General features: G+C 38.2%; 4 protein-coding genes across 4 annotated transcripts; 3 read left to right on the forward strand and 1 right to left on the reverse strand.

Moving 5' to 3' along the window:
• Positions 1-36,622: 36,622 nt before the first annotated feature.
• LOC149281399 (grainyhead-like protein 3 homolog) lies at positions 36,623-50,412 on the forward strand. Its single transcript, XM_089499323.1, has 16 exons — positions 36,623-36,639; positions 42,357-42,543; positions 42,809-42,870; positions 43,027-43,360; positions 43,448-43,527; positions 43,748-43,901; positions 44,893-45,004; positions 45,247-45,341; positions 46,878-47,036; positions 47,219-47,297; positions 47,603-47,736; positions 48,229-48,260; positions 48,881-48,969; positions 49,168-49,253; positions 49,366-49,430; positions 50,298-50,412. The coding sequence occupies exons 1-16, from the start codon at positions 36,623-36,625 to the stop codon at positions 50,410-50,412; spliced, it is 1,800 nt and encodes a 599-aa protein (XP_089355449.1).
• Positions 50,413-68,552: 18,140 nt separating this feature from the next.
• LOC149281400 (O(6)-methylguanine-induced apoptosis 2-like) lies at positions 68,553-91,099 on the reverse strand. Its single transcript, XM_089499352.1, has 8 exons — positions 91,090-91,099; positions 84,306-84,427; positions 76,835-76,936; positions 76,406-76,585; positions 76,151-76,262; positions 75,336-75,504; positions 72,390-72,580; positions 68,553-68,626 (listed from the first exon to the last, which is right to left on the reverse strand). Exons 1-8 carry the CDS (start codon positions 91,097-91,099, stop codon positions 68,553-68,555), a joined length of 960 nt encoding a protein of 319 aa, XP_089355478.1.
• Positions 91,100-100,891: 9,792 nt separating this feature from the next.
• On the forward strand, positions 100,892-112,425 carry LOC149281401 (NIPA-like protein 3). The gene is made up of 11 exons (XM_089499327.1): positions 100,892-100,957; positions 102,960-103,028; positions 103,243-103,414; positions 106,233-106,292; positions 106,546-106,691; positions 108,216-108,312; positions 109,592-109,727; positions 110,223-110,311; positions 110,844-110,907; positions 111,640-111,734; positions 112,238-112,425. The coding sequence occupies exons 3-11, from the start codon at positions 103,327-103,329 to the stop codon at positions 112,423-112,425; spliced, it is 963 nt and encodes a 320-aa protein (XP_089355453.1). The 5' UTR covers positions 100,892-100,957; positions 102,960-103,028; positions 103,243-103,326.
• A 7,663-nt stretch (positions 112,426-120,088) lies between these two features.
• On the forward strand, positions 120,089-132,199 carry LOC149281402 (calcipressin-3-like). The gene is made up of 4 exons (XM_089499328.1): positions 120,089-120,286; positions 121,360-121,533; positions 131,782-131,953; positions 132,045-132,199. The coding sequence occupies exons 1-4, from the start codon at positions 120,089-120,091 to the stop codon at positions 132,197-132,199; spliced, it is 699 nt and encodes a 232-aa protein (XP_089355454.1).
• Positions 132,200-144,179: the final 11,980 nt, after the last annotated feature.

Consider the following 144,179-nt stretch of genomic DNA (forward strand, 5'->3'; position numbering starts at 1 on the left):
TAAAATACAATAGACTAGCGCCTCCTCTGTGTTTTGTTTTACCTAGCTGCTTAAATTCCCCTCTCCTAGAGCAAAATGCAGTGTCTTCATGGTACACTCAATGTGCTTGCTGTTAGACAATTTATTTGCTTGGTGGACTGATTGTATGGCTACAAACATTGGCTATACCGCTGGCTTTGTACACTGCAGAAGCCCTCTTGGTGGTCTGAAAAAAACATCTTGTGTAATTAAGAAGTTAATCGACAAATGGACCACACATAAAATGATTGAAAAACAAATCCAGTGAACTGTTGGGTGGCTTACAGTTTTCTGTCATATTGCAAAAATGTTTGTAATACAGTCACAAAGCTTATTATTAACCGAACATTGCATTTTGTATCAACCCTACTAAATTATTCAAAACAATTTGTGCCCCCTCACTTTAATTAGTTCACAGAAGTATTTAGCTATCTTATTATCATAGCAACTCCCTTGTTTTTGAAATCCACATTAGTATAGTGAATTTCTTATGAGATGTTCACACCTCACCCTCTGGCTTGAAAGAGTTTTGATGAAATGCAAAAAGGGTTGATGATTATTCTAAGTAAAATAATCCATGCTGTATGTTAGTGCCATGAGGTTAGGTTCTAGGTTTCTGTTCACTACTCCAGAGTTTAGCCAAAAATGACAGCCAGAACACAAATGATGTTACAAGTTGAATGCTCTCTCTAAATTTAGTACAGACCCAACATCTATGATTTTTGTGGAATTTCAAGTTGAATACCTATGACTTAATTTATGGCGTTCAAAATATGATTTGTTTCCTCTTCAAAGAAGAGGTTTCAATTCAGGGAAGCTATCACTTCTTAAATTATATAGAAATATGGAATGTAACCACATTTAAGAACCAGCCCATCTAGTCTGCTGTATGGGCTATATGCATATGTGAAAATGTCCATTTCCTTCATGTTACTAGTCAATAACCAAGATTGTATTGTAATATATTATGGATCTTTTCTGGGTAAAAACTAAACAGTTAATGAACCAATCCTTTGTGATGATTTCACTTTAATAATGTTTCTGGATCTTTCTGCATGTTCTTCTTACAATTACCACAACTGTCATTGTAATTTTCTTTTCTCATGTCATGTAACCTGTTGCCAAGTGGTAACTTCAAATGGTGCTCATATTCACTGTGCAATTAAACTAAACTATCCTTTTAAATTTAGTAACCAATACATTGATCATAAATTCCAATAAGATTAATTTTGTTATTTGCTGTCTTTTTGTTGTTGTTGTTCTTTTACCCTGGTATTCGTTCCTCTCCTATTTCCTTTTCCCTGTTCTTCTTGTATATAGTTGCTTTGTGGTCAGAGAAAAATAATCTATACCAAGAAATAATCTTCATTATGTCAATGTCCTAAATGAGTTATATGTAGTACTCTGGTCAGGCAACCAACTCTGTAGCTCGGAAGACATGATTGATGCCAGAGATGTAACGGTTGGGTCAGTTGTTTTGGCTTCTTGTAATAGGGATTTAACAAGTTCAACACCTGTGTCCAAATTGCCTTAGTGAAGATATCTTTACTGACAGATCAACCATGAGAGACAAAAGGCTTTATCCAAGCAGAATCAAATTAAAAGCCTTTGTATAGTTTGTTTTTCAGTTTCACCAGAAATAAAAAAAATAAGTCTGTTTTACTGAGAAAAGAGTTTGAAGCATATTCTTTTGAATGACTGAAACAGAGCCCAATTGGATGATATATGAAGGGCTGGTCTCTTCATCTTCCAACCCACGCTGTTACTTGGAATCATGTCTATGAATAATAGAATAGTCAACACTGTTTATTATTCACATTTAGTGAAGATTTAAAGTCTTTTGATTTCAATAATGTCATTATATGACACTAAAATATAAAGCATCTAAGAGTATGTTTAAGTGATGTGTGATTTGGACTAGACCTAGCCTTATAGGGTTAAAGAACATGGGTCTTCTTATAATTAAGCATAGCTACTAGTTATGATTAACAATATATTTCTATAACTAAAAAAAACACCTTCACATAGAAACTCAAGTTAATACAAACTTATACATAGACATTCATGCTCATACACACTTATACATAAACATTCAAGCTCACATACACATTACTGCAAACATACATACATACTCTCGTGACCCCACTGCACGTGCCGGTTCCAAATTGTTTAGAAAGTGCCCTTCTGATCTGGATCGGTCAGGTCCAGGTTGGAAGAGCCCTTCCTGAATAATTTTAAAATAGCACAAAGAAACAGGAACAAGTGGTTGCAGGGGTGCCCGGGCCCCCTAGAGGGACAGGCCACATCACAGTTGTGACCCTTGTAGTTATGCCACTGTAATGAAGGTCCAACCCCAGTAAGCTTCTGCTTCAGAAATTCCTTGGATGGCCCTTTATAACGTATGGTTACATTAATGGAATTTCTTCAAATCTTTCTTCATATATCCCCACCTATTGCATTTTCATTTTACTTGGGCAGTTCAGACCTTCTTTTACTGCAGGGGAACCCAACCCACTGTGGTAATGTCAGGGCCGGCCCAAGGCAAAATGCCGCCCCCCCCTTATCTACCCTTCCTCTCCCCCCCCCAGTACTTACCTTTCAGCAGTCCTGCGGCGAGTCTCCCTGTTCGGTCTCGGTGCCGGCTTGTAATGCTGAGCGCCGGAAATCTTCCGGCACTCAGCATTACAAGCCGGCACCGAGACCGAACAGGGAGACTCGCCGCAGAGGAGAGAGGGGCGCCGAGCAGGTACTGACAGCTTGGTAAGCGAAAACCACTCGGCGCCCCTTTCTCTCTCTTTCGCTTAAAAAAAAAGTGCCGCCCCTTCAAAAGTGCCGCCTGGAGCGGTTGCCCCACTCGGCTCCATTGTCGGGCCGGCCCTGGGTAATGTTCATAATGTTTAGTGTTTAATGTTCATAATGTTCCATGGAGAGAGAGTTTCATTCCATTGCAGCTCCCATGTGGCATTTGTGACATTGAGGACTGCAAGGTGGCTTTTTGAGTAAGGATCGTGGGTGGCCCTGCCCACTTTCACGTCTGATCCTGCTGTTCCCCACACATAACAAAGCAGATATCCTGATTTGGACTACTGAAATGTTGGGGGTATGTGTAAATATAGCAAAACCGATAAAAGTGTCCTGACCCCTGGTTAATAAGCACCTATGTTTATAGTAATAAGCAAATTGATTTTAAGCCTCTCCCTTTTTATTGAGACGTTTATTACATTGAAATTATGAATTAAGTTTAGTTTAAATCACAAACCTTTCCTCCTGTTTTTAGACCGTTAATAAGGAGATTACACCAGCATGTAAGGACAAATGTGAGTATGGTAAGTCCCGACACAAGCAGGCAGGTACCAAGTCACATTATATGGGATAGAACTCAAAGAAAGAAGCTAATCTTAGCAATCTGTAAAGTCAAGTTTAAATAAACCAGAAAGATTCACATAACTTGGAGACAAGTTGCATTGTATTTTGCGTGGGTTTGGCGACAGTCTGTGTAAATAAAGAGGACAAAAACAACATTTAAGAAATATGTGCAGAAAAATGTATGTTGTATGTTTACACAGAACTGCAGTGAAAGGTAGTTTTTAAGTGGCCTGAAAAATCTTTTTTGCTTTATTTATTTATAATCAGGTGGGGCTTTGGGGTAACATTGTTCTGTGTATATACATATATATATATATATATATATATATATATATATATATATATATATATATGTGTAATACATTATATATATTGAGGGTGGTTTGGATAAAAAAATAGGCTACTTAAAAAGTACATATATATACAAAGTCAAGTGTATCTCTGTGTCTGCAGGCTGTGTATTGATATATATGGGCAAGAGTGCATGAGGCTGTATCTCTTAAGTGGCTGCATATTTTTGTATGTGTGTGTGTATGCATGCATATGCATTATCCTTCTGTGTGTCTGTACATGAGTATCTGCTACGGTGTCTAGGCTGTTGCTAACTGCAACATGTGACTAAACACAAAAAAGCTTCTTACGGACTGATACTGTGACATGACAGAAGTGAGATCCCTCAGCCATCGCAGATCATACAACCAAATGAAGTCTGTCTGGGTCTGAGCAGTTACCCTTATCGTGGGAGAGGAACCCAAGGTGGGCCAAGTGGGCTGTGAATGCATCTAGCACACCGAGCAATGTGTATAGTACAGGCAGCTATATGAATGGTCCTATTGTTAATCTGTCCTGGCAATCAAAGTGTTTATTGAAGTGTGAGGAATAACCAATTAAATCATAAAAGGAAAAGAAAAATCACAATGTTGAGGGAGCTAATGGAGTAAAATGAGTATAAAGAAAAAAAAAATGAGCGAATGGGAGAGGTACTAAGGAAAATAAAAGCGTCATAAATGCGTTATAACAATGTTTTCTATATACAACAAGAAGGCAATTTTTGGATGACTATTTTTTAAAACATGTTTAAATTCATTTAATAATCCTACTTTATGAATTTTATTCAGAATAATTGGATGTTAGTAGATAATTTAGTTTAGCATAATTACATTAGAAAATTGGGGTTAGGGTTATGGTTACTTAAGGTTATGGTAGCAAATTTTAGAGTTTAGGGTTACTTAGTAGGAAACTTTGTGCTAGAGTTACTTTAGCTAGTAAGTAAGTTGCAGGAGGATTAAATTTAGTTGGGAAATTTGAATGTTGATTCATTTAATTTTAATTTGTAAATAGGGATGTTTGTTGGAAATTAGTTCATGACTACGTTTGTTTGGTTTATGTACTCATATTTACTAAGTGTAAAACCTAGGCATATGAGGTGTTTACACAAGCAAATGCATATATCATGAGTATCTTTTGTTATAATCAGTGAAATAATCAGTGACACTTTGATGAAGCCCAAGAAGGGTGAAACGCGTGGTGTGAACATTCGAGGATTGTATATCCTGCTCAAAATTTGAACGCTTGCTACACTGGATGGAACGTTTAGCTATCAGCTCTCTAACAGAGCGAACAAAATACTGAAACCTTGTCCGTCCTCGAGTTTAAACTACTGTAACATACCTGTGGCCTGAAGAAGTTAAATGTCTTTACACTATTAAGACATTGAGAATAATTGCCTCATTGGCCTCTAACTCTATTTGTCTGCATATTTCCCATATAGAATGCATTATTATAGCTCGACAATATAGTCTGGCAACCTAATTCCAAACCAAAGTATATGCCTGACTGTGGCGTGGGTTTGGGTAACCTCATTCAGGCAGCTGATTCAAATGATAATTACATGCACCTTGTCTGCCGATATACTATTGAGATGATCCTAAGAGATTAGCATAAACCCGCCAAAGGTGCTGTGTTTACTCAGACTAGACATCGCATGGGGAGAGGACAAACAAAGAAGCATGAAGTCATCCTTCAGTACAAATGGATAGACGACTTCTAAAGATCTTAATGAACCTCAGCACACCCAGACTTTAGAGAAACTATCATGCTTTTGTGTTTCTAAATATATGGCAGTATCAGGTACATTGGGTTTGTTGACATGTTAAGATCCAAGTTCATTTTAATACCTAATTTATCTGTAAACCTATCTGTATTTATTCTCTAAGTCTCCTCTCTTTACGTAGGTAAAATGTTGCGTGATTTCAGAATTCAATTGGTTATAAAGCTCAGAAGTGAAAGAAATAAAAATGCTTTTTCAACACTGTTGCACTATTACCAGTTTACTGTGATTTCCAGCTTTGCTAAAATGAATTGGGTAACTGTACGCTTTAGGGTTGTCCTATGTGAAAGACTAAAAGGTGGTGATCCACTAAGATAAAATAATAATTCCATTCTCTCGTATGTTAAGCAAATAAACCTTAACAAAATTGTCATTATTAATTTATTAGGAACTTTTAAGAAAGCTGTTTTTTTATATGGTAGCAACTTATCAGTGCCTGCTTTTGTATCATATGATGTGAAGGGTTCCCAGCAGAAATTATGAATGAAAGGACATTTTTACATGTTACATTCAAAATTAGGTGAAGGAACACTATAAAAATCCCCTTCTTCTTATCCAAGCAACTTTTTCACAATGCTGTAACTAATGAATACAATACCTCCTACCAAAGCTGCTTAATATGCTTATACAGTATGTTTCCACATATATTCATGAATGCTGAGGAGAACAGAAGTATAAATCCAGCCTCAGTGTGAATAGTGTTTAGGAACACAGGTATTTTAAACCCATGAAAACATTTTACATGCTGTGCATAACCTCACATCTCAAAAGCATGGGAAAACTGGGACTATAAAATATATGGTGGGCTATGTATATGCATAATAATTCAGACCGCAGTGTAGAAATCTATGCTGTGACTAGAATGCCGTACTTACAGTACCCCTGAACTGTGACCTAGCCCATTGTGTATCCATAATAGTAAGACCCTTATTTTCAGTTGGGTGTACACAAAGGAATTCAGTGGGGTTAAAGCCAGGGCTTTGTGCATGCCACTCGAGTTCCCCGACACCAGTCAAACCATGTCTTTATGAACCTTGTTTTGTGCACACACATGGACACAACCATGCTGGAAAGAGCCTTCCCAAAATTGGTGCCACATACTTTGAACCATATAATTGACTAAACTGTCTTTGTATGCAGTAGCATTAACACTACCCTTCACTAGAACATAGGGGCCTGGCCTAACCCCTGAAAAATAGCACCATATCATTTAGTTGAACCTTTACAGTAGGCACTATGCATTCTGGTAGGTACTGTTCTCCTGGCATTTGCCAAACCCAGATTCGTCCATCAGACTTCTAGAACATGTTTCCACTGCTCCAGAGTCCAGTGGCGGGGTGTTTTACACCACTCCAGCTGACCCTTGCCAAAGTTTGTCTTCCGGCTTGTGTGCAGCTATTCATTGGAGTTCAGGAATGCATTTGTTTTAAAGGGAGAACCCCATTAAATTCTTTACATGCTGTGCATCACCTCGTATCTCAAAAGCATGGGAAAAGTGGACCAGAAAAAACCCAAGATATGTATAATCATTTAAATTGCAGTATCGAACACTATACTGTATATATAGGCTGTCAGATATATGATATTATTATATAACATATTCATATTATTTATTTCTTCTGACACATATACCAATAGGTAACAGTCACTAATCAATGATTCATGATTGCAATTAAAGTTCAGTTCCCTGCATTTTAGCTGTGTTTTTATTTACTTGAGGGGCCAGCAATTACAATGATCTTAGTACAACACATATGCATGTGTGGAATGTTGTGCTAGATTTTGTTGAACCTTAGGACATTTTGAATTCTTTCTTGATTAACATCTAATTTTTCACTGTCACGTCTTAATCATGCATTCATGTGGGTTGCTGCGTAAAGTGTAGATGCATCTCATTTGTCTTCGCGTTTCATTAGCCCCTGGCAGGCGAAATAGTTTCTCTACGGACACGAGAAGAATCTACAGGTATATTTATTAGTATTGTCCAGGTAAACTGTTTCTCAAAGACTTTGAAGCCTCGGTTTTAAGAAAAAACTTTTGTCTGATCGTGAACAGAGATGGAAATTAGTGTAAAAATGAATTATATCAGTTGTGTATTTTAACATCTAAAAAATGCAAACATTTTGCAGTTATACTGTATGACAAAACGTATGTGGACATCTGACCATCAAACCTATAGGAGCTTACTGGACATCTAGTTCCAAAACCATGGGTATTAGTATGGAGTTGACCACCTCTTTGCAGCTACAACAGCCTCCATTCCTCCGGGAAAGCATTCCATAAGATTTTGGAGTGTGTCTGTCGGAATTTGTGCTCAATCGGCCACAAAACCATATGTGTGTTCAGGTACGAGAAGGCCTGATTAATAGGTGGATTGATAGTAGGATTCCAAAGCAATCTTTACTGAGAAGAAAATGTGCATGGATCACCCTGGCTATGCCTTTGGGAGGGAAATGGGCTGGAATTATAAATATTTTAGATATTATATATATTAAAAATATTTGCATGAAGTTTGCGTTCAACTTATGCAAACTTTTTAAAGAGAAGTAGAGCAGTCTCTTTCACTTAGTGTTTGAAAGTAACCCGAAATAGTAAAATATAAATTAACTGTAATCTAGAACTGCTACCTTGGGATAGAGGATGTCACCACTGTAAAAATATAAGCCAAGATGAATAAAGCTGAAAAAACACTGTGTCCCATTACCCTTTTTTTTATTTTTCAACCTTTAAAGAAAACATTACAAGTCAGACATTTGCAGCATCTTGGATTACAGAAATCTAAAGTGGATGTAAAATGAATTACGGGTAGATTTGCGAAAAGTCAATGGATGTGAGCAATAAACAGACGAAGGCTCAGCACTTCAAGTTGTGAGGTGTTTTAATGCCCACACACAAGCAGTGACCAGTTGTGGATGTGAGAAGTGTCATTTGATGTAAGCATTGTAACTTACAACATTATGGAAAGAGTTGGGTGATTTGAAATCAATTATTTCAAAACTGTGGCTCTAACCTTCATGCAGCAAATCTGGAAATATCTAAGCACCAGAGGGACACCCACACAACTATCTCATTTCATCATAAAACATTTTAAGGTGATGTAGACAATATTGCAAAGACGATTTGAGAAGGTCTCAGAATGGCCAACAAGATTAAACTTATAACCATTATGAAGCTGACGTGGCAGTCCTGGCAGTGATATTCTGCATATCCTACGAACGGCAACAGGGCAGACATGACAACTGTGTATCCTTGCATCTCTTAATGATCCAACTTGATTTCTGCTCACCTTAATGTATTGCCTCCACAAAAGACCTCTGAATAAAACAAACAAAGAAACAGACTTTGCACTCCAAGGTCAATGTAAAGTGTTTCATGTGCAGTTAAGTGCCAGTATAAAAGCACATAGTAGTAATCTGGAGAAAAAAACACAAAGCTTAATATTTTTCACAACTTGAATGGCGCTTTATTTTTCATTTACCTCTCCCTACACATTTTACTTCTATTATTTCTCCTCCATCATTTCAAAAAGCAAATATGATGAAAGAAGCACAAATAACTCACTCTTATGCTCACCTCTTACCTCTTCTTGTTCTTCTGCCTTCTTTCTTTGCCCAGGCTTCCTTTCTGGAGAAGTAGAAGCGTTTCTGCACCTTTCTTTCTCCACAAAGATGGTTAGTGGGTTTAAGGTCAGAGCTCTGTGCAGGTCCCTCAAGTTCCATCACACTAAACTTGTCAAACTATGTCTTTATGGACCTTGCTTTGTGCACAGGGGCACAGACAGAAACAGGAAAGGGCCATCCTCAAACCAGTGCCACAAACATGGAAGCATATAATTGACTAAAGTGTATTTGTATGCTGTAGCATTAACATTGCCTTTTACTGCAGTACCCAGAAACATTTTATTTTGAAATATTTTTGTCAATTCCACTAGATTAATGGCAATTATAAAAAAAATCATTCTATCAAAATATTTTCAATAGATTTTTCATAGTAAAAAATTTTTTTTATAAACTTTGTAGTGTACATTCAAAAGTAGAATAAATAGAAAACCCTATATGTCATTTAAAAAAACAATCTATAACAATCTATCACTGAAAATGAAAAAAGGAGGCACGATTGAATGAACATATGCAAAAAAAAGAAACAAAAATAATGTTTCTAGTTATGATGAGTGAAATAAACTGCATTAAAAAGTTTCGTTGAAGCGTCAGGGGGGCAATGTCCAAATTTAGTCTAGAGTCTTCAGTGCTGGTTTGCTTAATTATCTTTCTCTCCAGAAGATTCTGTATGTCATAGTAGTTATATAATGTCACTGGATATGAGCAGTGTCAACAAGGCCGGATTAAGGCATTTGAGGCACTGGAGACAAAAAAGCCCCTTCTTGCTTCCCCTCCCGTGAGGCACTTACCATATCCACTGCTTGCCAGATGTCCTTCATAGCCAGTCTCTCCTGCTCCTTCACTGACACTGTGTGCCAGAAAGTGATGTCATTTCCGTGCGTGCCACAGCACACGCAGGATGTGTACAGGATGTGCCACACTGACACTGTGCACCAGCTAGTTTGCAAGTTCTCAAAGTGTGTTATTTACATTATTGTTAGTGTATTATTTGCAAGTCAGAAGTTTAATCATGATTCTTGCCGGTCAGTCCGCAAGTCAGTCTTTAAGACAGTTCTGTTAAGTTTTGAGTTCTGGGCCAGCACCTGAAGCCTTGCGTTGGTTAGATTTTTCTATTTGACTGCTATCTCAGATTTCTGTAAATAGACTAGATGTTCTGCTTTCAGCAGTAACTGCAGGTTAACTTTAGTCAAGTTGCCTTGGACCATGGTTGAGTTGACACTAAAGCTCAGTTTCTGAAATCAAGCCATCTGAATCAACTGCCTACAAATATATGTGTTTATTTCAGATAAAAATCAGGTTATGTTTTACAGTCTTACTTTTGGTTTCATGAAAACTAAATGTTTATAGGTTTGTTGATTGAGAGATCTTTTAAGTTTGTGTTTTTGAGTTTCACACCCTAAAACAACTTACTGCAAGACATTTATAGTTAGCATGATATTAATCTTCCCTTGGAATTACCTATAGGAAATGCTTCTGTCAGATATCATACCATTGAGAGGGAATATTTTGTTCTCTTTTTTTTTGAAGCTTTTGTTCTCTTTTTTTTTTATATACATTTTTTTAGCAGACTCAATAGGTTTAACCACTAAGAACATGCCATGTACTATGAATTAACTTCAACAACATCGTGCCTAGATCATTTTGGAGCACATGATCAATAGTAACAATATATAAATAATATATCTAGATATATTTAGGTGTCTGTCCTAATTTCAAAAACACCTCTATGCGTTGTTTAATCAGGTTTTCATAGTTAAATCTTATACATTTCAAACTAAATCTGTAATAAGAAGTTTCCCTTTAACCCTAGCCCCCCAACCCTATGAGTAGAACATAATAATAATAACATTAGGGTAAGCAAACAAATAAAGACTGTTGATCACTGTAACGGGTTCACCAAGAGAGCTGTAGTAACTCCCAGAGATCACCCAGTATCCTCCTGTTGTCCCCGGAATAACTTCCAGCACCAGCCAGCATGCATACCTTGGAACCCTGCTATCTGTACCCAATAAGTAGACACAACTACCTTGAATGAACAGTTTATTGATGTAAAACGTGGACTCATATATCCATAGAACTTCATTAACATAAATTAACGATGATAAACAGGTACATGTAGACAACCCAACCTTTAATCCCCTTTAGCTACGGAATCTCCCCCTAGTAGCAATCCTGTTAATGGGACTAGTTTACACAATGGAGTTCCTGCCTGTTTGGCAGCCAGGCTGGAGCCATCTTTGAGTACCTTGGGGCCCAGTATGACAGGTCATTCTGTCACAATCACTATTATAGTGACATTTATTTAAAAAAATAATGTATTTATAGATTTTTTGGCTCGCATGCACAGGAGTGCCTCCTATTGGTGGCTGCTGGCCTGCCTGGGTCTCCAGGCATTCAGCAGAAGGCGAACCTGCCGCCAATCTGGGCAGCAATTAATTGCGATCTGTGACAGTGGGGGGAGGACATAATATTACATCATTTATTACCATGTATAATATGTAGAACCTTTGCAACCAATGAATATTTTTTTTTATCTTTGCAATAACTAAATGGATCATAATGATGGATCAACTCTGATAAGTTTTCCCTACAAGAAGGGCCACATTGGAGGTCTTTTCATCTTATTGATTTAACTTTGCATTATTCAGAACCAATTCAATCCATTTTGCAGAAAACGTTCACTAAGATTTGACTTTATAATCCACAGCATGTAATTTTATTAATTTTCTGCAGATATAGCTCCCCACATTCTATTACATATAAGACTAGATGTTAACATGAGTGATAAAAAAAGTCTTTAAAGGCACAACCTAATGTCCTATGCAGCCTCACCAACAAAGAATGCATATTAAATTACTTTTATATGCATTCTTAAAACTTGTTAAAAGTTTTAAATTTAAAGCACTTATCTTTTGGAGAAGATATAGCTCCAGATTGGGAGTGCAAACCTTCCAGTGCAGAAAGGATGTCTCTTTAGAAAACCCCTGAAACGCTCACTAAGCCAGTGCTGGATCTTAATGGCATGGGCACATGGGTGTCCACAGCAGGAGATGTTTTTGGCAGAACCTCTCATGAATTTGGAAGGTGAGGGGCATAGGTCAATTCAAAGGGACTACTCAGATATCATATGCATGTAGATTGTCCTTATCATAATCTAGAACAATGTGATTTTCCAGGTTTAGTAGTAATATCTATCGTATATATTATTTTCATATCCAGGCCTGATAGTGCAGGAATTTGAAAGGGAGGGTCTGCTCTTGTGAAGGCAATGTTGTCAGACTCCTATAAAACTGCATTATAAAAAAAGAAAGTACACACAAAGTCCAAAGATCTGGAATTCACGATTCTTCTGTCTGTTTGTTAATAGCAAAAGTATTTACTCATGACTATACAAGACTGCTTTACTTAGAAAGGCTCTGAAGACTTTAAAGAAGTGTTTAATGTTTGGGAGTGACTGCTGAAAGTTTATGGATTAAAGTTTTCTTCAACTATCTAAAGCTGTGATGGTTATACAAAAAAAGTAACCTTGTGAGCTGACATTTTGAGTGTGTTACAGAACGAATATTTGTTTGGAATTTAAAAAAACAATCAAGAAATGCAGCGGTCATTGTATATTGCTCTTTTATGCTCCAAAGGAAAACAGGGCGAAAGGAGATTTATTTTTCCAGTTTAACTGAAACTGTAAAACATGATAAAATTCAAAGAGAGAGACACTGGGTTAAAAAGTCTAAAGAAAGTCTACATTTACCAAATTCAAATTTAAAAATATGGTTACTTTGTATACACCGAGGCAGTTTACATATGGTATCTATTCATTACTTTGTATAGATTTTCACTCTCAACAGTGCCTCATTTCATAAAGACAACAAATAATCATAATACTAATATAAAACAAAAACAATATAAGAATAAAAAGGCAGGTTACATGGTTCTTACACTACCAGCCAATCAGAATTCTTGGTTCCATTAAACATAAATAAGATATACATATTAACAAAGTTCATAACACGGCTTTGCCTCTACAAAGTGCTTAGTTATATTTGACTAATACATCGTTAAATTATGTGCTATGTGGGCCCAGCACCCAAACAAAGCAGCCTCGGAAGTCAAATATTTGCTGAAGAGGGTACTCCCAAAATACATCTAAGCCTGTAACTTGCAGAGAGATGTTTAAAAATGATTTCCCCCTCCCTCTTCAGTTTCGTCTATGTCTTGTGGAAGAATAGGATTTTCTTTTTTTTGGTGGAAAATATAGCAATAAGGAAGGACCTTGTTGTCACCTCCATGATGCTACCCAACCAATAATACAAATGTTGATTTTTCTTTCCATATTCTTAATCTTTGCTTTACTATAAAAATGCAATACGAGTTAGTAAGTTATGCATTAATGGCTGCTATTTTCATAGCAATATTTGATACATTTCCATTTACCGTATTTGCTCTGAAAAATACCCCTCGTCTTATAATCGGGGTCGTCCTATAATCAGACCTCAAATAGGTCTGACTGTGAGACTAAGATCCAGATCCCCCGCAGCGATGCAGGGGACCTGGATCCTCCTGTGTTATGCCCCTCCCCCAACTTACCGGTGCTTCTGACTCCCAGTGTGTTGTCCGGGCAGCGTGTAGACGTCTACGCGATTCGCGTAGACAACTTCCACTGCAGCTGGAAGGAGGTGTGGTTAGCAGCGGGGGTTGTCTGCGTCCATCGCGCAGATCTTCCCCGGCTGTCAGAGATCAGAGTTCCCTGCACCGGTTAAAAGAGGGTTAAAAGGCATTTCTGGGACAGAGTGGCAAGCCAGGGGGCAGATGTGCATAACTGGGGGGGGGCAGGTTGAAAAAAAAAAGAAATAAAAACAAAATATAAAAAAAAAAATTGTTCACATAGTTTACATTAATTAACATTTACTGGTAAAACTTTTTTCCTATAGGGTCGTCTTATATTCAGGCTTTTTTTTCATAAATTAATATTCAGATTTTGGGGGGTCGTCTTATAATCGGGGTCGTCTTATAATCGAGCAAATACGGTATGTTTAATCACGCACACAAATTGAAACGGAAACAAATATTTTTTTTACATATGGCAATGTGTTATGTTAACAGCCTATGATAAATCATTTTTTTATGACATTTTTTTTTTCTGCAGGCTGAAATACTTTCCATAGTCATTTCACAAGTATTCGGTAATATAGCATGATAACTTGATCTCTTGTTATCTGTTCCGGGAAAATTTGTATAGAAATGAAATTATAATGTACATATTTTGAGGAGACTGCAACATCTACAGTTTTGTTTCAATGGGAGGTGGTGACTACACTGTCGCTTAGGAATGTAAGTAGGTCTGTGGTTAGAATACATGTTTTCTTCCTTGTCATCAAAATACTATAAAATATAATTTGTAAAAACATCAACAAGTGTTATACAATATTTTTTTACATTTGGTATTTTGTGCTACATGAAAGCATTCAAAACCTTAGTGGCAGAAATGCTACCATTATCATAAAATATTTGTGTAATTACATTTCTGTGAAAGCTACGAACAGGTGTGGTAAATCTTAATTATTAAATATGACCCATCTTATCATCTACCGAGCTCTTTTCTTGGAATGTACCTTTAGTCTTCCTTGTAGTTCCCCACGCCTGTACCGACTATAATTTATAAAGGTCCAACTAATTCCAAGAGCTAGCTGAGCATTTGTTCCAATAACGAATAAACAGGAAAACAATAGTGCAGAAGAATTAGACGGCCATGTGCATTTGTATAATTTGTTGGTATGACTTCCCAAACATACCAACAAATTCCCAGAAATGCCAGTATAAAAGTGTGCTCTTATATTTCAACATTCTGAACATAGTAAGGGAAATGAGAGGTGCCTATCTGATAGTTGTATATACCTTTTATGATCTTTGAAACCAGATAAACAATTGTTTAGGTACCTTAATGCCATTAAAATGATGGGAAAAAAACGTATGTCTTCATTCTAATGGGAGAACTTTCTTGCCAGTGATTAGCTACTTTAATTACCCAAGTGCAGAAAGCAGAGGGAGCGTTTTCTTCAGATAAATCTTTTTTTTTTTTCTTTGGGACAGGACAATAATGAATATTTAAGAATTTGCAAAGTGCATTCCTTGTTCATAGGGAATTATTGGACAACAGACTTGATTTTAAGTGTAATACCAATCATCTTCCCATATTACATGTTCTGCAATAACATATACATTGAATAATAAATAAAATAATAATCTACTCAGCTTTTTAAAGATGCAGTAAACCCATCCTTTAATTCTTAATAAAAAAAATCCATCTTCAGGCTGTACTCTTGGTGGGTGTAGTGAAGTCACTGGTTTTCTGGAAGCCTGTGAGGTCCAGACTTACAGTTTGCCTTTATCAAAATGTTAATTAACGGTGAAATTTCAAGGGTAAGCCATTTCATCTGTTCAGAAAACTGATAAACTTATGGAGCAGTTTTGTCCAATACTAGAAAATTGTGCAACCAGCTTTATTGTATCTTTAACTTAAATGACCCATTGCAATAATGGTTCTGGTTTCTTCTTCTGAATGGTTTGTTACTGTCACTGAAGTTGCAAGGAGTATACCTGTTTTAAAGGTATTTAAAGCCAGGACAGAGAACATATTAGAGAAACAATGGTGATTGTCTATGGCCAAGATTATGAATAGAGCTCCTAACCACCAGAATCAAATTTAGTTTGTATTTGTGTGTATGTTGTTCTATTAGTATGACGCACAGCTTGGAAGTAAAACGAGGCCCGGCATACATGGTTTATGAACTGAAGCAATGGAGGACAATAACTAATTTGGTACAAAAGTATGAATTGTATGTCATGTTCAATTTGTTATGTAAAAATGAACTATGGATGTTTTGCGCAATACAATGCATTTTACAGCTTATTTGGTGATGCATAAAAATATTATTGTATATCTAGTAGAATGTTACCAGATGAATGGAATAATGAGCAAATATGTATTTATATGTTATTCACAACCACACAGTGGTGTAAAACTTGAGATGGTCAGTAGGATGCCTATAGAGTTCACCATTCTTCTGATTAATTATAAAATAGGTAACCCTAAATATATAGAGATGAGACAAAGATCACTGTTTAAGAGACATTGTTATTTATTTGGGGATAAGAATGCTACTTGTTTAGTATTTTCAGGTCAAACATAAAGCAATCTGTGTCTACCATATCCAGCTCTGATGATAACATCTAGCCGGTTATTGTACATATGTGCTTAATTACTTCATTGAATGTATTTGAAAAGAATTGGGTTTAACTTTAGTCCAGAATCTTACTAATCATAGTTGAAAAACCTTCTACTTTAGCCTTTGAACTAGTGGGCACACCCTATACATATGTAAAATGGACCCGGCTCCAACACACCCAGTGTATAATAGGGTAGGGCTATTATTCTAGTATAAATATCTACTTCTAGAGCATTTCACACAGACCTTTAACCCCTGGAAACAAAACAGTAACAAAAAGGCTAATGAGAGACTGTGTCTTCCTCTAAAAATGTCTCAGTGTCTTAACCTTTATGTGTTAAAATGAATCGCTAATGCAGTCAAGTGTGTAATAATTCACACACTAGTAATAAACCAATATGTGATTGATTTATATAAGAAGCAATATTAAAAAAAGATATCCCTTTTAATTCTTTGGCCCCATTTGTTTACCACATTGAAGTATTCTAGCAACTTTAAAAATGCATTATCAGACTTTATTATATCTATATTTAGATATATATTCTGGTTTAATACCATATTTTAAATGTGTGCGGTAAATTAAATATCTGCGGTGCCACGTGTACTTTAGCCACAATATGTTCAAATTCTGATTGTAAATAATAAATGTACATGATCATTTAAACCCAATCAAACCAGTTGTTAAGTAATTGTTCATTCGTTTTCATGTTTCAGTAAAATATGATATCCACTATTCCGTATCTGCCAAGAATCCACCTTAAAGAAGGACAGTCCCTCTTTAGGGACTAAATCCATGTGTCCTCTTTTCTATCTCTGGTATCCCTGGTATCTGGCATGGGTGATCCACAGTGATCCACAGGCCTAAATTATTTATTATTTGCTCAAATCTTTACTGGTTTATCTAAACAGCCATCGTTAGGTCACAATGTCACTTATTAGGTCGCAATAAAGCTCTGCCTCCTAGCCATGCTAACTACACTCACTAAAATAGTGTCCCTCTTTGGCCAGTTAAAATGTCAGAAGGGATGCTCTTAATATTTATAAGTATTATATATAGATTTTAATTATATCTATAAAGCAGCTGGGATTGCTTTCCCTGTGGCAATAAGCCAGGCATATTATTTCCTTTCATTCCAGCCATATCTCAACAATATATTAATGGGAAATGTTGAAATGCCTGTGACAAAACTATATTTGACAAATGCATGAAGGTAAGTGAAAACAAAGCATATAACTAGACCTCAAGTATTCTTAGTTGAATGAAAAAGAACTAGGAATACCCAAGTCACCACCCTTAGGAAGTCCTCTGCGGCAGCCGCCCTCACTGGAAAAGCCTGTGACTTAATGTCGCAAAGTGCCTTCAAAAGCAATCAATGGAGGATATGCCGGTTCGGTACATGGTGTACATAGGCTGTTCCGGAGATCAGAGATCTCACTTGTTACCGTCCTATTAAGAAGCGACACAAGAGGGCAATGGGCACCTTATCTTTTGTAGGAGGCAAACTGTCACCCACCGGTTCTGCCATCCTAGGGCTTGTCACCTTAGACCACATTACATTTCTGGTATAAAAACTGGATGCTCACCAAATTAGTTGTGGCTGAACAAACCGCAGATTTTTAATCTACTTTCTATAACCCTTTCTTCATGCCTCTCATTATAATCTGTTTTTAAATAAGATGATCTTAACCTAGTTAATCAAACTCTTTAATGTGTAAATTACTATCATGAGTTATTTGCATATAACTGAGTCATCTGCATACCGGCAGCACATCATTTCCGTTTACAATTGTGGGTTACCTACCTATACATGGATATTGTTCATCAGTAACTATAACACGTTCACCTGGAATGATAGAGAAGTAAGTTTATTGCAAATATTACTTAAAGCAGCAACAGTTAAAACCGTATCACCAAATCAGTGGATTTTCTCTTTTACAATAAAGCCCCATTCAGAGATTGCGACATACATATTGTCTAAAAGCCTGTTTAGTATAGTAATCATAGGGAAATAAAAATACTAAATAAAACAGTTCCGATCCCAATCTTTATATAAGTTTTTGTTTTTTTTAATCAAATTCAGTTATCAGCAATAGAACATAACGCACCTGAAAATATTTAGACATCACTATATTAACATATCTGGAGACTCTTGGTATTCAAATATGAGTGCCGGATTGTGTCTGCAACAGTCTCAGCATATATATATATATATACTGTAGACCATTGTCTGGACTATACTATATCAAAGCCACGCTCGTTGACATGTGTACTTTTGGATATAATCACTTAGACGAATATCCTATAGGGCAGAGGGAAGGGAAGTTTTTTTAGAAGAGTCTAATTAGTACACGTGTTCATAGACCAAATGATGAATCTCTATGAAGCAAGGACTTTCAAAAGAAAGAAGATTGTGCACTGCTTATGAAAGTACTGTTGTAGCGTTCACATAATGCCAATCTCCATACTTCCAAAATGTCTTGGTATGCTGACCATACCAACATTTTGGACAATGCTATGCTTCCAACATTGCGGGAACACTTTGGGGAAGGCCCTTTTCTATTGCAACATGACTGTGCCCCAGTGCACAAAGCAAGGTCCATTAAGGCATGGTTGGATGGTTGGATGAGCCCTAACCTCAACCCCATTGAATGCCTTTGGCATGAACTTGAACTGATGCTTGTATGTTCAATATATACTCTTTATGGATGATTACCTGTATTTGCACATGATCACACTAGAATAGGATGTGTGTATTCACCCATTTCTAATGCATTCCCCAAAGTGCTTGGGTTCAAGAAGTGAATATCTGGAGCACCCAGTAAACCAAAATAGAAAAATTAGACTATATGTATTAATAGAAAAAATGAAACAAAACCGTGTAGTCATTTCTCTATAACATATAATAGGTATGATGGCTAACCAGAATAGGTATTGAGATTGAGATATGAAGTCCGAAAGCTAAGATCGGGATAGGATGAGCCCTATTCCTAAAATATAGAGCCACACTAATAACAGTTTCTGCAAAGCTGAACTTTTGTGCATGTTCTGGCATTGTATCACTAATGCATACCTATAGTATATTATAATTACCTGAACAATTTAACTGCCTGATTCATGTTTCCAAAACATGTCCTGAGATATGGCCATTTGCCTTTTATCTTGTTTGCCCTTTTCCTTTTTGTCATCCTATTTCTTTGTTTCTCTTCAGACCCTTATTTATGGTTTTTTGTCTGTCTTGTCTGTTTCTTTTCTCTCCATCTTCCCTACTTCCCAGTCTAGCTCCAGCAACCTCAACTACCTGCCTACCTAATTGTGATACCCTAAACCTAACTGATCCCCACCAGTACCAGCATTGTTAGAGCTTTGTGTAGGCGAATCTGACTTTGAAATACAATTTGCCCACATTCCTAGCAACTAGCTTTAGAATAAAGAAAAACAACCGCTGCTGGTTAATTTGCATGTATGTGCTTTCTGTATCTATGCAGTTACTGTATATCAGGTCCAGAATGTTTACACGTGGGATCTATCAACCCACTTTCAACTGATTTGCAGCTTCTCAATTAAATAAATGAAAACCAGCCCTGAAAATAATTGAATACCAACCCCATATTCCATGGCCATTATTGTGCACATGGCACGCACGCGGGGTCCCAGCCCCAATATTTTTGTTGTTAAGAATAGAGACAATCCATGCATTTTTAAAGTTTATTTGAAGAACAAATGAGTCACAAATAAGATCCATATGAAAACACACAGTTCCTAATATCACTGTGGCCCATAATTGGGAGAGGACCGGTATAGTCTAAATAATGTGAAGTACGAAATTAACCGTTTTCAAGTTTATGGAAATAAATTACTGAAAACTATTTTTTACAACACAGAAATCAGTTTCACAGTAGAAAGCAGAGCTGCCCCTGACCATCATTATACCCACCCACATTATAATTAATCCCCATTCCATACTACAATATTTCTTCTTCAGCCACCATATTCATACTCCCCATCATCATCCATCCAAACCATTTTCATTCCCTACCATTATCACCCTCTATGGCACACACACTCTCCTACTAAAACATACTTACACACACATACATACTCATGCTACACAGGCCCTCTAACACACTCACACACTCATGCTAACACACATGTACATATACAATCATGCTAACACACACACTGATGCTAACACACTCACACAAATGCATTCATGCTAACACACTGTCCGCATTGGAGCCTTGCTGCCAGTAGACAAGCTATAGCTAGCCAGAGTGTGGTCTCTGTTTAGAATGCACGTACCTGACACATTCACATCTGGATGAGAGTAGTACTGCAGATACTTCTATGAACCTCAATAGGGGGTGCATCTATGATATGCGGCAATGGCTAGCACTAACTTGGCGCCATAGTTAAAATACCAGGAACTGCAGTATACAGGCACCCTAGTGTGGTCCTCAATTAGTCTTGAAGATTTGCGTCATTCTGACTCGTGTTTCCTGGCAAATCTGACTCCTGTGCTGTGTATGACTCCTGGCCTGTTTGACTCCACTGTGCCTAGAATTTTTGTATACACTTACCTGCTCTGTGTACCATATCTGGCTATCCCTAACTATCTACTCTGTGTACCGATTTTAGCTATATCTGACTACCCGCTTAGTGTACCAAAAGTAGAATCAGCTGACTACCTGTTCTGTGTTCCTGACCTGGCTTTGTCTGGCTACGTGTTCAGTGTACCTGGCCTGGCATCCTGGGACCACCTGTTCAATTTATCCACCTATGGCTCAACCCTTAGGTAGTTTATCAGGGTGAATAACTCCTGTGTGCACACTCATGCTAACAGACACACTTATACATACACACTCATACTAGCACACATTTACACATACACACAAACATTCACTGTAACATACATACATAGTCACTCACCTCACCCTTGTGGGGCATTTATCTGCTGACAGACAGCCGTTGTACTGCTGAAAAGTGATCTGATCAGGCACTTTTTACGCAGATGATCAGTACAGGGTTCAGAGTGCTGCTATGTAGGATATAAATAGCTTGCCCTCTGAGCCCACTTTACCAGCAATGTATCTCCCACATAGCTGCCAGACTAGCGTTAAAGTTTTTTTTACACAAGCAAATATCACTAGAATATTCAAAGTATAATATGCAGAGTGACCTAAACATGTAGAGTCCTTAGAGGTTCTGTCTTCTGACTTAACCAAGAAACATCTGATGCCTAAAGTTTCTGTGACTCTACATCTTGGTCTATCAATACAATAGGTAGAGTTTATCACAAAGTCCTACTGACTCTATCTCTGAGACCAACAAGATGCACATTGTCTTAATCTAATTTTGTCTCACATGAAAAAATTGCATTGATATTGTACATAATTATCGCCCTGTACTGTAAAATAGGTCATGCATATATCTACTTTGGGTGGAGGTCATATAACTAATGTTTAAATGCAACTGAAAGAGAAAGGATCTTTTAAGTTGGTTTTTTTGTGACCTCTTGTGAACCAAGCTGTTCATCTTACCTAGTGTGTTTCACCTGTATTAGTCAGATAAGGTGTCTTTGCATTTCTGGGTTCTTTTCTGCATCAAGTAGTATGCAAAATCATTCTTAACTATAAGAACTATGAAACATTTGAAGGTTACAATGCAGAATGTGTAACATTTTAACATATTAAGACCTCTGAGAACATATTTGTTTTACATATTTAAAACACACATAATCATAATAAAAATATTAATAAGAAGAACAGCCGTGAGGAAGCTCATGTGGCATCACATGAATCTAGAATATTAAGAAATAAGTTGCAGACCCTGCAGACCAGCAAGAAATCCATACACTGAGGGTCAAACTTTAGATTTTTCAGAGGAGTCAGTCAGTGCATGTATATAGTCAAGTTTGCATTAGCCTATGCTTGTGAGTAATTGCCTGTTCCCATGGACTAAGTATTCCGTTTTACCTGATGTCTTCTAGCTACTGGGTAAGGTTAATTATTTGTGTAAACTTGCCAGAAACAATATATAGCTTATTCAATGTATAGACATGATGGTCCGCAAAGACTCCTCTGACTTCGCTGGAACCTCCTGTTTTCAAGTCAATTATATATGAAATCAGGCCGCCTTACGCTTACTGCGTACTGAGCAGCGTTATAAGCTACTAAGTGATTCAATCATATTTCAGAGCACAATCCAGTGGTTATGAGGGTAAAGTTAATTGCGAGTTTCACATTAAATGATGGTTGAATTTGATCAACTTAAAAGTAAACTTGGCACAGAACCAAGGTTTACAAAACACACACCATTAAAGCACAGCAACAAACTCCAAAAACTCAATGCCTTCATAGTTATTTTTTTAGACTTCAGCCTTTTTCAGTTATTTTTATTGGTTCCACAAAAGGCAGAAAAGAATAAGACAAATCAACTTTATACGGAAGTAGTTACTTTAAACACTATCTCATTAGCTTAACACTTTTAATTCACTAATTATATAAAATGAATAATACCGTATTGGCTCGAATATAGGCCACACTTTTTTCCCCCACTTTAAGTCTTTAAAGTGGGGGTGCGGCCTATATTCGGGGTCTAGCGCCCGACGCCCAGGACATGCAGTCCCGGGCGCCGGGCAGGGTTAGGATACAGATCCCCCGCAGCGGTGCAGGGGACCTGCATCCTACTCCCCGATACGCTCAGACAGCCTCCCCTGCCAGCACTTTCCACAGGGGGGGGGGTGCCGGCACGGGAGGTTGTTTAAGCGCATCGTGCGGATGGTCCGCACGATGCGTTTTACCTCTGCCCCCAAGACTTACCAGAGGAGACTCCCGGGTGTCTTGCGGGGCCAGCGGGGGACATCTACGCAATACGCGTACACAACTTCCGGTACCGGCACATCAGCTGAGTGCCGGCACCGGAAGTTGTGTACGCGTATTGCGTAGATGTCCCCCGCCAGCCCCGCAAGACACCCGGGAGTCTCCTCTGGTAAGTCGGGGGGGGCAGAGTGGCAGCATATCTCGGGGGGGGGGACAGTGGCAGCATATCTCGGGGGGGGAGAGACAGAGTGGCAGCATATCTCGGGGGGGGGGAGACAGAGTGGCAGCATGTTTTTTTGGTGCTTTTTTAAAGAAAAAAACTTTTTCTTTAAAAAAGCACCAAACTTTTAGGGTGCGGCCTATATACGGGGGCGGCCTATATCCGAGCCAATATGGTAATATACCGGCACATATCAAACTCCTGTCAGTGTCAGATGAGGTCATCTTCAAAATAAAAGTCCTCTTTATAGCTATTATATATGAAGGCTTCTCCTTTTCCCTGTTGTTTCTCTATCATACCCCACATGAATCACTAACACAGAGGAGTCGACCTCCTTATGACAAGAGCACACCTCAAATTGTAGTTTTTCTGTCCTTTCCTTTTGTCTGGCCCTGGAGCCATGTACCAAAACAATATCAAAAGATGAATTACCCTCCTCCATATTTTCCTGATGAATCACTGTGACGCAGGAAAGCCACAAATTGTATTTATCCTCTATCAACACTTACCTGCTAATTAACTACACGTCACCAGAGTTATGATAAACCAAATGTTTCTATTTTTAGTTATGCCACTTGGAGACATGCTGAAACATAAATGATTTGCATAAGGTTCTGCTCCAAAACGGCAGCTTTTTAAAGTGGTCAAGGTCAAAAATCGTCCAAGGAAGGGAAAGCAGTAAACCGGCGACAGGGTCACGGGCAGCAAAAGCTCATTGATGCACGTGGCGGGGGGGAGTCGTGCAAAGACTGGCCTGTGTAGCCGAATCCCACCTGACAAGCTATTGTAACTCAAATTTCTGAAAAATGTAGTGCTGGTTCTGATAGAAAGGTGTCAGAACACACAGTGCATTGCTGTTTGTTACGTATAGAGCTGCATAGCCACAGACCGTTCGGGGGGCCCATACTGACAACTGTACATAGCCAAAAGCTCCTACAATGGGCACGTCAGCATAAGAACTGGACCACAAGGTATTGCTAGAAGCTGGCCTGGTCTGATGAATCAAGTTTTTTTTACAATGCCGGGTATGTTGCCTTCCTGGAGAACACATGGCACCAGGATGCACTATGGGAAGAAGGCAAGCCTGTAGAGGCAGTGTGATTGGACAATGTTCTGCTGGGAAACTTTGGGTCCTGCCATTCATGTGAATGTTACTTTCACACGTACCAGCATTGTTGCCGACCATGTGCACCCTTCATGGACATGATATACCCTGATGGCATTGAAAAATCCCCCAGATCACAATCCAATCAAGCATCTGTGGGATGTTCTGGACCAGCAAATCCTATCCATAGAGGCCCCACCTCGCAACTTATAGAACGTAAAGGATCTGCTGTTAACGTCTTGGTACCAGATCCCACAGCACACCTTCAGAGGTCTAGTGGAGTCCAGGCCTTTGGTGACCTACACAGGTGGTCATAGTGTTATGGCTGATCAGTATGTGTGTATATATATATATATATATATATATATATATATATATATATATATATATATATATATGTTTATTGTGCACACAACTTTTGAATGTCATAAGAAAGCACCAGAACTTTTTTTTTATCAGAGCCAGATTTAATTATATATACTGGGTTACATGGAGAAAATAGTTCACTGTGCTTGCAACAAATTAAAAGTATTATTGCATCATATAGCAAAGTTGCAAAATATTGTTGTATCCTATACGGGAACCTATGCAATGGGACTGATCTTATAAAATTATATCCATTTTATTAGTACATCTGAGGTAAGCATTTATCTAACTATCTATTACAAGTGTGAAGAGTCAAGCCTGACGAAGCACAGGTGCACTACTGACAGTTTGTTTTGTCTATTGTACTTACTACAACACTAATCCATCTTATTGTGTTTATAATTCCTAAAATCCCCAAAGGCTAAAGACCGGTGAAAGGAGTGTAGGCTGCGGTGGACATACAAGTAAAAGACAGGTAGTGGTGTTTCTTCACACATCAATGGCAGGATCTCATCAGTACTAATATTTGTAGATCTGACCTTTAAAAAAACATGGATGTGTCATAACCTGCACAAGGAGGGTACTAATAAGTATAATGCATTTGGATAAATGCCTTGCTAATGGAAATCACACCAAGTGAATTTATACTTTTTAAATAGTGGTACATGTGCCCATTGTGATGTTTCCACTGTGTACTTCAAAAGTATAAGGGTTTTTTTATGGTTTTTTTCAGTGCTTGTCAAACGGTGAGAGTAATAGAAAACATATACAGCGGGCTTACTGTAAAAATTATTGTTACCCTGGGTGATGCATTTCTTATTATCGTCCCCATGTAATGAGACTCTGGATTTGCCGTGGAAGATCTGGTTGTCACAGCTGATAACATACCTAACTTGGGGGGTAGTTTGCGACATTGCTAAGGCACAAGGCTTAACTAAGACTACTTATATGAATGATAACTGTTTGTGTACCATTTTGAATGAAAATAATGTATTTTATATATATACAATCTTATTTATAGGCACATTTTCTGCTCTTTCCTTACTCATTATTAAGATGTTTAGGGCTGTACAGCTCTGTGATAGCCAACAAACTCATACCTTGCAAAATTTAAATCTTACAAAATGAGACACCCCTCCTTCTAGCCATGCTGCAGGGAAATTCCCTCTATAAACCCTGATGCCTCTTCCCCACCCCTCACTTCTGCCTCACGTAAATGAGGTATGCAATCTTAATCCAGAAAAAAGGGGCATTGGGACAGAAAGAGAGACAAATGGATTTGGGTCCCTAAGAGATACTGCTGTCAGGGCCAGACTGGGGTTTTAAAGTGAGAACCTAATTTTCCTGACACCCTACTATCAGCGATGTATTTGCCCTTTCCCCCAGCCGCTACCTCCTCGATCCATGTCTGCTCCACATTAAAAGGCACACTGTGCCTTTAAGACACAGAGCACCAGGATGTGACATCAGTGACCTTTAACGTAGTCTATGGGCTGTTTGGGAAAGTCAAAGATCGCCCATCACTACTGCCCTCTGGACCTGCTGCTGTAGGCCTAATTGGATACATCAATGCCTACTATAGCACGCGGTTTTCAACGCAGCTAAGGAAAAGTGAAAACGTATTTGGGGAGGTTCTGAAGAATCTGCATGCATTCACAAAACGGACCACATGAAAATTTAAAGGGACCTCTTATCTAAGTAATGCATTAAATTGCATATGATGGCTGAAATGTCATTTTAAATTGGCCCTGGCACTTTAAGGTATAAATGATGTATATGCACTTGGCAAGTGTGCAGCAACATGGATCTGCCAGCAGCAAATATGACCTGCACCATCTAGCACCATGCGATTAATAAGCATGTGATCTGTGGGGGATGGGTAAGGGGCTTTGGGATGTTCTACATTTTGAGTCACTCCCTGATCTAATGCATGCTCTGTGTTTGCATATAATGGATACTACTAGTCACCTAGTACTCCATATGCAACGCATGTCTAAAATGTATGCTAGAAGAGACTTTCTTAAAGTTTTATTCTTTTGACCTTTGAGTCTATGTAATAAAAACGGTATTCTTTCAGAGATTACGACATATTTTTGTATACCTAGCATGTAAAATTATTGGCCTGTAATTGAGTTTTTACACTTTAGTCTGCCAAACTAAATTATTGTAGGTGTACCAAAACACTGCAAGGACAGAAACTCAATAACAAGCAGATCTTCACATTTTAAGAACAAAAGCTGCCTAACGATTCAGCTTTAAATGACTTGAAATCTGGAAAAGAAGTAAAATCAGTAATTATTTTTAGCACATTTAGTATAACTGATTTCTAAGGGTAGTATTTAATACAATTAATTGGCTGAGTAAGAGTTTTTATAATGTCTTTAACTATAGGAAGGCTCAGACTGGTTATCTGGCAAACTAACAGTCTAACGTGCAGCCAATGCACCCTCCAAGAGCCTAAGAGTAGAATGCATGGCCACATGTACACCATATAATAGTCACTAGCTTAAAAGAGCCAGAACTGAACCACCCCCCCCCATCTGACTCTTACTTAATACCTTTACTGGTATTAAAAGCTTCTTTTAAAATGAAATTTACATTTCACAGGGTTTCCAGCAACAACAAAAAATCATTCAACTGGTTCTATAATATAACATAGATTGCATGCAGGAGGAGATGCAAGGGACTTACTGTAGTCCGACTATTGTGTGACGTATTGTAGTCTGGCCCTAGAAAACCTTAGAACTGGTCCTGTTAGGGAGTGCAGTTCCATCAAGGACTAGTGCTTCAGCATGTCTCCCATCAACATACTAAAAGCTGTCCTTAGGCACCATGTGTGATATCTAAAGACCCAAACAGAACTTGCAATGTGGTCCCTCACATCCAAGAGGATTAGGCCTGGTAGCAGCAGATGAAAGAAAATCTTTAAAATGTGATAGCTATGTAATAGCGAAAAGTTAAGCAAGACTATCAGCTGTGGTGTTAGCATGCACAATCTATGGCAAAATCAAGAATAACTTTTTGCTGAAAATCAAGAATAATAAAGATTTGTAAGGAATCTTTTGTGTTTTCAAGTTTTACCCTTGATTTAATGTACAGTATTAACATTTCTAAATAACAAAAAATGTTAATTCTTAATTGTTTTATGACTACTGTTAGAAAATGTCAATTTAAATCACAATTGCAAAATAGTACCTATTTCATTGCACATGTAACATGAAAGCGTATGATTCAACATGACTGTTAAGAAAATCAAAACTTGTGATATGTGGTTGAAACACATCCATGCATACATACACACACAGCCACACTAACACCATACATTTACATACGCACACACACCGCTCCAACACTTACACATACATGCACTCACCTAGCCTAACGCCGTACATATATATATATATATATACACAAGTTGACGGACATTGGGGGAAACTTCTTTGATGTTTTATTTAATGGCACAACAAACTGAACAAAGTAGTTCTTAACTAAATACATAACTTGGTAGATTGCAATTGTATTATATTAAATGTGGCAATACAGTTTTATTAGCCATGAGAGAGATAATAAACAAAATTATCTGGAAACTATTTTAGGTTTACATTTGCTCAAGCATTCAGTGTGGACATACGGGGGGGGGGAGTGCATAAGATTTGTGTGCACACAAACTATTAAAAAATAGAAGGAACATTGCTATCAACCTGTTTTTTCCATCAGCTTCAGGCAGTATACATAACTTAAGTTTAATAAGAGATATGTTATAAAGGGTGTCTCTGTTTTTTTCTTAAGTGCCTTACTGCCTTTTTTCACCCTTTGTAGATGACAACAGAAAACCTAGCATTAAACACGGGGTATGATTAGGGTGTTGCCTTTGAAAAATGTTTCTACGTCTGAAAGATGACACTTTTTCACCTGTTTTTACTGCCTAAAATGCTCATGGAACCGGGTTGTAAAAAAGGGCATTTTTTTTTCCTAGCTAGCAATTACAGAACATGAAGCAATATTGCCTTAAACAGTCTCCTGTGCAGACTTGCCAGGACTTATTACATTACATTTATTTATATAGCGCCGGCAGATTCCGTAGCGATGTTACAATCAGAGGCAGCAAAGTAATTTTAAACTACACACATTAGCACATACTGGTACAAAAGGAAAAGCGGGCCCTGCTCTGGTGGTTGGGTGGGATGTGAAAGAGTAGAAGAGGACTATTTGCATAAGGATGAGTTGGTTGAATCAAGGGTGATCAGCGCTGATAGTATACTTAAATTAAATTAAAATACTGTGTTGGATTGTGACGAAAGCAGTTCTATACAGTTTGCCAGTTAGGAATCCTATAATGCCTTGGGAAGTAAACTGTATTTATTCAGTGTTGCTCTTTTCTGTCGCATACAGTGTTTACTGAACTGGATGGCTGAGGGCCAGAAAGGATGAGATGACAACCCACAGGCTATAAATCCAGTTCACAAAGATTTACTGGAAATGCTCACGGGGCTAGAGGGGGATTAAAAATATTCTCAAACGAGTTTACCGCTTTTAAGGAAGACTGGCTTTAAAAAGAAAATAGGACAAAACCAAGATTTGAAGGATTTTTTTTATGATTCGACAGACACTGCTGCTTCATGTATGTTTATTTTTTACACTTTTTTTTGGTACAATATATATTAAGAAAAGATACATCTCTTGATTCTTTCTTACATTAGGCTTCTGTATCAAATTACATTAAAGTTTCTCAAAAGCCAGAAAATCAAATTCATCGAGGAGCTTTTCTAAAAACAAAAAAATAATTTTATAGTACTAATAAGTACTATATTATGTATGGAGGGGTAGACACCTTTAGATTGCAAGCACCAGCTGGGAGGATTCCGTAACAGCTATCTCCATTCATTTAATATGTTATTATGTATAACGTCTATCGTTGATAGCTGCGGAATCTGTAAACCAGTAAAAAAAAAGTTTGAAAAACATTCAGGTTATGGTTAGACAAAGAAAACACTATTTATGTATCTACAAATTTAGAAGCCAACTTGATTTGTTTTTAGAAGCCTACAAGGGGCCTGGCCATAAATAGTCATGGCTTCCAACACACCAGAATTTGTCCAGCTCTGCTATAGCTATACTAAATAGTAAATAGGTATGAGCTATGTTAGGGTGTGAAAGTTACTCCTTTAAATGGGGACACATATAAAATATACATCTTGCAAGATAGCTATGTTTTTAATACATCACTTATGCCAGTTATCCACAATGATTTGTCTTATTTTCAGAAATATTATAATATCCAGTAACTACTGCAGTAATCTATAACTTATTTAAATGTTGACTCTTGTCATCAAGGATTAAATGTGTCAAACAGTATATTATTTGATAACGAGATGGTATTCAATATAAGGAAGTTACAGCACACATTTCCTTAGGTTTTTGAGCTTAATAACTTTACTCCTCCATAATCTTTGTAAGATAACACTGAATTTTCTTCTGTAAGGAAGACTGAATTCCAACTATTTCATATTTTTGTTTTATTCCTAGGGTGGTAGCGATGTGAACACTACTTTTGATTTTTCACACTATCCAAGTGGCATTACCCATTAAGACCGTGCTGCGCACTATTGCAATGCACAATGAAGCCGAAACTCTTGTTGCAGGTGCTGCATATTGATGGTGCATTGTCTTAGAAATGGCCATTGGAATTGCACAGCAGTATTTAAATTTAAATGTGTTTCGTGTTCGTTCATGTAATCTGCATCCTACAGATAGTAATCATAATTACTCTTTATTGATACATGATGCCATGTATTTATCAATAATGTAGCACAACCTTTGGATGTTAATATCAGGAACATAAATTACCGTATTTGCTCGCTTATAAGACAAGGTTTTTTTCAGAGCAAATGCATATTGATTTGTATAATCAAGGTCGTCTTCTAATCAGACCTCAAATAGAGGTCTGACTATGAGACTAAGATCCAGATCCCCCGCAGCGCTGCAGGGGACCTGGATCCTCCTGTGAGTGGCATATAGGGGTATAAGGCATTTCTGGAGGCAGAGTGGCATATAGGGGTTAAAAGGCATATCATTGGGCAAAGTGGCATATAGGAGGGTATAAAGCATATCAGGGTAGTAGAGTGGCATATAGGAGGGTATAAGGGATATCAGGGAGGCAGAGTGGCATATAGTGGGGGTATAAGTCATTTCTGGGGGCAGACTGGCAAGCCTGGGGGCAGATGTGCATAACTGGGGGGGCAGGTGGGCAAATAAAAGGAAATTGAAAAATATTTGTCTCAATCGTAGCTTTTATTAAGTATGACAAAATTGTTTACATGAATTAATATTTACTAGTATTAACCTTTTTCCTATAGGATCGTCTTATATTCAGGCTTTTTCTTTTTTCCTAAATTAATATTCAGATTTTGGGCGGTCGTCTTATAATCAGGGTCGATTTATAATCGAGCAAATACGGTATATGTCCAGGCTATCATTTTAAGGAAATCCCATTCTCAATGATACACTCTCAAGAAGACCCCTTCTTCACCTAAGTGTAGTAGTTCCTGTTTGATCAACTTTTATCATTTAACAAGTTCAAACTGGACCCTCTTTACCTTATATGAACGTACCATTTATTTTGGGGCAGTAATGAGGGACATATTGGGGCAGATATTTGGACCAATAATTCTACAACATTCAGCAATTTTGCTCAGTAATCATGTTAATCTCTTTATGTCAGGGAACCTTCTATGTTGACCTATAAACAATGTGCATCTGATCTGCAGGCGATTGGGCCGTCTCCCCTCTGTCAGCAGGAGCTGGCTCTAAGCTGACAGAGACAGTGTATGGCGGGAAACATCAGATAGTCTTAGAAAAGCCCCGCAGGGTCTGTACAACCCCTGCCACAGTCTCTGATGACACCCCCACCACCACCACTCATTACATAAGGTTACTCCCTCTTAAAAAAGTGGGAAAAATATAAAATCTAACAATCTAGAGTTCCCCGTGGCCTAGAGTGACCCAAGATATCAACACAAAAAAGAAACAAATTATGGTTGAACAAAAACATAGCAAAAGGGTAAAAATAAGAAAAGTATAGAAAAGGAGCAAAACAACATTGGCTCCTAACAGGTTAAAACAAAGGGTAAAAACTGCTAACAGAGCATCTTGAAAGCTGTAATTCCTCATCAGCTATATGGTTTCATGTTAGCTACTCCAAATCTATAAAATATTACATTTGTTGACTGATTTGTAAATCCACCACTACTCCACAATATACAAAACTGTGAAGTTTCCATTCGCTTGTTATTGCTTGAAATGGTCCAAATATTCTTACAATCCTAGGTGTCTATGACGGTAATAGGGTACCTCATTGGGCATGGTTATCAGCAGATCAGATGCCCTAAAGTGCTAATACTCATCAAAGCTCTAAAAGCCAGACTACTGAGTGCAGATAGAATAGTTGTTTTAATCTATTTGAATAACAATAGTGATGAGTATGTTTGTGTTAGTGTGCTGTGAGGAGCTTGTAGTTTCCATACTATGGCCAGTTTGCTCCGTTCCCAAGAACATCAAGTAAGAGGTGGGACTGGTGTGGATTAGAGGACATTAGTAGGGTAAACAAGATGATCTTAAAGTAGATAAGTGCACACACACACACACACACATACACTGCAGTATATAATAATACAAAATAAAATGTAAAACTGAATATTAATCCAATAAATAAGGCAATGGTATGTTACTGTGACTCTGTATCACTTATTAAATTGGCTGACTATTCTTATTAGTATTTTATTTAAATGGTGAGCATTAATAATACACGGTAATATTTATTTATTCTTTTAGAAATAGTTTTTACAAAGCTTATCCTTTATAACATCGGCTTCTTGTGATACCGTTTATCTAAACCCAAGTCTATGTTACGTCTGTTTGTTATAAATCTGTTTGTGGTTTATGCATACATTTGTAATTAATATTAACTTCAACAGCCCCAAATTTAGTCAACATGTAAAACGACTTCATTAAATTAAACACTATTATTTAATATTGGTTGCCAGTAATGTATTTATTTTCTATTTATTCCTGGGTGCTTATACAGTTTCTTTTTAAACTCTGCCGACAGTGAAATTAGTTATTTATGTTAACTAATAATGGGCAGTTGAATTCTGAGCAAATATGCTTGTAGCTACTTTTGACTGTCAGACTATGTCTATTCATGAATGTTTATGTATAAAGGACACAATGTACAGGGAAAGTAGAAGGATTTCAACAGAAAAAGAGAGGGTTTAAAGAAAACAAGAGACCAGGAGGTCTCCAAACGGCTGGAGGGATCCCTTCAGAAAGTGAGGGAAAATAGGGGAATACAGAGTGGAGTTGGAGGGAAGTTAACAGATACGGAGGGAAGGGTGGGAAAAGGGCGGGGAGACAGAAAATGTACAGTAAAAGTTTGATAAAAGAATTTGAAATGCTTAACTGTTGACTTCTCTTCAAAGATGTTAAGAGATCAGTATCTGCTACCATAAACTTCCCTTACATTCCCACACTGAAAGTACATGATAACAGATAAATGTTTCTTTAAGAGACACTTGGCTGTGCTGATCGTAAGAGATCATTTGGCTGTGGCACAGTCTCTGTGCCCCATGACCAGTAGCTGACCTGTAGATACAATATGTTGATACCATAAAGAGCTCAAAACTAATCATTAGACTTTAAAATATCAGGACACAACTGATATAAATCTGAAATTTAGGGTTCTGAATCACAGTCATTTTTTTCTGATGTTGGAGTGATCTAAATGTGACTTTTCCAAAAGCTAGAGGGATTATTTCTACTAGGTGCTCTCTATCTCTCTCTCTCTCTTTTATATATATATATATATATATATATATATATATGTATATATATATATATATATTGATCCGGTAGATGCTATTGATTATAATAGTGATTTCCATTTTCTCATCATAATGTGTGGTAATGACAGCAGTAGTACCGGAACATACCCTGCAATGGACACAGGGTATTCCAAGAGCACAAAAAGTTGAATACTAATCTATGCCAGGGCTTGACAAATCGCCAGAAATTAGTGAGCCATTTAATTACGACTAAATAGTGGATTATTATAAACTGGAAAATCTAATAGCGTCTTCTAAAGTATGTGTTCTAAAAACCATCAATGATTATTGATTATGTAACACTTCTTTCAGTTACTGGGCTCCATGCTTTATATGGACCCCCATATATAACAAAACTCTAACACCCAAGATGCCACTATAGATTTTTGCCAACATTGCATGTAATTAGGATGATACAGAGGAGAGACAGATTCACAAAAAAAACTGTGTTTTCTTTTATTTTACCGAGTGATTTTAATTTTAGGGTAATTAGTGAGGAGTCGTTACCTGGGATTGGTGCTTAATCGCAATTGTCATTGTAGATGAACAGACAGCCATCAAACAGTCTGTGGCCTCCCTCAGCTAGGCCTGAGGCTGTTGGCTTCTAAAATCTAACCATTATCTGTTGACAATACCTGGACCGGAGGATGGAATTATATTAATGATGCCTCTCAGTGGTAGTAACATAGATTGTAAAATGCTGTATTCTGGGTGGTTAACAGTACACTAGCAACATGATGAGTATCTACTGTAATTTGATGGCATTTATGAAGATTGACGCCTGTATGCTGTGCCAAACTGGCTTTTTGTAATGATCTACTATAAATAAATAATAACAAATCAGACCCCTTCAAATCCCAGACACCCATACATATTGGCATACATAATAATCAGTATGTAAGACATATTTGGTTTAAAATAAAATAAAAGAGGGATTAAATTACCATGATAGTATGGTCAACAGGCATGTTTTACTGTTTTCTGACAGTCCCATCAATAAAATTTTAGGTATACAAATTCAACTAAAAACTAAAATTCTATTTCTGAGTTAATAGCTAACTTGTTGAGTCTACAGGGATAGATCTAAATGATGTCAACAAGCTATTAATTTACAATCCAAGATGGCTGCTGCCAAATACATCTAAAAAAACAGAATTAATTAATGTGTCAAAAAGAATCATAATGAGTAAGACTACATGTTTTAAGTTTCAATTAAATTAACCAGATATTAGTCTTCCTTATATGTGTGCTAAGGTGTGTGTGCTTGTGCGAACATGTTTGATAACATTTGCAGTCTCTGTATTAGTATTTGAAGGAGAGGTTATCGTTTCACTATGTTTTTCAGGGTAGTTTTATATATATATATATACATATATATATATATATATATATATATATATATGCGTCATTCATTTCATTGAAGCAAGAAGTTTTGTACACATCCGTATCTCTGTTTTGGTGTACACAGCAATGGGTTTGTGTGTTCACAACATCTTGTGTGTGTTTGTTTTCCAGTGGATCTTGTGTACCAGATTGTGTGTTTGTAAGTGTGCGTAACTTTATATATTTTATATTATTTATATATGTGTATAGAGGTAAATATATCTATATATATATCACTGTGGATTGTTAAGTGTGGCACAAAGATAGTTGTGCTAGTGTTCTGAAAACCTGGGTCTTCTCCTTGTGCGATTTGGTGAATGAACATATTAAAGTGAGTTACGGATCTGCCCATCGACTAAACAGGACACAAAACCTCAGTCAGGTAAACGAACAGATGAGAAAAGTAGTAGAATTGTAGTAAGTCCTTATGATTTCTTAGCAAGCCTGTGCTTGCTTGTCCTACAGAAACTCATCCTGCCCAAGATAACCCAATCTGTAATGACTCACCGACTATGCCCTTCTCTGTTGCATCAATTAAAATTACAAGCTACGGAACTGCAAAGTGTATTTTGGTTTCTTTTCCTATTGTAGGCAGGTAAAGTCAACCAGCTCACGGATCTATTATTGAATGCATTGTGCGCCATAGTATTCCGCTTTTGGGAATCAAGTAAACTAGATTCATATCTCTTATATTCATATAAGTAACCATTCTGGCTAGATATATGTATCTCTATATAGTTAATATGATTAACATACTAAATATTACATTCTTTACATCCAATATGTAAACTGAGTGCTGTTCTTGTCGATTTATGTTTTTGTAAGTATAAACACATTAACAGGTCACTAGAGAACATTTTGAAAACATTAAATACATTAAAATGAAAGACCATAAAAAGAGCTAATATGATCATCAAGAGACTGTTTATAGTCTACAGTTTGTACAGTGAAATAAACATGTTTTATGGCGTCCTTGTATTTACCTTCTGACAGTAAATATATAAAAAAAAAAAAAGGAATTGAGAAAGGTGTCACTTCTTAAACAAATATCAGATTTTATATTTTGGGAAAAGGAGTTAAGCAGCAGCTAGATCGTTTTATTGTTCAACCACAAGTCATCGACAAGCAAAGACACGTTTTGTAGTTTTGGTTAAGTTTCGCCTGAAGTCTGAGTTTCTTTTATTTTTTTTTCTTCCCTTTGTATACCTGTCATTGGGGGAGGTGTTTGCTTAGCTCCGGTTCATTCATATGCTTGCTGTGGTTAACCAAGAGTTAAGTGCTGCACCTGTTGAGGTGTGCCTGTCTTAAGGCACCTGTTTCATCGGCCAATCAGCTGCTGAGTTACCCAAGAGCCCACCTGTCAGCGAAAAATGCCTGCACACAAATCCTCGGGCATATATCTTAACACATCAGTCTAATACTTCATTCTACAGGGAATGTTTGTCTGTGTTTAACAAGAATCAAGCAAGCACAGGACAGCAGAGATTACTTAGACAGCTGAAGATTGGGGAAAATGTCCAATGAACTTGAGTAAGTACATCTTCTCTTATAACACCACTGGGTAACAATTTCAAGAACCTATTGTATATCATTCAGTTTTTTTCATGATACCTTTTTTTTTTTTATAATAATATAATTGAAAAGTCACAAGTATGTAGAATTTTAACAGAGAATTGTTGAGAAACTTCGAGTATTTATTCCTCAATGTCGTAATGTAACTCCAATCTGGTGTAGACAGCATATAACTGTAATTATATCCCACAGTAAATAACATCTACTCAGGGGTAAAAGATATTTCATTGACTTATAAGCATGAAGTAATGTTATCTTGATTTTTAGTTTCCATCCATATAAGGATATAAGGGTACACATTTATATATATATATATATATATATATATATATATATATATAGTTTAAAGTCCCATCAAGAGTTTATGCCTGATTTATAAAGTATATTGAAATGCCATACATGTTCTGTTACATATCTGCGCTGTCAGTGTTCCATTTGAATGTAGAGTTTTATCATTATAATAATATTATTTATTAAAAGTATTTAAATTGAAGACATGTACTTTAATGAAATCTGTAGGACTGAGTCTGGATTTTCAAACCAGAGTTAAGCATTAAGTTAAATTATGTTAACACCTACCGTCATATAATTTCTCATTAACTGTATCTGCAGTTATAGTGTTTCTTCATAATGCTTTGTTGCCCGTAATGTCAATAGTCAAAGCATAAATCTAAAATCTTCAATTCTGAGGGTTAATAAGTAATAACTGATGTAAAAACTATTTGCAAAATCAGCCTTCTTATTTTGTTTTGGATTTCCACATTAGATTCTTTGGATATCAGACAGGTTATTGAAACTGGCATACCTTTGAGGAAGATATCAGTAAATAGTAGAAACACTGTGCTTGGCTATTTTGCTGAATCACATCATTTTAAGTGCTGGGAAATTGTTAAAAATGATTTGCGAAAGATAAAACTGATTGCTTAAAGGATGACGTGTTTTAAAGTGTTTTTATATGGATCAGCATGCACTAAGCTGGAGATTTATATGAATTCCAGCAATAAAACAAAATCCTTATAAAATAAGAAGCATATAATCCACCTAATTAGAGTCTCTTAAACAATATGCTTCTCTTAAAAATTGGTGTGGCTTCCTGAGAGGACACTTAACTCCTTAACTTCTGAGATTGGAGGGCCTTACAGTAAATTCCCAAATGGGACCTTTTGAAACAAGCACCAGGGACACAAAAAGTCTGGGTCCCTCAGACTGTAGTTTCATCCTAGTTTCACTCCAAAACCCTTGCAAAAAAAGGCTAACGTGTGGCCTATTCTCATTACTATAGCGGTTCCATTCATAAGGTCAGACGTAAACACACATCCCTCGAAAACCCCTTGACACAAAAGCTTATTCATAATGAACTGCTTTGAGTCCAATATTCATATAGGTAGAGATAACATCAAGAAAACGTTTTGTAAATGCACTTGTTTTTGTTCTCTCTCGTGTAGTGATATGTTAATTAATTTGATACTGATGCAGCACAATAGAAGGATTTCTTGATGTAATATATCATGACACATAAATAATTAGTATATCCCCTATAATTTATTACAGATAAGGATTTTTTTTTAGATTTTCAATATTCCATATATAGCTACTACCCATACATCTATTTGTCAAAGCTATATAAAGGAGGTTAAAATCACATTTTAAAACATTTTCAGAGATAGCAGTTAAAAAGGAATTCTTTATTGATCCCAACAACTTGTACTATTTCTACTTTAGTTAATTTCCCATTTTCAAAATCTTTTGTCGCATGTACTTTTCTTTGGTGTATTTTTCTATTTCCTTTCTTTAATCTTCAAACTTATCACTCTATAAAGTCTTACTGTCAAAGATAGAGTTGCTATATCAGCCAGTTTTTTAGTGGACACATATCACACAGGTTGCTGACCAGCACCTAAAATGCCCCCCCCCCAAAAAAACCAAACCCAACATAGCTAAGAATCTGTCTAGTTCATCCACCTAATTTTGTTAGTTTGGCACTGATTGAACCGCCTCATTTAAGTCCTGTTGGCTCTGTCCAATAATATTATTTCTCCACTTCTGCATATCTCAATTTTTGAGGCATTGAACCCAAGACTGATTTGTTTGCTCAAGTCCAACAAGGCATTCAACAAGATCCAGTATAAAGGATTACATTAACAATATCTGCACTTCTTCAAGACACAGATCATTGATTCTTTTCACCGTTACGACCATTTAAACATTCAGCAAACAAAGGGAAGCAAATCTTAGCAACCTCCACAACATCTTCACAAAAGTACAAAAAGAATATCAGGAGCACAGTCTACTGGGATACATTTTCATAATAAGCTCCGGTTATCTTATATCCAATGTCATATCCAACGTTATCATATAGGCAGCAAATAGGGACTTAGAACAAAGTGGATTGTAACCAAGCAGTGCAGGTCACAACAGAGGGCTTTAAAAATGCTGTGTGTTCTATTAGCATACAAATACTAATTGTGATAAGCCATGGCTGCTGTTGTGTAAGCCACAGAGTGATGTAAACAAACAAAGAAGCTGGTTTCAAAGTGCTGCGGAAACACACGTTCTTGTCCTTTAATTTGTGGTTTATTTCATGATGCAGATTATAGCAGAAGCCCATCCCAGCAATACAAACATGACATGATTCACCGTGAACTAATGTGATTTGTAGGTGTCTGACCGTTAATTCCTCTATATTAATGAAAGGTTATTAAAAACAAAAAAAAACAAAGGTTGATGAGCCATTGGGTGTTTCAGGTATTATGACAGCACTAAGAGATTTTTGTTAACCTCTGGAGTCCTGGATCATTTTAGACCATTGATTATAATACCCATGTTAGCCAGAAGATAAAAATATTATATAAAGTATACTATGTTTTTTTAAGGAGTTACATCTGAAGCCACTGAAAATACATCACTTTTAAAATAAAAAAACTAATTTTTGTTAAGCACAGTGTGTTATAAAACAACCAAGACACAAAGTAAGGTATTAGAAGGTAGGGACAGGTCCTAACCTTAAATATCACTCAGTTCTTGGAATTAGGACTCAAGAACAGAATGACAGGCTGGGGTTGGCAGCATATGCATACCTTATTAATCTTCAAGAGACATTTGATCTACAATGTGGATATAGGTAGATTTACCAAGCTAATATCCATTGATGAGGGAGATCAGTGGATAGGTACAACTTTAAATTGATATTAAGCACCAGAAAATGAAAGTGTGTATATATATATATATATATATATATATATATATATATAACAATGTGTGTGGGTTGAGCATTTATACTTTTGTGGAAAACATTTTTGCTGAATGTCAACAGGAAAAGCTTTTATTTTTAGATCATTAAGGCAAAAGCACCTAGACCCATCTGAGCAGGCCATGATTTGCATACCTTCAGTTCACTCTCTGTGTACAGCCCCCATGGAAGGGTCTTGTTTTTCTAGGTGTCTCTAGAAATTGTTATACATAAAGTCCATAAAGTTTTTTAAATATAAGATAGACCAGTTAGATAGAAAACCGTTCAACATGCCTTAAGTCTCTCACCTCCACCCTCTACAAGGATTCTAGATCACTAGTGGACCTGAGCAGCTTCTTGTTCTGCTTCTATTGAACAGCTTTTATCACACTCTTTGTAGTCCAGACTTATTGTTATTTAACATTCATCACTTATAGTTTATAGATGGCAATCACAAGTGATGGTCAACACCATTTATTGCTTACATGATTGCCACATCTTGGAAACATGTTTCAGTTACATGACCAATGCATATATATTAAGTACAGGGCAAAAGACCAGTCGACTTTGGTCAATAAGGTTAGCTAGAACATAGTGGGGTTGCCGTTTTTTTGCATTTTGGATATCCTCATCCATCTCTTTTCTCTTTCTGAGGGTTAACTGTAAATATCTTACAATTAAGCATATGCTTGGGGAGTTTCTATAGCTTTTCAGATTTGGAGCAAAGTATAATTAAGTAAATATATGCCAGCGGGGCTTCAATGGCAGGGATTTGACAGATATATTAATAGCCACACAGTATCATTGAAGTGACATCATCACGGAAAATAGAGCTGATTTTGTATTGTCATATTTAATCTTGTGCAATGGCATTGAGTAATTGTGTAAAACAAAATGTTATTCCATAATACTGTACTAGATTGCAAATCATTCCGTGCAAAGTTCCTTCTGCTAAACCTTGTGTTTCAGGATACAGCTTCCTTGTAGAAGCGAACAGGAACTTGCTAACTATATCTTTATAGGGATGTTTCTCAATGGGCCCAGGAATTGCATTGTTTATGACGAGCAAGTAAAATAAGATTCCAATAGGCTTGTTTTGCAAATTAAAAAGTTTTTTTGTGTCTGGAAATTTGAAATCTCTCAATCTAAAATCTCCCCTACACGGTTCAAGGTTTTGTGTAACCCTTTGTGTGCCCCGTAAGCAAATGACCCAAGCTGCTTCTGTGGTATTTAAAGTGTTAAAGTTAAATCAATTAAAAAAAAAAAATATCCTGATTACTTTCCTTTCGCTGATTGAAAAATGTGTCTTTTTTTTCTGTATGACAAAAGCATAATGATAGGAGCGGTCAAAAGTAAAGAAAACCCAGCTTATAGCAATCTAGAGAGAGCAAACGAGGAAAAAGAAAGGCTGTGAATAATGAAAGGAGGAGATGTATTAAAATAACACAGGCAGGTGCCTTTCCACTTGGGTGAAACTGTAACCTCTCTGAGCCGGGCTGGCTGCTGAAATTAGCCTGTGTTTGCATTGCCATCAATGCAGGGCTCATGGGAGGAATATTTACAATATAACCTGTCATCCACATCAGCAAGTGTCTGACTTCTAGGTGTGTGGCAGCCACTGGAGACGAGACAGAGATCCTGCTATTAAATGAGAAAAGGGAACACCGTACTCGCTATATTAAAACATAATCATGGTTAAAATTATATATATATATATATATATATATATATATATATATATATATATATATATATATACTGAATAACAGACAGATTAATTAATTAAATTTGGTTCCATTTAAATACCCACCCAGTCTAAAAGCAGATTTGTCAGCCTCCATCATTATCAATAAGAACGACACAATAGATAATAACAAAAAGTGGCAGGTAATTAACATGAAATAAATGGTTTCAAAAGGACAAAGCGGATTTCAGAACAGCGTTTGCTTTTTGTAGCTCCATGTGTTCCCAACTAATTCTTTTTTCATTTTTCTAAACACTTGTAAGATGAACAGGAAGGCACACACACACAGATTTTACCTAGATTTACTTCTATACACGTGAACAATTTTGAAATGTATTTGTTCTAGGTAGTTGTCTGGCACTTGTCATCATCATCATCACCCTAAGGTGTGATTTATTGATTCTGAGGACAAGACTTATACATTGATAAAAAAGGGCTGCAATGTAAATAATTTCAATAACCACCAAACTTTTCTTGTATGTGCCTCTAATTTTTTACAGAAAACACTCTCTGTGATGCTTTTACATCTCTGCGTTAATCCATGAAGCAACACAAATATTTGTGCCCGTGTCTACCTTTTTTTTCTTAATCAGTGCTTCATGGCTTTACCAATTTAAATATTTTATGAATAATTGCATGCTGTTTTCAACTATTTGATACAGAACCAGCACCTTAATCCATATGATCTTGTTTTGTTAACAGTTACCGGCCAGTCATGCTTATACAGAATGAAAGCATCAATTTCCAGAAGTATTCCTACTCCAACGAGGACGATGTATGGTCAAAATATTTAGAGAATCCCATGACGGCAGCAAGCAAAGCAATGATGAGAGCAAATGGAGATGACGAGGGCGTAGCTGCACTGAGTTTCCTCTATGACTATTATAGGGTAACTATTCCCATATTACCCAAATAGCAGACGTGACCTTATAGGTAGAACTAGAACTTCCATAATTCTCAGCCAACCACTGGCCAACCACTCAATTTTCTTTTAGTATATAGCTAAAGAGCTACTTGTTTTAAGTGGGAGACCATACGTCCATATTCTAACATGGATTGACGTGGAAAATTACCCCTACAACTCTTGTTTCTGCTATCTGGTTATGGTATATCTATATACCTAAATTTTAATATTCTATCTCCTTCCATATTAGGTTCCTAAAGAAAAGAGAATTATACATCCAGGATCAACAGGACGCTGTGAACCAGTTAAAAGGTGAGTTGACTGTGGAGGTCGTGAATTTGTCTGCATGTAATGGTGGTAATAATTAACAGGAAAATTTGGATACGTGAAGTTTGACCTATGCTATAGGACTGTGACTTTTTCTTTATATTTTTTGCAAACTAATATTTTTGTTTTTGTTTATTTTAGGAACTGCATTGAATATGACTCAGACATTTCATCTTTTGATAACACAAACCAGCTGATAAAATTCCTTTCAGACAGTGCCTCCTCTACTCAGGACTATACAGACACACACAAAAAGAACAGTTATATGACTCTAGACTGTCTGATCAATCCCAGCAAAATGACCCTACCGCCAACCACCAAGCTAGATAACGATACCCACGAAGACTTCCTTGGAAACACATGTGATGCTTATGAAAAGAACCCACTCAATTCCCTCTTCGATCCCTTACATGTTCCAGCCCAACAACAAAGATGGCAACCAGACAGTACTTTTAAAGAAGACCCCCCCACAGAGGTAGAGTCCTTATATCATGCTTGTTCCCAGGCTAAATGCCCAAACATTTTCTTTTGTATGCTAAAATTGTGTTTTGTTTCATTCCAGCCCCTCATATTTAGTGATATTCTCAGAAACCAGGCAGAATCTACCTGCTCAGAGGAGTATCTACCAGCTGAAGCAAATCGGTGAGTATTTCAACATAAATCGAAAGTAGCTCTTGTTATTGAACCTCTGAATCCACATACCATTAAAAAAGTTATGCTCGTTGCTCGTATCCCTTCAAAAAAATAAATAACCACCTTAGAGACTGCCTTCCTGCCGATAAACATATGACAGGCTTCTCTGAAAGTTGCCTTTTTTTAAAATGATTGGCTGATTAAATATGGCCTCCTGCTGTCCCTGCAGAGACTTTGAATACACATTGGAGTCCCCCAAAGCAATTCACGTGAAGTCTGGAGATTCACCAATGGCCTATCTCAACAAAGGACAGTTTTACCCTGTCAACCTTAGGACAACAGAGAACAGAAAATGTTTGCCTCTTTCTTCCAACAAAGTCAAGGTATGTTAAAAGCTGATGAGGCAAAGCACTGGTGCAGTTAATATTGTTGGACGACCAACCCAACATGTTTTCAGGGTGATAGACACACACAAACATTTCTCAGTAATGCATTAGTTAACAATTACTAGCCACCTCTGCTTAAACAGGCATAACCCTACATTTCTAGTCTGTTTATTTTGATAGATGATTATATCAAAGTAATTTCAGGCTTAAGATTGATTATATTTTATTTTTTCTAAGTCAGAAATTGGCATTTATATATACCCTTTTTTTTTATCCAAGAGCATAGGCTTATAACAAAACCAATGCCAGTTAAAAAAAAAAACAGCCACAGTGAAAAGCAGGATCAAGAAGAATTTTAGTGGACGTTGATAAATAGGACCACGCAATGAACAAACTCCTATAGAATAAGTGACCTTAAGAAAGAGCGAATGCAGCTATTTCTGCAAATCTAGTGAAATTACATGAGTCATTGAGAATACAAGACTCATTCTGCCTGCAAACAAACTAAGTGTACGAGTGGCGTTTGCATACATCGACATGTCTGCTCTGATTAACTACCTCCTTTTCAGCCTTCGCAAAAGACCTTAACCCATTAAGATAGAAAACTGAATAGCAGTTGTTTCTCTTGTGTACACAGCAAACTGTTCACATTTCCCTTTTGTATTAGGGCTGGATATATCAACATACGTAGATCTAAAACGTAATAGGTGTAGTATCCTAGAAATGTGTTCTCCCTTACTTTTTTAATAAGGATGAAGGTTTTCATGTAATGTAATATTTGTGCCAATCCCCAGCAAAAGGGGTAGGTGCCAATCAAAAGGCAGACTGGATGGGCCTACTGGTTCTTATCTGCCGTCACTTTCTATGTTTCTATGTATACATAAAATATATATATATAAAATGATTCCAAGGAAGCCTCTCATTGGACTTTTTTGTTAGTCATACAGTTCAATAACTATCATTAAGTCAATGCCTCTCATTTTTGTAGAGTGTTGTCATGGTTGTCTTCGACAATGAGAAAAACCCAGAAGAGCAACTAAAACGCTGGAAACACTGGCATTCAAGACAGCCAACTGCTAAACAAAGAGTCATCGATGTTGGTATGTTCAACCATATTCATACTGTATATCTCTGAAAAAAGATGGTCTAAAATACCAGAAACAAATTGTTGAATAAATGTCTTGACCTTTTAGATCTTTGAAATGATTAGGTTGTGTTCTGTGAGACAGGCCAAATTAAATATGTATTCTTTTGTTGTTAGAATGGATTCTTGTCTAATGTAACTATACTCCCATATAACATATTAACATGTTGGACCTTATGCAATGTGTGTTCCTTCCAGCTGACTACAAGGAAAACTGTAACACTGTGGAGAGCATCGAGGAAGTGGCCTACAATGCTTTATCTTTTGTGTGGAACATCAATGAAGAAGCTAAGGTATAGCCACTTGTCAATGTATACTACTCATACGTCTAGCTTTCTAGCAAAGTAACTTAAGTTGAAAAACAGCAATATTACATTGATTTCAATATCTTTGTTGATCAATAATGGCCTTGGTCTTGTATGAAACAGAACTGGATTGGTTTACAAGATATAATATCATTACATAAGTTGCGGTGGGTAAAAGGTAACAGAAACCCTTCCACTTAAATTTAAGGGGCAGTAGAAGTATTGTTAAACACTCATCTACACACACCAGACAAGCCAGAAGGCTTGCTTTTCCCTCAGATATCTCATGGTGCTTTCACAACCACAAGGGATTCTGGGTAGGCACATGCAAACAAGGTTAACAATTATCACCTTTGCCTCTATATCCACTTTATACATGGATTCCTTGAAAGTAATTGTCCGCTGTACAAGACAGCCTTTAGACAAAACTCAGGAAGAGGTACAATAGCCAGATCACCACTCATGGACAGCTGTTTCGTCCTTCATGGGACTCGTCAGCATGAGGTTGTGATACTGGTGTGTGTAGATGAGTGTTTAACAATACTTCTACTGCCCCTTAAATTTAAGTGGAAGGGTTTCTGTTACCTTTTACCCACCACAACTTATGTAATGATATTTCTTAGTTACCCCAAGCCTCATACTATTAAGCCAGTATCACAACCTCATGCTGACGAGTCCCATGAAGGACGAAACAGCTGTCCATGAGTGGTGATCTGGCTATTGTACCTCTTCCTGAGTTTTGTCTAAAGGCTGTCTTGTACAGCGGGCAATTACTTTCAAGGAATCCATGTATAAAGTGGATATAGAGGCAAAGGTGATAATTGTTAACCTTGTTTGCATGTGCCTACCCAGAATCCCTTGTGGTTGTGAAAGCACCATGAGATATCTGAGGGAAAAGCAAGCCTTCTGGCTTGTCTGGTGTGTGTAGATGAGTGTTTAACAATACTTCTACTGCCCAAGATATAATATAAAACCCCTGCAAAAAAAATGATGTAGCCAAGAAAAAATAAGGGTTGGTTTCATAAAACCATTCTGTAGATGAAAGGCAGAGATTATTGCCTGGCAGAGAGGACAGCAGTTGGAACTGTTTCCATAAAACCATTGTTCTCAAAGGGGGGAAAAAAAAAGTGTTTCACTCTGGGTGGGTTTGATGCCTAGGGCAAATTCAACTGAATGTAAAGTTCTCTATGGATTATTTGTAAATGAGTGAAACTCGTTGGCAAGGAGACAGGTGAAATCACTATCATTTTAGTACTTAAAATTCAGTTGTACTTAGTATCAGTACACAATTTTAATGACACTATTCTGTGGGTTATTGTGTGTATGTGTGTGTTTTTGTGTATATATCACCATTAACATTTAATTAGTGTGTACAAAGGCACAGCTTTTACGCTATTTAAAACTTCAAATAAATTGTAAATTTGTAAATTACAACATCAGCAACTGAGTTATTAAAATAGCTCCTTGCTATATGTATCGTATATGGAATATGTTGTCCATATTAAAATATGTCTCTTTCTTTAGATATTCATTGGCATCAACTGCCTGAGTACAGACTTCTCCTCTCAAAAGGGTGTAAAGGGCGTCCCTCTAAATCTCCAGATTGACACCTATGACTACGACACAGGCGTAAAGAGGCTCATTCACCGGGCCGTCTGCCAGATCAAAATATTCTGTGATAAGGTACGATTCCAAAATTAGACCTTTATAGCTCCGGTCACAATGTCTTGCTCCAGAATCTTCTGAATCCTGAAACGTCAGACCAGTCCCAGTTTAACGTTATTTGATTACACATGTTAAAAGCTACATTCTGGAAATGGTGTTATGTAATTAAAATGCAACTTTTTAAAATATTTTTGTTACAGGGAGCTGAACGAAAGATGCGAGATGAAGAACGCAAACAATTCAGAAGAAAAGGAAAATGTGCAGAACCTAATAACAAAGGTATATATTAGATTATTGGAAACTAGAGGGTTTTTTTAAATATGGAAGGACGTCACGGAGGGTTTCTGAGCCAAATCTTGGCAGGCACTGTGGGGTTAAGGGACTCTTGATTAGTGGGTCAACAGCAGTGTTATCCCTTCCGACATCTGCTCATGAAGTAAGTAGACTGAACTAGTACTTCTACCACCAATGCCTGGGATTGGTAACCATTTGGACACTCACCACAGCATTATAGAAAGCCTCGGCAGGACAAACTATTTGTTTGTTTATTCATAATGCTAATGTCCTTCTTTTCTATGAAATAGATATGAAGGCTCCCGTGCTCTCAGGATACAGAGGGACAGACATCACATATCTCAGGCCAGTAACGGATATGGAAACTCAGCCAGTATTGTTCATTCCCAACATTCATTTCTCCAACCTTCAACGATGTGGAATAGTAAGTATTTGCTGTTAAAATTAGGCATATTGTAATGTTTATGTATGATTGTAGCAGTAGTTTATTAACAAGCAAGCTATGGCCTTTTATTGAGGTCTCTTCTTCAAGCTGTAACGGAAACATGTCAGGTATTGTACTTGAAAAATAGTTAGTATATCATTATGTTTCATATACTTTATTGTCATGTTTACTCACTGATTGAAAAAAAAAATAATGAATTCTTGCTATGAGTATGATTTCAGTGTGTTGTGTTTATATTTCTTAAGCACAACCAAGTCATCTACTGGTTCAACAGCAACCACAGGAATTCAACAAGACAAACACTTCTTTCATTGTAGGATTTAACGCTGGGCAGTTCAGGATTAGGAACAGTGCATTGTCCTTTTAAGCATAGACACCATGGAAGCAAAAGAGAATGTGTTCTACACCTTTGATTGTTTTAGCTTTTCAGTAATTGTGACCTGACCAATTTTTCTTTCTTTTCATCTCTAGGTACTTCCTGCTATCACAGAAAATAATGACAGGTAAGATAGATATAGAAATGCTGAGCCCTTCCTTTAATGAAGAATTGAGAAACAGTATGTTAGCGTTATACAAACTGTGTATGAATTCCATATATTATAGGGAAAAAGAGGTCTTTTTTTTTTGAATCAGGAATATTTTAACAATGATCTTCCATGAAGAAATATTTTTAGAGAGACCATAGGAGGCTTGCATTTTAGCAAATGCATTTCAATTATTATGACCTTCACAGGTGACAAACCTTTCATCCTGTAGATGTTTGTTATGAAAACATCCATTAGGCAAACGATCCCATAGACAGCAAAATGAAACAACTACCTTATCAGTTGTTCTTCCTCATTTTACACATATTTTACTATCTCAAAACAAACTATTTTGGAGAGTAATAAGTCAATTACTGGCTGATGAACATGGTAGGTTATGTTTTTGTAGTGTCTTGGAAGAAAACAGTACACATGTAAGAAACAAGCCTAATAGAGATCTTTTATTTTGGGACTTTTTTTGGAGTAAAAAGTTAAATACAAGCCATGAACCAAAATTAGTATCTCTAGTTACAGAATGCAAATCTGTGAAAATAATTGTAAATTTTGTTCATTCTTATAACGTCATGCTTCTATTTCAGGTTAGGGTTGAAAAGAGGCTGTCAGTCCTTTACAGAAGGATTTGCTGTACCACCTTCCAAGCAACCAACAACAGAAAATTCACAGAGAGGTAGATTTTTTTTTATAGAACTTTTATAATAAATGTTAAATTGATTCTTTGTAACAATACATGTACTGTATCAAAGCATTTTTTTAAGTACTGTGTTTTAATTTAACATTGGTCCTCACTTAGACACAAACTCAGCAATATACTTTTCCTTATACTTCAATGAAATTGCTAAAAAGCAATGTTTTTTCTTCCCTTCAGTATTGTTATATGTGAGAAGGGAATTAGAGGAAGTCTTTGATGCCTTAATGTTGAAGACACCTGATCTCAAGGGTTTAAGGAATGCGGTGAGTGTTAATAAGCTAGTTAAATGGCAAAATCTTATCATTTTACTAAACTTAAAGTTAAAGGCAGAATGCGATCACAATCTTATACTAACTTGTATCATCTATTTCACAGATCTCAGAAAAATATTGTTTACCTGAAGAAAGAATCAACAGAGTTTATAAAAAATGCAAACGGGGGTAAGTTCTTAATGTTGTTCTATGGAATAGAATAATATTTCCTGGTAGAGATTTTCTCCTTGCTAAGAAACAAAAACTAGGCACTTCAATTTAATATGTAACCCTTTAACATCTGACTTTCCCGGGCAGCAGCATGATTGATGAAATTATTTGACATGATCAAATAAAATGTAGGTCAAGATGAAGAGGGTAACCTTTCTGATGTTCAGTAATTGAGGACTTTGATATACTACATTTTATGTGTTACCGTTAGTCGGTTAGTCTGGCTATGATTAGCATTGTCTCCAGCAAGCTTACATCCACCAACAGAGCACAGTAATATGAGTGTGCTCACAGCAGTTGCCATTTTGTCCTTTAAAGTCTTGGTTATGTACTACAGAACCCTATGCTCTTTTGATATTGTTACAGCATATTGTTCTCTGAGAGGTTTGGAAAGCTGACATTTGTATTGTTTCCAGATAAATGAATATCCACCTGGTTTTTAAAGGGTTAACTACCTAGCGTACATCATTAAAAAAAATTGTTAAGATAACAATCAATTCTGCAAGCTCTGTTGACATTGGGAAAGAACAGCTAATGCTGAGTTGTTACTGGCATCTGTCCAAAGATCTGTCCCCTTACAAAATGAAACTGAAGAATGAAATTGGTGGCTGGCTGCTTGTATTGCACAAGACAAGTCACGCATCTCACATTACATCTAGAAAACTTCTATGACATGGTTTAAGATGCAATTTACAACTAATATGTGCTTAGTTTGTATGATCTCAGTTCTTTATTGGAGGTGTTACTAAACCAAGTAACTCAGGGAAACTTGTTCAATTTGTATGCATTTACCACAACATTGATATTATATTTATTTTCTTCTAGAATACTGGTTAACATGGACAACAATATCATTCGACACTATAGCAACCATGTGGCTTTTCTGCTTGACTTTACAGAAGTGGAAGGAAATTTCCATGTTACGCTTAAGGAATTATAACAAATATACAGGACATCCTTAAAATCAAACAGACTCATGAGCCAGGGGATGAGACCCACATCTAACTAACCTCAAGACGATGCTCATTTCTTGCACTTGACCAAAGTCAAAAGAGCACAACTCTGCCAAGTATTTTAAAAGCACCACATAAAAGGAACATTGACACGGGTCTTCATTGCCAAAGAAGATTTCCCTGTCCAGAAGGCCGTTTATTAAAGCTCTGAGTGAATGGTGTTTTTACTTTTGTTTTTGGTGTCCTCAATTCTGATAAATGCAGACCATGGCCTCTGCATTTCAAATAGAGATGTTACAGTTGCGATTTCTGCAACAAAACTGCTTTGTAAATTTGTGCTATTGCTTATAAATACATGCATTGTGTTTATTTTAATACTCATTATTCATCATTTTATATTGATTTATGCAACAGTGTAAGATGAAACATCTGTTTATTTTTTTAATAATGTTAAACAAAGCTAAATTATCAAGTGAATCAATGTCTCACTTAAGGTACAGAAACTGTTCATGGTTCAAATATGTTGTTGTTTTACCACGGCTAGTACTTATTTAGTGTGCTTATGTAGGAAAGCTCCAAGCCTGGCCTGTCAGCTTGGTTTTGTCCTTTGGACCTGACAATTGTTATAGGGTAATGTTACACATCTAGCTGCTTATCTATTGACTCCTCTAATAGTCGAAGCAAAATCTGAAATAGTCAACCTTTGTCATTGATTTCAGAGTTTGTTCAATTAATTTTTGGGGGTAAACTTGAGACATATGTACCATCAATATTATCATCTATTTTCTTATTCTGTTTCTTGCCGTATATATTTACAATGGAAAACAGCACAATTGGTTCTGAAAAAGGGCCTATTTTTTAATTTTAGCTGCTGCCAACTTTGCTTAATATTGACAAGAAGTTACAATTTTATACATTTCCTGTTTTTAATGTCTCACATTTGTTGTATGTATTAATATCTTTTTGTATGTATTTTAATATACAGAGATGGATTTTTTATTTCAAAAAAAGTATTTTCACTTTTCTCAGTGTGTTCATTTATTGTGCTTAGCTGTATGAGAACATCAAAGTGATTGTGTTTACAACAAATGGAAAAGAAATCCCTCTTGACTTGGATTATGAATTATGGCAACGCAAGTCCTTAAAAAAGTATATGATGCCATATCCAGTGCTCAGAAGAAAGTTTATGGCACAAAGTGGGTGGCAGGTGGCATTGTCCTGTGTTAGGCCTAGGGTAGTGCTGAAGATTAATAAAACACTGATATAGGGCCATCATATACCAAAAGGGATGGAACAGGAGGTGGACAAGGGTGGCTAGGTTGTTAGTGGTTTTAAGCAAATTAAATGGGAGCTATTTTAAATACAATTGATGAAAATGGATAATCTTATATATAAAGTAGTATTGTGAGAATTGTCAAGCTGGACTAGGCTTAAAATAAAATGCAATCAAAGTGCACTTTGATTCCTTTCCAGGTCAGCTGAAGTATCATTAAGACATGCATTCTGTCATTACATGTTCTCACTCGCTTATTCAGGATTTCACCCGTGCTGTACCCGTTCTGTGGAATTCCCTTCTCTGTTCCGTTAGACTTTCAAAAACTCTCTCAAAACCCACCTTTTTCGAGAAGCTTACGACCTTTCTGCCTAAAACTCTCAGCCATCATCCTAATCAAGCCATCTGAATGATCAATAAGCTCTACAGATCATCCCCATCCCAGCAGTCTTCTTCTATTGTTTCACTTCTGCATCAACCACCAACAAGATTGTAAATTCCCAAGAGCTCCCTCTTCTCTTTTTGTACCAGTTTGTGTATTGTGTGAGATTTTAAATTATTCCACTGATTGTAACAACACTACAGAATCTGCTGGCACTACATAAATAAATGTAATGTAATTAATGTAACAGGATCAGGATACCAGAGATCACTGAAAAATGTATACACAGGATATCAGAAGTCATGGAGAGTTGTGTAACGTAGCAGAGGTCAGGCTACCAGGATAACCATATACTAAATAAAAAGCTGGAAAGACTCAGAAGTATGCTGAGAAGAAGGACTATCCATAAGGGAGCCACAGTACAACTAAGCGCTGGCATTAAGGTTTTGCAGCTTTAAATAGCCCGAGGGGAGGTCCTGAAGCGTCAGTGGCGTGATCAAGGACAATTACGCCCCTTATAAATATTGACCAGGCGTCCGTGTGTGTGCAGCTGCCACAAGCTGCCGAGAGTAGTCCCAGTGATAGCGGGCAGAAGAGGATGCTGACCGGGAGCCCAGACTTCCAAAGGAAATATCTTGCATAGTCTTTTACATCAGGAAAATGGGCAGAACACATGGGTTGTAAGGTTTTTATGTACCATCATATTTAATGTTTCTCTTTTTGTAATTGGCTATACTGTGACACTCTTTCTATCAACCTGTAAATCAATTATATGATCGGTGTTATAGTCCACTGTGATCTTAAGTTACGTTTTTTGCAGCATTTACTACAGAATCTAAAGGTTAAAATTGTTTGGAAGGGTAAAACAAAAGCAGTTTATATTGATACAAATATATTTTGGGATAGTTTAGATTGTGAATCATATGTGTGTCTTTTCAGAATATTAACACAAGCAGGGTGGTAAAGGCGATAGGGACGCTATGTTTTGGAAACAATGATCATTCAACCTCATATTAATAAAAAAGTTAAAGGTAAGTATAGTTAAAGACTCTGTATTTGTGTCTTAAATTCCAGAGGAAGGGCAGGCCTTTAACCATGGCTCCCCAGAGTTTTCCTTCAAATCGTTTTTCTCCTCTCCTGAGTGCTTCAGGATGACTGTGAGTCCAGAGGTATCCATTATCTCAAAAAACAATGGCTTGACCCATAGATTTCCTATCTCTCTATGCTAAATAACATCTTATATACTTGTGGGGGAGCAACCCTGGCTTATATATGACCAGCAATTCAGGCAGCGTATAGCAATCCGTCCAGATTTGAAATGGGAGCATGAAAATATTGCTTTGTGGCTAATTGCAGTAATGGAACCTGTGTGACAGGGGGGCAGTCCTTTCAGGGTCAGTCAGTACTTCTTGTTCCAGTGGAGGGTCATGAAACTTGCAAATAAAATCCTTTGATGTGTCCCAGTTGGCTGTTACTGGTGGTCTGTCAATACTTTAATTATTGTTATATATATTTTTGCAGTATATTTGCCACTTTCTTGAATTAACTGCCTTGTAACAAATTCAATTATGAGTTACTGTGCAATCTACTAGATATCAGTACTCTTCTCCAAGAAGTTATTGGTCTTTGTGTGAAAGAATAATGCACAATGCATAACAAATGTATAATATACACATTGCAGAATATAGAATTTCAAAGACATTTAGAGCGTAACATTAAATATGGATCTGATTTCATAAAAACGTATGTCTGTTATTCTATTTTTTGCAGTCATGACAACAGAACAAAATGCAACGTAATGCTTATGATTAGTAGTCTGTTTTAAAGATACATTATAATCATGTATATTTTGTGGTAACTTCAACTCTACATGTAGGACATTTTGCAAATCATGCATAGTGTTTTTGTTGATAATTAATAGAAGGACACTCACATTGCTACAATCAAAAGTAAAATGATTGTTCATAGTTTTAGTTATGTTTAGCAATGTATAACTTATTTCTGCATTAAATAAGCTCTTTTCGTTATGACCTTCCCAAAAGTGTACTGTAAACATTATCATTATTGACCATACCAACTCTGCAAATGCAAATAGCACATGAATAATAATGAAAAGTATTCTAAAAAACAAGATAAATTTAAAAAGTTCACGTGACCCCACGTCTAAAGTGAGGCTGCTAGAACACTACAGGAGGGAGAGGGTATAAGTGTTTGTGAGCAAGCATTCAGGTATGTATGTATTTATGCTTTTGTCTGAGCATGTATTTGTATGTGTGTTTGTGAACCTGTATGTGTAAGTGTGTGTAAGCGTGTGAACATATATGTGTAAGTGTGTGTGAGCATGGATGCGTATATGTATATGAGCATGGATGTGTATGTGTGCACATTGATGTTTATGTGTAAGGGTGTTTGAGCATGGATGTGTGTGAGTAAGTATGGATATGTATGTGTGTGCGTGAGCATTGATATGCATGTGTAGGTGTATGTGTGAGCATATATATGTATTTATGTGTCAGCAAGGATGTGTGTGTGTGAGCGTGCTTGTGTATGTGTGTTTGTGAGCATGTATGTGTAAGTGTGTGTGAGCATGGATGTGTGTGTGAGCACTCATGTCTATGTGTATGAGCATGGACATATGTGAAACGATGCGTGAGCATGGATGTGTATGTGTAAGTGTGTGTGATGACGGCTGTGTGTGTGAGCATGGATGTGTCAGGAGCCAGTGCTGGATCAGGATTGGCTTCTGCAGAGGCAAGATTGACCTTGGGGCTATGCTAAAGACAGACAGGTGTTGCTGTGTCCAGTGGCAGACAGCTGTCTGCCTTAGCATTTGGCTTTCTCTTTGGTGCCGTCTGTAGACTCTAGCTTTGGGGCACCAAGGGGTCTGAAGAGCACGCAGGTGTGGGTTGACTGCAGGTTGGGTCTGGAGCACGGTACCAGGGGATGATCCAGAAGAGAAGTCAAAACCCATGCCTAATAGGTCAAAATTCAGGTGATCAAAATCAAACGCAGTACAAAGGGGGAAAGTCCATGCAAAGGGTCAACTCCAAATAACAAGCAGAAATATCAAAAGCCTCCAGATGCAAGTAGGACCAGAAACAAATGTACTAGCAAGAAGCTAGGAGCATGCCAAGGAAGATATGGTCATGATCACCTAGCAAATCTCAGTTGTAGCAGAGGCAGCCAACAAGCCACAGGCGTGGCATAGGGAGACATGAAGCAAATGAGCCACAGGTGTGGCATAGGCAGGCAGAGAATGAAAAGGCAGAGAGCAGCAACCCTAAAGGAATGTGTATGTGTGTGCGAGCACTGACTCGTATGTGCATGTGAGCATGGATATGTATGTGCAAGTGTGTGTATGTATAAGTGCATGTTTTGAGTATGTATGTGTGCATGTGTGTGTGAGTGTCTGTGCAAATGTTAGTGTATGTTTAAAAATGTGTGCCAGTACATATGTAATTTACTGGGGAAGAGGGAAGGGAAAGATGGGGAGGTACCAAATATAATCATGAGTGAAAGGAGAGAGATAAGGAGATGGAGGAGATGTTGGGACCAACAGGACAAAGAGAAGGAAGAGAGATTAAGATAAAGAGGAGAAGAAAGATAAGGAGAGATGAGATGAAATGAAAAGAGATGTGGAGAAATGGGAGAGAGAATGACAAATGGGGGAGACAGTGAGAAAAGGGAGATAGATAAAGTGAAATTGGAGGTGACACAAAGAGAAAGTTGGGAAGATAAAGAGATAGACTTGGTTGTACAGAGTCTATCTGTACAAGTTCACAGAGGATGCAGGGAATAAAGAAATTGATTTTGTTAATTTGTTGCAAATATTTGTGTATGTGTATGTAAACGTGCAGTGCGCAGACTGACCACTCCCAAAGTGGACTTCACTGTGATCAAATAAGCTGTGGGATCAAGTCTCAGATCTTTTGACCTAGTAACATCCCTGGTCATGGTCACCTGCCTTTTTACCATGTGGTAAAGATAGCTCTGATAAACGCCTTAGAGTTCCTAGATAAGGCAAAGGCATTTATAAGCAGGCCCAAACTGGTCATTCGGCAGCCCAGGCAAATGGGCCGGTGCCTGATGCTACCTACCTACCATGTACATTCACTACCCCTTGTGTAACAGATCCTGTTGTTAAACATACAAAAGTGTGTAATGAAGCACGACATGAAGCTAAGTTATCCAGCCAGCAGCTGCATATATGTAATTTATCGGTCCATAAAGTGCCCAGCCCAGTTTGTTTGTTCTGCAGACTTTAGATGTATACCCCCAGAAACAATTAACATGCAATAGCCACCATCAGCAAAGAACAAAATTATTGACTTGAATATTTTTATTTGGCAATATTTTAATGTTGTAGAGTTATTAGTAATAGTTTTACATACAGTACAAACAAAATAAAGCAGGAAAAGAGGCCAGTTAGTTTTTAATATTGGGGGATAATTTGAAAAAACATATATTTTTAAAAGAATACTCTATTTGAGCTCATCTTTGTTGTACATACCTGTATCTTGACTTCTGTGTCTCTAAATAAATAAATAAACGGATATTGTGCCTTTGTTGCTCAATACTGATGTTTTACTGTTATTCTTAAGCTATCCATTAATAAACATATAACCAAAATAATATCCAATGGCCCAGGAAAAAAATAGAGAATTTCTAGAACAAGAAAAACTGGTTGTGAACCTGCGTGAGGCTGTTGCATGATGTAGTTCACTCATCACCTAAGGTAACAGAACACTGCAGAGGTTCTATGTCCCTCATTAGTTCTACCTTTAGGAAATCTTTTGTTGACTGTCTGTCTCCAATGTCCCCTCAAGGGGTAGGTTTGACATTAGTCACCGCTACTTACTTTTGACATATTTAAAGTTACTTTGAGAGCAAAGAATGTGGTTTTATTGTGACTTCGTTTGAATGCACAGCCCTAGTAATTTCCTAATGCACCTGTATTATATAGGGATTCTCTAGAGATCACATAGTGTGTTTGTTAAAGCCATAATTCTTTTCAACAGAAGATACTAACAGAGGTAGAGTGATATCCAGAGAATTTGACTATAGAATAAATATGGATGTTAAAGAAGTCAAGTGGGGCATTTTATCATCTAATCTCTAAATCAACTGAAGCATATAGCAAAGACTCTCATTTGATATAAAAAAATCTATAGTAACATATGATGAAATGTTCAAATTCGGATGCAAACTAGTAATAGTAGTGTAGTAAAAAAGTATTTTGTCTAATGTGATGATTTAAATACTTGACTGCTCATTGAGACTTGACGCCTGATGTGTTTGTGCCCAGAAAGTCCACCGCACGTTGTGTCATCATGACATTTATGTTACTACACACAGAGTGTTTCAGGAGGTAAAAAGAATGGTTGTGTTGTGATGTAAGCAAGCATACACTCACTGTTTCCAAACTACAGATGTTGTGATCCTGTGGGTGATATTTGTGGTAACTCCTTTTGGAAAAAAATCTAACTTTTCACCCAGTTGTGCAATCATGGTATTAGACTAATAACATGTGGTTGTGTGAGCATTCTATGTGATAGTCAGAATATTACACGGTATTACCATCAGTGGTGTATTTATCTTATGCACTGTTCTAGGCTTAACCAGGGGAGGGCTGGTACCTTCTAGCCTGGGAAACAGATAAAGTTAAGTGACCTCAGCTCCCTGCTCCCCTCCTGGTAGCACACAAATCCACAGTCACACATACACTCACTGGCCACTTTATTTGGTACACCTTTCTAGTACCGGGTTGGATGCCCCTTTGCCTTCAGAACTGCCTTCATTCTTTGTGGCATTCTTTCTACAAGGTGCTCAGAGATTTTGGTCCATATGGACATGATAGCATCACGCAGTTGCTGCAGATTTGTGGGCTGCACATCCATGATGCAAATCTCCCATTCCACCACATCCCAATTGGATTTTGATCTGGTGACTGTGGAGGCCTATGGAGTACAGTGATCATTGTCATGTTCAAGAAACTAGTTTGAGATGATGTGAGCTTTGTGACATGGTGCATTATCCTGCTGGAAGTAGTCATCAGAAGATGAGTACACTGTGGTCATAAAGGGATGGACATGATCAGCAACAATACTCAGGTAGGCTGATGGTTGTGTGTGAAAATCCCAGTAGATAAGCACTTTCTGAAATACTCAGACCATCCTGTCTGGCACCAACAACCATGCCACGTTCAAAGTCACTTAAATCCCATTTCTTCCCCATTCTGATGCATGGTTGGAACTTCAGCAAGTTGTCTTGACCACATCTACATGCCTTAATGCATTGAGTTGCTGCCATGTGATTGTCTGATTAGCTATGTGTGTTAACAAGCAGGTGTACCTAATAAATATATACACACACCCTCACTCACAAACTTACACACACGCTAAGATCCATACACTAACACACATTTACACATACTCAATAACATACACTTGTTTTTTGTATACATTGTACAGCGAATTCACTGTTTTTGCAGCATGCTTACGCCTGTTTAGTAGGCCTCGTATTATACATTTGTATTATTTGAGCCTGTGACTAGCTTAGCGCACCGACATTTTTTCTTTTCCCTGTTTGCACATATTTGAGGTTGTTGGCTCCTCATCAGTCTGGTTGCAGCTTGCTGTCCAGGGGTTAATAGGGAGGAGGTTTAATTGCACCTCCCCAAACACATTAATAAGGTTTTGGTAGCAGTATAAACTGCTTTGTGTGCCCACTATGTAGGAGGTGAGAGTAGGTTCTCGCCCTATTGAGAGTGTGCCTTGACGTGGCGGGTGAGCTTAATTATGCTTTGGCCAATTCATATAACCAAAACCTCTCATTTATATTATGTTTATATATTTGTTGCCAACTTTATTAGGGTAAGAAGCGCAGACAGTTTTTGTTTTTGTATACATTGTACAGCCAATTCACTGTTTTTGCAGCATGCTTACGCCTGTTTAGTAAGCCTCGTATTATACATTTGTATTATTTGAGCCTGTGACTAGCTTAGCGCACCGACATTTTTTCTTTTCCCTGTATACACGTATACATACATTCTCATTCTAACATACATACATACATACACGCTCCTTCCCCTAACCTCTCATTCAATCCCTCCCTACCCTGTATTATCCTTACTTTTCTATGTACTTCTCCACCAGGGTGGTGCTTCCATGCTCTGCCCTGTTGTGGAAGTACTCCAAGATGGTAGAATAATGCAGACAGATCCACAGAGAAAGAGAAGTGTTTCTGCACTGAATAAGGCGGAGTAGCAGAGACATAGAAGTGGTTGTCACATAAGGTAGAGAGACATTGAGACAGTGAGAAAGCGAATGAGAGTGAGTGACAACAAATTTAGTTTCCTAGTCTAAAAAGTAATCCGAATTTAGTCCAAATCGAAAGGCAGGAAACAAAATGTGTTGTCTAAAAAAGGAACAGACCAAAAATGAAACTAAAGATTTGTCCAAATCGTTTTTGGTCCATGTGCACGAGTCTAATACTTACCTAAGGTACAAGCTGCAGCTCCCTGTCTACTACATGATCCAAGGTTTTCACCAATCAGTGGCAGGAAGCAATCCCATTGAAGTTAACGGGAGCACTTTCCACGCATATGCATCATGGCCTGATTACACCCCCGTCAGGAGTATTTGGCATGCACATGAAAATTGAAAGGGACCTCTCAGCTGTGATATGCATAAAAATGCATATTATGGGTGGAATGAATAAAGTTCAATGAACTGTTAGTGTGAATAACAAAATACCTAGGAACTTTATGAATGACCTGACCCCAAGAATATTTGAGTACCAAGTGTCAGTCCACACTTTTACAGGTGGAAGGCCAGGACAATTTTCATAGTTTTGCTATAGCTATATTTATTCAAGGAATCCTACATATTTTAAGCTAATACCTAATTTAAGGAAAATGGTTGTACATAATCACTAGACTTGTGCTTTCGTATTAGGGGAATATGAAAACGAACACAAAGGGTGCATTTTTGTTGTTCAGCCCGAATACCGTACATACGAACATGGTGGTGGCAAAACATATACGAAGACAAAGACACACAACACGAAGAATCTTCGTGTTCGTCTTCATTTACTAATCTCCCTGGTCCCTTCCCCATCTAGCCTACCTTATCTATGCAGCATGGCAGGGGTTAACGGGTGTGGAAATCCGTTGGTTCGCCGTCAGGAGTTAAAGGGCCGTGCGAGTGAGTCTATTGGTCGCCTGCAGGGACCTCATCTGGCATCAACCAATTTAACTCCTGATGGCGAACCAGTTGGTTGATGCCAGAGGAGGCCCCTGCAGGTGACCAATAGACTCGCACGGCCCTTTAACTCCTGACGGCGCAACATGGCCTGGGGAGACCATGGTCTCCCCACTCCAAGAGGTAAAGGTCTGTACGAGCAACTCTATTGAAAAGAAGCAGCGGCTACATAACAAAGGCTTTAGGGAAGGAGGTATTAAATGCAATTTAACAGTCTACTTAATTTCTATAAACAAGCTTTACTGATCTTTTTTGTTTTGTTTTTGTGTGTTTCATTTTCTTGGAAATTAGTTGTAGTGTGTTAAGCCCAAAGAAAATGTATATACAGTGTAGATCATGGGAACAACATTTAGTGAACTAAGAAAATGAAAAAAAGCATTGTGAAGAATGCTGAGTATTTCCCTGCCATCAGATATGGCCTTAAATCCTGTGCTGCATACATACTTTGAAGTGTAGAGCTTGATGTCAGTAATAGATAAGAACTACTAGGGATCTTAAGCATTTTGTAGTTGATAGCATGTATTGATGTACTATGGTTGCAGTTTTCAGCAGTTGTAGACCGCTAATGTTTCTCTTCATTTCCATGAATCTAAAATATTTTCCGTTAGTATGTCCTTGTTTATAGTTTTTTCAGTCAATTATAAATGAGCACTGTATAGTACACGTATAATATAAAAACAAATTAACACAACATGCAATATTAAAAATACAGTATATATTGGGGATCACAAATAGTGTCTCTCCTAGATGTAAATCCACTTTTTTCTAATCGACCCTTCACAATGCCCCAGGACCTTACTAGATTATTAGTCCTACCAGAAGCTTAGTGATTTGAAGACACTTTTTAGTGCTTAAAAAAGTGGACTAATAATACACCCAAGTAAAAAGCCCAGCAAGGTTTTGTGAGCTGTTTACACCAAGTAATTTTACTAAGTACCCCCTCTTATAATGATGCTCACAGGGTCAGCATTGACCTAAGGAGGCCTTGCAGAGGGCTAAACCAGGGGGTCAATTAATGGGGAGGGGGAGGAAGGTGAGGGTGTGGTTTGCCTTCCTTCCCTTTTTTTCATTCCTTTGCGAGTGTTGGTCATGGATTCTGAAGTGGAGCAGCTCCTGGAAGGCCACTATTGCGCCACCGCATCAGACCACCATCCATGCCCATCTTTTCCTGATTTTCTAACACATATTGATGTAATGTGATGGGATTGGAAGTACATCAGTATACTAAAAAAAGTCATCATACACGGCCTAAAACCACAATTTACCCAACTAATCCTTTTTAATGAGATATGCAGCTTGAAATAGAGTAAATAACACAAAACCTTTACTTTTCCTCTCACTGATTTCTGGGCCTAAAAACGTTTGTCCTTTGGAGTGACTACAAATTCAGGAGGGCTTTTATTTCTGGATAAGAAAAAAAATAAATAGTTCAAGTTATTCCTACAGAAAGTAAAGTGCCAGAAAACAGATGTCCAAATACACACACCAGGACAGGCTTTGCCATACCGACACCCAAACACACACCAGGACAGGCTCTGCCACATCAACACCCAAACACACACACCAGGACAGGCTCTGCCACACCGACACACAAACACGCACCAGGACAGGTATGCGACACCGCATACTCATTCAAACACCCTCCCCCTGCAGATCTCGGTGCCACTCGCAGACTTCCGCTGCTACCCTCTGCGTTGCTCGTACTCTGTGCAAACAACTTCTCTTGTACTGGCTGTGGAAGCAGGAATGGAGCGGAGTTATGTGACGTGATGCAAAGCACAGGTAAGCTGCAGGGCCTCTGTGAAAGATCATGGTTGCTGCAAGCTTTTGTTCCACATTAAAGACAGCCCACATCGGCCACTTTAGCGTGCGGCCGCACGGCCAGCCATTTAATTTACATTTAGGGCAGTCTGGGGGGCAATTCCCTCCCGCCCCAGCCCGCCCCTGCTTATGACCAGCGCTTTCACGGAGATTGCGGTGGTGGAACTTAGGGTTTCCGTTTGGAGGTGGTCCTAAGCAGGAGGCTTATCCATTTGTCTTATCTGAAAGGGGGTTCAGTCAATGATGACATTGACAAGGATCTGTGTTCTGTGCCCTATACCTCCATCAATGCCAGGAACATTGATGGCAAAGGCGGAAGTTGAGTCTGCCTTCAGACTGTTGCAAATTCATCCAGATTGCCAGCATATATTGGGATGCTGGTTCGATGGGGCATTTTACGTGGATTTGTCTCCCCATAGTTTGTTCAACCTCATGCACCCATTTTGAGAAATTCAGTCCTTCTTGGAGTGAGTGGTTCTGGAAGAGGTGGGTTGTCGGCCCATGGTTCATTTCTTCCTATGTGTTGGTCAGGGGGCTCTGATATGTGCATGCACCTGTTACACATCTTGCAGGTAGTGACCCACTACTTGTTTCAGTTTCCTGGGCTTGGAATAAGTGATGGAAGGGCCCTGTCAGCTCCTAAAATATAAACTGCATGCCCTTAGAAAGGGGGTAGTGGGGTATGATCCAGTTTGCCAACAGCAATCACACTCCTATCAAGCTAAGTCAGCCAGCACATGCTGGAATCTGGGTATGCCTGGGCATGATAGGATTGTGATTGCTGTTAACAATCATATATATATATATATATATGTATATATATATATATATATAAATATTGTTATTGATTATTTTTTTGTCTGATTTTGGTGGATCTCTTTCACATATATAATTACAAACAACACATGCATGCAATGCAGTTGTAACACAAATGTGATTCTAATGTAAGGCTTTGAATGTACTCAAAGGTTGTATTTGTCTCGTATCAATATCAGTTTTTGTCAAGTTGATCTGGACACCATTTATGGCTAGTATTCCTCAACTAAACCTAATTGTTCAATTACGTTTGCTTTGAGGGGTGATTACACAAGCAATGCTTACTATGAGGAGATGCATGTTTAAAACTGCATGAGAGTTTGAGAGGTTATAGCTTGTTAATTGCCTATATGCCTAGGTAGTTGAATTGCTTGCTGGTGGTGTAAAGTTTATATTCTGTTTCTATGAAAATGCTGCTGATTGTACACAGATAGTGGTCCTAAATAGTCAAGACACCAAAATATATTGCTCAAGACAACAGCAGTTATAATGGATATATTTGTTTAATATTTATATGTTTGAATTTTAAAGTTGTCTCTTAAGGCTTTTGTTGTTTTGTAAGGTTTTTGACATCCATGTTTATTCATCAAGAAAAAGATTCTATTATTGGTGGTATTGGTTGTATCTATCACATTCTGACATTCACATAAGAGAGTCCCTCCAACATCAGTTCCACCGAACCCCCCCCCAGCATACTGCTAGACTGATGCTGCAGATCACCCAACACAGAAATATGACATCATTTCCTGGTGCTCAGACATAGACAACGTGTGAGGCCCCTGAGGGTCCAGAAGTGCTGGCACCTGTCTACTCCCTGTTACTTGTGTAAGTGTAAATAAGTATGTTATTGTGTGTAAGTCTGTTACTGTATGTGTGTATGTTAGTATATATGTAAGTCTGTTTGTGTATAGTATGTATGTTAGTATATGTAAGTATCATACTGTGTAAGTATCAAACTGTGTGTGTAAGTTATCATGTGTGTATGTTAAAATGTCTGCGTATGTGTGTATGTTAGCATGTATAAGAATGTATGTTACTGTGTGTGTAAGTATTGTACTGTGTTTAAGTGTGTTAGTGTGTATAACTATATTACCGTGTAGGGGAGTAGCTTGGGGGTCACAACCATACATCATGCAGAGGACGCTGGCATTTTTAGTTACACCACTGAGTAGAGTGACAGCTCATATGGATAGTGCAAGCTTCATGGGAGACAGGACTCAGCGAGGTAAGAGGAGTAGTAGAATGTGTGTGTATATGTCTATGTATGTGTACTGTACTGTTGTGTTAGAGTACAGTGTGTATGCAACATGTTAGTCAGTGTGTATTATATATTGTATAATACACAGAATGAGTGTGGATGTGTTAGTGTATGTTGTTGGATGATGTGTGCATGCATATAAGTGTGTGGTGATACCGTGTGTGAGTGTATGGTGTTATTTGTTTATATTACTGTATGGCATTAGTCTGAGTGTGCATATCATGTTGTATGTGTATATTGTGTTAGTGTATGTGTACTTCGAGTTGTTAAGGGTTTGTGACCATATGATGCTAGCATGTATGTATCCGTTACTGTCTTAGAGTCTCTTAGTGTATGGTGATAGCATGAGTCTGTGTGTGTTAGTATTTGGTATTAGCATATGTGGGTGGGTGTCAGAGTTTTGTGTTATCAAGAGTGGGTGAGCATATGGTGTTGGGGTGTATGTAAGCGTACAGTGTTAGAGTACCTGAAAAAATACTGCACCCAGCTCGTCCTTGCTCTCATAAGGTGTGCTTATGAGATCGCAAGGGAGAGTGCTGGGTGGCGCATGGGTTAGACAATGTGATGGACTGGCATTAAATCTGTAAGGGGCGCTAAGATATCTGATGACAGCCCTGCTACTATAATAATGTCAGATATTTGAATGGGTTCTCCTAGCAGGTTGTTAGAAATAAAAAGGTGACAGGCAGAGTTTGATGTTGTTACTAGATTTGTCTCAGATGTCATGCAATGAATGGTACTTGGGGAACTTAATTTAGAAATACACAGGACAATATTTTTAATCTTCAGCAATTTATCTTCTCTGACATACTGCCAAAAAATGGGAGAAACAGATGAGCCATTGTTTAAAAGGGGAGTGTGATCTAAACTTGGCAATTATAGATTTCTGAAGGTGACATCAATATTGGGAACGTTTTTTGAGTGTGACAGAATAGATAAATACCGTGTGAACAATCACAAGTATTTCAGCATTGTTTTAATGTTTTCTGGGATAACTGGAAGCTTGCTTACACTAACCCAACCTTATTCTATATGTAAGAAAATAAATACAACTATATATACCAGGTAATGGGGCATGATAATAGTTTGCTACCCCTATTCTGTTTGATAACATGTTTTAGGCATGGACACTCTGTAGTTGCAAGCTACAGTTTCATTAGGAAAGGGAAAGGGTGAGTTGTAGTGAGGGCCTGTTTCACCCAGTATCAGTAAAGGCTGCAGAAGGGAATAAATTGTCTTGTCACCCACTTGACCTGCACACAGATCAATGTTCATCTTGGGTAAAATACTGAGGAGAAAAGCTGTGAAACTTACCCCAGAACCCTCAGACTCATGTGTACATGCGTGCAGCAAGAAAGCAGAACATAAGGATTCTGTGATATTGTGCCACTTCTATACCACCTTGGTAAGGTAAATGCAGGGGAGATGGATTCGTTGTAAAGGCTGACTAAATTGGAAATATAGTTGCATCAAGTAAATGCACAGGCAAGTTCCAGTGCCTACAAGAAACATTCTAGAAATAATCCAGCACTCCAAAAGTGTGACAACAGTTTATTTGAAGAGACTTGGTGAAAACATATCTGATGGGGTAATAAATCCAAGCTAGATCGCTATTGGAGTCCTGGAGCATTACTTCACTACATCTGTAAAAAGTAGACCTAGAAGATCTGCAAAATTTTTTGCTTTTGGTGGAAGTCAGTGTCCACAAATAAACAATAAGCTGGTCACTATAGGAAAGAAGTTTGTTTAAGCCTACATGCTTATAGGTTAGGCATCGTTTATTTGAGCTGACTATGTAATTAAGTATAATAAACCAGTGACAATGGAAATAAATGGTTATTTCCATTTTTATAATTGGTTATTTCCATTTTTACAATTCTCTTTGCAGCAAGTCTATAATGCATGGAGATTTCTTTTGTCATCAACATAGGGGCAAATATACATGGATGCTTGGTTTGGTCCATAGATAGGATGTTTGAAATATAACTAAATATGAAACTTGTTCTCTTTTTTTTCAAACGTATACTTAATAATCACAAGTGTGCTGAAATGACAGCAGCAAAACAAACATATCCATATCCATGGTCACACAATTGACATCAGTAAAGTGGTTGCTGTACAGTTCATTTATTCAATTATGTACTGAATTTAGTGGTTAGATGAAGAAAAAATGCAGGTTCTTCTTAGAGATTTCATGCATTACATTGGGTGTGTAAAAAATCTGACAACCACAACAGTAATAAACAATATAATCAGAAATCTTCAAACAAGCAGAGCTTGGTATGATGAGGAATACATAGGCCCACCATCTGGCTCACCCCAGCACCAAGGGTAGAGGACTCCAAGCTGGAGCTGACCTGACTCAAGCTCCTCTTTCACTTTAGTGTCTTGGTTTTTGCTCAAGTCCATATTAATACATATTGCTCTGAATAGAACCCTTTTATCACTGAATAGGTTTGTAGCCAAAATTATGTCCAAATATGGCTATTTCATTGAGATATCCGTGAAATTATATTTTCTTAGGGATAAATGTTAGCATTTTGCAAATAGACCAGGAGGGGGCAGTGTTCAAAAAAAACTTCCTTAATGTTTCTCGGAATTTAATCACTAAGAGGTGATTGGTCAGTATGAACTTTACTGACCAGACTGAAGTGACTAATACGTTCATTGATATCTAAGGTGCTCGTGAATACGTGTGAATTCATATTATTTTGTTTGCTGCAACCAAGCTGCATGTAAGTTTACTGACAACTCACATGTCCTACAAACATCACACAAAACGTTTAAATATAACAATTTTAAAACATAAGGAAATAACATTCCCCTTAATCAAGGATGTATTATCAATAGGGCAAAAACACATTTGCCCCAGGGACCCTGGTGCCAACCCACTGCTTACTTTCTGTAGATTTAGATTGTAGTTCCCTTGGTCCATCTCCTGCAGCAGGATATTTAGGGAGACAGAGACTGACTCTGCAGCATGATCAGGGATGGCAGAGGAAGAAACCTCACTTCATGTAGTAGGATAGGATAAACCAATATGAATTTCCATTTGTAGCTATTTGTTGTAGCTACTAAGAGGCTCTTTGGGGGAAAGGAAAAGGCAAAGCTTAAAGTTATTAGTCAGGATCTCTAGGCATGTATTTATGTGGGAATTTTTCTCTATTAAGTATGTTGTATTTGCGTATGTAAGAAAAGAAGTAGTATCTCTGCTCCCATGATCATGGTATACACAGATTTCTTTCTATACTGTTTTGTCTGACATCAATTAGATGTTATAACTATCATATAGCTTAGCAAGCTTTTTCTATGGTCCCCTTCATGTCCCATTAAATATGATCCCTGGTTACATAACTGACTACCGTTTTCCAATCCCAGACAGTACATATTTCACCTGGTCTCTCCCATGTACTGTTTTTCCAACCATAAGTAAAATCTTCAATCTCTCCATCTCTAATAGATCCTCCCCATCCTCTTAAGGATTTCACATAACTTCCTTCTTGAAAAAACCCTACCTAGACTCTAGCAGTCTAACAATCTATGAGCCCATCTGCTTTCTTCCTCTTGCGTCCATGCTTCTTGAAAAGCTTGTATATACCCAGCTACCTTCTGGATTCTGTCTAGACACTGTACTGAGACTGTTCACTACAGTGAATAGTGATATACTCAATAAACTAAATTCAAAAGTCATTGCTCTTTGCTGGCCTTTCTGCTTTGTTTGACACTGTTGACCTTTCTCTCTTTGAAACCCTTTACAATCTTGGTCTCTGTGACACTATTCTTTCCTGGTTCTCAGTGTACCTTTCTGATCACACTTTTAGTGTCTCCATTTAAAAATGGGAGCACCTTCTCCTCTTGTTAGACCTGTTTCTGGCTGCCTTTAAAAGAACATAGATGTAATTAGTTATTCAGGCAAATACTATACTCTAACACTTTTCTTACAGGTGGCTTCACACCATCAGTCACGCTCTCGCAGTCACACCATTGCACATTGAAAAAAACATACCACTCTTTCAAATACTGGTCAAAATAATGCATGGGTATTATCAAACATATTAATGCATTCAAGGCATAGCCATGACACATCTCAAACACGCACAGACCACTCAGCTACAGCACACAAAATTACATAAAAATGCAATTAAGTAGCAAGAAATTCGCAAAAGCCAGGAAATTACAGTAAATGTTTTACAAAACAATCTTGGCTCTAAATGTGACCATTGACAAAAAATAACAGAACTTTAGGCACTGTGTGCTTTCAAACAACAGCCGCAGTAATGTCCAAATTTTGGCTGGTTTAGCTGCACATGTTGTCATTACACTGGAATCCATTTCTTGTTGCTGTTGTAGAGAAATGACTGTTTCCCTGGAATCCCTGGACGATAAGAACCTATAACAAAAGAGATTTAGCAACAAGATTACAAAAAAAGATATGTGAATCGTTTATTGTTAATTAAGGTTGCTGACAGTCAATTCTTACAGAAATAAAACTGACCATGTTTATCTTATCTATTATGTAGTCATAAGCACTAAAGCGTTTCCATAGTACCCCATTTTCAACGGTGCCCTATTGAATGCCATTTATTTTTGTAAATAACTTGGTTCTGAAGTGCCCATTGTGTATAACATTCTACAGGCGCGAAAACATTGGACAGTGCCGTTGCTTCATACATATAGGTCAAAGAATCAAAGCTCTGCACAGGGTTGATAGGTGACTTTATATTGTATTCTGCTGGTCCCATAGTATGTATGGGATTGCTGGTAGGCCGAACGATTACAACTTATAAAAATAATAATAATGCATAGACGGTTATAGAAGCAAAGAAGACTCAGATCTTGAGTAATTGGGATGTCGCTCAAATGAAGGTTCAAAGATATTGCTACATATGCACCTACACTATATAGTTATTACATTAACTTAATAAACAGGCCCAAAATATATTCCAACATTAATTTCTGGAAGTTTGGAGTGCTTTATGTGGCAGTAGTAGGAATCATTTATTTGTTTGTGAAATGTTTGTTCCACTAAATGATGTAACAGGAAGTTGGGACACTTAATATAAGAACAGGGTGTGCTTGTTATTTCAGCAAAGGAGTTGCCTGACATCCCACAAAATGACTTTATTAAAAGGTATCTAAAGTAATTTATGCAAAACTTGCAATGTCTCATAACATCTTCAAAATAGGTCACAGAGTCCGACCTATGTATATTTTGGATTCTGTGGTCCATGTTATTTATTGTAATACAAATATAAGGAGTGTATAGAAATTGAGTCTCATGTCAGCTTAGAAAATACTAATAGTTTGATATATGTCTGTTTTATATTCAGAACATCATTGTTTACTACCTCAAATGCTTTATTCAAATACTTCTCAATTTTGTATGCAGGGGCCCTATAGTCCATTATGTGACATGGCTATGGGACCTCTACTGACTAAATTTCGAGTTGGGTCAGGATATGACCTTATATGTTCAGTAGTATGGTAGTTTATCTAGATGTAAGCTTTACCAGACTGTATTTATTAGCTCTCAATCACAAACTCATCATCTATTTTATCAGGAAAGATCTGGGTACATTGTAGGCAAATTACCACCGAAAATGAAATATTCACAGCCCACTCTAATTTCCTTAAATATTTTACTTTTTGTATTTTGCATGTGAAAGTTTTGTATTATCATAAATTTCTCTCCTCTTTGAAGTTCCATGGTCAGAATCAACTAGTTATTAAACCAGGCAGATCTTGTATATCCAGGTAGGAGTTCAGAACTTTTTTGCCAACAAATAGGAGCCAATCACGAAAGTGAAACAGTGGTGGACGTCACATATTTAAGGGATGCTCACCAAAAGTGTACACTTTGGACCATTACAGAGGAAAAATGAAGTTATATTAGTCAAATTGTAATCCAAATGGTAAACACTAGGAACATTTCTCTTCTGGACATTTTTGATTGGATCCAGATGATATGTGCCTAGGAACCTCAAGAAAAAAAGCCCTCACGTTTATAAAAAGGGCTCAACAATGAAGTAAGAAATAATAATATTTGAGTACATAACACAGCCCTGATGGATTGACTTCCACTCAGGAATACCTCATATACCGACAATGTCAATCAAGTATTATGCCACTTGGGCATGTACACTTATTATACTCAAACACAAAAACCTGCCTTCCTCGCCTATTGTGATGCCATATTACTATAGAGAATTACTATATAGGGAATCAAAGTGCACATATGGTAATTTCACCAAAACACTGTTTGTTGTCTTGTAGGTTGTACAAGTGATTGATTTTAATCGTTCTGTAAAAATTTGGTTTCAAATTGTATGACTCTTTTGAGGTAGATACTGTTTCCCCCTCTAGTGAGTCTCACAACCGCCAGGGGTGTTTTAATGGCATATTACACATACAATGTATTATTCTCACATCCAGGTGCACATAGAAAAAACAGTTGGCAGAAGGATGTGGAATAATGTCCATCAAGGGTGGGTCCCGCTAAATTCCTGCCTGCCGGCTAGTTGAAAAAAGTGCCAGGAGGCTTTTTTCTCAAACCGTTTACATCCTGGACACATAATATTGCAGTTCTCCAGCATTTAGTAGTGAAGAAGTTAATCTCTTCTCAGAGATAAAGGCATGGTGGAGTACATTATGTGCCTAAACTGCATTCCTTTACAGATGAGCAATGTTTCTTGAAGGCATTATCACAAAATATCATCGTAACGCCATAAGGCCCCTAGGACTTTTTGCAAATATGCAGCTGTGGAATGTAACACTCTAATAACTTCCCTCTTTGAAGGCATACTTTTATATGTTATATTTAGATTATGTGGATTCATAAAATAAAGTGGGAGGGATTGACTGTCATCCATAATCTTAAAGTATACAGAACATCTTATTGTCTTATTCTAGCAATTTATTGACTCAGAAAATATCTTATCAAAAGTCACCCGAGGTTGTCAAATAGCATGCCTGAAACTTGTTCTGCTCTAGCTCAGTGAACTAGAAAGTAAGATGTATGGCGGGCATATGTCTGGGCCTTTGGGTGATTAATCACATTGGTGAACTTTGGAAATTAGTTTTATATGGCTTCCATGCTACGCTACAATAAAGAACTGGCAGAAAATGGTGTGCTAGTATTTTACCCCCAGACAGCAAATAATATATGATAGATGATGTACCGTATTGGCTCGGATATAGGCCGCCCCCGTATATAGGCCGCACCCTAAAAGTTTGGTGCTTTTTTAAAGAAAAAGTTTTTTTCTTTAAAAAAAGCACCAAAAAAACATGCTGCCACTCTGCCCCCCCCCGAGATATGCTGCCACTGTCCTCCCCCCCCGAGATATGCTACCACTGTCCGTCCCCCCCCCCCGAGATATGCTGCCACTGTCCCCCCCTCCCCGAGATATGCTGCCACTGTCCTCCTCTGCCCCCCGAGATATGCTGCCACTGTCCTCCTCTGCCCCCCGACTTACCGGAGCTGACTCCCGGGTGTCTCGCGAGGCCGGCGGGGGACATCTACGCAATACGCGTATACAACTTCCGGTGCCGGAAAAAACGGAGGTAAAACGCATCGTGCGGTTAGACAACCGCACGATGCGCTTAGACAACCTCCCGTGCCGGCACCCCCCCCGTGGGAAGTGCTGGCAGGGGAGGCTGTCTGAGCGTATCGGGGAGTAGGATGCAGGTCCCCTGCACCGCTGCGGGGGATCTGTATCCTAACCCCGCTGCCTGCCCGGCGCCCGGGACTGCATGTCCCGGGCGTCGGGCGCTAGACCCCGAATATAGGCCGCACCCCCACTTTAAAGACTTAAAGTGGGGGGAAAAAGTGCGGCCTATATCCGAGCCAATATTTAAAAAAAATGTACTGAACATTTTTTATGGAAGTATAATTATCAATCCAATCCAAAATATACATATTTGAATATAAGGTACTGCGTCAGTTACTCTCAATTTTTTAAGCGTCCATGCGATGAAATAAGGGCACCCTGAAAGACAAGATCAACATCCAAGTTCATTTCTGCAAAAGTATGTAATATAGTAATGCATCCTGTAGATGGTGTAAAACTATCTAAAACAAATTGATTCATAAAGAAAAGGTGATTATTTGTCTAATGGTTTTAAGAATACATGTTCTTGTTGGATCATTCACATACCTGGACCAGGAACACCCTCTCCTGACACATCTCCAGCCCATCGACTTGTGTTGGACACAAACACAGCACTGGAGATATGATGTTTGGGAGGTCCTTTGAAGTCCACAATGTCATACTGCCCAGGTCCAGGAATAGGAGGGGATTTGCTAACTGGCACAGCTGGTGCTGAGAAGCATAAATAATGTTTCCTCCTACAATAAAACAGAAATATTTATGATTATGCAGTGTAGTCATGTTAGTTTAAGTCATAAAATAAGTTCTGACACATTGACATGTCAAATACTAATATGCATTGATGTATTGTTTTAGCAAAGTCAGCTACCATTATCACACTACATAACAACAAACTGTTCAATAATAAATGAAAGCAACATACCACCTTTTATGCAACAGCCCTGAAACATGAGGGCTAAGTGGGTGATGTGGTAACCGAAGGATACATTTATACTGACATCTTGTTGCATGTTTACATATTTGAAACTCAAAAAAGCATTTGTTTTGCCACACAAGTGCCATTTATGAAACTACACCAAAAAATGCTAATAAACACAGAATCTAGCCTTTATTTTCTAAGAACAGCAAGCATTAGAAACCAATACCCAATGAATTTCAGCCTATTGATTTATTTAACTCTTCTACAGATAAAAATGTTTGAATTTATTATAAATTATCCATAATCCCTAGTTTAGTTGACTGACACATATAATTATATTTAAAAAAGGGACATTTTAGCCATGTATACCTAATTTGTTGACAATCCTCAACTTATATTTTCTTTTGTTTCCTAACCGTTATTTAAATTTTAGAATAGAACTGACATATGGCAATCTAATTCTATCTAATTCCTAAAACATTTCTTCTTAGGGGATATTTTTCTAGGGAAGCCAAAAACCCCCTCGCCCACCCATAAGGGTATATGTTTCAGTGCCCACCTGCGTAGCTAAAGCCATATTATGTGGCTGCCTACAGGGGCGTAACTAGACGCCTCAGGGCCCGGGTGCTGTTAGCAATCACACTCCTATCATACCAAGTCAGCCAATACACGCTGGTACAGGGTGGCTGTAAGTGATGTGCAGACCCAATACTGCTGGCAGCATCAATACACAAGGGGGGCAGCTAGCCAGGTTTCAGCATGTACTGGCTGACTTGGCATGATAGGAGTGTGATTTCTAACAGCAATCACAGTCCCATCATGCCTAGGTTCCAGCACTTACACATCCATCCAGTAAATGCTGGAACCTAGGCATTATGGGACTGTGATTGCTGTTAGCAATCACACTCCTATCATGCCAAGTCAGCCAGTACATGCTGGTACAGGGTGGCTGTAAGTGCAGACCCCATACTGCTGGCAGCATCACTACACAAGGGGGGCAGCTGGCCAGGTTTCAGCATGTACTGGCTGACTTGGCATGATAGGAGTGTGATTGCTAACAGCAATCACAGTCCCATCATGCCTAGGTTCCAGCACTTACACATCCATGCTATCACACACACACACACACACTCACACTCATTTATTCATATACTCATTCATTCACAGATTAATTCCCTCAATCACGCATACTCATTCAAACACCCTCCCCACCCACCCCCTTACCTGCACTGCAGCTCCTTGATGCCGCTCACAGACTTCAGCAGGGGGCGCGGCCTCCCTCTGCCTTCTCTGCTAAAGCACAGAGGAAGTAGGATGTCACGTGAACTCCGCTTCCTCTGTGCAATCCAGAAGACCCTCCCACAAGTAAGTAGCAGGGCTTGAGGTGCGGCTCACGTAAGATCGGTTGCCCTGGCTGCCGATCTTACGCGGGCCGCCCCTCGAGGTCTCGCGGGCCGCATTTGGCCCGCGGGCCGCATGTTGGACGCCCCTGCCTTATTTAAAAAAAAAACGGAAAAAAGATTTCGGGCGGCCCCTTGGCTTGGGCCCCCCTGCCGCCGGGGCCCGGTCGCAGTCGCGACCCCTGCGACCCCGGTAGTTCCGCCACTGGCTGCCTAAACAGGTACACCACACCAAAACGCTTGCCCAAAAAAGGGGGTGGGAAGTGGTACTTTATTCCCTGGGTGAAATCTTGAAATAAAGATGCTTTTAAGTAATAAAAAATGAACATTCATTGAAAATATTTTCTTTCTTTCAGCAAGAGCTAGCCATGCCAAGACATCTTCAATTATAGCACCACACACAAATACAAGCAATAAAGAAAATAAGCAAAATTATAGGTCATCGCAGACACTGTCAAGTAGATCTACAGAAAAGAGGCTTGCTGGTGGTGAGGGTCTTCACAAAAAAATTATCTGTGAGCCATGCTCTCATGCCATGCAAATAACTGTCCAAATTTAGCCAACATAGTAGTCGTTTATAGGCAGGGCAGCTGTTTACTAAACAGAAATAAGAAGCCTCTTAAGTACTGACAGGTTCAACAGTGTGCATAGACAGCACTAATGCATATTACTTTGGAAATCTTAAGTTGTCTGCCAGCTAGCATATTTTAGGAGAGAGGGTCTTCAGTGTAGCAGACTATACTGACAGTGACCATAGCAGGTGTCTCTTCATCTATAGTGTATTAGTGATTAGAGGTGTTAGCTTTCATGAAGATGAATGAACACTGGAAGATTATGTTGTTCTGGCTGTTGGCTGGCCTTGGGAGGGACAAAGAAGAGTGGTGGCCCTACAGGGGAGATGGATGGGTTAATGAGTAAACATCATTAACACCTAACCATGACATACACCCTTGCTAGACACAACAGGCTGACCCAGCTTGTGGTGGTATTCACAGTAGCGTAAATTTGCCATAAGTAGTACACAAAGTTCTGTAGCATGTTAATCTAAAATAACCAACAGATAAAGTATATCAAGACAATAAGAAAAAAGAACAAAAATAACAAAGCACTGATTGTTTGAGTACTTGGACTACATGGAACCACTGTTGACAGCCCTGGGATGTAATGACTCACTGGAAAGTTTGTCTTTTTTGTGTCTCTGGAACTTTGAATGGATCATAATTTGCAGGCCCTGGATTGCTTGATGTTGCATTTAAAACATTTCTTGATGTCTTAGACTTAAAGCTTGAAACAAGGACCACAGGAGATTCTTTTACTAGTGAATCATTTACTGTATAATGGCCTAAAAAAGAATAAATACACAAAGTTTACATTGATATAGGTTACATTCAAAACACTTTGTGTGTTGATGCAGATATAAAGCTCTATACTGTTGACTGAAACAGTAAATAGGAGGACATAAAATACTTTGACTTGTTTTCTTGAATATAAACTATGATAGTATAAAGACTAGTTTCACAGTATTGATTCTTAAAGCTGGAGACAGTATAGATCTTCATAATGTCAACATCCAGGCACAGTTGCTTTCATTCATTGGGACCACTGGAGCTTTAAAAAAGCAGATATTTCACTTCTTTATGTGTATAAGGGAGATGTGTATAGCTGTACTGGTCCATTAGAATATGGTGTTTCTGGTTGTAGGTGATAACATTTATTGGGCCAGCTTATAAAAAGAGTCAGATAAGCTTTCATCTGGAAAAAGTCCACCAATATCCCTAAAGCTTGAATAACGCTACATCTTTTTCTAAGTTTGCGCAATACAAGGTATCATTTATGACATGTGATGAGTACCTGCAGTTTTGATATTGAGAAGTTATGATAAGTTATATATAATTGTTAAATCATTAATATTAAAAACATGTGTAGGTTAGAATAATGTGCAACTTTATGAATCAATGGGACTTTTGATGGAATGCAATGTAACTTACATGGAGAAGGTCCCTTTAGATGGTTTGACTGTATCAGTTCTCTTTTCGTTTTTGAGACAAAGGCAGCATGTGCTGATACTTTATTATGAGGGTGAGAATAAATTATAGATACCTAAAAAAAGTACACAGGTAAATGTATACTGACAAATAAAAAAAATAGTAGCATACCGTTGTCTTTTTGTGAGATACTATACAATTAAGGGTATTATCATATGAAGCAGTAAGAGAAAGAAACCCATTTGTTTAGGCACTCACATCATATTGATTTGGGGCAGGAGTCTTATTTTTAATGTATTCTACTTGGGTGGTGATAGGCTGGTGGAACATGCTAGAGTTACTTTTGCTAAAATCTTTTTTGGAAAACAAATCATCTCGTAAGTTGTACGTATTGGGAGCCGGGGTGCGGTCAGTCTTAAGGAAGCAACTTCGAGCTGCCTGCAAGAGATAAGAATTGGTCATATAGTATTGCATTGCTTTAAGATCCCTGCTTGTTCATTGATGAGCCCTGCATTGTAAACTCTAAAACAAACTTGAATGTCTACACAGATTGTTGAGAAAGATATTAAATATGTTAGGTTGTCTGTAAACAGTTGTCTCTAAAAGGACTGTGCTGAAAATCATCCCTGGTTTTAGTGCCCAGTTTATCATTTATGGAAAAGACAAATGCATATTATTTCCTCTTACCTTGGATGGGAAACCTCCTGTGCCTTTTTTAGAGAAGGAGACATTGTTGACATCTGATGCTGTCTGACCAATATCGTAGGATCCTGGGCCTGGGTTTTCATTCTAACATTGAGATAAATGGTTGGCTCTGGCATACAGATTTATTATTGACAAGTAAGACGTTATATTGTACTAATGTTAATTTTCCAGTATCCACAGGAAAACCTTAATAACAACGAGCGCCATAAAATTAGGCTACTGTATTTCACTGATCACCCCTTCATATGCAGCTCAATGACACTGCCTACTAATGTGGTAAATTAAAGAAATTCATGAGAGACAGCAAGTACCCTGGATATCTTGTTTGTCTTGTGGAGAGTAGACTCAGAATTGAATATGTTTGCACAACTATAAATTTATTATGAGATATCAGTGTTAGGTTGTGGTGCTGAAGCGCCACAGATTGGTACATAATGGCAACAAGATGTCCCCTCTGCGATCATCTTTACTGCTGAGCTTAGCCTTTTAAAGATATGTGGCCCCCTGGTTTCAATCAAAAATGTGTGAATTTGTAGCAAAGAAAAGAAATTTGGAAATCCTAAAGAATGAAGTACTTCTTGATAGAGCTAGGATACATATTTGACTTTGTTCCCACCTGCCAACACTTGCCAGACTTTTATTTAATGAGGAATGTTGTATCTCATCCCAAAATCACAAACATATGGAACCAACTGGCTACCAGATGGATGGTGCTTTACTGTATAGACCTTTCTTCCCGATCTTTCCAACTTTTTTGCTGCTAAAAAATGTTTTGAGCAAACTGCCGTGATGCCTTTTATAACATCACTTTTTTTTTATTTTTTTATTTTAACATACTTTCATTGTAATGAAAACAAAATACATATTCTATCTTATTTTGCTCGTCAGGTGTCTACTTGAACATCTTTCTTTTTGTATAGTCGTATGTCTCCCCCAGGAGGCCATTTTAGAAAAAACTCCAAAAAATGTGTTTTCTTCTTTCGTATTCTTTTATTCTAGTTTTGCCTTTTAAACTGTCAGCATCTATCTTACGCATATGTTCTGGTAAGAGATGTGCAAGCTAGCCTCTTCAAGCATTGAATGAGCTAAGACAGACTCACCGGAAACACAAGGAACCTTCTGTATGGACAATAATAAAGACTAAAATACTCCATGGAAGGAGAAGTCAGCTCTGGTTTGTCTATCTATAGTTCTGGTGAATTATTTTTTCTTTTCAAAAAATAAAATGTCAGAAGGCAGCAAACACAAAAGATCGTGAATACCTTACTTTTACACAAACCAGCTGAATGTAACATTATTATGTGTGGGCAGAGTTAATGATTCCCTTTTTCCCTCACCCCAGCTGACTCAGATTTCCTCCAGGGCAATTCTGCAAAGAAAACAGGGAGGGATAGGAAACAAAACAGAAGTCAATCTCGCCTCAGATTCTACGTACTGACAGCTTAAGCTTTTAATGAAACTTGGATTCACGTCATTAAGGAGGAAGCTACAATGGTATGTATGAGCAAGGATAGAGAACACCTGTGGTGTTAGTGCTTAAATTTAAACAATAACGCAAAATGCCCAGAACAACTATAAATCTAACAAGAGCCATTGGGAGTACTTAAAGTTTGCAATGATCATAAGGACATATCTCTGTTTGTATAGTGAAAAAAAATAAAGTATCTTTTACTACGGACAGGACCAAATGTTTAAACTAAACATCTCACAAATAACTTGGTATTACAAATAAGCATCACATTTAGTAGACTAAATCCTTGCATTTTCATCCTTTTTCTCCTTTAGAACTGTTATATTCACATTTTAATAAATTGGTCATAGCATGCTGTATATGACTTTTGACCACAATTAGCATAAATGTTTGCTGGTGGTACAAATGCCTAATGTGCTTTATTCTTGAAAAATATTCAGGAATTCACTTGATCTACCACAAAAACTCATGGGTATTACTATTTTTACTAGGTCTGAGATAGCCCAATAATCTGGCCAGTACAAATAAGCTATGATGTACCTCTTACATTCAGGACCCTTGCACTGGCATGCCACTATCCCCATGCAGCTGGCTATTCCCATACCTTTCCAGATGAGTTACCTCTCACGTTCCATATGAAGAGCATTTGTGGACCTCAAGTTTATGAAGCTACCAGGCAAGATCATGAGAGTTGGTCTAAAGTAGGCAGGTGTCCTATAAATGGAATCAGGACTGCAGCTCCTACGGCATTATCATAAGCATTTTAGGCATATGGACTAACAAATTGGGACACCTGACCATTACACAGGGACTTTGATGACATTGCATTCTAAATACACAGGCATTAATATGAAGTTGGTCCCCTCGTTGCAGCTATAACAGCTTCCACTCTTCTCCAAGATTTTGGAGAGTCTCTGTAGGAATTTTTCCCAGTTGCTTTGTACAAAAGACCTTGTTTTGTACCCTGCAACAGTCGTGCTGGGATAGAAAAGGGCCTTCCTTCTACAAAGCTGGAAGCATAGAATTGTCCAAAATGCCTTTTCCTTCACTGAGCCTACCCCAACCCCTGTTTTTTTAATAATTAAGAAGTGTGTCCACATTATTTTTCTCCATATAGTGGTGCACAAAGCAACCTCCATAAAGACATGGTGGTTGGATGAGTTTGGTGTGAAAGAACTTGACTGGTCCACACAGAGGCCTGACCTCAACCTCAACCTCATCAAACCTTTGGGATAAACTGCAACGGATAACTCGAGCTAGGCCTTCTCATCCAATATCAGTGCCTGATCTCACAAATGCTCTACTGGATGAATGGGCAAAAATTCCCACATAAATACATCAAGATCTTGTGGAAAGCCATCCCAGAAGAGTGGAAGCTGTTATAGCTGCAAAGGGGGATGAACTACATAGTAATGCCTGTGTGTTTGGAATGCAGTATCATAAAAGGCGTCCCAATACTTTTGTCCATATAGTGTATGTTTTTATATGTATTAAATTGAAGTATGAAATAAAACATTCTAATTTACAATAAACTTTCTAACATGCTACAAAATAAGTGTATTAAGGTGGACAGAAGTACGTTGGTTTAAATATGGGGATATATGGATAATTAAGGGTATTTTATATTTTTTCTTTAGAACACATAAATCAAGATCATGGACTTTCTAAATCACAAGGTATTTCTATAATAATGTTAAAAAATGTGATTCGACTCTTTTATCACAAGCAGGAAAATGGGAGGGAGCTAAACTTTAGCAAGTTTCAGTATCCCAACGAAAAGGGTTTTTTCACTCATTTTAATTATATCTTAACGCTTTGTGTTAGGATTAAGAGGTTAAAAATAATCAAAAAGACACAGGTACCACCCAAGAAATAAAACCACCACCTACTCAAAATCAGTTCTATTAAAAGCTGAGTAGGTAAATGGTATATAATTACATAAAGCATACATATTGTACCTTTGCCGTGTGTTGATAACATAGCAGCAACCCCTCAGGGCTCAAAACCATTTCATAAGACCAAATAAATACTAAGAAAGGCAACGTCAGATATAGTCATGAGGTGTTGACTCTCCAGTAAAATTTCAATGGCTTGAAATGAAAGATTGATGAACAAGTGTTTTGCAACTTTGAAAAGAGCAAATGGCTTACCGATTGTATTTTGATAGTGTAAAATTTATTTTTAGGAACTAAAAGGCCAGTTCATTCATGATGCGGAAAGGGTTGACAAAGGTTACACTGCAAACTTTTAAAGTACCTGATCCTACGATTAGCATCTATATTATTTAATATGTATATATGAATATCCACTACTTTAGTTTATATACACATTTTGTTTAATTACCTCCACTTGACACTGGTCTTTCAGTAGAAGGTTTTGCAAAAAAAAAAAAAATTGGAACAGCTGTTGTGAGCCATGACTTACCCGCAAACTTCTGAATGACAGAAAGGGTACGAGTCAAGCCAGATGTAACTTATACCAATCAAATCTTCCAACTATGCTTCAACCAGCAATACCGACCAATGCATTTGTGGGAAGTGGGGATCATGGGACAGTTGGTGAGAACCTCGGATGTGTCCTGACTGGCCTCGGGAGATGTAACATCAATGGAGGTCCCCCATCTCATCAACTCTAGTCACCCCCCCCCCCAAACAGGTGTCCTGATCTGGATATCTGAAATGTTAGGGTGTGTGCAATGTGTCACACTGAAAGCTACATAGCAGGTCAACATAATAAGAATGTCGGAGTAGTATGATCCCATTGTTAAAGGACATATCTGCTTTTGTGCTGGGTGATGGGAAGGCCCAGAAGGAGGCCCACTTGGTGCATGGGGTCCCTCTCCTGCAGCAGGGTTATTTGCAGAGAGACACACAGAATCTCTTTATCGAGTATGATCAGTGATCAAAGAGTTCCTCCTACTTTAAAGAATAAGAAGCTCTTGGTGTAGTCACATATTGTAGTCAGTAAGAGTGGAAGCTGCATGGCTGCCTGCTGCTAGGGTTAATCCAATGGTGAAAATTACAACATCAGGACCCCAGCCTGGAAGATGCAGGTACAGGAAAAGAGACTCTGCAGGTAGAAGCTGGGGGGTTTGTTTTTGATGTAAGAGAGGTTTATTCACTAAAAGAAGAGTTGGCAGTGCACTTTAATCTGCATTATAAAGGTCCAACCTTAGTGAGCTTCTTCTACAAGAAGATCTTGGTCCTGTATACTGTATATTTGAATCAATGCAATTTCTTCCAAGTCTCCTCACCCAAGTTATACATTATACAGGACCAGCTCTGCCCTTCTTACTGGAGAAACCTGCACATGTTGTGGGCTTTCATAATTAATAATACAGTGGGGAGTTAGAACCAAACTCTCTTGCCAACTCTTCCTTTAGTGAATAGCATTATGTGTTTGCCTGTGCATGTGTGAATGTATGTGCATTATGCCTACATGTTTCCATCATATACTGTATATTTTTATACTTATGTCTTGCTCAAAAGTAAGCTGTCTGAGGGGCACTGCAGCAAATGCTCCACAGCCCTAGCGTTCTTACTGGTCCATACCTTTCACCTGTCCTGCGACACGTGGCGATCATTCTCCCTCTCTGACACTGCACATCGGGAAAGTACATCACTTCTCCTTGGGCAATGTCAGGATGATTGCTACACTTAGCGGACCTGATTAGATCACCACTCAGTGAGGGAGGTATAGGCCACAAGGAATATACAAGAGGAAGTGGAGGATATATATCCATTAGTGTATGTATATATATATATATATATATATATATATATATATATATATACTAATGGTTCCAGGCTGCTATCATCTCATTGATCCTAAAGAAACCCTTGCTTGATCCAACATCCCCATCAAATTACCATCCGGTTTCCCTTCTACCAGTGGCGGCTGGTGGGTAATTCCAATGGGGGTTCACAATATAAACATTTTGAAAATGAAATGTAAATTTACTACTTAATGTACAGGTTAAAATACATTTCCCTAAATTAACCCTAAAGACCCCATCAACCGTAACTGCCCCTAAATTAACCCTAAACACCCCATCAACCATAACTGCCCCTAAATTAACCCTAAACACCCCATCAACCATAACTGCCCCTAAATTAACCCTAAACATCCCATCAACCATTACTGCCCCTAAATAAACCCTAAATACCCCATTAACCATAACTGCCTCTAAATTAACCCTAAAGACCCCATTAACCATAACTGCCCTAAATTAACCCTAAACACCCCATCAACCATAACGGCCCCTAAATTAACCATAAACACCCCATCAACCATAACTGCCCCTAAATTAACCCCAAAGACCCCATCATTGGCGGGGCCAATCGTTAGAGTGACTGCAGGGATTGCAGTCAGACACGGGGGGGGCGGGGAGACTCCGGGCTGGGCAGGAAGTGTGTTGGCTGGGAGCAGACAGCTGGGAGCTCCTCCTCCTGTTCGCACAGTAAAAGTTTTACTGTGCGAACAGAGATCAAATGGGCAGCTCAGCAGGCACTTTAGCGAGCGTGGCAGCAAATGAGCCAAATAGGGTTTCTTCCTATGGATAGGCATTGGCAGGCTACATCAAGGAACAGGAGGCTTCATGGCACGTGAACCCCAAAGCGCAAAGGGGGAAAAATTGCACAATCCATCAAATTTGAATCTAATTTAGATGAATTTAGATCCATTTTAATTTAGATGAATTTTTGATAAATTTTGCATTTTTTTTTTCCTTTTGCGCTTGGGGGTTCATGTGCGCATGTGCTCCTATGGAGGAGCCTCCACTGCCTTCCAAACTGATGGAACGATTAACAAAATTTCTCTCCACAAACTCAGCATTATTTCACAGCATTCCACCAAGACCGCACTCACTACCTCTCTGTAGCCTTTGACACCCTATACTCTTCTCCATCTAAACCTCTTCAGTTAGACAACTCATATCTTCCTTTGATTTCCAATACCACCTATACGCAGATGACACCCTATCTCCTCTCCCAACCTTTCACCCTCTCTTCTAACTCCCCTCGCTGACTGTCTTTCTGGAATTTTATCATGGATGGCGTTGCATTACCTGAAGTTCAGCATCTCTTAGGCTGAGTTTATGGTAATCTCTCCATCCCCTCTGTGCACAATTCCTGACATCTGTATCACTGTTGACAACTCCACTATCCAACCGACAGACAAAGTTCAAAGTTTGTGATATGCCTTGGTGTCACACTTGCCTCTGCTACATCCAGTCCCCCACAAAATCCTGCCACCTTCATCTAAAAATCATCTTCCAAACTCGTTCATTCCTCACACAAGAAACAACCAAAATACTAATCCACACCCTTGTGATATCCCACCTGGGTTACTGCAACTCCCTACTAACTGGTTTCCCCCTCTCACACCTTTCACATCTCCAATTCCTCCTCAAAACTTCAGCTAGATTGGTCTTTCTTTGTCACTGATCTGCCACTCCTCTGTGCCCCTCATACCTTTCAGACTCAAATTAAAACTCCTGACCTACAGAACCCTTAACAACTTTGCACCCCCATATAGCTCTACCCTCCTATCCAAATATACTCCTTACCGCAATCTTCGTTCCTCTCATGACCGTCTTCTCTCTTTTACCAATCTTATTGCCTCTGGAATTCCTTTCCCCGTTCTGTCAGTTTTACTCCCTCGTATGAAAATTTCAAAAGCTCTCTGAAAACCCACCTCTTCCAAGAAGCATACAACCTTTCCTCATAACACTCTCAGCTAGCCTCATGTCTAAGTCATCCGAGCAACCAACAACCTCGGCAGCTCATCACAAGAGCATGGCCCTCTTCTTCTTTTGTACTAGTTTGTTAATGTTTTTTGATTTGTCCTACCGACAAATAAAGCGTTACAGAATCTGCTAGCGCTATATAAATGAATGTAATTAATATAATGCTAGGTCTGCTAGAAGAAGACTGTTTCTGTACTAACAACTCTGCTAGCAGCAAAGTGGTATGCTGTAATTACCTGATTGAGACTGTAGGCAAATCTCAAGGCCTTCGAGTTGAAACCTCTTTTTTCAACTTCTGGAACAAAAATAGTCTGGTATTTTGTAGGTATTGAGGCAGGGCTGGCGGGTGTCCTGAATCCTTTAAAATAAAAAAGAAATAAACAATAATAAATGCCAGATCTGTTTAACTTTTTTCTCTTAGCATGTTCTGTCTTGTAGGAGCTTTTGTGATGTGTGAAAAAAATACAATTAGCAAATTACAAAGGAGAGCTGGTTTTGCTAACGGTGGGTAAATCTGAAAATTAAATGACCTTTTTTTTTGCATTGTTGGATTGTCAATTAATAATTTAGAGTTGGTACAATAACCTTAACACTTTTCAATCAGACTGCTATTATTTTAAAAATAAAATGTATCTTAACAAAAAAAAAGATGCATATTAAAGTGCTTCATGCATATTAAAGTAATATGTACCATTTAAACATTAAAAAAGCACTAACCTTGGGAAGCAACTTTAGCTACAGACCTGCAGCTTCCCTCCCCCCCATGGTCCTTCACTGGCTTGAAGCAGCCAATCAGTGACAGGAAAATGCTTAATTCAAATCAATGGGCATGCTTTTCATGCAACGGCATGACCCCCCTCCTCACGTGACTTTCACCAAGCCGGTAGTGGACCGGACTAATAAAAAGTATTTAAAAAGCACTGGATCGGACTGGCAATAAGTATATCATATGGCAGGATCTGTGTTTGACCGAACACATCTTCTGCTCGGAGGATAATGGGGGAATTTGCAAGGACAACTACATGAAAAGTTAAAGGCACCTCTCAGCTATCATATGCATTAAAGTGATGGGGAAATGTCCCTACAATGGTTAACCTGGCTACAGATGAAAGCTATGCGATATATTTTCACATGCAACCTGTAACAAGTACTTGATAGGATGTGTCATATTGATCCCAAGGTGGATCACCCAGATTGTGCTGTGGATCTTTAGCAGTTATTGCAATAATTGCCCCACATAATCTAATATTTATGCCTAAATCCCCTTTTTTTGCTGATACAGAAATCCGTTTTCTTTAAAATATATATAAATTATATATACGTACATATAAAAATTACTAATCACTGATGTATGATGTCAATATGATAATGTTTATAGTTTAAATATATACATGTAAAGTTTATATTTAAGTTTCAGTTCATATCAAAGCGAGCTAAACAGCCAGCAACTCCACGTCCTAGTTTTTAATGATTTTCTCTAGAGAACCCTGGAATGGGACAAGTGGGGCAACGCCATACTTTACAGCTGGAATATATCCTGGATAATATCCAGTGTGCAGGGAAACAATAACTTGAAGGGGTGAAACTGAATCCCCCCAGGGGTCTTACATAAATTTATCAGAGTCCAAGGGATTATGAAGCAGATTCTAGGGCATGGATGGCCATTCACAGAACCCAAGTCCTAAGGACATTTGCATTATGGCAGAGGAGACTCAGCCATGAGGTCAGCCCTCATAGTGTATATGGACATCAATGAGTTGAAACCACAACTCTCCTATCAACAGTGACTTTCACGAATAGACTACAAAGACTCTGTTGAGAAGAAGTTCCTCTCTTACTGCTCCGGTTTGTAGGAACATGGTGGATGCTAAGAATGCAGGTTAGCACTGACTTAAACACGGTTTAATCTCCTTTTGTTCCAAAAAAACATTTCATTAATTCACTGACTTTCCCTTCACAGTTACAACACTGAGCTGATTCTTTATGGCTATTCCTACAGAGACCTCCATTAGTCAGAGTGTCCAGCTGGGTGATTAAAAATGAGTCATTCTATTTCTTGCCATACATTGCAAGAAAAGGAGTGAGGGTGTTTGTCAAGTAGATTGGGCTATGGCCACAAAGCTAGAACACATACAAATGACTAATATGGTGCTGCCTGAAAACATTTTATGCAAAAACTAGAACTGTTTCACCTCTTGACGACAATTGATGTGTCACGGAAACGCATCACAGTTTGTGGCAATTGCATAGGTTTAAACTTGCTTAGAAAGCAAACAATTGCTTTCTTTACTCAGGCGCAGTTTCTGCATTGCCTCGATATCAAGGTATTCAGCAACACCCAAAAAAATGTTAGCAGCAGAAACGAGTTTAGGAAGTGATCAACAATCGCCTCCTATGCTCAGCCGATGTTGCTCACATGCCTTGATAACTATATATTCAGCAACATAATAAAAAAAAACAATCAGGGGCCCCGCATGATGGCTCATGAGAGCAATCACAAGCGCCTTAGTGTGGGGCATGCTGCCTCTCACAAGATGACGGTGCCAGGAAAAAGTAAGAGTTCCCTGCAGGTTGATTATAGGTACTGCACTCCACCGTGTAGGTCAAAATCTTAAAAAAAAAAAAAAATTTAAAATAGTTAATAAATAAAAATGTAGTAACATTTAAAAAATACTGTCCCAGTGATATCACCATTACAACATATGGGAAAGCATTCAGTTCTGAAAAAATGTAAAAGAAGTCCGAAAAAGTTTAATTTTAAAAACATGTCCTAGAATTGTTGCTGTAGCTTCACAAAAATCCTGGTACAGAAAGTGTTAAAACTATATAGTTTGATGGAGTACACTGAATTGACCAGCTTCAAAGATGTCCCAAATAACACATGGGGGCAAGATGACCAGATATTAACATTTTAAAATGTGCATGTTCCAAATGTGGCCTTTTATCCCTCATGAAATCCAGCAAACATATGCATGGGGGCATCACTGTACTCAGGAGATGTTGCTAAACAAATAATGGAGTGTTGTTTGGCATATACCAGGAGCTAAATAAGCCAGCTTTAAACATGTCCCAAATAGGATATGGGCACATGACGACCACATGTTAAACTTAAAAAAAAAAAAAGTAAAGCTATTATTAATTATTAATCTATTATACAGTGGTGTGTGTGGGCAGGTTAAAGGGTAATTTCTGTTAATGGCTAGGACGTTCTCTTCATCTGGTTCAGAAGCCATAGACACTATATCAGATGAAAAAGGGTGTTCTTTGTGAACAATCTGAGTCCCAGGCTGTGATCCTGGGCATGGGCAATAGCAAGGAATGTGTGGACCCTTCTGTGTATATCCCTGAAATCACCCAGTTTTCTGCCCAGGAATCAGGAAAATGCAGCTGAATAAACTAAATAGTTTGTACGATGCACAGTTCCTAGCCACTAATCTAGGAAAGCATCGGTCCTGGGATTCAACTGATGCAGTTGAAACAAAGAATTTCTAGTGACCAAGTGTGACCACAATAATATTTTATTTTTAATCTAATACCTTTTTGTTAATTATTTGTGTGCAAGCTGGTTTTCAGACCACAAACCCAGGGAAGGAGAGGTAGCAAGAATGTTGCTAAAAATTGCCCACATCCCAGGAAAGGAAATCTGTTAAAAACCATGTCACATATACAAGAAAAATAGAAAAAGGAGAGACTCTGGTGTAAAGCATTCAAGCTTAAATATACACAAAGTAAAATTAATAAATAAAGCTCCCACCTGAAACCCAGCAAATTCCCATGTATGTCAATGGTTTGAATGGACAAATTGAATTGGTCATGTTCAAAGTTTTCTCAAATAGGGCATAGGCACATGGAAAGAGTTAAAATACCACCATTTGAAACACCCTGGAGTGTTTTGTTTGAATTGGCTTGGTTCAAAGATCTCCCTAGTAGGACTTGGGGGGCAGAATCACCAGATGGTAAAATTCTAAATTGAAAAATCCACTGCTCCTAGCCCAAGCAACCTGACAAACCTTTGCACGGGTGGTATCACTATACTCAAGGGATGTTGCTGAACACATATTGGGGTGTTGTTTGACAGTGATATATACCAGGAGCTATAAATTCATACCTGAAGTACAATGCGTGTTAAAAAACACACCAAAAATTACCTCAAACTTTGACAAAGCCTAGTGGAAGAATTAGTGCACGTAAAGAGTTAAAATACCAGCATGTGAAATATCTTGAGGTGTATAGTTTTCAAAAAGATATGGTTTGATGATGTTAAATCAAATTGGCTGGCTTCAAATGGGCCCAATTAGGACATAGGGGCAGAAGGACCAGATGTCAAAATTCTCAGTTAAATTGAGCATGTCTCAAATGTGTTTTTGTAGCCCCTAAATAACCAGACAAATTCATGCATGGATGGTATCACTGTACTGAGGTGATGTTGCTGAACACATATTACAGTGTTGTTTTGAAGTGACATATACCATGAGCTGTAAATTTATATCTGAATTACAATTTGTGTGAAAACTAAACACAAAATAAATTACTACAAAAAAGTTTGACAAAGGCTGGTAGCAGAATTAGTGCATTGAAAGGGTTGAAATACCTCAGGGTGTGTAGTTTTCAAAAATATATGGTTTATTGGGATAAATTGTATTGGCCGGCTTCAAACTTGTCCCAAATAGTATATGGGGCAGAATGACCAGATTTGAAAAAATGGTTTTGAAATAGCAAAACACTACTTGTACTTATTATTATTTATTGTTTATATAGCACCATCAAATTCCGTAGCGCTGTACAATGGGTAGACAGGACGTAACAAGTAGTAGGTAACATAACAGTTTGACTTACAGAGAAAAAAGGTGAGGAGGGCCCTGCTCAAATGAACTTACAATGTAGTACTTATTGCCCTATAATTTGCAAAAAAAATTTTTAAAAGACAAAACATAAAAAAAGGTATTTCTAAACTCAGGACAAATAGTAGAATCTATTCAGTAAGGTTTTTCATTAGCTTTTGTAGATGAAACATTTTTCAAATGAAAATGGGAAAATGTGCTTTTTTTAAAATTTTTCACCAATATGATCAAACAAATTGTATCTGAAGAAAGTCCTTCTTGTTTTGAAAAAGCAATTTATAACATGTGTGAGTACACTAAATAAGAGAGAAGCAAATTACAGCTAAACACGAGCACCGCACAAGTGTTAAAACAGCCTCAGTCACGAAAGGTACAAAAAAAAAAATAATAGCCTGTTCCTTAAGGGGTTATTGTGTAAATGAAGGTTTCTCTAGTATACAGAATTGTAAAATGGAAGATCCATTTCAGGGATTTTGGTTAGCAACATATCACTGTCAGACATACATGTGGTGTAATGAGTGGCATGATTTTAGTTTAACCGTCTGAGAAAGGGGTATGGAGTTGGAAGGTTGCCCAGGATCAACTATGAAGGTAAATGCCAGACTAAACTGTTTACTTACAAAAATAACAATAACAGGATTTGCATGATTAATGAGAACTCTAAGTGTTACCTGTCTTATGTTTTTCAGAATACATTAGACGATTTCTTCTTAAGTTCTTTATTTGGGAATTAAAATTTCTTGTGTACGGCTCCATCAATTCTTAAAATTGCAAATTAAAAATAATATGGGACACTTGTTTTTCTGTTCAAGCACACTAATGAACTTCAAGAGCCTGAAAGAAAAAAGATTAATCACTAATCAAAAAATAAGTACCTACATAAAAATATGTTTGCCATACATACAATAATAAAAGAAAGTTACTTGTTGCTTCTAGATTCTGTCCCTCTCTATCTCAGTCATTGGAGAAAAAAGTAACTGTGGGATTCAGAAGATGATTTGGGCCTAAGCCACTGTTTATGGTAAAAGTTAAACACAGGCCCCCATGGTGCATAGGGAGCCCAAATCATAGGAAGTGGGTCCTTTTAATGCTATTAATTAAATTTAATTAAATATTTAATCAAATAAATTACTATTTAATTAAACTAAACTAAATTGTATCTAAACATATCATAGGCTCATATTTTTAGCAAGATTTAATTTATTTGCACCATAAAAACCATAAAAAGTGCACATAAGAGATCACTAATTCTACATGTTCAATAACATGTTCCAAAACAAAGTCACTTAGATCATGTGAACCTCAGAAATAAACCTCAGATAAACAACACATGACATATTATACTGTGTCATGATTTATTCAACAAAAATAAAGCCAAAATGGAGAAGCCATGTGTGAAAAGCACGCCTTCAATAGCTTGTAGAACCACCTTTAGCAGCAACAAAAGTAACACATCGTTGTGGATACATTTTGGTCCATTCTTCTTTACAACGGTGCTTCAGTTCATTGAGGTTTGCTGGCAGTTGTTTATGTACAGCTCTCTTAAGGCCTCACCACAGCATTTCAATTGGTTTAAGGTCTGGACTTTGACTGGGCCATTGCAAGAGCCATTCTGTTGTAGATTTGCTGGTGTGCTTAGGATCATAGTCCTGTTGCATGACCCAATTTCAGCCAAGCTTTAGCTGTCGGACAGATGGCCTCGCATGGCTGCCCCTTATGGCTGCCCCCTTATGCACAGAAAAAGAGTAAGAAAGGTTAGCATAACTTTGAATTAAAGGGACAGTATTATTTCCCAGACAGCCTCCCCAAAAATAATGCATATTAAAGTACTTTATGAGTGATTTAATATGCAATCTTTCAAGAAGGACATCATAATTATGTGCACCAAAGTATAATATATTTCAATCATCCTGATCCTTTTCTTAAACAGAAAAAAGCATAATTATCTTAAAAGCAACAATTAAAAGTATGGTATAATTATGTTGCTTTCTGATTTTATGTACCCATTTATTTTATTTTTTTTTAAATAGTCACTAGACTTGTGCACATGGATAATTTTTTTGTTTTGTTTTTGGTCCATTCGCTTTCGGAGAACATATTTTGTTTCCTGTCCTTTCAGTTCGGACAAAATCTGTAGGTTTTTTTTTTTTATTTGTGAACAAAATTTGCCGTCACTCACCTTCATTCATTCTCTAACGCTCTCAATGTCTCCCTACATTCCCCCACTTTTTCTTTTTTCTTTCTTCTCCAGTAATTTGTTTCTGGCTTCAAGAGCATCTGAGGAGCTTCTTGGACTACCTTTCAGGCTATGAGACTTCTTATGTACCCACCAGGGCCTCAAGGTTCAGGCCCTCTTCCCAGGCTTTCTTCCCAGCAACGTATCCGGTCAAAGGTGGGGCCATAGGGTCCAGAGATTACAGGCTGCTTCTCCCCCCTCAAGAGCCCCAGTTGACCAGGAAGACCACCCACAGACCACCAATTGCAGTCTTCCAGAAGTACCATTTGGCCTATGTGCATGGGTTTCAGGCCTTCAACGTGAAAGAAGCTGGTGGCCTAGCCTGGATACCCCCAGCATGGGGCTCCTTTCTGGATGCAGTTCTGGTGTGCAGGATGTCTGCTGGCTCCAGGTCTTCCTCAGGCCCTCTTCAGTGTTATCACTGCAGAGGCAGTCACCCAGGGTCAAAAAAAAATCTAAAGTTTCAAAAACTGCTAATGTAACACGGGAGTTATCACAGGGATGGACTGTTCGTTTTCCAGATTTCAATTTACTTCACTGTTGAAACGTGGTTTGGTGAGATTAGGGTTGGAAATTAGATTGACATAACCCCCCCCTCAAAAAAAAAAGGTTGGTTGATGTATTCTGTGTCTTCCCTCAGTTGGCTGGGCAGCTTATATGGTTTTGGGATGTACTCCTTTTTTTCTATTGTTTTACTTGGGTATTCCTATGTTTATTGGGTGGCTCGGATAGCAGCGATAGCGAGGTGCTCCGGGAGGCCGCTTGCTGTTCCTTCATAGAAATATCCCTTAATGTTTTGGTGTTGTACAAGAAGGAGAACAGACAATTCATACACAATACCTGCCCTTAAGTTGATGAAGGACTTAAAATGAGACAAGCTCCAGCTGTTGGATCTGCTCCCTGGAGGTCAAGAGCAGGCTGCTGCTTTTGGAAGATAGAGTTTGGAGGGACAAGTTTACCTGCCTGTTTAACAAAACCATGCGGCCTTTTAAATCCAAACCCAGTCTCTGTGTTTTTATATCACTGTCAATTTTTGCCAGATAACAGTGAAGCCAAGTAAAAGATATAGGTAGTTTTCCTATATGAATTTAAGTTATGATAAAAATTGTGAAAATGTGGCAGCAAAACACGAAAAATTACTAGAAATTTCAAGCACGACACACTTTATACAAAAGATATTTCACATAAAATTGCACAGAAGCATTTTTGAAAATAAAGTCCAGAAGCTACGCCTAGACCTGAAGCCGCTGACACCAGGACACCATCTAGTGGCTGAAGATATGAACATACTGTTACTTGTATCAATCAGACCAGCCTGACTCCCAGGAAAACTTCCAAATGTAATCCCATCAGCACCATTCCAATAGAGTATCCAAGTCCCGCCTCCCAAAATTGCTGTCCCTTTTTTCATTTTTAGTGAACCTCACATGATACAATGAAAACCAGGCCCACACTGGACAAATGCCCAGCCATGCACTTAGTGAGCATAGTAACTTAACATGTGGCCTGGCATATCCAGTCATTGGCCCACTTATGTCAACAGTCTGCCACTGAATACCCGTTAGTAAATGTACATACAGGAGTAATTGTACATACATCCATGTTGCACATGGCGTCTATTTAGGTGACAGTACACAACATATGGCAGAATAAGCAAACACAGGATAGGGTTAAATGCATAACTGGCTAATATGTATATATATTATATGTTTGTAGTTATTACTATCATTTTTTATTTATTTTGAAGGGGGTGACTGATCAGCAGCATTCTTTGTACTATCATCAGAGGTTCGTGTTTATTGTAGATGCACGGTTCCCATACTTACAAGACATCTTGCATTTATGTGAGGTATTTGTGCTGGGTGCCTTAAAGTAGATTCCCACAGAGTGCTCCAGACTTAAGGCAGTCCCCTGCATCAGGAACCGTCAGTTTTTCAGCAAATTTAGTTTTTTTAACATCTTTTTTCCACATACCATACCTACGTAATTAAAAACCCACTATTTTTATCACAGCATGACATGAAAGGCAGAAGGGGTTAAACACCAAGTATATGCGCTTTAAATGCATAGACATGGTCAGATGTGCTTCCTGTCAGCAGAATTGGTGGTCTCAGAGGATGAGTGTTGTCATAATATATATATATATATTGTATTTCTATTTAATAGAGGGTTTAAGGTATTACTACAAACCACAACACTTGTTTTGCATTTATAAAGGAAATATAGAAAATGTTATTCTGCATGTAAATGTCTAGTATGTAAATATATGAATAGGTAAGGCACCTAAAAGATCATGGCGAAGCCCTGACCCCTATCTCCTTGGACAACAACCCTAAAACAAACCTATGCCATTATGCCCAGGGTTCTTAACCTGTGGGGTACGCCTTACTGGAGTCAAGCTATCAGACACTTTCAAATCAGTGGTCATGCCATCAGACGCTTTTTCTTTAGATTAGCAAAAGGTGCATTAGACCTGGAAATGTGATAATAATCATATAATGTTACAATTTTTAGTGGATTTTGCAGAGTTCTCACACAAATATATCTCCCTGCAAAAATTAGATTTATTAAACAAATTAAAGGTAAATATCCGCTCATATCTAGCAAATTACCTTTTATAACATTTCTGCATATATTACAAAATTCCACCATTGGACCAACACATTTACACTGCACATATCTCACACACACACCCCTATATAATATCTTACAATATGGTGCATTTTTACTGTTGAAATTTAAAGATATAGCACCCCAAATAGCAGCGCAGTACTTGATAAATGTCATATTTCAACATTCTACATGGGGTTAAAAAAAATTCCCCCATTGGACCAATACAGTTACACTGTATATATCTCAAACACATAACCCTCTATTATTTCTGAGAATATGGTGCATTTTTACTGTGGAAATTTAAAGCTATAGCGCCCCAAATATCAGCCCAGTAGACAGCAACTGCCATTTTTCAACATTCAACAGGGGGTTAAAAAAAAATTCCCCATTGGACCAATACAGTTACACTGCAGATATCTCAAACACATGCCCCTCTATTATTTCTGAGAATATGGTGCATTTTTACTGTGGAAATTTAAAGCTATAGTGCCCCAAATATCAGCCCAGTACACAGCAACCGTCATTTTTCAACATTCTACATGGGGTTAAAAAAAATTCCCCCATTGGACCAATACAGTTACACTGTATATATCTCAAACACATAACCCTCTATTATTTCTGAGAATATGGTGCATTTTTACTGTGGAAATTTAAAGCTATAGGGCCCCAAATATTAGCCCAGTAGACAGCAACCGTCATTTTTCAACATTCTACAGGGGGTTAAAAAAAAATTCCCCATTGGACCAATACAGTTACACTGCAGATATCTCAAACACATGCCCCTCTATTATTTCTGAGAATATGGTGCATTTTAACTGTGGAAATTTAAAGCTATAGTGCCCCAAATATCAGCCCAGTACACAGCAAACGTCATTTTTCAACATTCTACATGGGGTTAAAAAAAATTCCCCCATTGGACCAATACAGTTACACTGTATATATCTCAAACACATAACCCTCTATTATTTCTGAGAATATGGTGCATTTTTACTGTGGAAATTTAAAGCTATAGCGCCCCAAATATCAGCCCAGTAGACAGCAACTGCCATTTTATATATCTCAAACACATGCCCCTCTATTATTTCTGAGATACTGGGCTGATATTTGGGGCGCTATAGCTTAAAATTTTCACGGTAAAAATGCACCATATTCTCAGAAATGATAGAGGGGCAAGTGTTTGAGATATCTGCAGTGTAACTGTATTGGTCCAATGGGGACATTTTTTTTAACCCTCTGTAGAATGCTGAAAAATGCCAGTTGCTGTCTACAGGGATGATATTTGGGGCGCTATAGCTTTAAATTTCCACAGTAAAAATGCACCATATTCTCAGAAGTAATAGAGGATGGTGTGTTTGAGATATTTGCACTGTAACTGAATTGGTCCAATGGAGGAATTTTTTTTAACCCTCTGTAGATTTTTCAAAAATCCGATTTGCTATGAATTGGGCTAATATTTGGGGCGCTATAGCTTTAAATTTCCACAGTAAAAATGCACCATATTCTGAGAAATCATAGAGGGGCATGTGTTTGAGATATCTGCTGTGTAACTGTATTGATCCAATGGGGGAATTTTTTTTAACCCCATGTAGAATGTTGAAAAATCCCATTAGCTGTCCACTGGGATGATATTTGGGGCGCCATAGCTTTAAATTTCCACCGTAAAAATGCACCATATTCTCAGAAATCATAGAGGGGCATGTGTTTGAGATATCTGCAGTGTAACTGTATTGGTCCAATGGGGGAATTTTTTTTAACCCCATGTAGAATGTTGAAAAATCCCTTTAGCTGTCCACTGGGATGATATTTGGGGCGCCATAGCTTTAAATTTTCACAGTAAAAATGCACCATATTCTCAGAAATCATAGAGGATGGTGTGTTTGAGATATTTGCACTGTAACTGAATTGGTCCAATGGAGTAATTTTTTTTTAACCCTCTGTAGAATGTTGAAAAATACAATTTGCTATGTATTGGGCTGACATTTGGGGCACTATAGCTTGAAATTTCCACAGTAAAAATGCACCATATTCTCGGAAATAATAGAAGGGCATGTGTTTGAGATATCTGCAGTGTAACTGTATTGGTCCAATGGGGGAATTTTTTTTAACCCCATGTAGAATGTTGAAAAATGGCAGTTGCTGTCTACTGGGCTGATATTTGGGGCGCTATAGCTTTAAATTTCCACAGTAAAAATGCACCATATTCTCAGAAATCATAGAGGGGCATGTGTTTGAGATATCTGAAGTGTAACTGTATTGGTCCAATGGGGGATTTTTTTTTAACCCCATGTAGAATGTTGAAAAATCCCATTAGCTGTCCACTGGGATGATATTTGGGGCCCAATAGCTTTACATTTTCACAGTAAAAATGCACCATATTCTCAGAAATAATAGAGGGGCATGTGTTTGAGATATCTGCAGTGTAACTGTATTGGTCCAATGGGGACATTTTTTTTAACCCCCTGTAGAATGTTGAAAAATGACGGTTGTTGTCTACTAGGCTGATATTTGGGGCCCTATAGCTTTAAATTTCCACAGTAAAAATGCACCATATTCTCAGAAATAATAGAGGGTTATGTGTTTGAGATTTATACAGTGTAACTGTATTGGTCCAATGGGGGAATTTTTTTTAACCCCATGTAGAATGTTTAAAAATGACGGTTGCTGTGTACTGGGCTGATATTTGGGGCACTATAGCTTTAAATTTCCACAGTAAAAATGCACCATATTCTCAGAAATAATAGAGGGGCATGTGTTTGAGATATCTGCAGTGTAACTGTATTGGTCCAATGGGGAAATTTTTTTTAACCCCCTGTAGAATGTTGAAAAATGACGGTTGCTGTCTACTGGGCTGATATTTGGGGCCCTATAGCTTTAAATTTCCACAGTAAAAATGCACCATATTCTCAGAAATCATAGAGGGGCATGTGTTTGAGATATCTGCAGTGTAACTGTATTGGTCCAATGGGGAAATTTTTTTTAACCCCCTGTAGAATGTTGAAAAATGACGGTTGCTGTCTACTGGGCTGATATTTGGGGCCCTATAGCTTTACATTTCCACAGTAAAAATGCACCATATTCTCAGAAATAATAGAGGGTTATGTGTTTGAGATTTATACAGTGTAACTGTATTGGTCCAATGGGGGAATTTTTTTTAACCCCCTGTAGAATGTTGAAAAATGACGGTTGCTGTGTACTGGGCTGATATTTGGGGCCCTATAACTTTAAATTTCCACAGTAAAAATGCACCATATTCTCAGAAATAATAGAGGGTTATGTGTTTGAGATATATACAGTGTAACTGTATTGGTCCAATGGGGAATTTTTTTTTAACCCCCTGTAGAATGTTGAAAAATGACGGTTGCTGTCTACTGGGCTGATATTTGGGGCCCTATAGCTTTAAATTTCCACAGTAAAAATGCACCATATTCTCAGAAATAATAGAGGGTTATGTGTTTGAGATATATACAGTGTAACTGTATTGGTCCAATGGGGAATTTTTTTTTAACCCCCTGTAGAATGTTGAAAAATGACGGTTGCTGTCTACTGGGCTGATATTTGGGGCCCTATAGCTTTAAATTTCCACAGTAAAAATGCACCATATTCTCAGAAATAATAGAGGGGAATGTGTTTGAGATATGTGCAGTGTAACTGTATTGGTCCAATGGGGAAATTTTTTTTAAACCCATGTAGAATGTTGAAATATGACATTGATCAAGTACTGCGCTGGTAATTGGGGTGCTATATCTTTAAATTTCCACAGTAAAAATGCACCATATTGTAAGATATTATATAGGGGTGTGTGTGTTAGATATGTGTAGTGTAAATGTGTTGGTCCAACGGTGGAATTTTGTAATATATGCAGATATGTTATAAAAGGTAATTTGCTAGATATGAGCGGATATTTACCTTTGATTTGTTTAATAAACGTATCTAATTTTGCAGGGAGATATTTTTGTGTGAGAAATCTGCAAAATCCACTAAAAATTTTAACATTATATGATTATTATCACATTTCCAGGTCTAATGCACCTTTTGCTAATGTAATGAAAAAGCGTCTGATGGCATGACCACTGATTCGAAAGTGTCTGATAGCTTGACTCCAGTGTACGCCTTCCCCGGGGAGGTTTGGACAGACTCCAGGGAGTGAATCATAAGATTTTTCACAGGGGAGATGTGACACCAAATGGCCATTAGAACCATTTGAGAAGCATGTACGTATCATCACAACGTTCGTGGTTGTCAGTGGGCCATGCTTCTGCAGAATGGATCGATGCTGAGTTGTACATACTACATTCTGTGTCTAAACAAAGTACCGTATTTTTCGCTCCATAAGACGCAGTTTTTTTCCTCCCAAAGTAGGATGAAAAATCAGCCGCGTCTTATGGAGCGAAGATGCATGCAGGCAGGCAGGCAGGCAGGGAGGGAGGGGGGGCAACGATATACCGTATTTATCGGCGTATAACACGCACTTTTTTAACTAAAATCCGGAGCTTAAACCCTACCTGCGTGTTATACGCCGATAAATCCGGGGTCGCAACTGAGGCAGGCGGCGGCGGCCGCCAGCAGAGGAGTCCTGGATTTCTGCCAGTCAGGGGGGCCCAAGGGGTGCCGAGCGGTTGCTGAAGACAACCGCTCGGCAACTCTCGGGCCCCTCTGCCTGACAGATATACAGGAATCCTTTGCTGGCGGCAGCCGCCGCCACCGCCACCGCCGCCTGCCTCAGCGCTTCAACTCCTGTGTTGGAAGCGTTTGTCTCGGGTGCCGGCGCTTTACGCTGGGCGCCGGCATATGACGTCAGACGCCGGCGCTCAGCAGTGAAGCGCCGGCACCCGAGACAAACGCCTCACGCTTCCAACACAGGAGTTTAAGGTAAGTGACCGGGGCGGGGGGGGGAGATCCTGAGAAGGGGGGGTTAGGGAGTTAGAGGGGAGATCCTGAGAAGGGGGGGTTAGGGAGTTAGAGGGGAGATACTGAGAAGGGGGGTTAGGGAGGGAGGTCTTACTGTGTGTGTCTTACTGTGTTTGTGTGTGTGTGTCTTACTGTGTGTGTGTGTGTCTTACTGTGTGTGTGTGTCTTACTGTGTGTGTGTGTCTTACTGTGTGTGTGTGTGTGTGTGTGTGTGTGTCTGTGTGTGTCTTACTGTGTCTGTGTGTGTCTTACTGTGTCTGTGTGTGTCTTACTGTGTCTGTGTGTGTCTTACTGTGTCTGTGTGTGTCTTACTGTGTGTGTCTTACTGTGTTCATAGCTTATTCAGTTATTGTAATAAATATTTTAGCCCATTTTTTAGCTCAAAATATTTTTTCCTTTTTTTTCTCCTCTAAAATCTAGGTGCGTCTTATCAGCAGGTGCGTCTTATAGAGCGAAAAATACGGTATATTACGGGCAGTTAAGAGCATAAAGGGGAGATTCCTAATTATACATTTGCTGGATCAATGGACAGATAAAAAAGTTCTGTAACTGAAAGAAAATCATGCTGTCCGCACACTCAGGGTTACATTTAAAAGTGGCATCATGGTTTTAGCATGGAAGATTTTAATATATTTATTTATTAAACCTAATCGCAACAAACAGATCTCAATTCATGTCAGCAAATATTTTAACTTACACGTCGTATAGCTGTAGGAATATCTATGTCTCGGAGAAGAACTAAACAAAATCACAGCATCTAGGTAGATATATTTCTTATACAAAGCAGCACACAAACAACACCAGCTGGCGACAGATAATAACAGGGCGATGGAACTGGAGTGCAATAGGCTCTAGGGTCTTCTAAAGATGGAGGAAAGAGAAAGAGGAAAGAAAGAATAAAACGCCCCCCTACCATTTATGATTTTTTTAACCTTCTATGGCAATCTCTACAAGACTAATATAATTACATATATATATATATAATAAAAAGACACACGAGCACATATTTATAAAGGTTGATCAGCAACAAAAACCTTATTCTTACCTCGATCTCTATGTACTGAAATTAACACCACACGTCTACATAATTGTGTATATTGGTTGCTCAGCAACGCTGCAGTTTCTGTACGTCCATCTTTTTACACCCAATAAGACGAGCTCCTATACGCATCCAACAAAATCAACAGCCATATTAGTACTCCCTTAATAGAAAGAACATGACGTCGGAATTCGAACCGGTTTGACATTTATGCAGCGACAGTAGTAGTTGTAAAAAAACGCCCGTACACTACGCTCTCTATTGCCGATACTTGTGATAGAATGAATAGAAAAATGAATAAATGCGGTTTAAACGTACACATTTTATTACAAACATACAACGACATAATAATGGTCACTTTGTTTATTCCTGTCCTCTCAATAGCCACCTAAACAGCTCCAGCGCACCGTACTTCCTGCTTCTCCCTTCTGACGTCAGCAGCACGCCACCAATTTGACAGTTCCTTGCACAGGCTGGACGAATTAGACATCCGCTTTTAACCAAAGCCTATGATTGACAGCTTCATCCTCGAATCAGAATAGTAGAATCGGTATGCGTCCTAATTAGCTCAGTGGCCAACGCAGGAAATAGGAAACAGGTAAGATAGGTTGTTGTAATGTTCTTTGTATTTATAGATTGTTTTAAGCGATAAAACTCATTATTCGGCATTAAATTAAAGACGAACAGGGCTCCTTGGGTTTAATGTTTACTTAGACGGTGTTTTGGGGTAAAATATAAGAAAATATTACATGGCTCATCTGGTATGCACATGAAGGCGATTTAACGTTGAAGTAATGAATAAGAACTGAATTATATGCTGTTTTTCTCACAATAAAGGCTAGTAGGAATTTTATATTTTCCTGTAATTTATTTGTTGTTGCTTCTCATTGTATTTTCTAAAATTATGATCCAATATTCAGTATCCTTTCCTGTATTTTACATCTGTTAGAATGTCTTTAACGTCACCCTTTCATTCTGTTTCCTTCTAACAGGACAGGAGGTCAAAGAGTTTAAAATGAAAGGTTTATATTTAATATGAAACCGTGTGTGGATATTGGAGGAGTCCAGTTTCAAATGACTGTGGCTTGATGAATAGTGGCAATCATTTAGAAATTTGGAATACATGTTTATGTGATGCTGTAAGGAGTACGCAATTACAAGATCATGGATAAAGAACCCATTTCCGATGTTCAGTTAGATGAGCTGATCACGACGACGGCTGCTCCAAACGATCCTTATTTTTCATATAAGGTATGATTTCCCTTTATTATAAAAAAAATATATATATATATATAATAATACAATTAAAGCTAGCCGCTTTTATTTATATCAGACTAAATTCATCAATTATGACGGAATATCACAGCTGTCACCTTCATGTGAAACAATAACCCAATATATGTATTTTTTTATTTATTTATTTACAAAAGTAGAAAATGGATTTAACAAAAAACACATTTATTCATGGTTTTACAGATATATCATTTTTAATATTTGCACCCTTGGTAAGTATGGGCAGAGAATGCTGTAAAAAATTGTTCAACCCTTTGGTCCCTTCTTCAAAAGATACACAATGATGCTCTGATATATATTATAAACCACTTAGGGTCTGATTTAAAAAAAGATATATATATTTATATATTGTTTTTAAACCTGGGCCTTGAGGCTCAGGGAAACCCTGTTTGTTATTGTTCTCTTTCTTTTAGAGAGCATAGACAGTGCTTACAAGCATGTCATCTTACTGTATCAGTGCATATGATTGGCTGTAGAACTCCCGTCATGGTGTGGTAGTTAAGAGAGCTGACTCCGCGATTGCGAAACGTTCTTAACTGATCGTGTAGGGACATATTTGCCTGATACGTCATTGGTTGCGAAGGGGTTAAAGGGCAGATGGCCTCTTTTGTCTAAATTGATACTTTAGCAAACGCTACCTCATGCCCTGCTCTATGGAAGGTTTTATAACTTCATAAAGATATATTGGGATAGCTACAAAATAGTGACATCTCGCTATATACTAAGCAACATAAGTCTGAAGCTGAGGTTTTTTTCTATTTCTGTTGAATCATGTTCTTTACAGAATCTGTTGGTGCTAGATCTAATAAAAAGAAAACCGTAACAAGAGGTTCTCCATGTTAAGAAGGCACAGAGCTGGCTGCATGGACGTCCTAACATTGTGGGGTATCTTCATTCAGTACTTGTCCTAGAAAGGAATCCCGATACTAAAAGTTCCTAACATGTAACACGACGCTGTCACAATCTTTACCTTTAGCCCTTAATAAAGATTAAATACGTTTGGCTGGCGTCTCTCAGCAGCCATGGCCTTAATAACAGCAGCTGTATAGTGAGGGCATTTTAGAGAGCAGCCCTTTGCTTTTTTTTTTTTTTTTTTTTTTTTTTTGACATAGAACTGTTACTGTATAAAATAAAAAATGCATTAATATTCATGCTTACATTCATTATTATAAATATTTGATGATTGTTCTTGTGACACTTGGAATTCATGCATGTGTTTTCTTGGGCTCTGAAATCATTTTTATTTATTTGTTTTGCTTTTGAACAAACTCCAAAGCGTCTGAAAATATGGCTGGCAGCATATTTAAAATTTTTAAAGCTAGTAAATATACTTTTTTATTTGATTGCCGTCTACTGTCTACTAAAATCACCCCAGGCTTCTAGGGTAACAATTAAAAAAAAAAATCCCTAAACATAAACGCATTTGAAATAACCAATTGTTCCAAATTCACTTTTTTTGGAGAGTTTGGTAGTGAACCAATGTCCACACCTAGGTGAAATAATGCAACACATGTGACCCTGGTTCCTTGACCTGTTCTCCAACGATCTGATGATGTCCCTGCAATTTCTGCTCTGTCAGTATCAGTTTGATAAATTCCTGTTTGGCAGCATCACTCATAAAATTACTGTTTACGTTTTTAATGGAATAACAAGACTGGTTGTATTTATGGATAATTTAATAGGTATGTTACCTCTAGGCCCAAGGTTGTACCAATGTCAGCAGGACAATGCTTGTTGTAGGACCCATTTAATCAGGAAGGTGCTATGCTTCTTGTCAGACCTAACATAAAACCTTGTGAATATTAAATTGTAAATAAATTGTAAATAATAAAGCAAACTCCATTCGTTTCAAATCTGGGTCTTTCTTTCACTTTTTTCACAAATGTATTGACTTTGTTTTTGGTGGTTGCATTTCCAAAGTCAGATTTTAACAGTATTTTTCATTTTCTTAATCCAACAGGACAATCTCATAGGAGCTCTGCTTGCCATTTTTGGACACCTTGTTATCAGTATTGCACTCAACCTACAGGTGAGCACGATACTAGATAGCGAAAATACCAAATATCAAAATAATATTTAATTACATATTCATTGGTTTTCTTCTCTGGTATACTGCAGTCCTTGTAACAGCACAGGATATTTTAAAAAAAGTAGTTTTAGCAGCAAAATGTTAAGATCAATAGTGACTATTAAATCACTACTGTTGTGTAGTAGTCATATGTTTGTTTTTTTTCTTGACTTAGAAATACAGCCATGTACGCCTGGCGGGATCCAAAGATTCTCGATCATATTTCAAGACAAAAACCTGGTGGTGCGGTTTTTTTGTGATGCTAGTTGGAGAGCTTCTTGTGTTTGCCTCCTACGCCTTTGCACCTCTGTCCCTCATTGCACCTCTCAGTGCTGTATCTCTGATAGGTGAGTATTCATGAGGTTTGCTATTCACATTAATTTAATTAACAACACAGCTTCTCCTGTGTGGATAACCAATCTACCAATTTCCATTTTGCCTTCTGCGTCTAATTCACTCAAACAAAGAAGCAGAGGCTCAGCACTCAAATGGTAAGGTGAGTTTATTTCACAGGCAATGTTTCGACACACAGGTCTTTCTCAAGCCTTAGACCTGTGTGTCAAAACGTTGCCTGTGAAATAAATTCACCTTACCATTTGAGTGCAATTTTTGTGCAACTCTGTGTTTCACAAACCTACCGAGATTACCGTATTTGCTCGATTATAAGACGACCCTGATTATAAAACGACCCCCCAAATCTGAATATTAATTTAGGAAAAAAAGAAAAAGCCTTAATATAAGACGACCCTATAGGAAAAAAGTTTTACCAGTAAATGTTAATTCATGTAAATTATTTTTTTTAATAAAAGCTATGATTGAGAAAAATATTTTGGTTTTCCTTCTATTTTCCAACCAGCCCCCCCCAGTAATGCACATCTGCCCCAGAAATGCCTTTTTACCCTATATGCCACTGTGCCCCATGATGTGCCTTTTGACCCCCTATGTGCCACTCTGCCTCCAGAAATGCCTTATACCCCTATATGCCACTCTGGCATTAACCCCTTCAGGACCGGGACGTACCTGGTACTTCCTGGTTACTGGTAGACTGGGACTTACCAGGTACGTCTCCTCCAAAAAACGCCCCCCACATCACCCCAATCGCGGTGATCGTGGGGCCGCTGCTGCTGCTGTCTGCCCAGGAGTCTGGGCAGACCAGCACAGCCTCTCTAAACCCGCCCCCAAGCTTAAGATCACTCCCACGGAGTGATTTTGTAGGCAGAAACAGCGATTGCAGAAAAATCTGCAATCGCGGTTTCAGCTGCCACAGGCAGCTTCAGGGAAGGGGGGGGTGTTGAATGGGTCCTGATCCAACACCCCCCTGCTGCCTGATCGCTCCATGAGAGCGTCAGTGCGGCGTTAACCCCTTCAATGCCGCGATCGCGATTGAAGGGGTTAATTCCCGTTTTGTAGGGGGCTCTGCTGCTGGTGGTCTGCCTGGAAACCCAGGCAGACCAGCAACAGCAAAAACGAGCCCCCAGAAGTCCTCTGATCAGTCCTGTAGGACTGATCAGAGACACTCCTCCCCTACAATCTCCAGTCTGTTGGAGATTGTGCCCCAGCTGCCAGAGGCAGCTTCAGGGACAGGGTTCTTTGGTCTCCACATGAGTGTGGAGACCAGCCCCCCCACCCCCACCCTTCCTCAGTTAACCCTTACCCCCTCCTTCCTCAATTAACCCCTTTAATGCTGCAATTGTGTATGACCCCCATCGCAGCATTGCAGGGGTTAATATTAGTCCCCACAAGCTTGTGGGGACTAAATATCAGTCAATGCTGTGCTTCAATGGAGCATCAGCATTGAAAGAGTTATAAAAAAATGTTAAAAATAATAATAATAAAAAAATAAATAAATAAAAAATTAATAAAATAATAATTAAAAAAAATAACAGCACTGACCTGAAAGTCCAGGGTGCTTCCAGGTCGGGTGCTTCCAGGTCAAATGCTGGGCTGGGCTGATCAGATCGCTCCTGGCCAATAGGAGTGATCGGATCATTATGGCAGCCCACGGATGACCCTGCTCTACAAAGAGAGAGGGGTCATCTAGGGTAATTATGAAAAAACACAAATTATTAATAAATGAAAAAATCATAATTATTACCTGATCACTTGTCGGTGACATTTTAAGTCGCTGATTATTGATCGGTCTCCCTGATTGATGTCAGCGGCCTAAACCTGTTACTTACAAGCAATCTGATGAAAAAAAATATTTTAAAAACTGTAAATGCGCATGTTCCAGTTTTGCCCTCATAGCTTCCTCAAAAAATGCATAAACCATGCATGTGAGGCCTTGTTGGAATCATGGGATGTTGGTGAACAAAATGTGGTGTTTTCTTCCACTGTTGCACTTATGGTGTGCAAGAAATTCAGTGCAACATTGAAATGTATGCGTTAAAAACGCAATAAAATAATTTCCCTGTGAAGTTTGGCAGTGGGGGGCTTCCAAAATGTCCCAAATGGGATATGGGCCCAGGAAACCAATTTCTTAAAATTCCAAATGTGAAAACAAAAATGCGCATGTTCCAGTTTTGCCCTCATAGCTTCCTCAAAAAATGCATTAACCATGCATGTGAGGCCTTGTTGGAACCGGGGGATGTTGGTGAACACAATTTGGTGTTTTTTGGTGCGGGGAACTCTGATCTCTGACAGCCGGGGAAGGTCTGCGCGATGGACGCAGACAACCCCCGCTGCTAGCCACACCTTCTTCCGGCTGCAGTGTAAGTTGTCTACGCGAATCGCGTAGACATCTACACACTGCCCTGGCTGCACACCGGGGACTCAGAAGCACCGGTAAGTGGGGCGGGGGGACAGGAGGATCCAGGTCCCCTGCAGCTGCGCGGGATCTGGATCTTAGTCGTCTCATAGTCAGACCTATTTGAGGTCTGATTATAAGACGACCCCGATTATAAGACGAGGGATATTTTTCAGAGCATTTGCTCTGAAAAAAACCTAGTCTTATAATCGAGCAAATACGGTATAAGGAAAATAAATCAAGTTTTGTATGCTTTTTTTCCTTTTAATATAATGAAGTTGATGTGTGAAGGTCTTTCTTAACTCTTGATAAGTTTAGCAGCGGTAGGATACATCACGGGTTTTTTTCAGAAATAAATGTAACTTCAAATGAGATGGAAATGCTTACAAGTTTAAAATACATTTCTTTGTCTTGTGCAGCCAGCTCAATTATAGGATTTATATTTATTAAGGAGAAGTGGAAACCAAAGGAATTTTTAAGTGAGTATGAAATGTATATGATGTTTAAACATCTTTTCTATGAATCTTGATTCATTCTTAGTCATCAAATGAGCAATTTGTTTGTATTAACGACATAACTTAGTATGCAACAGAATCTTACTTTTGTCTTCTGGTTTGTTTCTTCATGGAAGTAGGCATGATACTTAACACCATTTCACCTGCACAATAACTAACTGGATGTTCTCAATTCTATATGTATGTATTTTCTTTCTTCACCCTTTCCCCTCCAAAGGACGTTATATCTTGTCCTTTCTAGGCTGTGGTTTGGCAATAGTGGGCACCTATTTGCTAATCTCATTTGGACCCAACAGTCATGAGAAGATGACTGGAGACAATATTGTGAAGCACCTAGTCAGCTGGCAATACCTCCTCTATGTGGTAAGTTGTATTTCAGTCTTATCCACAGTATATCTTTAACTTAACACAAAGACACTTGCCAATCATAAAATGGACCCCTAGCTTCATACTGTAAAAGGAGACAGTACTAAAATGTTCATAAATAATTCAAAATAACAGTAAAGAAATTAAATTGCCAACATAAAAGTGTTATTAAATAACCATATCACGGAGCGCATAAGAAAACTACACCACAACAGTTGTACTGAATGGGTGTCTTCTTATCACCAGAAGTAAATGCGCGTTAAAATTGGGGTCTTTTTAACTGACCAGCTACAAAACGTGGAACTAACCATACGATGGCATCAAACATTGTCTCATTTAAAGTCACGTGTTGCCTCTTGGAAATTCATACTGGCATAGAACTGGACTGAACCATATACCTCCAGGAGAAAACATATAAAATTAGCCCCAGTGTGATAAGTCACTAAGTGCTTTAATGGATTTTTAAAAGAGTTTACATGTGATATCGTTGTTTAACACACTGGCATGTTTACTATGGCTGCAATAGCTATATAGTATATCATTCACATCCTGTACCGGAACTTTTCCTTTCTTTGTATTAATCGTATGACCACGTTTTATAAGGCACCTTTTCTCTATGTTTTTTTAGTTGAAATGTTTGTAACTGCAACTCTCCTGCAAACTGGTCATTTAGCAAATACGCTTATATGTCTGTCTACATCTAAAGGCACTTCTTAGCAGTTTGAGCTTCTAGGTTTGCAACACACTTTTAGATATCAAAATGTACACAAAACTCACTATATCCATTGCAACAGTGCATAAATGTACATGTTTACTTCCTCTAGGATATGTGTGGGTGTCAGTGGCTAATATATATATTGTATATGTTGTATAAGAGAAGAAAAAACAATAGTGTACATAACACAACCAACACACAATCAGGAAACGCTGGGCTTAATAAGCCTTAAATTGTACGTGGTAGATTCACTCAGGCTAGGTCACATAGCTAGAAGGGATTAATGTCTGAGATTCTTCCAAATTGGGTACTTGGCTTTTCGGTTTGTTACAGGTAGAAATCAAAAATAATTAGTATAAATCTTAATCCAGAATAAAGATGGCCTAGACCAAAACACTTATTACATTACATTTTGTGTATATTGCACCAAAAGGTTCCTTAGAAGCCCCTGCTTCTTCTACACTAAAAACAGCACACATATTCCAGTTTCTGGATTCTCCCTATGTCTTTACCAGTTTGTTTCTAAACATCCGATGTAAAAATGAAGCCAAGATCATTGATAATATTGCATTTGTGGTATACAAAAAAAATATTTATTAGTAAGATTAGAATTTTCAACCACATTTCTCAGCCTGGTGAAAATAGAGTATACTTGTACAGCTATATATTTGGTCTTAGAAGAACTCTCTTGACCATGACCTGCAACAAAGAATCAAATGTAGTCTGTGGACTAACAATAGTTAAATGCAAGAATGCTGATCTAGTGCCTATATGGTTGTTTTTAATAATGCATTCTGTCTTTGCAGCTTGTGGAGATTCTAGCTTTCTGTTCCCTGCTGTACTTCTACAAACAGAAGAACGCTAATTACCTGATAATTATATTGCTGCTGGTAGCGTTGTTGGGTAAGCAAAGTGATGCCATGTAATGGAGTATATGTATGCAGCCCATAGGGCAATGTCCCTTGGCTAATGTCCATCAGTGCTGAGATCTCTTGCTTTCTCATAATGGATACAGTTCCTCGCGGGCTTTGTTTTTTATTTGTTTGTATAATTTTACTTATTGACACTTACACTTTATATTTACAGTATAATAAGTGAGAGGTTCAGTAATTACTGTCATAGTAAGTACAGTACCAGACATTATGAATGGTGAACAATATGTATTAGTACCATGGAAAGGTGGTTCTTTCCAGGTGGAAAGTGTTGCTGTAAACAATTGAACATGTGTCTAATTTATTTTTTTCTGAAGTCTTCACTAACAAACCTCTGGTCTTTTGAAATGGTCTTTTAAAGTATCTCATTCATTCACTTAACCTTTTTTGCTTTTGAGTGATGAAAGCAGAAGGGACATGTTAGTTATTGCATAACATTGAGTTTAGAAATTATGAAGCTGGAGGGATCGCCCATCTGATCCCGTATGGGAAAGGGCACACAGACATACTGGACCTTGTAATTAGCTCGCCAGTGCTTGTTCTTGCACAAAATGTTAACTACTTATTGTATGGCCATTTATTGTTGCCAAATGTTCCCCATTCATATGAAATACTTTTAAGAACACCTGTGTAGAGGAGCTAATGCTTTTAAAGGGATATGTGTTTCAGACTAGATTGGATGCCATGCTACTCCCAATGTGACATTTTGTATAGCATGCTGTGGAATACAATGTGGCTTATAGAGCTATTCTGGTCCAGTCACCATGGAAACCAATGGAATGTCCATGCTGATTGCTTATTTGTTACCACATTTGTTAGAGAACCTCATAGTTAACAATTGTTGTTGTATTATATTTAAAACACAGTTGTAAATAAGAAAATAATGTTAGGAGTGTACACAGTGTTAGTTCATTTTTTCCCTTATGTTATTTTCAATTAACGCAAAGACATAGTTAATTGAGATTAGGGAATGTATATTATATACAGCTTTATGATAGTTCAACTTTACGATGGCGCGATAGCAGTATACATTCAATAAATTCACTTGATTACTCAAGAATGATACAGGTACCACACATGTGGTGATTTAGACTTACAATATTCTCAACGTATGATGGGTTCATCAGAACGCAACACCTTTGTAAGTCAAGGAGCAACTGTATCCATTTATTTTTCTGTAGATGTTAAAGCCCATTTATGTTACATACAGTACTTTTGTTTTTATTTAATTATATATTGTTTATTTTTAGGATCCGCTACAGTAGTCACTGTAAAAGCATTAGCTGGTATGATTATCGTGTCTATACGGGATACCTTACAACTTGGATATCCAATTTTCTACATCATGTTGGTATGCATGGTGGCAACAGCTGTTGCACAAGCTTCGTAAGTTATTTTGCATTGTGGACTTTTAGACTGTCAACCTAGGTTGAATAGGCTCATTATGAAAGTGGTCCTATGAAGAACTGACCCATTCTATATTTCACTTGGAACACATTGACTATTTGTGATTTTAATTTTAGCTAAGGCAAAGTCCAAGACTGTAAATGACAAAGCCAATATTCTACTGCTATTTGTAGTTTTGGGATTTGATCCTTTAAATCCCTAGGGACAAAGGTATTTTTCCTTAAGCATGACATGTCATTGTTGTCAGTCATCAGATATTCTGGGTGACTTTCCCTGCTCAAACACCACACTGAGCTAATTCTTTATGGCAATTCTAATTAAGTCCGTTCCTCCCTAGGCTTTCATTAGTCAGAGTGCCTGGCTAGGGGGTTCAGACTCTGCCACTAATGCGTAGGGAAGTCATGGAGTCGAAATGCTCAATTGCATAAAAAGGACTAGTGTGTTATAGCTCACTATCTCTCTTTTTTTCGACAGATTTCTTGCTCAGGCAGCCCAGCTGTATGATTCTGCTGTGATTGCAAGTGTTAATTACATCTTATCCACAACGATAGCTATTTCTGCAGGTAAGCACGGAAATCAAGAAGCTGTGATTTGCTTGGCGGTCAAAAGCAATATGTAGATAAGCAGCCGCAATTAATTACATGTTGAAGGGAAAAAAAACTACACTTATGTGCGTCCCTACATTTTGGACTTAGAAAGTTTTCATGGAAAACAATGAAATGTCTAGCTGTGCTAACATAATTGCAAAAATGCTTTCTGATGAACAATTAACCTTATGAACTTTGGAACACAGGAGTGATGGTTGCTGATAAGGGTCCTCTGTACGTCTATGAAGACATTCAGTTAAAATCATCCGTTTCCAGCTATTATAGTCATTTACAACATTACCAGACGTCTGCACTGTATTTCTGATCCATTTCATGTTATTTAATAACCAAAATTTGTTTTTCTTTCATAAACAAGGAAATATCTAAGTGACCCGAATCTTTTCAGCGATAGTGTATAAATATACATTACACAAGTTGTAGTGCTATGAAAAAACATTTAACTCTTGCCACTTGTCACTTTAATTTTTATTATTTCATCTCCTTTCAGGAGCAGTATTTTATTTAGACTTCCGTGAAGAAGATGTACTTCACATGTGTTTGTTTGCTCTGGGGTAAGAAATTACATCAGCATGTGTGATATTACTGGAAGCTTCAGTAGTAATTTTATTAATGTATCTTTGCATCCTTACCAATAAAATATTATTCTTGTCAAAACAGAGGGAGATTATGTACTGCCTCTCACGTTTCACAAAGCATTTGTGTAATCCCACAATAACAGATATTGTTAACCTAATGTTGGTCCAGTCCAGATCCCATGAATGTTCTACGTTCCTCCCTGAGAAATTAGGTTCCTTTTATTTATCACCAAAAATTGCCAAGGTCCAAATGGACAGTGCTGATCATGACAGCCCATCTGTGGAAAAATGCTTAGGTCATTGTGGTTTTATTGTAGGCTATTGGCCCCTTTGCATTAAATCAAAGGATCTGGAAACCTTTTGCTCTCAAGTTTAAAAAAAAACCAAAAACCAATATATAATATTTTGAAATCAAAGATATACACCTTTATTTGAGATCCCAGTTCCTTGCAGTTTAATCCGCTTATGGAAAGGGCTTCTGCCGTGGCGGTTAATCAACAAAAATGTACAATGTGGCTATGTCTACGCAGTACATGCATTTCAGCATCAACTATACAATAATGAAATATCTGCTAATAGTCGGCGTTATAATTATTCATCCAATTAAAAATAGACTGTATATATTAAAGAATAATTTAACTTTTATCTTCTGCACATTATGTATGGTTGGTGAGTGTATAAAAATCTGTAATGGGATTTAATCCACAGGTGTCTTATTGCCTTCCTTGGAGTCTTCCTTAGCACAAGGAATAGGAAGAAAACGAAAGCCTTTGAACCATATATAACTATGAACACCATGCCAGGTAACCATTTGTCAACTTTTGCCCCACTTCATTGCATAGGTAGCTGCCCTTGATTTTTTTTTAATTTTTTTATTTATAAATTTAAAGGACCAGATTCCATGAAAAGGTATTGATGTTTAGGTTTCTAGCATCTCCATGAACTGCAGGCTTTCAGAATTTGCGTGTTTAGTATTTTAGTAGTATTTTTAATTTCTATACTGAATGTTTATGGGAGACTGTTCATAATACTAATATTTGGTTGTAAATGTTTTTTATTCAGCAGAATTGTGGAAACACTTGTCAGACAGCTTTTAGGGTATTGTTTTGTGGGTTAACCTCCCCATCATGTGTGCTTTACACATTGTGAACGTGATTGTGTTGGTTATTATCATGCACAGCGGCAGCTTATAGCTCCACGTACTACAGGATTGTCTAGTTAAACTGTTACAGAACATAGAAGTTGCACCTTTTATCTTTTCAAAATTAACTCCAGCAAATGAGAATTCTCTTGTGTTATTTTGCAGGTCTGCAAACCACACACGACAATGGCAGTGTTATTCAGCCTGATTTTGGAAGCTCGTTTTCGTATGGCGCTCTTGCTAGCAATGACAGCATATCTGAAATCTACGCACCTGCCACACTTCCTGTTGTGACAGAGGAAGCATCTTCCACCTTGCCTTATAAAGTGCTAGACCACAATAAGACTGAGTAGGGTTACTGACTTTTTTTCTTGCACTGCGGGAACATATTCAGAGTTGCATTCCATTTTCCGTCGTATATAAGGGTTATTTTGAACATTTTATTATCAATGTCATAATTTATTTTTCAAGACCTAAGCCTAAATGAATGTGTCTTACGTGTGGAAATCTGCTTTGCTTTCTTGTTGACAATGTTGTGATCTTTGGAATAACTAATGTGGATTCTTAGACCAGAGAGGCTTAGCCAGCATGCCCCCCTTACTGTAGACGTGTGAAATAGACCAAGAACATGGAACTTTTGCTGGATTACAGATCTATGAACGAAATTATTGCCAAAGAACTCAACTGTTTGTTGAAGAGATGAATACTATGGTCAAGTCAGCACTGGAGAGTGCATTTTTGTCTTTTGCTTTATTCTAACAAAAAGGTGCAAGTCTCCCTTTAGGGAGTCCTGTACAGCCTAGTAACCATTGGATAATAATTGGGGGTAATGTACAATGGTCATAGTGGTCTTATCAACATTCCGAAAACATTCTGATGATCACTTCTGCTTTTTTTGTTGATGACCCACAGACACATGGAGGTTGACTTATGGTAAAGCTAGTGCCCTCTGGTCTAGTCTCTAAAATTGATCCTTGACGCTGCCAGTATTCATACATTGTGACAAACTAACTGCTCTTCAAAGCTACGTACCACTTGAGCATCCTGACGAATCTGGTGCGGATTAGCTGCTCTGTCGTTATCATGTATATATTGATCAGGCATTTAAGTTCTGTGTTTCAGAATGTTTTATGTTACTTGGTGGTAGTGGCAAATGAATAGGCAAATATTAAAAATCTAATCTTTAACAAATCGCAGGCAGTGTGGTACTCACTGCTCAGTTAGGTTGGTGAAAATATTTTTTAACTCCCATACCATTCATAGGTAGCATTACCCTATAAGATACCTCTTAATACCTCAGTTGATCCGTTGGACCCTAAATGAGGACCAATAGATCAATTTAAGTTTAGCATATATTAAAATAAAAATTTAAGCATACACAGTTTGTGCATACTTAAATCCGCTCCATAAGCCTTTCTTGACCCATATTGGTTACTTTGTTCTATGTCCTGTTGCTTTCTGGCTTCCATCTGGTAATGCAATACATTTTTCCTTCATACCATTCTCCTGCTTTTTTTCTTCTCCAGTGAATTATTTATACTGTTAATATGGTCAAACCTGTCTTCCTTAGGAAATGTATGAGTTTCTAATAGAGAATACCTGTAAATGACTGTAATATAAATAATACTGATGCAAGAAAGCCAAAACAACGTCTCACTGTGCTGGCATAATTTGCATTTTAGCTGCTTTAAAATCTCATCTGCAATTTTACAAATGGAATTAAAGTTGGTAGTTTTTGTATATACTATATTATTGGCCTGTTGTTTATTCACTATTTTCTTAAATCACAGAACATTTGTTGGGAATAAGTAATAATATTAGAAGTATTTTGGGTTTCCTGATTAGGAAGTGTAATGAAACCCCTCATTAATGCTCCCTGAGAGGTCTGGACTGAACCTCTAAACGTTGCCATTTTTTCCCCTAGGCTTGTTCTTGATACTGGTGTGGTTTGACAATATAATCTTATATTACCATTTGAATTTTTTTTACAAGCTAAACGTGCACCTGTAATCCAAACAGGAGTGAATTAACAGAAGGGGCAATAGCCCCAAGGCCGCTGGTGGAAATGGGCCCTTACTTGCTGCTTACGTACTGCAGTGCAAGGAAACCCTTATGTTACATAATATTCCTCTGGCTGTGAAAGCAGACAGGATCTTTTCAGTTCTAATACTGTGCAACATGTTATAGTAGTGTTGCCCGACACAGTCTTCAAAGCACACCCACTGTTATTTTTGTCTTGCTGTTTGATTGTTTGATCACAATGTGGCAATAACTAAATTGTGTGCTGTTAATGTGCCTTAAGGGCTGGGTTAGCAAGCACTGGGCTCTTATGCTGCAAACCCAATCCTGACACCGAGGCATCCAGCAACTTATAAAAAAATGTAGGGGCCCGTACGATCGTTCCTAGGACCAGTCATATTCACCATAACGAAAGGCTCCTTTTAATTTTGGTGGCGCCCAACTCTAAAAAAAAAACAAAAAAAAACTTAGGAGGTATTCGTTGATCGCCTCCTAAGATTAGCCAGTGTTGCTAAAATGCCTCTATAGAGAGGCATTCAGGGACACAAAAAAGTAAGGGGGCCCATTGGATCGCTCCTAGGAGCATTTAAAACAGCTACCTGCTAGGCCTCTAACAAGATGGTGGCGCCCCTTTAAAAATAAGAGTTCCCAGAGGGTCTTCCAGACTCCTGAGAACATTGAGATCCCCCTGCAGGTTGACTACAGGTACATGGAGCCCAGGACACTAATCAGTATGTGGTCAGTGAAATTTTTTTTTTAAAAAAATTGAAAATGTAAAAATAGTTAAAAAAAAAATTAAAAAAATACTAATAATAATAAAATAAATGTAATAAAATGTAAAAATAAAAACCACCCCAGTGATTTTACCATTAAATCAGAAGGGGGATCATCTACTTCAAAGAAAATATGTCCAAATGTAAAAAAAAACAACAAAAAACAAATTTTATTTTATGAGCAAGTCCTAAAATTGGGACAATATCTTGTAATAATAATCCTGCTATGAAAAGAGTTCAAATACCAGCATTTGAAATACCCAAGGGTGTCTAGTTTTCAAAAATATATAGTTTGATTGGTAAATTGAATTGGCTGGGTTCAAAGATGTCACAAATAGGGCATAGGCGCAAACTGTCCAGATGTCAAGATTTATAAATACAATTGTGCACCTACCAAATGTGACCGTTTAGCCCCCAAACAACCTATGCATGACCAGTTTTGGAAGAAAAAAAAAAGTTTGGAAACAGCAATATGCCATATAACTTGCAAAAAAGCAAAAAAACTTGAAAATATTGGGCACTTCTAAACAAATAGTAGAATGTATTTAGCACATTTTTTCATTAGCTTTTGTAGATGAGTAAAAGATTTTTCAAACAAAAGAAGGAAAAAGTGCTTTTTTTCAATTTTCCACCATATTTTATAAAATATTTTTATAGTAAATGAGATATGCTCAAAATAACAGCATCTAAATAAAGCCCTTCTTGTTCTGAAAAAAAATCTAATTTGTGTGGGCACACTAAATGAGTGAGAAGAAAATCACAGCGAAATACAAGCACCGCAGAAATATTGAAACAACCACTGTCACAATTGTTAACACCTTCAGTCCTCTATATGTATTCAATTATATATATATATCAATGTGGAAATGGTAAGATCTACAACTTCCTAGAATTCCAAATAAAAATGCTGAGGGGACCACCCCAAATGTGGAAGATGAAAATGGTCTTACAGGCAGATAGTTTTCTTGCACGATCCACCACTGGTGCTACATAAAGGGTATTAGGAAGGACTCCAGGTACCACTGCCCTTCCTGTCCCTCTCTGCCAGGATTTTGAATAAGTGGGTGCTAAACAGCCCAAATGAGACAGAGCCTCTAAAGCAAAATGTGAACATTTTATGTTTGGAATTGGTAATGCGCATGCTCCAACTTGTGGCCTGTAATGTCCTGAAAACCAAACCTATGCATATGGCATATTTCTGTAATCCGGAAAAGTGACTGAACAAGGTTGGATGCCATTATACATAGCCTGTGCAAAAAATCCTAAGTAAGAGTGTTGGTGAAAAAAAGCACAGGAAATTATTTTCACAGGTAAATTGGGCAGTGATTGGTGGCCAAACAGCTGCATGAAAATTGTCCAAATGCTCCTGATGAGGTACTCTGGGTTGTCTGCTTTACAGACTTTTGTGCGTATTTTTCGGCCTTCTTGAAATCTCAATTCTCATCCTGAATTTTCTGCTAATCATCCAACTATGCTATCAAATGCGTGTAAACAACCTCCGCTGCCGGCGCGTCTGCTCGATGTGCTTTAACAATATCCCTTGCCGTGACTTCCCACGGGGGGAGTGCCAGCACCGGAAGTTGTCTATGTGTATTGCGCAGATGTCCCCCGCTAGACACCTGGGAGTCTGCATTGGTAAGTCTGGGGGGGGATATCTAGGGGGCAGAGTGGCAGCATATCTCGAGGGGAGGGCAGAGTGGCAGCATATCTGGGGTGGGCAGAATGGCAGCATATCTATTTTTCTTTAAAAAACCACCTAAGTTTTAGGGTGCGGCCTATAATCGGGCCAATACGGTATATCTGGGAGTTAAGTCAATTTTGAATACTTGCATTGGATAACCTAATATATACTATATATATCAGTATATATCTGTGTATGGGAATGGCGCTATATTTATAATAATATTTAAGTGTGTGTGTCTGGGTATGTTAGCGCTTAGTGTTTAGTTGGGTTGGTGTGAGTGTCTGTGTGTGTGTTAGTGAGAGTGTATGGATGCGTGTTAGTGCAAGTACCCCTCCTGAGGTCAGGGTCTGGATCTGCCCCTGCTTATGACGTGGAGAAACTGTTATGCAGGTGAAGATCGGTCACAACCCCAGATGTTTCTGGGAGTAAATGGAATGATGCAGCAGTTATTTATTATTATTTATTGTTTTATATAGCGCCATCAAATTCCGTAGCGCTGTATCAGAGTTTGTCACTGTGACAACACAGCATTTTCACTTTATGACAATCCTACTGATGCTAACTGTCCTAGATAAGGGGAAGTCCCTTATTTTCTGCTACTTCTTCATAAATTATTTCAATATTCTTAAAAGGCACACTTAAGAGTCACAGACTAACTGGTTGATACAAAGAAGGTCACAATTCAAAAGACATATCCTGGAAATGCAAGCTGCGATTCCACATGTATGAAGTCATACCAAATAAACCAATAAACGCACCAGTTTTGCACATAAAAATGCCAGTGATGGGATAACAAACACCATGAACATGCCTGGCAATATTAAAATTAATTCGATTTCAGGGTGTCATAGGACGTGCACCATCATTTTGGGGCTCCTCTGCACCACAGGTGTCTATGTTACAGCCCTGCTATATTAGGTTACAATGGAACTGCCCTAGTGTAAAGGGTAGCCCAGCTGTTCTGATGAGCCTGGGAGATAGGTAGCTCTTTGCAGTGGCCTCTCTTCCTCGAAGATTTCAGTGGGAGATGATCCGGCCCTCCTGCAGGCCTTCGGGCCTGGGAGGGAAGGGATCGCTTATGCCTTCGTGGAATGTGAAGAAAGAGATCTGGTGTCCACCGTGTCCTTCTGCCACGTTTTGGCGCTTTTTTCATAGCGGAGCCTCTCGGGGCTTAAATAAAAAAAATAGTCAATACCTACCAAGCATCATAAGCTTTTAGGAAAGAATTGGAGACAATTGAAGCATTTGGGTCACTCATAACCTTTTCGGTTACATTCGTTACCCAGAATTGTATTACCGGTACTTCTTATATATATAAAAAAAAATTAATATGTACAAGTTTCTCAATGAGAGTTCAGTACCCCTGCTTTACTTAAGATGGACTTACTAAATGTAAACGTATTTACGTTCATGCTTTTAGTATTATGCAGTCACTGTCTACTTCACAAGCAACGTATCACAGATAACTTACTATCCACTCTACAGTCACAACAATATTCCTATAATAAAGTTCCCAAATAAGCGATGAAGCGTTTAATACCATCAGCCAATTATTTTGTATAAGACGACGGTGCAGCCAATACGAATGCAAGATGAGCTGCCCAATCAGTTGCTGCGTGAGGAAAAACCAATGGGAGCCAAGTTCACATGCTGGAGGGGATTTTCATGACACTACCTGGTCGCAGTGCTAGTGTCTGCTTTTTCCATATTGGTCCTCTCGATGATTGGCTGTGAAGCCCCAGTCTGCCGTTCCCATTGGCTTTCCAGGTTGTCAGTCGGGAAAGCACTTGGCAACTGTCTCCCTGCATCTAGAGGACGGCGCTGGGGGATGCGGGGCAGGGGGTGGTACTGCCGGTTTGGGGCTGACAGGTAATTATACCGGATTAAATGATGGTCTGACAGGGAAGGGTGGGTTACTATAGCTGAGAGCCGTATAGTGGTTACTGTGCAAATTAAGGCGCAGTTCCGTTTGTAGCATGGAAGAAACTGGGTTATGTGTTACTTATCTGGCCTGAACCTGTTTACCTAAAACAGGGGTGCATACTGCATTGCAGGGGATGGGTTACCATGACTACAGTCCAGCTGATCCTCAAGGTGACATGTCGTTGTTGGGCTGGTGGTCTAGCAGTTGTGGGTTTGTATCTGAAGCCAGATAGATTCAGGTGACCAATAAACACCTTTGAAGTAAATAAAACAACTAGAATGTCAATGGAAACCCATTTAAATCTTGATGAAAATGACATTATTGTTATTATTATTATATGATTTGAGTTTATTGTTAGAACAGTTTTAAGGATGTATATCCCTGTGTAGTTATATCGCCTAATAAGCTATATAAGTATGTATCTATATAAGTATATAGATATGTTGGGTTGTTTGGTCCAAATTTTTTTTTACTTATAAAATGTGATCTAGGTGTAGTTTCTTTGACAGACCATTGGTCAGTTTATCGATAGTCCGAGTAAAAGTATAAGAAAAAATGAAAGGTATGATATTTTTTATTAGCGTCACTTTATTGAAGCAGATCTGTGACGTTTTCTGAACAGTTCTATACTCCCGATAAATCCAGGAAATAGTTTTTATAGATTATAATTATCAATACATATTAAACAAATACTAACGTGTGGTAGAATGTATGTAACCCTCTATTTCTCAGTGTCTGCGTCATTATTCTCCCTTATTATGTCAAATCTCCCCTGTTAGTTCGCTGCTGATTGTTATTGGCAGGTGCAGGCAGCCTTCGAGGCGATGAAGAAGTTAGAAAATGGGAAACTAGTTGATGCCACAGGCTGCCATTAAATTCAACTTCAGTGAGGTTGCTGTTCTATTTTAATGTGCTTTAATCCCCCTGAATCATAATAAAATATGTTTCAATGACATCATAGCTGAATAAGCTTTACTATGGTCGGATTTTTTTATTATTTTTATTTTTTTATTTTATCTACAACAATGACTAATATGTACGATATCCGGTTGGTTTTCGGATAACTGTTGAGATCATCTAGGGATATTATGAAACAAAAATATATTCCCAGCCTATTACCTCTAAGATCTGAAGCAGGCCTTGTGTCAGTTTTGTGGATGAGTAAACAGGCATGTTAAAATAGAGTTATGATATATGTGGCTTATTTTTATTTAGAACCTTGAGTTCCACACCAGTAGTAGGTAAACCAGCTACATGAGCCTATTTATTAACCAAGGCTGACAAACCCAGTAGATACTTGATCTAGCTTGGCTCTGGATCACACTCCTCCCCTCTGAAGAGCCTGGCAGATATGCTTCCTAAACCAGTGGTCACAAGGGACCCCCAACTTTGCTCAGTACCGCAGACACAATGTTGGTATACACATGCATTTACTTCTGTAGGCTATAATTACACACAAGTAAACCGTCAGTGAGCCAGTGGGAAAAGTAAGTCTGCAAGGTGCCCGGGAGGAGTCCAGAATGAGATGCTGTGGTAGATCATTTACCTTGGCTTATTCTGTTTTGTAGGTTTACTTAAGAAACTGGGGAAACAAAGGTAGCTGCCAAAAAAGAAACATGTTGAGGGACACCATGAAGTCTTGGAATGAAAGCTCAGATCTCTACAGCAGTGACCAGGAAGAGGAAGAGGAGGAAGAGATGATATTTGGCGAAAATGATGATGATCTTGAGGCGCTAATGGATCTCAGTGACCTTCCTGCATCTCTGTTTGCCTGTAGTGTCCATGATTCTGTGTTTGAGGTGGATGAACAAAAGGTATATATGAGACATTCTCTTAAATATTAGACTGCTTATAGTTTTAGTTATATACATTTGGTCAACTGGACACGTTCTAATTTTCAAGTTTAGTTGTTTCAGCCACACCTGTTGCTTGCAGGTATATAAAACCAAGCACATAGGCATATCATCTCCATAGACAAACATTTGCAATAGAATGGGTCATTTCGTAGAGCTCAGTGACTTTAAACGTGGCGCTGTCTGAGGATGCCACCTTTGCCACAAGTAAGTTTGTGAAATGTCTGCCCCTGCTAGATTTGCCCTAGTTCACTGTGAGTGCTATTGTCGTGAAGTGAAAGCATCTAGGAGTAACAACAGCTTAGCCACAAAGCTGTAGACCACAGAACAGGGCCACCAAGTGCTGAAGTGCATAGCATTACTCACTACAGAGTAAGCACTGTGCGTTGGGATCTTCATGAAATGGGTTTCCATGGCCTATCAGCTTCACACAAAACAAAGGTCACTATGTGCATTGCCAAGTGTCGGCTGGAGTGGTGTAAAGCGCTCCACAACTAGACTCTGGAACAGTGGAAATGTGTTCTCTGGAGTGATGATGGATGAATCTGGGTTTGGCAAATGCCAGTAGAAAGCTACCTATCAGAATGCATAGTGTCTACTGTAAAGTTTGGTGGATGAGGGATAGTGATCTGGGGCTGTTTTACAAGGTTTGGGGTAGGCCCCTTAGTTCAAGTGAAGGGCAATGTTAATGCTGCAACATACGAAGACATTTTAGACAATTGTATGCTTCCAACTTTGTGGCATTGGTTTGGGAAAGATGATTTACTGTTCCAACATGACTGTACCACTGTAGACAAAGCAAAGTGTATAAAGACATGGTTTGCTGAGTGGTGTAAAGAGCATGAGCAGCCTGCATAGAGCCCTGACCGTATCCCCACTGAACAGCTTTGGGATCAATTGGAATGCCGATTTCGAACCAGCCCCTCTCATCCAACTGCCGTGCCTAATCTCACAAATGCTCTTTTAAATTAGTGATTGTTTTTGAGTGAAAATATAAGGTCATTAAATATTTTATTTTTCTCTTACCTTTGCAGGAAAGATTCAAAGCCCTATTCACAGTATACGATGAGCAGGTTTCCTTCCAGATGTTTAAAAGCTTCAGGCGCGTAAGAATTAACTTCAGCAATCCGGAAGCCGCAGCAAGAGCCAGAATTGAGCTTCATGAATCCAGTTTCAACGGAAAGAAATTAAAACTTTACTTTGCACAGGTAGAGTATGGGATGTAATTGTCTATTGCTATGTATTCACTGATAAAAATAGGTGCATAACTGTGGCATTACAATAGCTGCTAAGTCTCGTTAAATTGTGTTGATGATACAATATAATTGCAGAATAGTAGATTCATCTAGCTTTTCAAGCCTACAGGATGAACTAATATAAAGCTTTTAAGATCAAGACCAAGCCTGCTGTTTTGGTAATGTGATGCAGACCATGTGGTATTTTGCCATTCTGAATAACGTTTTATTGCACTACTTTGCTAATATTATTATTTATTTTTTTATATAGCGCCATTGTATTCCACAGCACTGTACAATGGGAACATACCGTATTTTCTCGATTAAAAGACAAGGTTTTTTTTCAGAGCAAATGAAAAATACCCCTCGTCTTATAATCAGGGTCGTCAAATAGAGGTCTGACTATGAGACTAAGCTCCAGATCCCCCGCAGCGCTGCAGGGGACCTGGATCCTCCTGTCTTATCCCCCCATTTAGCACTCCCCCCCCCAAAAAAAAAAACTTATCAGTGCTTACGACTCCCTGCTGTGTAGTCGGGGCAGCGGGTAGACGTCTACGCGATTCGCGTAGGCAACTTCCGTTGCAGCCGGAAGGAGGTGCGGTTAGCAGCGGGGGTTGTCTGCGTCCATCGCGCAGACCTTCCCCCAACTGTCAAAGAGGAGAGTTCCAGTGCGGGGAATTCTCTCTGACAGTCGGGGAAGGTCTGTAAATTTTTTGTTTCAAATAATTTAATTAACAAACTGGATGTTAAAAACAAACAGCAGAATAAAAAAAAAACTGAGAAAAAATGCATTTCTTGTTTTTATTTCCCAACCTGCCCCGTTATGCACATTTGAGCCCTGGCTTGCCATACTGCCTCCCAGATATGCCTTATACCCCCTGCATGCCTTATACCCCCAGATGTGTCATTTTGCCCTCCCCAGATATGCCCTATATGCCATAGTGCCCTCTAATATGCCTTTATACCCCAAATATGCCACTGTGCCCCTGATATGCCTTATAACCCTCTATATGCCACTCTGCCCACCAAGATATGCCACTCTGCCCCCCTAATATGTCACTCTGCACCTCCTCCCCCAAAACTTACCCCCGTGCTCCAGACTGGTGTTTAGTAGGGGCAGGCGGTGAACGTCTGCGCGATGCATCTTATATGTGCGATGCATCTTATATTTGATCAAAATCGCTTCAACTAATCGATAATTAAATTTGTTGGCAACAATTTTCATCATTGATTATTATCAATATTATTGATTAGTTGTTGCAGTCCTATATGTAACTATATTAAGAACAAAATTTTCATGCAACCTGGTAAATATGGGGCACAACCAGGAGACAGCCTATAAATTGTTGTCGATGTGGTATAGGACCCCTGTGTCACTTGCCAGGCTCTTCCCTGGCAGCAATCCTTCCTGCTGGAGATGTGGCTCGGAACCCGGCACTTACCTGCACCTTTGGTGGGGTTGCAGCAGTCTCAAACCATTCTGGCAAGGTGTATTCCGAGGTTCGGGGGAAGCGATGGGTCGGTTGATTCCGCTTTCCCCGGGCCTTGCTCTTCTTCTGCATGGTGGACCCTCACAGACCCTGGTTAAAACCACGGCATTACGCCATCTTCTCAATGCGGCCCGCAGCTTGATACCGTTATTCTGGAAACGCTCGGAGGCCCCTTCCCTGCGCCTTTGGGTGGCCCGCGTGGAGGAGATAAGAGTGATGGAGGAGCTCATTCATATGTCTAATGATGCAATGGAAAAATACACGTGTGTATTTAGCGGGCTGGCTATCTTATCTATCGTCCGACTCGATGCGGGCTCTTCTATTGTGATTGCTCCACTTTTACCACTTTCCACAATAATATCTCTTTATACATAACTCCCATTGCATATCTTGCACCCTTCTCCCAGAAATAACTTCTGTTCATGTGAAGGAAATATTGATTTAGTTGGCGCATCCAGTTGATTTGTATGTCAGTTGTTATGGTTGTTTCTCCAAGGACCATGTCACATTTTCCATTTATTACCTATGAATCCTTTGCATACGGTGTACTGGGGGTGGTTTACATCCAGATTTAGAAGGGTGTACTTCAGGGCCTCTATACCCAGGGAATTTTAAGATCTAATGACATTTGCTATGAAATATGTAAGTAAGGTTTAACTTGGAGTATTTGTATTGGAAATTTGGTGGCACTTTGTGGACTGTTTTTTCCTAACATGCTTGTCTATATTCTTTGCACAATACCATTTTTCTGTATTGGTATAATCACTGCATTTCAATGTTGATGGGTTACTTATTCAAATTCTTTTATGTAAATTTTGATTTTACATTCTCTTATGTAAATGTAATTTTTCATATCCGAACCTCCTCTACATTTGGTGCCTCCAGCCCAAAGAACCCTGCTTCTTTCCTTGCTTTGTATCTCCTGCTCAGCAATGTGCATGTAAGAATATCCATCTGCAGCCAAAGAAATGTTTACTGGGCTGATAGCATTCTAATTAGTTTACAGTATTTGTGATATCATATTATTATGTTCAGAAAGTACTCCAACTTCACGAGAAAAGATAAAGAGGAAGCAAGTAAGGATTACTATTGAGCATGGGGGTGATCATGCGAAGAATCAATACCAGGCTAAAAGTCAATAAAACTAACCATTAACTTTGTGAAACCACAGCTGCCCTCCATTATGGTGTCGGCCCAGCACTCGTTGACGGGGCATCGTACTGAATTTTGTAATTGCAGTATTTCACCACTATGTGTCGCTGTGACACATTCAAATATATATATATATATGTATATATATATATATATATATATATATATATAGTTCAGATTAACATAATTTTTATTAAGTTAGGTTTACATTTTATTTCAAAACTTTGTTCTGCTATTTGCATTTGCTATCGTGAAGGCATGATATAGTCTTTTAGGTAATGTTAATCACTTTCATTCAATTAAACATTTTTAAGAAGTACAATTCAATTACCTGTAGAGAGGAGTGTATTGATTTAACCCCTCAATGCACAGTTTTATCAATGGGACTGCCCATTGTACTTAAGGGGTTAAAGGATGGGTTGGCGGGAGAGTTGTATGTTCAGTTCCCTCACTTCACTTCATTATGAGGGGCCCACTATTGGCAAGTTTCACCCGCAAGAAAACAAAACTTAATATATTGTAGCATTAAAAGAAACCCTATGTGGCTTTTTTTAAAATGAATTTCAATCAAGTAATATAACCAAACACTTCATTACATCCATTGATGTCAGTTTTAAATGCTAAACTTAAAGTTCTTGTACCCCAAGTAGATCATTTTAACGTTAGATGCCCAAGTGTATGCATATAAAACCATAGCCGAGAATAACATGTACAGGAAATAATGTTGCACACCTCCCCGTCTCTATGCTTTTGTAGCATCCCTCCCGGTAAAGGTTTAATTGCCTTCTACATTTGCTTTACAAACTGTTTTATCTTTTCCTGCTGTTAGAAAATGATAGTGGCTAGACATTGCACATGCAATATTGTTACAAAATAATACATCATACATAATAAAATATCATATAAGACTGAACTTTAGATAGGTGCGTAAAGGTAATGAGCTTTGACTTCAGGAGTTCGCTGCTGCAAGCAGTCCTGTATTTTAGTAAACTGGTAAGGGAATGGAAACACTGGATACTTGAATGCTTATTTTGTTATTTTTATTATATATTGGTATAATCAAGATTCCCTTCTTCCATGATTGATGTACCCACAAATATACTTAAAAATGCCCCACTTTTTTTGCTTAGAGTTTCTTCTACACAGTACACTGTTTAACACACTGTGATCAGCAAGTAGCCTTGCATTGTTGATTGCAATGTGTGCAGTCCCAGCAGGATCTAGACAGACCCAGCTGGTTCTATCTTCTACTCAGATGATAGCTGAATTTTGATTGGATCCTGTGTTTTTCCTCAAATTAAAAAATCTGCTAGAACTAACTACATTTATGCAAAGAAACTAATGACAGATACCTGGCTGTTATAATGTCATAATAATAAACAGAGAATGTTAACTCAATCACTAGTTTTTAGTACCCCAAATAACGTATATATTTGGGGTCCATTTTTACCATACGTGGGCTTAATTAATATTCCCGGTTTTTTTTTGTGTTTGAATTAAACAATTTTATATAGAACAAATAGGGGTTTGATTTTAAACTATAGTAACATGCAAAAAATAATAATTGTGATAGGTAGTGTGTAAAAACAAAAAAAAATAATAAAAAAAAATAAATAATATATATATACTTATTTTTTTTTATTTTTTATGCTTAAGGCAGGGCTCGACAAACTCCAGGTGCCAGGGCTGCCACCATGAATCCAGTGCTTTCCTTTTGGGCTGGGTGAAGCGGGTGCATTGAGGCTCCCAGCGTGGTCACATAGTGTCCATTACGCATAAAATAGGCAGTGGCATTACTGGTCTGTACGATGTGGGAGAGTAGTTGGTGTTTATGTGTGTGTGTCTATGTTAAGTGTTGGGGTCAGTGTGTGTGTGTGTACTGTAGTGTCAGAGTCAGTGTGTTTGTGTGTGTATATGTATAGTACTGGAGTCAGTGTGTGTATATGTATAGTGCTGAGGTCAGTGTGTGTGTACTGTAATGTCAGATTCTGTGTGTAAATGTATCACGCTGGAGTGTAGCTATGAGTGTTTGTGTATAGTGCTGGAGTCGGCCTGTGAGTGTCTGTGACTGTGTATACTGTAGTGTCAGTGTTATATGTATAGTGCTGGAGTCCGTTTATGTGTGTGTGTTAATGTATAGTGTCAGACTCAGTATGTCTATTGTATTGTAGTGACAGATTCAGTGTGTATGTGTCTGTAGTGTTAAATTGTGTTATTTTATATTGTATATTGTTAGCCAGTTTGTGTCTGCATGTATGCAAGTGTGCGGTGCTAGCGTGTATGTTTATGTTGCAGTATGGCATTAGTATGAGTGTGTATGCCAGCACATAGTGTTAGAGTGTATGGTGTTAGCATGTGTGTGTGTAGAATGTAAGCGTGTGTGCATTACTGTGTGTGTGTGCATTACTGTTTGTGAGCACAAGCATGTGTCTGTATGGATTTATTGTGTGTAAATGAATGTTAGTGTATGGCAAGGCTCGACAAACCCAGGCACCAGGGTTTGGGGGTAGTGCTAAGGGGAGGGGATGTATGTTTTTGTCATTTTTATTATTTATTTTGCAGAATCTGTATCTGTTGACAATATAATACTAGGTATCATATTGTCTATGCTATCATAGGGTAATGTACCCCCTAGATTACTTTTACATAATAGTTTCAGTTCTTCATAACTGTTGTTATGGGAACGCAGATAAACATTTGTTTATTTTGTTTTAAATGTACAGTACATGATGTAATAGTGGGGATATAAACAGGACCTAGAGTCATTTTGTCCGTTAAGCAAGCAGCTTACTCCATAACTTGTTGCTTGTTTTCTTTTCACAATCTCAAAGGCCTACATTAAAATATTAATCTCCGGTACCAATAGTAAAGGCATATTTTTATTGAGCAAACAGCTGAACTTGCATGTGCTAAACATGGTGTCCTATTTACTAGTCCTATGACTCCTATATAATATTAATGATTCAACTGACAGGAATTTGCAAAATAGGTCAAACCAATGTAATATTCTACACAATGTTATTAATGACACCCTCTACGATAATTGGTACATCAGGTCACACAATGTAAACATGTATCTTTTATCACTGGTCATGACATTTTTTTGGCTCCTCAACCTTCTGGTGGTGTTCCTTTTACTTACTGGGAGCTGGAATCTGATGGGAATAGGCCAGAAAAATAAACAGGAGTGGACAGAAGACAACATTATGTGAGTGCAGCTAAAATCAAATCACCAGAGCAGAATGGAGTTGTGGTTAGTAGGAATGTGAAGATGATTTGTTATCCAGTAGGCCTAAAGGGTTCATGTGTGCCTGTACATTTAAAATGTGCAGAGGAAGAGATTTGTCTTGAAAACTTAGATCAGCAGCTCGATAAGGAGCTCTATGACTGTCCACCTAAGAATGTAAACAAAAATGCCTCTTGGGCTGTGCCTTCATTGGGACTATATTTAGATAGATCTCTGTCCTTTTTGAAGGGCATGCAAGTCATTTTTGGATTACAGTTCCATTTTAAAATTGATAATTACTGAAAAGGTATTAGCTGAACCCAAGGAAAAGTACAGTAAGTATGGTTACTTTACTCTTAATAGTTGTTTAACATAAACCCTGACTTTGATTTGCTTGTGGAAGGACATGTAATTGTCCTGCACACCTTGCCTTTGGTTTTTCTAGTAACTTTATTTGAATATCTAATTGTGTGTCCTGTTTATCTTTTGGATCTATGTAGATAATACAGTGCATATTGATTTATTTTGTACCTGTTGGGCTTCTTAAGCTGTCTGTCCTGGTTCGTGATATCCGGATGGGTTAATGCAACAAGTATCTTGGACGCTCAACCTAGACTTTTACCCCATATATTCAATGGCTACTAATCAATCAGTCATTTCTCTATCACACTCTCTTTCAAGTGTTGAATGTATCTCTCATATGACATATAATGTAAACGCCAATAAGTAAAGGTTAAAAATAATTGGCATTTAAAAAGCCTTGAAATGCGCTGCCGCTCTTCTGGTAGATGAAGAAATCCCCTACACTACCCGCTAACCCCAAAAATATAGCAAAATAAAAACTAGAGCATTGTATGGTTAAGGGTATAAAGAGATATTTTGACCATTTAATCCCTTCAAGAACATTTTTAAAAAACATACGCTTTCTGGAGGTCATTTTTATCCTTCACTATATCTTATGATTTGCCCAGTTCCTGGAGATTGTAAAAGTGATGCATCACTGAAATGGGATTTCCTTTTAGGGTTAACTTACTACTAAAGAATGCATAATAAGTACCCTGGGGGAATATGCAGCTGCCTCAGTGGCTCAATTATTCTTGCCAGTGATTGGCTCCATTGAAATCAATGTTCATGCGCATGTGCACGGAGGTGTGAATAAATCACAATCATTTACCGAACCAGCCCTGGTGCTAGCCGCAGGGTTTGGAAAGGAGCAAATGCATCTAGTGAGTATTTACTAGATAGTGATCGAGTGTAACCATCTATACTGTATGTTGTTTGGGGGGGGGGTTGAGTTTTTTTAGAAGTTCCTTAACCCCTTAACGACAATTGCCGGTCCTGGCACGACACGGAAAAGCATATGCTTTACGACAATTGACGTGCCAGGACCGGCACGTCTTTAAACGGGTGCAGAAAGCGATCTGTTTTCGCTTTCTGCACCCAAAAAACGTTGCTGAATGCCTCGACCTCGAGGCATTCAGCAACGCCGCAATCGGAACGAAGGGGCCATCTCTGGCCCCTCCACGGGGCGTCAACATCTGCCATACTTTGTATGGCGGCGGACGCCCGTTTTAAAAGCGTTTAGGAGGCGATCGACGATCGCCTCCTAAACTTAAATGGTGTCGCTGGAATGCCTCGATCAGGAGGCATCCAGCGACACCAAACACATACCTTTCGATGGGCTGTGACCGCTCCGGAGAGCGGTCACAGCCGCAGCTGCCGATGATCTTCGCCATCAAGCAAGATGGCCGCTGCCCTGTAACAGGAACCAACAAATTTTAAAAGTTCGCTAGATGGTCCAGACCATCTAGAGAACTTTGGCTCCACTTGCAGGTTGAATACAGGTACTGCATTCACCATGCAAGTCAATGGAACCCAGCTTTCTAATCACAGTGTGATTAGTAAAAATAAATTAAAAAATAAAATAAAATTAATAATAATTAGAAAAAAAATAGTAAAAAACTAGTAAAATGTAAAAATCATTTCCCACTGATGTCACTATCAGGGGAACCTCCAAGTTGAAAAAAAATGTTAAAATTTTTTTTTTAAAAAAAGACAAAAAAAATATATATATATATATAAAAAATATATTTTTGTGAGCAAGTCCTAAAATTAGCATATTAGCTTAAAACAATTCTCGCATGGAAAGAGTTAAAATACTGGCATATTAAATGCCCGTGGGGTGTCTACTTTTAAAAAAGGTATGATTTGATGGGGTAAATTGAATTGGCCAGGTTCAACAACGTCCCAATTAACACCGGGGGAAGGATGGCCACACACCTAATTTCCAATTAGAAAAATGCACACGTACCAAATGTGGCCTTTTAGTTCCCACAAAATGACAAACCCATGCATGTGGGGTATCACTGCACTCAGGAGATGTTGCTGAACACATTATGGGGTGTCGTGTGACAGCGGCATATACCAGGAGCTGTAAATTCATACATAAAGTAGGTGTGTGTGGGAAAAATACACACACAAAAATACTACTGCAAACTTTGAAAACATGCTGGTGGTAAAATGTGTGCATGTAAAATGTGTTTTGTGATAGTGACATATACGAGAACTTTTTAATTCATACCTGAAGTAAAATGTGTGTGGAAAACCAAATGCAAAAAAATGACTACCACAAAGTTTGGCAAAGACTGGTGGTAGATATGGTGCATGGAAAGAGTTAAAATACTAGCATTTGAAATACCCTGGGGTGTCTAGTTTTCAAAAATATATGGGTTTATTGGGCACACTGAAATGGCCCGACTCAAAGATGTACCAAATAGGGCATAGGCAGTGGATCCCCAAATGCCAAAGTTCAACATTGAAAAATGCGCATGCCCCAAATGTGGCCCTTTTGCCCCCAAACGGCCAGGCAAAATCATTCATGTGAGGTATCGCTGTACTCAGGAGATGTTGCTGAACACATATTGGGGTGTTTTGTGATAGTGACATATACGAGAACTTTTTAATTCATACCTGAAGTAAAATGTGTGTGGAAAACCAAATGCAAAAAAATGACCACCACAAAGTTTGGCAAAGACTGGTGGTAGATATGGTGCATGGAAAGAGTTAAAATACTAGCATTTGAAATACCCTGGGGTGTCTAGTTTTCAAAAATATATGGGTTTATTGGGCACACTGAAATGGCCCGACTCAAAGATGTACCAAATAGGGCATAGGCAGTGGATCCCCAAATGCCAAAGTTCAACATTGAAAAATGCGCATGCCCTAAATGTGGCCCTTTTGCCCCCAAACAGCCAGGCAAAATCATTCATGTGAGGTATCGCTGTACTCAGGAGATGTTGCTGAACACATATTGGGGTGTTTTGTGATAGTGACATAAACGAGAACCTTTTAATTCATACCTGAAGTAAAATGTGTGTGAAAAAACAAATGCAAAAAAATGACTACCACAAAGTTTGACAAAAACTGGTGGTAGATATGGTGCATGGAAATAGTTAAAATACTAGCATTTGGAATACCCTGGGCTGTCTAGTTTTCAAAAATATATGATTTGATGGGGTAAATTGCATTGGCCGGGTTCAAAGATACCCGAAATGGCACATGGGGGGAAGAATTACCAGATTTGGAAAAAATGGCTTTGAAATAGCAAAACGCTACTTGTACTTATTGCCCCATAATGGGTAGAAAAAAGCAAAAAAACATGAAAACATTGGGTATTTCTAAACTCAGGACAAATAGTAGAATCCATTTAGCAGGTTTTTTCATTACCTTTTATAGATGAGTAAAAGATTTTTCAACTAAAAGTTAGAAACAGTCATTTTTTTCTAAATTTTTCACCATATTTTATACTTTTTTTAGTAGTAAATAATATGATACAATCAAAACAATGTCATCTAAAGAAAGCCCTTCTTGTCCTGAAAAAAACAATATCTAATGTGTGTGGGTTCAGTAAACGGGAAAGAAAAAAAATTACAGCTAAACACGAGCAGCGCAGAAATGTTAAAAAGGCCATTGTCACGAAGGGTACAAAAAGTAAAATCAGCCTTTGTCACGAAGGGGTTAAAGTGACATAATAATAATAATAAAAAAGTAATTTTCCCATATCTACCACAATATGGTAATCTGAATTTGGAGTTGGAAGCCTGTCACACCAGTATTATGTCAGAGATCCTAGTCTGCTTGAGACATGAATAGGTTCTCCCATTAATAAAGAATAGCTTAATGTATTTTCTCCTTAGCTTGTTTCATTTGGGACAAGAACAGGGTTGTATTTTTGTGGTGTGTGTGTGATTTTTCACAAACATCTCAGAATGCGATTGTTGTCCTCTTAAATACCCAACTTGTTTCTGTCCATTAGCCATTGATGATACCATCAGCTAATTTTTCTCTGTCTAGGTACAAGTATCAAATGAGGAAGGGGAGAATTCTTTTCTGTTGCCACCCCAGCCTACAAAGCAGTTTTTGATTTCACCACCAGCATCCCCTCCTGTTGGATGGAAGCAGAGTGAAGATCCAACTCCAGTCATTGACTATGATCTACTGTGTGCTGTTTCTAAACTAGGCCCAGGTAGGTTCTGCTATCAACAAAAAGCTAGCCTTTTGGAATATACAAGAGACTAGTAGGTAAACATACTAACCGTGGTCTGTTATGTCCTCAGGGGAGAAGTATGAACTTCATGCAGGGACAGAATCCACACCCAGTGTGGTAGTCCATGTGTGCGAGAGTGAGAACGAGGACGACGAGGATGAAACAAAGGGGTCCAAACAGAAAATAGTGCAGACAAAACGTCCTTCACACCCCTCTGCCATTTGAAATGGGTCTGGAGAATTTTATTTTAAATGAAAATGTAGAGTCCAAAAATCATATCATTAAAGGGAAATGTAGATCATACTCTTTACGTATTGTATATAGCTAAAGACAATCTAGGTCATATCAGAAGTGGTACAAATGTATTTATTTTTATGGATTTATTTTGTTTGCTATTATGTGTGTTACGCAGTATCAGTGTTTTACAAATCCTTTGCATAACAGCAAAGTGGTTAACTGGAGTGAATTTGTGTATGTTTGTAAAGGGTTCGTCCCTTGTAGCAGTGTGTAAAATGATGCTGCTGGAGAGTTTAAAATACAACACATTTCATTATAGGTACATACTGTATATTCAATATACATATGTCAGTTTCTCTTGTGTTCTATGATAATAATAATAATGAATATCACTAAATGTGATTTACAAATAGAACTTGGAAAGGGTCTAGTGGCCTCCGTGTCAACTAAGCTCTTGAAATGACCTTTGGAGTAAAACCCCAATTAAGCTACTCAAACTTTCTTATAAAGTTAATGTTGTCCTTGTAAAATTACAAGGTTGTCATGATGGCCATAGCATGAGAGAATATGAGCTGGCCCCAAACTGAACAAACCAATTTTTTCTAAAAGACAGATAAGCCTTACGCCAGTTCCAGGTGTTTTCATATCCCTTTCATGTATTAATCTGTAAGCCTTTTGCTGAATGACTGTTGCTATTTGGAACAAACAGATACTAAGGCTGTCAAACTGATTTTATAGTCTGCTATGTTGGATGTACCCTTTTGAAATCACATTCATTAACATGTTGTAACATTAAGTGTAGCAAGTACTGTTGGTCCAATGTGTGTTTAGATAAGCCATAATTGGTGAATGTTCAAAAAGTGTCTAATGTTGAGTTTGGGTACAAATTCACACTAACCATCCATCTCATTGGCATATTCTAAAATGTGAAAAAAAAAAAAAAAACTGGTGGTAAACGTATGTAACTAAAGTTATACGCATCCCTACCTAGAATGTAGCAAGTACAGCATATTTTGATTTTACAGATTAACATGTGACTTAATTGCCCTCTATGTGTGTACTTGTACAACCTGCCACAGAGAATGTATAGATTAGGGCTATGAAAATATTGGCCTAAGAGCCAGATGCTGCCTCCAAGGGCTTATTTCTTTAACACTGGTCCACGATTTTCCTATAATTTTGTAATTACATCTTAATGTAGTATGAATTGTCCCCAAGCAGTGGGCTGCATGTGACCTACCTCACTAAGAGGGTGGGTACACCAGGAATATATTGCCTACCTAATACAGGGAAACAGAAAAGGGGATTATTAAAATGGAACCGAAATATTTATATCTTTTGCAAGAAAGTTTGAAGCAACATACATTAGTAGATAAAAGTACATTCAAACAGTGGTCTTTAGTAGCTCAGAGTTAAATGAAACCAGTGGGGAGGAGTTAAAAAAAAAAAAAAAAAAAAAGTTGCCTATACCCCAAAAAAAGATAACACCATAGGTGGCTTGTTACTAAAATCCAATGAAAAAACAGTACTTAGCAGTGCTAGAATTCTATGCCACCCTACTGTATCAGAATATTGTGCCTTTTTATTTGAATAGGCAGAACAATTAGAGGACATCATTGCATACTGTCACACAGTAGTATAAAGCAGCTACCTAAAAGTACCCTGCTTGTACTTGCCCCCTTTTGACGATGGAGAATAAATGTTATGCAAGTGAGATCAGGTTTCTCTTAAAGCTACCACGGCAGTGTATTTTTTAAACAAATATGTAATCATTTTTTATGACTTGTTAAACACGGGGCACCCATAAATCTTTTTGCTTAGGGACACCCTATTGCCATTCATTTGTTTAAAATTCATTTTTAGATATGCATAACTCATGTTTACTTTTGAAAAAAAATATAACACATAAGGTCTCTGCTTCACTATTTGCAAAGAAGATGCAACATAAGGGCGTGAGTAATTTACTTAGTAACGTGTGTGTGGGTATATATATATATATATAAATATACACACACACTACCGTTCAAAAGTTTGGGGTCCCATAGAAATGTCCTTGTTTTTGAAAGAAAGCAAACCTAAAATGACATGAAATGGATCAGAAATACAGTGTTTGATAATGTTGTAAATGACGAATGTAGCTGGAAACGACTGGTTTTTATCTTCATAGGCGTACAAAGGTCTTTTATCAGCAACCATCACTCCTGTGTTCCAATGGCACTTTCTGATGGCTAATTGAAGGCTGATTCGTTATCATTAGAAAACCCTTTTGCAATTTATGTTAGCACAGCTAGTAATTTCCTTGTTTTCTATGAAGAGAACTTAGTGACTCATTATATAGTGTATATAGTTAGGGGAATACGTATATTTTAGGCGAATAGGACAATATGTTGAGTTTGCAGTGATTTTTTTTGTCCTGATTAGTCCAAAACTAAATATATATACCTAAGAGGCTTAAAGAGAAATATATATAATATATATATATATATATATATATATATATGTAATTTTAGAAACAAACAACGTGAGCCTCTATTCTAAGAAAAGCTCCACATAATGCAAAAAAATACCAGCAGCTACAAGTGGGTCCAACGATAAACTGTTTTTCCCATAGCAACATCAGCTTGCAGGTTTAGTATTCAAATAGACATTGATATCTTTGATGAAGGATTTCACAATTGCTAAGTGATCTATGTTCCAGATTACTTTCCTTGTATTTCTAGGTTTGTTTTTTTTTATTATGTAATGACCAAGGCTGAAAAACAAAATACTATCTTACTACAAAAACCCACATTTTCGTAATTCTATGTGTGCTCTTTCCAATGCATTTTATCTACCTAACAACTAACCAGCCATTTACATAGCTATCATATAACTAGTATCTAGTTTCTATTATCTATTGTTTGTCATCATTTACTTATGTAAATCTGATATACATTATCAAGAAATCTACTTCTTATTGGTTTGTGGAAGTTGAGGCATTACCAATTCACCAAATGAACACAATACGATATATAAAAGTGATGGTTTTTTCACATGTTCACAACAGATCAAAAATAATAATGTATATTTTTGTTTATTTTAAAAAGGACAGCAATGGTGAAATGGTAAAATGGCTTAAAATTATGGCACAACAACATAGGTACTTTGAAGCATGTAACAGCCTTTTTAATGTCAAGTTCCTACCAAGATCCTCTTACATCATTAGTCACAGTCTTTGCTCAACTTTAGAATATTGCCACAGTTCAGCCACGTCCCCTCCAAGTTTCAGTTAACATGTCCTTGTCATACATTGATAATAAACATGGCACCCTCTACTCAGTTGGGAAAAAACAGAATCCATAAGTAAACATGCATCAAGTTCCCTAACTTTAAGTGAGTAACATGAAAAAAATGTATTATGAGTAGAACATATGTTACTAATACTTGTTTTTGTTATTTTAAAAAGATGCACAACCAGTATTCACTATAGCAAGCATCTAACATTTTGAAACCAGGGACGCTATCTTGATGGGGTTGACTTATGTGATGCTTAACAATGCTTAAATGTTGGTATACAAATTGGCGTAACTACTTTACATACCCATTTATAAAACTCTAGACATAGACATTTTTATTTATTTTGTGTATTTCCCTATGCAACTTGCCATGGCTGTTAATACTACTTCATGTAGTAGTTTGTGAAAGTCTGCATCCCCTCCAAAGAGTTGCACGTTGTTATATTAATTTCTCATACTTATTATTTTGTCACCTGTAGGTTCAGTGCTCATCCTCTTTTTCACACGATAATGTGTGTATGCATACATGTTTTTAGCTTTGGATAAAATGTAGATGACTGTCCTCTCAGTATGCCCAGTTTCACTATCCTTCAACTCATCCTCTCCTTTGTGCCTTTATGACTAATCGTTTAAAAAGATGGCTGTCATAAGAGTTTAGGATGATCAGCTCCACAAAAGATGTTTGGTAAATCTTATATATCTGTTGGCATTGTATGTTAATTCCAAAGTCATGTCACCTTGGAATCTAATGACAATTCTGGCATTTCAGTGCATATGATACAGTAACTCATTCAATCAGTTCCTTTTGATCTTGTAAGAAATGTTTGTTACACTGTGTACAAAATACATGTAATAAAAGTCTTTATCTATTGTCGAATTTTCCTTTTTCTCTATAATATGTCCGGTTCCAGTAACACTCTCCTCTGGTATAGTATGAATCCCTCACTCATCAACACGAGGCATCCTCATGGTGGTGCACTACTGAAGGATGCCCACTAACAAATAAAATATTTGTACGTTAATTCTTAAGCACACCCTCCAAAACTTCCTTTTCTTATTCTTTCGTTTCCCATTTTTTCTTTTCTTACAAGGAATATACCGTATTTTCCCATGTATAAGACGCAACTTTTTTCAAAAAATTTGGGGTATAAGAACAGGGTGCGTCTTATACAGTGGCTGTAGAATTATTTTTTTTCCCGCTTACCTCTGTGTTGCTCAGCAGCGTCTCTTGTTCCGTCAAGGAGAGACCGGAATCCAGTGGAGTCATGTGGCTGTACATCACATGACTTTACTCCGTTCCTGCTGTGTTGTATGTACAATAAAGACAGACAGATCAGGCAGAAACTCCTTTATTCCATGCTCCCTCTTCCTCTCCTCTGCTGCCCCCTCCTAGTTGCATAACAGGACTTAAGGTAGACCATATATTAGTATTTAAGTTAGAACTTTAGAGTTTGGAAATTAACAACATTAACAGTGTCACAAATCAACATAACATTACATCACATCTTCCCCCTCAAACATTTACTCATTTAATGTGTAACAAAGTCCTCCCATATTTTAGGTTTCAATCTGCGACCGTAACTAGAGTAGGTGTCCCTTGATTCCATAGGAGTGTTCAGAGCATTCTCTCTTTCTGGAGCCGTAGAACATGCTAAACCCAGGGAGTCGGTAGTTTTATTTGGTTCAGTGTTGTCCTCAGAATACGAGTCAAGCTTGTCTGTTAAGGCGGGTGTGCTGGAAGCTGCAGCATCATTTGAGGTACATGTAGTAGAACTTGAAAAGTCACGACGTAGATGACATCTGTTTCGTCTGAGTTCCTGACCCAGCCGATTCTCGATTACATATGACCTTGGGGTTTCCAATACTCGTACTATACGTGCAGGTTCCCAAGTTTTTCCATCTACTCTGTGTCTTACAGCTTGTCCTGTGGCAAGTGGTGTCAGAGATTTGGCTGATTGGTTATAATATTGCTTTTGTTTGGAAATTATTTTGTTTCGTTGCGCAGCTACATGCTCGTGTGCAAGGTTCTGAGGCTGAAGTTTCTTTGGAGAAATTGGCACTGTAGTTCTCAGTGCTCTGCCCATAAGTAACTGTGCAGGAGAACATAAGCCCTCCAGAGGTGTTGCACGATAGTTCAGAAGACCCAAATGAACATCCTGCCCGGACGATTGTGCTTTCCTTAGAATGGATTTGGCAATGCCTACATATTTTTCAGCTAGTCCGTTAGCCTGTGGTAGATGTGGACTAACGGGACTGTGCTTGATGCCCCATTCGTGGAGAAAAGATTGAAATTCAGCGCTGGAGAATTGTGGACCATTGTCAGAGACAAGTTCTTCACATACACCATGCCTGGCTAGTATTGATTTGAAAGCCGAAATTACAGAGGAGGACTTCAGATCCTTCAGTTGTACTATTTCAAAGTATTTACTGTAATAGTCAACAATAATCAGGTAGTCATTTCCTTCAGTATGAAAAATATCAGTAGCCAGTCGTTGCCAAGCACGAGAAGGGATACTCCAGGGGATGAGGGGTTCTTTTGTGTTTCGTCGTTGAAATTCGTTGCAGGTTTCACAAATCTTCACAAACCTCTCAATGTCAGAGTCTATGTTAGGCCAATAAACCAATTCCCGTGCCCGTCGTTTGCACAGAGCCATGCCTAAGTGTCCTTGGTGAATTTGTTCCAAAACCACTTTCCGTTGACTTCTAGGAATGAGTATACGTTCACCCATGAAGATAATGCCCTCGTTATTTGACAATTCATGTCTCACAGGCCAGAATTCCTGTAATTCTGGTGGTAGTTTTTTGCGCTTCTCCGGCCAACCATTGCACATGACCCGGCAAAGTTTTTCTAGTTGCTTGTCCAGTAACGTTTCCTTTTGAATACTTTCCAATCTGACATCTGAGACGGGTACATTGACTAAGACTGTGTGCACTTGTTCCTCCAGATCAGGTTCATCCCGTGCGTCATGTCCTGCTGGAAACACCCTGGATAGCATGTCTGCCATTGGGATTTCTTTCCCTGGTCTGTATTTGACAGTAAGGTCATATGGTTGCAGCTTCATTACCATTCTCTGTAGGCGTGGAGGGACTAAGTTTAGTGGTTTCAGCATTATGTGTTCTAAAGGCTTGTGGTCCGTTTCCACTAATACTGGACGCCCATAGATATATTGATGAAATTTTTCACATCCGTTGACAATGGCTAGCATGTCCTTTTCAATTTGGGCATAGTTGGATTGAGCTGCCGTAAGTGCCCTCGAGGCATAGGCCACTGGGTGACCTCTTTGTGTCAGTACTGCACCCAACCCAAATTGTGATGCGTCTACTTGAAGAACAGTATCACAGTTTACATCAAAATATTTCAAGATGGGTCCGGGCTGTTTGCTTATGGTGGCCTTTATTTTCTCAAACGTTGTTTGCATATTAGCATCCCAAGACCAGCATGCATTTTTCTTCAGTAGAGTTCGTAGAGGTGCTGTTTGTTGGGCTAAACCCTGCGAAAACTTTGACAGATAATTGAAAATGCCCAGTGCTGTTTCTAGTTCTTTTCTGGAAGTTGGTGCTTGCATTTTAATGATTGCTTGTATCTTGTTGGGATCAGGTTTTAAACCATCTTTACTGATGATATGCCCAAAGTAGCTTACCTCCTCAACACCAATCTGCAGTTTGTTCGGGTTGAGCTTCATATTCTTCTCACGACATCTCTTAAGCAAAGCAATCAGGTTCTTGTCATGTTCCGCACGGTCTTTGCCATAGACCAATAAATCATCAATTATGACTTCCACACCCTGCAGGCCTGAAATTAGCTCGTGTGATTTTTTCTGGAACATTTCTTGAGCAGATGCTACACCAAAAGGTACTCTTGTAAATCTCCATCGTCCAACCGGGGAGTTAAACGTGGTGAGGCTACTGCTGTTCTCATCTAAACGTAGTTGCCAGTACCCAGACTGTGCATCTAGTACACTGAACACTGATGCCCCAACAAGTTTGTGTGCTATGTCCTCTAGAGTGGGTAGTCTGTAATGTTCTCTCATTATTACCTTGTTCAAATCACGTGGGTCAATGCATATACGGATTGCTCCTGTGTTTTTCTTTTCCACCACCACCATAGAGCTGACCCATTCAGAAGGTTCTGTGACCTTTTTGATCACTCCCAATTTTTCCATCCTTGAGAGTTCTTGTTCTACTTGGCTTTGAAGCGTTAAAGGTATTTTCCTTGGTGCATGTATAACAGGGTGTGCCCCTTCTTTGATCCGGATTTTGCATATCCCTGGAAGACATCCGAGTCCTCTGAATACATCACTGAAATCATGTTTAATGCCGTGAGCTGTAAGTATGTTTTCACCGTTGTTAACAGTCATTATAATTTTGATAAGACCAATCTCTTGGCTCGTCCGCAGACCCAGCACAGCAGGAGCCTGTGTTTCTATTACAAACACCTGTAAGTTAGTTTCAGATCCTTTATAGGCACATTTTGTATGACAATGTCCAATAACATCCAGGACCTCTCCTCCATAACCTCTTAGCTTTGGTAGCCTTTGCGTTTCGAGTTGTAATTCCTTACTGAGGAATTTGCGATATATGTGTCCTGGCACGCAATTTACCTGAGCTCCTGTGTCAATCTTAAACTTGACAGGGATCTTAGCATCCCCTAGATGTAAGGTGACCACTGCTTCATCTGCAGAGTGTTGTGTGTTCTGCACCGATGCAAGGTATATCTGTGAGCCGTCTGTGTCATCATCTGAATGGTTGTCCAAATCATCTATATTATACACTGGTCGTGTCTGTGGCTTCCTATAGCCCATTCCATTATGACACATTTTGGCAAAGTGCCCCTTTTTTCTGCATTTATTACATATTTGGCCTCTTGCAGGGCATAACATATCTTTGTAGTGTGTGTTTCCACAATATCCACAGGTTGTTTCTGTGTTCCTAGCTCTGTTTTCTCTTTTATTCCCTCTCCAGTCAGCTTTTTCTCTTATGTGACTTCTAGATTGCTTTTCAATTGCACTGACTTGTGGTTGTGGACCTCCCAGTACCTGCAAGTCTTTTCTTGACATCTCATATGCTCTCGCAATTCTGATAGCTTTTTCAAAGGTTAATTCTTCCTCTTGCAGTAACTTTTCCTGCACTTCTTTGAACTGACTGCCCATTAATATCCTGTCTTTTATCATATCACTGCTATCATGAAATGCACAGTCTTTTGCAAGCAATTGTAACTGTGTGACCCACTCATCAACTGATTCACTGCCCCCTTGGTTCCTCTCATAGAACAGCTTTCTTTGCACTGTGGTGTTTTTTCGTGGATTACAATATTCATCAAACTTTGCAAAGAGTACCTCTGTCTTTTTCTTGTCCTCTGGAGCTATGTTTCCACTTGCACACCATGCTCTGCATACATCCCGGCCTGTTTGGCCAACACTGATGAGAAAGTATGCAGCCTTTTGTTGATCAGTCCATTGTGCTGCATCAGGGCCTGCATAAACCAGCTCTATCAGCTCCTTCCACTTTGCCCAGTTCTCTGATACATTCCCAGATTCTAAATCCAGGGGAGGAATGTTTCTTGTGCTGCTTGCCATTATTCTTTACACCCCACTTCTGGTACCATGTGTTGTATGTACAATAAAGACAGACAGATCAGGCAGAAACTCCTTTATTCCATGCTCCCTCTTCCTCTCCTCTGCTGCCCCCTCCTAGTTGCATAACAGGACTTAAGGTAGACCATATATTAGTATTTAAGGTAGAACTTTAGAGTTTGGAAATTAACAACATTAACAGTGTCACAAATCAACATAACATTACATCACACCTGCTCCCCTGGGCGGGACAAGAGAAGATCTGCCAGCGGCACCGTAAGATCTGCAGTTCAGGTAAGGGTGGGGGAGGGTGTATGAGTGCCTGAATGGGGGAATGAATCAATATGTGTGTATGATAGCATGGATGTGTAAGTAAGGGGGCAGGGCACAGGGAGGCTGAAAGTGATGTGCATGTGTTGGCTGCTTGTGCATGATAGGAGTGTGATTGCTATATTAAATATACATGATTACTAACAGCAATAACATGCCTATCATGTCCAGGCCTACCCAGATTCCAGCACAGCTAACATTACACTCATCCTGGAACCTGGGCATGACAGAAGTGTAATTTTCAGGCCCCAAAATTAAGGTGTGTCTTATACATGGGGAAATACAGTAACTGGCCAATTTAGCTGTGTCCCATCAGGAAGTCTGATTTCCACATAGGGCAATCTACTTCCGGTAAACTGATACAATGCCTACCAGGCTCTCCAGACACTTTAGGCCCAGATCTATTAAAATAATGCTGCATTGTGTCCCCTGAATAAATGGCTAATCTGGTTACCCTACCTACAGCACAATTGCTAATTTTATTAAACTAAGTCTCCTAAGGCTACCATACGTTTTCTTTTTTGTCGAGTAGCACATTTTTAGTGTTGGATACACTAGCTATTGTTACGTAAGAAATTAATATCATCATTAAGTTCCAGGGTGGCAGGCTAAATATGCATGCATTTATTTTTTAGTAGTGTCTTTCAATTTACTTTGTAAAGCTTTAGAAACACATGATCCCTTGTGACATTAAGGTTTAATTATCCAACACAGAGAACACATTTTTTTGTGCTTGTAAAAGTTTGTGATTGCAGCAATATATGGTTTCCACAGACAATTCTTTCCATATTATGTGTTCAACTGCATGGAATAATTGATAGGATTGCCACTGCAGCCATGGAATTTCAGGGCTGTCTCATTCATACCAGGGAAGTCCATCCAGAGCCCTGTGCTTGACCCTTAGCTGAGCTTAACGATGATCACAGCAGTTTGTGGGAATCTGGAATAAGAATATTTTGGACTTTCTTCTCAGCTGTGTGGGGTATTGTTAATTCTTCATTTGTTTAGGCGCCACACCTCCCAAAGGACACAACTGGTGAGATGTGTATATATTTCATGTCCTTCTCATGTACAAAGGTTTAGCAGTTTGTAGCCTCCTAGTTGCTGCTCTTTCTTCCATAACTTTGCAGGTCAGCAGCATGTGAAGTGCATCAGCTATGGTTAAATAAGTGGCAACAGCTGCTAAAAATAGAAAATGTATATGTATGATAGCATTATAAATATGATTACAAAGGTTATGGTAAATTCACTAAAAAAAACGCCGTGTGGCTGAATTGGCGTTATTAGGCTAGGTTTCCACTTGGGTTTTTGTCCTGCGTTTTTTTCTTGATGAAAAACGCCAAGAAAACTGCCACTGCATTTACCTGCGTTTTGGCGTTTTTTCTGGAGTTTTTTCTGACGTTTTAGCCTTTCTGTGGAAATTGCTTTTTTTGACCTTAGGCAGTTTTTCCAGCCTTTACAAGTTAGAAGTTTCACCCAGCTAAAAGGGATTAGGATAAATGGCAAGTATCTGCCCCCTCCTGATGTCCTTTACTTGGTAGAGTTCTACTTAAACGCCCCGGCGGACCCTTTTGTCTCTTTTCTGTGGTTTGTAAGGCATGCTTTATTCCGAATGTCTGCTCCTCTAGGAAGATTGGCCCCAAATGATGGTGCAAATTGTTTGCTTTTGCTTTTGGCACGCAGGGTCCAGTTGGGTATGTTTGTTTGTAATGGCATGTTTGTTCCAAATGATGTAAAATTCAATATGAACTTTGTTTTGTGTGAAACTGTTTGTTTCCAGCCTATTTCTCGTAGGACACACAGATACTGGGTCCATCCTCTGCATTGTAACTGTGGAAAAAAATGCCAAGGCAAAAAACCCACATAGCTTTTTCATGGCGTTTTTTCTCTCCCATTGACTTCTATTGGAGAAAAACGCCAAGATTTCCTTGCAAAAAACGCCAGAGTGTCAACATGCTGCGATTTTGAAAAACTGCCACAGAGCCCAAAAAAGCAAAAAAACGCCAAAGAGGACTGAAAAAACGCCAAGTGGATATGGCATTGTGCGATTTCCTATTGAAGAACAGCTAACATCTGGCTGCAGCGTTTTTTCACTAAAAAAAACGCCAGGTGGCGCTATTGGCGTTTTTATGGGCGTTTTTAGCAAAAAAAAAAACCAAGTGGAAACCTAGCGTTATGGGCGTTTTTAGCAAAAAAAAAAACAAGTGAAAACCTAGCCTAATAAGGATCAAAGATTTTTCTAAAACCATAGGTGTTAAAAACACACCGTGCCCCATGAATGACTGCTTTGTGTATTCGCATAATATCAGGGGAAACGGAACCATAAGCCACAAGTAAAGGCTTATGTTACATTCAATTAGCAACCGGTTTAATGAGTAGCATCTGTAGATCCATAAACCTTGTGAAAATGAAAAAACGAAAAATTAGAACTCTGACCCGTCTATTCTAATGTATCTATTTGATGAAAGGATTACACTATCACACATAGTTTTCTAGTTGTATACATTTTATTTAGAGGAAAAAAAGGCCACCCAACAATAAAATGCAAACTATTCCCAGAAATGCGCCTTCTGTCACGGTCTATGTGCTGCCCTGTGAATTGTCCTCTGACTCATCTGCTTAATTACTTCCTCTTGAGATTTAATTGATGCTTTGATCTTAAAACCAGTTAGTGGTAATTGTGGCTGATGGTAATAATTACCTCAATGTGTTTTAAACACTAATTATTGTATCTTTGCAACAATTTGTATCAAATACCTCGTATACATACAACATAGTAGTGAACAGTTT

Source organism: Sceloporus occidentalis, unplaced genomic scaffold, assembly GCF_023333645.1.
Source record: "Sceloporus occidentalis isolate IW3139 unplaced genomic scaffold, rSceOcc1.0.p SCAF_133, whole genome shotgun sequence".
Lineage (NCBI taxonomy): Eukaryota > Metazoa > Chordata > Lepidosauria > Squamata > Phrynosomatidae > Sceloporus > Sceloporus occidentalis.

Coding starts and splice junctions, on each gene's coding strand:
- LOC149281402 (XM_089499328.1), top strand. CDS start 120,089: ATGTTGAGGGACACCATGAAGTCTTGGAATGAAAGCTCAGATCTCTAC. Junction 120,287..121,359: donor TTGAGGTGGATGAACAAAAG/GTATATATGAGA, acceptor TTACCTTTGCAG/GAAAGATTCAAAGCCCTATT. Junction 121,534..131,781: donor TAAAACTTTACTTTGCACAG/GTAGAGTATGGG, acceptor TTCTCTGTCTAG/GTACAAGTATCAAATGAGGA.
- LOC149281399 (XM_089499323.1), top strand. Junction 42,544..42,808: donor TCCTCTATGACTATTATAGG/GTAACTATTCCC, acceptor CTTCCATATTAG/GTTCCTAAAGAAAAGAGAAT. Junction 48,261..48,880: donor ATCACAGAAAATAATGACAG/GTAAGATAGATA, acceptor CTTCTATTTCAG/GTTAGGGTTGAAAAGAGGCT.
- LOC149281401 (XM_089499327.1), top strand. CDS start 103,327: ATGCTAGTTGGAGAGCTTCTTGTGTTTGCCTCCTACGCCTTTGCACCT. Junction 106,293..106,545: donor GAAACCAAAGGAATTTTTAA/GTGAGTATGAAA, acceptor TCCCCTCCAAAG/GACGTTATATCTTGTCCTTT. Junction 109,728..110,222: donor ACAGCTGTTGCACAAGCTTC/GTAAGTTATTTT, acceptor TTTTTTCGACAG/ATTTCTTGCTCAGGCAGCCC.
- LOC149281400 (XM_089499352.1), bottom strand. Junction 76,586..76,834: donor CAGGAGGTTTCCCATCCAAG/GTAAGAGGAAAT, acceptor TATCTCTTGCAG/GCAGCTCGAAGTTGCTTCCT. Junction 76,263..76,405: donor CTGCCCCAAATCAATATGAT/GTGAGTGCCTAA, acceptor TACTTTTTTTAG/GTATCTATAATTTATTCTCA.